Source organism: Myxocyprinus asiaticus, chromosome 30 (assembly GCF_019703515.2).
Source record: "Myxocyprinus asiaticus isolate MX2 ecotype Aquarium Trade chromosome 30, UBuf_Myxa_2, whole genome shotgun sequence".
In the NCBI taxonomy this organism is placed as follows: Eukaryota; Metazoa; Chordata; class Actinopteri; order Cypriniformes; family Catostomidae; genus Myxocyprinus; species Myxocyprinus asiaticus.
This window is the reverse complement of record NC_059373.1, coordinates 22199279-22317178: the sequence shown is the minus strand read 5'-3', so window position 1 is coordinate 22317178 and position 117900 is coordinate 22199279. Positions and strand designations below refer to the sequence as shown.

Below are 117900 nucleotides of genomic sequence, written 5' to 3'. Positions count from 1 at the left end.
GACTATGAATCAGAATCAAAACAAACGAGCACAGAAAAGAGAAAAGCGTCATTTGATGGCGATTACACACCTGATAATATTAGTGTAAGTGTACAGAACTGCTTATAACATAACACACTCACTGTGATGTTGTCAACGCTTTATATACCGTCGCCTTTACTAAGACCTGAATCAATGCATTACATACATGAATTAATGTTAAGTTAAAAGCTTTAATTTACCTTGGAGGAAATGTAGATGTCCTTGCTGATGTTATACATGTTCATTTGGGAATGAGGAATAGTTAATCCATAGCATGCTCTTCCTCTCAATATTTCTTTAAAGTTTTTTTTTTTTTTTTTTTTTAAGAAAGAAAAAACACTGTGTGTGTATACTTTCTATGTACCTCGTGTCAGTATCACAAGTGACCCAGTAACAAAATTTTTACATTTTGTGCATCATTTCTGTAAAATTCTGTTACATGCATTACTCCCATAGACTCTCGTTGGAAAAAAGCAAACGCTTGTCAGAGAAATGGCGCGCAGCAACAGATGCTACAATAGTTGAAACGCTTTTAAGGCAGGATTTAGCAAAGGCTTTCCTGCCCATGTAAATAACTGAAGAAAATGGTAGTATTGCTGATTGACAAGAAGGACACAACAATAACAGCTGAAGATATAAAGCTAAATTTACTCATGTTTGTCACTTTTTTTTAGATGATTTTAACTTGTCCAGTGTAGCCTACAAACTTCCATAATGACAGATATTTCAGAAATAGCATGGGGATGAATTCTCATCACAATGGATACATTCTCACCTATTTTCAGTAAGACAAGCAATCTTGTTTCGACCTCCAAATTCAAACCTTTGCTGTCTGTATTTGCAGTAATTTATAAAGTGTTAATTAAAAGCTGAAGGGTGTATTTTTTTTCCTTCATGTAAAATAAGTAATCTGTAGATTGATTTCCCCAAAAAGTGTAAACATTGTAGTCCTATAAAAACATTGCTCTGTTTGTTTGAGCATCCTGACCAGTCCAGCCAGGTAACATTGGCTCAACCAGTAAAGTAAGTTTGGGGCGGGACTACCTTTATGTCTTACCAATGGAAGACAAGATGAGTGTTTGGGAAACCTGTTTGAAAACAATCATTATTTTTCCAGTTCTGTTAGAAATTACACACCTCACATGTAACTGGAGCATTTTACTCTTGGTTTAACCACACTAAGCATTTCATGACTGTTTGGTCGTCTTTGTGCAAATACAAAACTGTCACTATGGTTACAAATTGAAGAAACATATAAAAGGTTGATATAGGTCATATTGGGATTGACAGGAATGTAGGAGAACAAGATCATACAATTCTGCTTTCAAAGTTTTATTGCATTTAGGTTTCTTCAAAAAAGGATTTGCACACAAATTACTTGCTGACACAAACATCGCTATGATGAGATGCATGATGGGAGGGATTTTTAAAAGCTTGGGATAAATAAAAGGCTGAAAAGCCAATATGAAATTCATTCAAATGTTCACCTTTGAAAACTGCATAATTTGAGAATTTGAATTCTCACTGCTCTCAGAAAAACTAAACTTATAAGCTCTGACAAAGTTATCCTCCTAATATGGATGCAGACTCTTTCTCTCTACCTTTACACACACGTACACACATTGATTTTCTGAAATATCTAAACAGAGACATACCATCAACTTTTTACATAAAGCTAATTGTAATATCCTACCTACTCCTTACAATATGTTGTATTTTTGAAACAATAGTAAACTAACATGAACTATTACTGAACAATACTTTTTCAGCTCATAGTAATCTTGGTTAATGTTAATTTCAACATATACTAATACATTTTTTTTAAATAAAAGTTGCGTATGTTAACATTTGTTAATGCATTATTAACCAGCTTGAACCAACAGTGAAAAACTGTAGGCTATCTTTAAATATTAACACTAACCAAGATTAATAAATGCTGTAAAAATATATTGTTCATTGTTAGTTCTTGACACCTTATACAATTACTAATTTTAACAAATAGAACCTTATTGTAAAGTGTTACAAAAACATTATTGGCTTTATGTCATTTTCCAATTGAGAATGTCCACAAAGGGAAGTTTTGTCAGATTAAGCTAACTTCTGAGGACCATGTTGTTTCCAAAGTATAGAAAAGGAAACCCATATGTTATACATACTATGGACTGATTTGTCCCCAAACTATAGCTAAGTATAGCTAATACACACACAGAGCAGGTATAGGAGTGACAAAGAGATGATAAAGCATCGGACTGCCTACCGCAGCAGAGTACTGAATTACTGAGAAACAGTGAACAGCTTTCTGGTGGTTTGCATTTAGCTTTAGAGAAGATGAAAACTGAATGATGAAGGATGGGGAACTGATGTTTTTCAAGATGACTAGCAAAGCTTACTTAAGATTAGAGCATTCTAAAAGCACATGATGGTTCACTGGCAAGTGGTACAGCATATCAGAGAAGTAAATTCAAGTTTAAGAGCCCAGCATGTTGGATGAGATGTCATCACAGAGCTCACAGAGAGATAGCCTAGGTGTCACTAACAAACTTATACAAATACAAACTTACAAACTTATACAAGTTTGCTTTCCAACCCAAAACTGCATACAAAACATCCATTTGTTTAAAGCTTATAAAATTTCACAATATTCCAAAATATCTGAGACAAAGTGACAATAACAAGGGCTGCCATGCTGATGTCAAATTTATAAAAAGTACAAAAAGCCATTACATATAAATATGTACAACACAAGCCCTCAGGGAAGTTAATTTTAATAATTAACATAATTAATCACAGGAACCATATCTATGCCTAATGATAACCTCAAAATTATTATTTCAGTCTTCAACAAACTGTGGAAGGACATTTTTATTGGCAAAAAATATTTATGCCACACTGTATATGCCAAAACAGAAATTTAGCAGCTGCCAAAAATATTCTTAAAGGAATATTCCAGTTTAAATACAAGTTAAGCTCTTTCATCTGTGGCATTCTGTTGATAACCACAGAAAATAATTTCAACCCACCTTTTGACCTTACGTACCTTAGTTTGTAAAAACAAACAAACAATATAGACGTGCACACAGAAATGCACATACAATGGAAGTCTATGGGACAAGCATTAGGGCTGGGAATCGACTCCCTTTCAGGGAAACCAGTTGATATTTTTGGACTGTGTTTATTTCCTCAACCACTGAACTACTACACATTTCAGAAGCCTAACAGCACTAAATCAATTTACAAAAGAATTATAAAATAACTGCATCTTAACAATCATCAACCTGACTCTGAGTCTTTTGTAGTCCGTCAGCATCTGTAAATCCACTCTGTTTTTTCATCTGTATGAAGCAATCACACAGTTCAACATATCTGCTTTCCAGACCTGTATTGTTTGCTGGTATTTTACTTTGGATTAAAATCAAATAACATGCCAAATTTGTGACAGTAAATTAGCATACGATAACAAACGACTTCCCCGATGTTACAACAAAACAAGTCTGCAACAAGGAGATGGCAGAGTTGAGTTAGCTTCCTAGTTCACATCAACAAATCGGTATGTTTAAGTTTAAATGATCAATGTGCTGCACTTATAAAAGCGACAATGTAATGCTTCTCTACTTGTTCTAGACATTTTAGTGCTTTAAAACCTTTTGCACATATATATATTTTTATGTAGCCTACATTTTACACAATTTTTATTTAAAATTATTTTATGAAATCAAATTCAAAAACAATAATTTTAAGTACACGTTATAAAATCTATATTTTTTTTTAAATTGTATGAAATAAACCAGTACAACAACCTGGATTTTTAAATAAAACTGAAGTGTATGGTTTGGACATTTTATTCAGAGTACAAAAGGTAGTGGACGGTTCTCGTGAGTGGTAACAGACAATTCCAATGTAGGTTAAATGGTGCTTTTAAGATTATTTGTGGTAGTTCTTTGGAACACATGTGCATCTACTCAAACTTCCCTCAAATGTATCTCATGGGACTGATCACGCTTTGGTATGTGCATATAGGCCCTGATTTAATTTTAGAATGGACCTATTAATAGTAAATGTAATTCATGCAGTTATAAATAGTGCAAAGAATGCTTAGTAGTGAGCTGTTTATTATGAGATTTAACTTTACTTCCTGTTATTTTCGGAATCAAAAAAATTAGTCTGGAATGGACTCTTGGAATCGATGCAGGAATAGAGTCGAGTTCCACATTTCTGGAATCAAACAGCCCTAGTAAGCATGCAGCAGCTGCCCCTTAGACTTCCATTGTAAGTGCATGTGTCAACAGTTTTTTGTTTATTTTCAGCATGCCACAGAAGCTGTTGATAGGACTTAAAGGGATAATTCACCCAAAAATGAAAATGTCAACACGAAATAAACAGAAATGTTTGGCAGAATGTTAGACTCAGTCACCATTCACTTTCACTGTATGGCGAAAAAAAAAAAAAAAAAAAAAAGGTGCAATGAAAGTGAATGGTGACATAGTTTAACATTCTGCCAAACATTTCTTTTTGTGTTCCAAGCGATAAAAAAAAGGCATACATGTCTGGAACAACATGAGGGTGAGTAAACGATTAAATACATTTCATTTTTGAATAAACTATCTGTTTAACTTGTATTTAATTCACAAAATTAATTTAATAGAATACAAAGAGCATTGATGTGAGGTGTCAAAGGCAACTAACGGATATCTTTAGTGGGGCCTGTAGGCTTATTGAAATGCTGAAATCTGATTCCTAAATAAATCTTGTCACCAATACAAATCATTTAAGCTAATATACACAATTGTTCAGGGACGTCATGTATGTAAAGTTAAGAGTATCTTGTGAATCTAGGAGTCTTCCATTTGCTATAATAAATCATATTCAAAAACATTTATGATGCAAGTGTGGCATTTTGGGATAAGGTTGAAGGTTCAATGCACTGGGTTTTGCATTTTGCACCGGTTGTAGTGGTAGTAGAGAATGCACTGCCATTCTGCATTGGTTCAAAAGCAAACAACAGCTTATAAATGTCCACTTTGGTGATGAATCAGTGAGTGGCCTGGCATCAGTGGCTTGCTCATTGTGAAATAAATGCACACTAATCCTTTGGTTCTCCATGGTTCTTCTCTGAAGCCTTAGTAGGTACAGGTAAGTCATTGAGAGAATGCCAATCATTGGGTATCATCCTCCATCTTTTACCTCTCTTAGACCCTCTCACATGCTCTTCTAGTACATGGGACCTATGGGAGGGGGACCTTTGGGGTTGTACTCCACAGGCATCCTCATACAGTCTGACGGGTGACAACGGCCATCCTTGCCCTTCTGTCCAGGGGTCCCTGGAGGTCCAGAAACCCCGGGGATGCCCTGCTGACCAGAAGGACCGGGTGGTCCCATCTTACCGTAACCAGGAGGACCAGGCACACCTGAGTGAAAAGACAGAATAGAAGAAAAGAAAGGAACTAACAATGTGTCAAAGCAGAATAAACATGGAAAAGACATTAGACAAACATGAAATGCATCAAAATTGTTTTTACTTTTGTAAAGCACATTCTTGGCCTTATTGTGAATGATTAATCCGTGCATGTTATTCCAAAGAAAAAGTATTTTTAAAACGACGTTTTGGGAGTAGATCACCCACAAATTTTCATTATTTAATCACCCTCATATTATTCCAAACCAGTATGCTGTCCCCCCCCCCATGGAACACACAGACATTTTTTACTCATTGCTGTTTTCCAATACCACGACCAAAAGTCCAAAATTTAAGTCATTTTTCACTGATAGTCTACACCTCTGAAGATAATTAGAGAATTACAACTTAAATATGGGTCTTTTCCTCACACAAATCTATTGTACGGCTTCTGAGAACTTGGAATTGAAGTCATATTTACTACTTTTAAGGTGCTTTTATTGTGTTTTTTTTTTTTTTTTTTTTTTCATTTTAGAGCTTGACAGAACCTGGTAAATAAGAACTGTTATTGTTTGGAAAAATTGTCCTTTTGTGTTCCGCAGAAAAAAACAAAACAAAAAAAACATGGCATACACGCATACATTATTTAAGATAACTTAAAGTCAGACCTGGAGCACCTGGAGGACCACTGTCTCCCATCTCTCCTACACCTTTATCTCCTTTCTCTCCCTTTACACCAGGGGCACCTGAGGACAAACACAAATAAGAGCATCCATTTGGAAGACTGAGCACATGACACATAGATCTGTTGCAGGAAACATTAGCACAATTTTCTCTTACCAGGTGGGCCCATGGGCCCCTGCCTTCCCTCACGGCCAATCTGCCCAGGACTGCCTGGAATCCCTGGGGGCCCTGGGATTCCAGGACTTCCATCTTTCCCTGGGGGTCCCGGTCGACCAGGGGATGCGACCATCTCAACTGGCATCTGCATTCGTGACATGTAGTAGCCCATGCGCTCTGCGGGAACAAGTTAACTATAGCCTTTAAAATCTTTAAAAACAAAATATATGCCGTAAAATAGTTCGTAATTGCAAATAATGTATGTTCATTGAATTATTAGGTCGTATTTGTAAAAATGTTGTATGTGTTGATATTAGTTAACTACATTAGTTAACATGTACTAACAATGAGCAATACTTTTACAGCACTTATTAATCTTGGTTAGTGTTACTTTAAACATTTTTTTTCCTATTAAAAGTTGTTTATGCTAAGCAAGGGATAATGTATCGTAAAATGTGTTTATGTTATTCTCACCATCAAAGATCTTTATGACTTGCTGTCTGATGAAGGACCTTAAATCATCATAGTTCACAACAGCCTGGAAACAAACAAAAAAATAGAAACAGTTTGAAGTAAAAATAATGATGCAAACTATACTGCCAAACTGCATACATTATAAGGACTCTCATCTTATTAGTCAAACCACAAGCAATCACTCATTGTTTCTCAAATCTAGATAGAGTAGACACTATTCTGTATGATAATGCATTATTAAGTCGCTATTAATAAGCTCTTTCAGCTACAATGTATGGCTGTTTATCATCATTGTAAAAGCCTCACATCATTTCCTGGGATTCCTGGTGATCCAGGGACCCCAGCTGGTCCAGGTGAACCTGGGCTTCCCCTCTCGCCACGTGGTCCTGCTGGTCCTATGATCCCTTCTGGTCCTTTAGAGCCAAACCCAAAGCCTCCTCCTGGTGGGCCAGGACGTCCTCGTTCTCCTGGGGGTCCCCTCTGGCCTGCTGTACCTGCCTCACCCTGGACAAGAGCAAAGGCATAGCTGTGATTTACCATGCAGGTCACTGTACTACAATAACCACAGGCTACTCAGTGGTCCCAGTTATGGCGCTATATAAAAGTCCTAATATATAAACTTCTGCTCAGTACTATACAATCCACAAACTGAAAATTTTAAGGTCCATCCCATATAGTTTTATGATAAGGGTGGCAAGCAGGAAAACACAATAATTTTATATGGCTTGCATTCAGTTGTCCCTTCCTATTTTGACAATGTCACTTACTGGTAGTACATTTTGCTCACCATTTTCCCCCCAAATGAGCTATTGATAAATCAATGGACGCAAAACAAAACTATTAGTGACAGTTCATTGTATTGTTGTGTACTGTATCTTCGTATAAATCATTCAGCCGACAAAACATTGAAAATACCTCTTTGCAAAAAATTCCCAGCAGATAAAAAACTTTGGAAAACCTGAGTTGTGAGAATTAGAAGTAACCTATGGTATTAAGAGAGTACAACCTATTGAATGGACTGTTTGTCTATTCCTCACAGGCTAATTTTCAAATTAAATATGAAGTCCACCCTGAATAAGATTTAAACTTCCTATGTATTTGAATAAGTCTATAAACCTATGTGTACTGCATAACATTTTACCTTCACTTGCACAAATTCAATGGAGAAATGCAATTCTACTGTATTATGGGTGGGAGGGGGGTTCATAAAAAAAAAAAAAAAAAAAAAAAAAAATTGTCCAGGGTCTTGTGCATTTAAGTGATGGTCCTGTGTGTACATTTAGTAATCTATCTAAAGCAAGTCACCACAGTGTTAACACATTAAAGGGCCTCTACTAATGGTTCGAAAGAAAAGCACTGCTCTCATCTCAGTCACATCTAAACTTATAATCCTGACTATGCTGTCCTGTCAGAGTGAGCGATAAAGCCTCTCTCTATGACTTTATTACTGAGCATAATGTTGTCACTTTGTAATCTGAGAGGGATGTTCAGACAGGCTACAGTGGCAGATGAGGGGGAAAAAATAGAGAGAGGGTAAACTGAGGTTAGATATCACGCTGTTATGATTACAGATGGAGCCAGCTGACAACTTAACTTAACATACTGTATGTTAATGCCAACATTAACAGGGGAAGTGTTATCTTATATCAGAATAAGACGTATCGAATGTAGAAAGATGACAGCGTTCAATGGAGCGAAGATATTTTAACAGAGATGTGAAAACTGCATCTTACCTTCTGTCCCTGTGGACCAGGTTCTCCTGGCAGGCCTGCGGCTCCCTGAGGTTACAGATAATTAGAGGAGTAAAACTGGGACAAATATAACTGAGTTTTGTGGTAATAATCATTGGCAGTGTTTAAATGCACAAGAATATTCATATATTAATCAAAATTTGATATTTTCTTTCTAATAAGAATGAATCATGTAAACACATTAACCCAACTGAAATAACCTGACTAAGTCACAATTCTGGTTTCTAGAAATATGAATAAGATAGCTTGCATATATCTGCATTAATACAAATTCTGTGAGACTGTTTGGCACTGTTTACATGCAGAGGGATAGTCCCATGTCAATAAGAATTTGGTCATATTTCAAATAGGAACGAATCATGTAAACACGTGAACCAGACTGAAATAACCTAATTAAGTCCCAATTCTAGTTTTAAGAATCTAAATAAGACAGCTGGCATACTGTACAATATATCTGCATTAATAGGGATTCTGTGAGACTGTTTGACAGTGTTTACATTCACATGAATATTCCTATATTAATCAGAATTTGGACATATTCTGAATAGGAATGAATCAATAAACATATTGTGACGAGGAGGAGGGCGTGGCCGGGCCGTGATGGAGCATGGCCGGTGCTGAATCAGCTGATCAGCGGGAAAGCGAGATAAGGGGCAGCCGGAGACGCCGGTTCGAGAGAGAGAGAGACGCACGTGGTCCAGCCACGCCCTCCTCCTTGTCACACATATGAACCTGACTGAAATAAACTGATTAGGTCACAATGATGGTTTTAGTAATCTGAATAAGATAATTAGCATATGTCTGCATTAATAGGAATTCTGTTAGGCAGTTTGACAGTGTTTACATGCACAATAATATTTCTATGTTAATCAGAATTTGGTCATATTCGAAATAGGAATAAATACGAATGAATCATGTTAACAAATTAACTAGATTGAAATAACCATATTAAGTCACAATTCTGGTTTCAAGAATTTGAATAAGATAGCTGGCATATATCTGCATTAATTGAAATTCTGTGCCATGTTAACAATTTGTTTGGAATATCAGGAATATCTATAACAGATTATTTATTTAAATCTATAAAATTTTAAATAAAAATTATTACTGGGTACTCTGAGGCTGGGTGCTACAAGTCGTGGCGAGAAGCTCAGCGATAGAAAAAAGCATTAATCAACATACAGATAACTGAAAACTTCGTAATAGTCTCATGGCCTACATTTTGCTTTTAATATGCTTTTGTGTGCTATTTTTAAGGACATTATGAGAATTTACAAGTTTATAAAATGACTGCACAGAATTATTTAAAATACATAACAACTAAATAGTAGTATTTAAATAGTATTTCCAAAGACAATAATGGTAAAAGAATTTGTATGTCTTTTATTCAGAATTCATTTATTCAGAATATGCTGATTACCATGTATACATGAATATCCCAAGTGTGAAGCACTTTTTTTCTTTTTTTTTTTTTTTGGAATGAAGGCTTAAACAGAATATGACAATTAATGGTAGAAACTGCATGTAAATGTGGTCATTGTGTTTGCAAATCATCGCTGTCTGATGAAAAACACGTATCTCCACTTTTGGCAATTTTCACTTTTTACCATAGACGGAATGCGTCAAATGACCTCTTCGAAATGACCAATGAATCGAAAATGCATTGAAAATTACCAATGAAAAGATGTTTAATCAGCTGTTTAACAAGTATCTCCATTGGCCTTGAGAAGTGTCCATCGAAACAGCATATGTATGTTTTGAAGAGTGTCAACTAATTTACCTCTGAATTAATTTACCGGCTGAAGTGTAGTGAAGAGATTACCAACATAACGCTGGCTCTGTGAGTTTCCCTCACAACCAAAGCCATTCATGCATGCACAGTGTCAGGTGTCTTTAAAAAGTAGACTATACCAGCCATATTCGGTTGCCAGATTTCCATCTTCTTGAAACTGCGAGTGAAAGCTAATTCTGACTAATTTATGTGTTGGATCCGGAAAATGCGTCTCGAAACCGAACAGTCCACTCAACAGCTGGACTAGAAAACCTAGTCATAAAACTGATTTCGATATAAAATAGTACGTGGAAGCTCAGATTATATCCACAAATAAATTCTCTTGCAATCGATAACCTACCAACTGAGTTCTGGGAACACGAATAGTTAGACTCGAGTCTGCAACTGAACATGCACCATTGGAACCCATGACAAGAAAACCGTGTATGTACACATTTGCTAAAACAAAATCCATGTATCCAATTAATATATCAAAGTTCACTAACAGATTTGTAATGATAGAATTCTATTTATGGTGTTAAAGGTGACTAATTATGGTATTTTCGATTCATTTTCTAAGACTGTTTATGAGAAAAAGAGATTTTCCATGCTCTTGAAAAACACATTTTTTGGAGATACGTGCCTTTTATCAGACAGCAACGACATGTTATGTTGTATGCTGTACATAGTGTTTGCTGACACAAACATTGACAAGTACTATAGGACATTTATCTAGCCATTTTTTTAAAAGGTAAACTTTAAAAAAAAAAGGTATTTATTTACCAAATTTTGTATACTTGTTTTTACTTGTGTATTTCATGTTTTTTGTGATTTATGCTGTCATTCTGGCCAGGTCTCTCTCGTATGAGATTTGTAATCTTAAGAGACTAACCTAGTAAAATAAAGGTATACATAAAAAAATCGAGCCAAAGTAGATACTTACATCTTTACCTGCTGCTCCATCACTTCCTGGTTCACCCTAAAAGAAAGTATGAGGATATAAAAACAAGGATGAAACAAAACATTAATTAGAAGCTTTAAAAGCAGCAGTTATATGGCCAACATTATAGTAAATTATGTATATGTGAGTAAAGCTAAGTTTAGGCGAATGATGAATTCTGATATTGCAGGTACTGACCATCAGTCCTGGATAACCAGGAAGTCCTGGGGGGCCGGGTAATCCAGCCTGTCCTCTCTCTCCTTCTTCCCCCTTTTCTCCATTAATGCCCTGTAAATGAGCAAGGGGGCAGAGTAAGGTATTTAACAACAAACCATTTAAGACACAATTTCCACAATACCTGTTATGGAAGACAATTTTACTCACCACTCCAGATGGCCCAACTGGTCCCGCTGGCCCTGGAGGACCTGAAGCACCCTATAAATTTGCAGTTGCATACATTAAGCAATCATATTCATTTCCAATTGATTTTATCAAAAAATTCAAACAAAAATATATCCCGAACCGTATAAACTAAAAAAGTGAGGATTAAAAATAATATTCTTCCATACTTACCATATGCCCTGGTGCTCCAGGTGGTCCTTGTGGCCCAGGAGGGCCAGGATCACCCTGAAATAAAGTAAAATATTTACTTATTCAGACACTAAAGCTCGAAGAATAATCTTTGCAAGCACGTGATTGCAAACGCTATGAGCTACACAAACTCGATTTCGGACGTAATTTCTCTTCGCAATGAGTCAGGACACAATTCATAGCACAACACACGTACACATTGTATTCTCAGTTTTGTAACAAGGCTGCTTTAGCATGAATTAGTGTAAACTATCTTTAAATCTTTAAGTTCAGCCATTGAACTTCATGTGGCACAAGCTGATAGGTTTTTTGTACTTATCTGTTAGCCAATTGGCTCGCTCACATGTGACAGTTTAAGCCAGTCGGCTCGAATGGTGTAAGCTGGTCTTTGACATGTTATCGGGTAGCCAGTTAACTTACTTCTCTCTCTTTGTCTAACATTGAAATTACTCAGATTTGCAGATAAGCTTCACTGCAGCATGCTGCGAGAATTATTTCTCTGAAACCCACCTCCATCTCAGCACCAGCAGTCTAGATCTGCTACATGGGGATTGTTTGTAATGTCTATTTATGCAGCAGGATGTCATACATGCTTGATACAGCATGTCTTGTGTTTTGTCTAATTGTGCAGCTGCATGTCCACATGCTTAACTCAGTATGTCGGTATATTTCAAGCACTAGCAAGTCTCCGTACTTGCTCTGCAGCAGCAGCGTAGCAGATCTAGTCTGCCAAGATCAATATCCTATCAATATGTTATACCCACATGCTAAATCTTTGAGTTGTCATGACTGAACTACAAACAAGGTGGAGCAATTTTAAGTTTTTGAAGAGAATCTTGCTCAGCAAGTTAAATTTTATAATTAAGCACTCGTTTCTACAATACGACTGAATCACTGCTGTGCCTATATTCAGATATTCCATACTAAAGCACTCTTTCTCGTGTGACTTTTGCGTGTTATTGTGCATTTGCACCTGTGCTTGCTTACTTGTGTAACTTTTTGTATAAGGGTGTAGAAACTTGTGTTCAGTCAATTCTTTCATCATCTGAATTCTATAGAGCAATTGTGGTGAAATCTAAAAACATCTTACCTCTAGACCAGGCCTTCCTGTTGCTCCAGCAGGTCCCTGAGGTCCTCTGTCTCCCTAAACAAAACAAAGAGGAGGACAATGATGTGATACAAAATTAGAGACAATGAAGGAAACATAATTATATAGAATAATATAGAATAACATTATTATACTGTATAATATAAAGAAAATTAAAGCTGGTGTGTAATGTCAGCACCACTAGGGGCACAAACTGCAAAAATAACAATGGTTTCCAATAAGCCTTCGCAAACACTTCTCCCATCTTCCATTATTCATTAAAAAAAAAATACTCCCGCCCCAAACTCATGCATTGGTTGAGCCAGAAGTTGACATATCTGGCCACTCAAGTAAACAAAAACATTTGGAAAGTGCCACAGAGCCAGTGTTTACAGTTATTGAAGAAATCAACCTACATATAGCTTTATTATAGTTGTCTCTGCTGAGTATTCTACCATAGAAAAAATTACACATATAACTTTTACAGACAGGATCAGCAGAGATTTTATATTCATTTATGCACTACACTTTTCAAAATAAAAATAATGACCGAGACATGAAACACAATGAATTAGTGCTTCGAACCTTCATTCCTGGGAGACCTGTGTGTCCTTTGATGCCCTTGAAACCCTGAAATGAGAAACAGACTTAAGCTTCTTCCAATCAGAGAAAAGTCAAATTTGAAACACGTTGAGATCCTCTTTTGAGATGCCTAATTAAAGTTTTCTTTGTTCTTTGTTCCAGTCTGTGGTCCAACTGTTGATTTTTTTTTCTTTCACGTGTCACTGAAAAAAAAACCACTGATAAAAACTGCAAAGAGCTTGAAAAGTGCAAATAAGGCAATAAAATATGGGACAGTTAATACCGGTATTCCCCTGAGTCCTGCTGGGCCAGCTGGTCCTGGCTCACCCTGTATTTATGTGAGAGAAATGGAGAGAGACAAAGACAGATGTGAAGAGATTTCCTATGCTAACTTCAGTTAATACAATATATATCATGAACATACAATTTTAAATAATCTATTACAGCATCTATTAAACTTAAATACATTTAAGATTACGATATTTAGTTCATATTAGTTTATAATTTATTATCTAATGTTAACCAAATATATATGCAGTACACTGTATATACTGCATATATATATACATACATTCATTTCAGTAACAATGTAGAAATTAACCAAGATTATCAAATATTAATAGTAATGTTGTTAATGTATAAAACCTTATTGTGTTAACAAAATACTTCTATAACGTAGGACAATAATACAATTATTAATCAGGAACAGAAGTTAAATATGTACAGCTAGTCTATATGTTTTCCATTTAAATAAAAATAAAACAACATTTTCTGACCCGTAAACCTGGTTTTCCATCCTTTCCATTATGTCCCTCCATTCCAGGTGGTCCCTACATAAAGAAGTTTAAATACTTTGCAAAAACTTCCATATTTAGGTGTGCAATTATCCATTAGAAACACAGTGTACTGAACATCTGCTTCAATAAATGTCTATCCAGAGCATTCTGACTGATACTCACAGGCATGCCTGGGGCCCCAGGTGATCCTGGGGAACCTGAAGGTCCCTGTGGGCCCTGAACTCCAACAGTACCCTAAGGGGGTAGACAAAGTAAGAGCGAGTGCTTGATACAAAAGCATCCACATTCCACATGTAAAGCCATTTTATGTCCAAGATGCTGTATGTCAGCTGTATAAGAGATCATGCAAATTAATGTAAAAGAGAGGCAAATGTCACCTATGTGGTATAATTTCATTTATCACTTCATGTTCAGACATTATGAGTACTGTCACTTGCCTTCTCTGCCTGTGGCCCTGGAGGGCCTGGGGGACCTGATTTTCCTGGGAAACCTGGAGGGCCCTAAAGACAGGATGGCAATAGAAAGAGATCTAGTTTGTTTCAGTAACTAACAATCAGTAGGTTAGTGTAGTTCCAGTAGCGCTAGCAAAACCAAGGCCATGGGTTTGATTCCCAAGGAACACACATACTAATATCATATAATACTTTACACTGTGCACTTTAAGTTGCTTTAGATCTGCTAAATGCATAAACATCCACCAATGCATAATTGCATCAAAAATGCACTAGATTCATACAGATGAAGGTTATCTCAAACTTAAATGGTCCCTTGATGACCAAACTCTTACCGGTTGTCCTGGGAATCCTTGGGATCCTTGGAAACCCTGCATACAAACAATGTGACAACTGTTACTATGTGTATTGTGTTTTGTAGCAACAGCAACAAAGTTAAGATGATCCACCAGGGAGTTTTTTTGAGTGGATACACAAAGTTATAAATATTTATTTTCCAGGATACACAGGTTTTATATATGCATTTTTCAGACCGTAGGCTTATAAATTAGAAAAAGCATGCAGAACAACTTGCTCTTCATATTGTTCTGTCAAAGAATAAGGAATCATGAGAATGTGATATCAAGAGATATGACGGATAAAGAGTCATTTTAAAGAAAACTGCTTTGTTAGGCAATTTAATCAAAACATGCTTTCATACCTGATCTCCCTTTGGTCCCACGGGTCCCGCTGTTCCTGATTCCCCTTTAGGACCCTGCCAGTCAAACAAATATATGTTATTTAATATCACAAATTGTCACAGCTTTGAGAACAATATTGCACTTTGTGAGAAAGACAAGAAGAGGAATGAAAAAAAATAAAATTCATCAGTGTTCTCCTAACAGTTTTTTTTTAGGTTGAATTTACAAGATGTTTCAAGCTGGTTTGTTTGATCCCACAGTTATTACTTACAAAGAGAGCACAAAAGGGAATCTAGCTTCTAATATATATATACTGTGCACTGTTATCATCCACCCAAGATAGACATCCAAGATAGAAGCAGTTGTCTTGGAACAGCCAAGGATAAAGATGCCAAAACAAAAGAACTGCAGTGCTGTTGTAAAACTTTAGGCAAGAGTCGATATATGTGAAACAGAAATAATAGCTGCATTAAAACAGAATGTTTACTCACTGCTGGGCCGACTGGTCCTTGATAACCTGGAGATCCTGGTGGGCCCTATGTTAAATCAAAACAGTAAAAAGTTTTAGGGTGTTTTAAGAGTTCCTGTGTGAATGTACATAAATGCAGCATTACATCCGTTGTTCAGAGAAGAACTTCTTACAGTTTCTCCTTTCTGCCCCGCACTGCCTGGACTGCCACGCTCTCCTTTTAGTCCCTAAAAACAGAGCAAAGATTTTTAACCCACCAATCAATTTGCAGTAATATCACTCATTACAGCAACAGTAAAGGGCCGTTCACAAATTAAGCGATTTGAAGTGACTCATTTATTTCCAGTCATTCAAGAGTTGGCGATTTCCTGCAACCTCAGGCGATGCAACAAAGTTGTGCAGAGTTAAACCTTTTATGTATATGACCCAACCACCACTGGGAATGCAGACAGTGATCTGCCACCTTATACAGTTGGATACTGCGACCAACAGGACTCAATGACCACTAGATTAACGCTTTGTGTGAACACCCCTAAATAAATAAAGACATCTGCACTATGTGGACATTTGGGTAAAAGAAGACCTGGATGCCACTTACAGGGAGTCCAGGTGGTCCCATTGTTCCCGGATAGCCAGGGTTTCCAGGTGGACCCTTGATAAAGCAGAATTTTAGGAGAAAATAATGTATTTATTTTAGAAAAAATAAAAGCAACTCTATAAAATAGCAAACTAAATAAATATTATATACAGAACAGTTGATCCATGATAAGTACAGATTTTCTGGTGTCTATTCTTGAGTTACTCATGCAAGACAAAGGTTGACTCACCTGTTCACCTTTCTGTCCTGTAAGCCCATCTGTTCCTCTCTGACCTTGCTGACCCTTTGGTTAAAAAAAGTAATGAGTTCACACCGAACGGGTTTACGTCCATCTATGCTGTTTATCTATATAAACATGCACTGGATGGATGTCTTTGACCATAGCAGAGCGTCTTGCAGGTCTTTCAACATTGCATGCAGGTGTGCAGAGTTTTTAGACGCTGTGTCAAGTTAAAAAAAAACCTGCATTACAGTCTATTCATTGCGCTGCGTCTATTTGTTTTATTTTTTTTTGTGCAAGAAATCAAGAACACATTTGGTCTGAATGGCCCCTTAGAGAGGCCTCAAAAAGGCAAAGCAACAAAATAATGTACATGAATATTTTATGAGCATACATCATATGACAAAGTAACACGACACTACAATTTAAGTTAATTCAAAGTATTTCTAGCAAGTCAGTCCAGTGTCGGCCATCTTTGGAATGCTCTTGGAGACTATTTCCAGTCATGCCAGTGCAGCTCCTATCTACTTGAATGGGGGAACACTGAAATCTCAAAAATTGTTGGTCAAGATTACGATCAAAGAACAAATTTCAAATCATTAATAAATTTGGATAATATTGGAATAATTATTTGTGCTTCTTTACCTCATATTACGCTAAAACACAATTTTCCCATCTTGTACAGCTAATGCGCATGCACGTTAGCGAGTTGATTGACAGGCGATGTCTGTATCTAAATGGTGATTGGCACTTTTTCCTGTAAGGTGGGATTTCCTATCTACATCCATTGACCTTTGGGCGCTTGAGCTTTTTTGTTGGACGTTCCAATTTCTCCCATTCATTTAAACAGAAGTGGCCAATCTCTGCTTAATAGTCTCTGTTTATATCCAATTTTACAACTTCATTGCCATGATGAAGTAACATCATATACTCTGTTATCCCAGTAATTTAGTAGTACGTTTAACAGAAGAATTAACGTAAGTGCATTTATAAAATGATAAGCTTCACTTTTATACCTTTAAACACACCAAACATTGGCCCCATTCCCTTCCACTTAAACCTGATTTTTATCACAGATTTTTTCTTTTTTTATCTTTAGAAATGGAGGGATGAGTCAAATTGTGTTTTGTGGTATTTAACATTATGCCACAAATGCTGTCGATTGAGTTTATCTTGTATTGAACCTAGAATATTTCTTATATATATTTTTAGAACACTTCCTCTGTTCACTGCCATGCAGTTCAGATCATATTTCTGTGAGCTTAATAGTAATATATAACAGTTTTAACACCTGCCACCAGCTTGGCATTTACTTCCTAAGTGAGGGTTGAAAGTAAGGGGAATTAATTAATGATTCCTCCTTTCTGTCATCTGTATTCCACAAAAACAGACAAATGATACAGGGTTATTGTCTTTATTGTTTTTATCTTTATTGTCAGGGGAAATATCAAGCCTATTAGCTATTGGATGCATTATGAAAAAGGCGTGGACCTGAGCTGAATCTCAGATTTGACAATCTATCAGTGAATGCCCACCTGCATAGATATATCACTTTGTGTTATGTATGTAACATTATCCCTTACATAAATTATATTGAAGTAGTGAGTTGCGTGTAGCAGGTCTGAAAGCGTACTATACGCCCTGTTGATTTAAGACGAGCCATTTTCAAGTCTAGAAGGTGGATTTGACTTATTGCTTTAAATACTAATCAAGAAAGATAGTGGCAAAATTGGTTGCCTCTTCGAAATGTCTTTGTTGTTGTCTTAAAGTTTGCTGACTGAACAGTCTCTTCAGCAGTTGAGTTATATATCATCTATTCGCAGATCAATACCACTTCAAATTTCAATTTAGAAAATATTAGACTACTGTTAAACCTTATTTTCTGTGCTAAAAAAAAAAAAAAGAGGGACTGGAAAAAAATCAACACTGCTGATTTTGTTGTTTCAGAGAAGTCAATTGAAGCAAATTAAAAAGAGTCAGATCAAGCTCACTAAGCATAAAGCTGGACCACATTCAAATAAAATCCATTCTGGCTCAATTAATCAGTGAGCTAAAATCTCTGCTAAAACATGCTATTCTAGCTGGTGGAAAATAACATGTCAGCACAACATACACAATAGTCTCCTATGGAGAGGTAAGCACAATAACAGTATAGTTTTATTTCTCTGAAATTGCAATTGTTACAAAGCATGAGAGAAACAAGCAAGATGGGGCGAGGTCCTGGGGTAATTAAACATTGCTTTCTATGTCTTTTTGTATGAGGTGAGATTGGGATGCCAAAATTGTTTTATCATTGTTTGAGTGCATGAATAAAACCAACAAAATGTTTGATTTGATTGATTATGGATAGAATGGTGTAGTTATCACTTAACTAATATCTGATTACTCTTTTGCATCTCACACCCCTCTTCTCACTATTCTTCAATGCTTTGCTTGAAAAGAGAGCTTGTGCAATTTTTATCTTTAAAATAAATGTAACTTGGTTTGATATTTTTGATATGCATTTTTAAATGTGGCTTAGTCATTCAAATATGTTTAGGGACTGCTGTACTCTATGCATTATGGCGTTCAAACTTTTATGTAACACTTTCTATGAAGCATACATTTAAAATGCATTATAAGGGGTGTTTTTATCACATTATAATGAATGCATAATGCCTTATAATAAACCTTATAATATGTTGTATTGCCTCATAAATAATTGTATCAACAGTTATAATATGATATAATACCTATTTGTGGTTAGAACTTTTAAGATTACAATGCTTTATAACACATAATGCAACCTGTATTTCTAATGCATTATATGGGTATTCTTAACACATTATAATGTACGTATAATGCCTTATAATAAACATTCTTGTGACTTTGTATATTCTCAGAACACAAATGAGTGAAAATCCTTAATTTACAGTGACAGTGCCTAGTGTTTAGTAGAGCTGTTACTTTGTTCATTTTTGAGTGTTTTCTCTGATTCCAGTGTTCATTTTAATGTAAGCAAGTTTAAGCTGATAACTCTTTTACATCTGAAATAATGTTATGTGGTTTTGTTAATTTGATTAAATATTATATTTTCTATGTATTACAATACAAATCTTCAAAGCAAATGTATCTTATAACTACTTCATAATATCTTAAGGCTGTTTAAAAGAAGACCTACTGAAGCTTGCATTACTTTATTTAAAGCAGACAAATACAACTTATTAATGATTATGACCACATTATAAAGCCTTTTGGATGTTTACAAGAATACATTGCATTTGTCATTTGACTTAAAGCGGTAAAAGACCACTTATAAGTTGAAGAAAGATATTGTGCAAGTTTTGATCTTAAATAAACAATGTCAAAATATGAAACTTATAATACATTATAACTATGAGACCTAAAATACATTATAACTTAAAACAAATGTGGATAAAATGTGGTGTTTATCGTGTGTTATAATGCAGTATACTCTTAAAAGTTATAACCACAAATAGGTAAGTATCATATCATATTATGACAATTATTTATGAGACAATACAACATACAAGGTTTATTATAAAGCATTATGCATACATTATAATGCGTTAATAACACCCCTTATAATGCATTATAAATACAGGTTTCATAGAAAGTGTTACCCCTATAAATCTGATGGAGGAGACTAACATGCAACTGCAACTGCAACTGCAACTGTTGATAATGTTGTTTTCAAAACCACTTTTTCATATTTTTTGGTGTAAAACCATCCAAATGTATCAGATATTTAACCTGGTTTTTATCATATAATAAATAGGTAACTGTGGTACCTATGGTATCCAGGACTTGTTTCACCCCATGCTAAACCACTTCTGTATGTATGATGCATTTACAACCGCATCGGTATGGGTGAGTTGGTGTGTTTTGACTTACAGGCAGTCCAGAGGGTCCTTGAGGGCCAGGCAAACCAATATTGCCCTGTGGAAGACAGGCAATAAGAGAGGAACACTTTGAAACATTCCCTTTTAATTAAGAAAAGGAACAAAAATAAGCTGAAACTAAACAAATTAAAGTAACGCAGCTCTGTAAAGAAATAAAGTGTATAGTAAGAACCTGCCTCAGTTGGCACATAAAGTCTTAACTCTCATTTCCCCAAAATTAGGTTTGGCATGGCAGGGACTCTGGAAGGATTTCTTTAGTACTGAATCACACCTGTTGGGGGCTCTCAAACCCTACCGCAAAAAGTATTAGGGTGCTTTTTACTTCTTAGTTTTTCCTAATTGAAAACACTAAACCTAAAACAAAACATCACGCAAACAAACATTGTACACTTGTGGGACTAAATGCTAATAACTAAATCAAGTCAGGCAGAACAATCCACCATATTTTACATTTCTAAAACAGGGGCTCGGCATTGGTTTATGTCTATATGATGTGGACTGAACTTTGAAAGCCATTTGAGGGCACTCTTAGACTCAGTTTCTAAGAAGAGAGGGTAACAAAAGGGAATCTGGCCAGACACTGCCTCTTAGGAAGAAATCTGGGGCATAAATTGGAAAGTACAAACTTACCGGGTTTCCTTGAAGTCCAAAAGGTCCTCGCTCACCCCTAGGACCCTACAATGAATGCAGCCACTATTTTATAAAGGTTTTTACTGTTTTCTAATGTATATTTAATTGATTGGCTGATTTATATTTTTGTATAAATTTGGGTCAATTTGGATAGATTGAAATGATCTCTCTCACTGGCTCTCCTTTGGCCCCTGGGGTCCCTGGGATACCCGGCATCCCTGGAGAACCGACGCACTGACCACTGTTACCAGTCTAAAAAGATTGAACAGACATGAGGTGCTACAATAAAGAAATGCACAACAAAGGGAGACAAAAATCTGATCATTAGGGCTGACTGTCAGATACACTGAAGAATCATATTTTTTGCTGCCGTTCTGAACAAAGCTGTACATTTGAAGATAGGGTCCGTTTTGTATTGTGAACACATCAATCGATCCATATACTTACAGGTCCACTTGGTGTTTGCTCTCTCTGCAGCTGCTCTAGACACTGTGAAAGTGACCACAGAGATACACATTTACAATCTGTGTGCATTCTAACAGCACTGTATGTTTTGGAATGTGCAAAACTATTGACTACAGTGCACTGTAGCATTTTCAATAGCATTCAGTATGAAAAAGAAAGCACAAAACAACTGTGAACAAGACATCATCCATCGTTCATCCCTCTCACCCGCTCGCATCCTTCTAAGGGGACAACACCAGGCTTGCCCTGATCTCCCTTCTCACCCTTAGCACCAACCATGCCGGGCACACCTGGTAGGCCCTTGGAGCATTCTCTACACCCCTCCTACAGTGAAGCATACACATATCATAAACACACGTGTACACACACTGCAAGGAGCACGCTAACTAGATGAACATTTCCTGAAGCAAATACAAGTGCTTGAAAGGCAGCAAAAGAATAGCGTTAAAGCTAAGGTAAATTTAGGTTTCAGGTATTGATTCTGCATAAAGTTAAATGTGACATCAGAGCTACTTTGCAGTTGTCATGACTCTTAGCATGTATTTGCTTCACATAAGAATCAACGCATATAAATGGGCTATATAAATGGCGACTATAAATGGCTAAATACAGTAATCGATAACAATGCAGTCTGCAAACATTAAGATGACGTCATTGTTGGTTACATTTTGAATACTGAACATTTTATCACTGTAAGTCAATAGGTGATCTTCAATCTTAACGTTTTTTAAAACCAAAAGTAGCACACCTAAGGTGAAAATTAAGCTGAAGTTTAATACGTAGGGTTAGTGGTTTAGAAATGTCCCTAACTGGAATGTTTGAGGAATATCAATACAGTGCTGCCTTGCAAGAACTATAATGAAAAAAACAAACAAAAAAACAAAAACGCAGCACCTTCATACAAATACAGACTATAATTAAAAGCATAAATTACTTCAGCATTGAGAGTAATGAGGTACAGACAGACTGAGGACAACACAAATTCAAACACACCCCATGAAACATAAACACACTGTTAACACAGTGCTTTCAAAGATAGTATGAGAGAGCAGGAATTAAGAAGGAATGAATGCAGAAAGTTTTAAAACCAGATTAGCAAACGTAATCTTGGATTGCAAAATAGATGATTTTTGTATCGGTGCTTGCTTCAAACTTCTACCCTTAGGAAAATTAACTATGGTTTTACTACACTAAACATAGTTATGTGTAGTAACACCATAGAATAAAAAAAAAAATAAAATAAAATAAAAAATTGTACTTGTAATAATTAATTTAACTGTTCTTTTAATTAACAGTGAAATGGGTAACACTTTATACTTACTCTAATAAAATAAACTAATACATACTTTATCTTATACACTCCCTGGTCAAAAAAAAAAAAAAAAAAAAAAAGAAAGGAAGGAAGAAAAAAAAGTTGCTGTTTGGATTAAAAAAAGAAGATACTTAAGAGCCTATGATTGTATCATTATTTCAGTGATTAATGTTTCAGCTGGCAACAAATCTTTTAACCCTAACTGATGCAGTGTGTAGCTTCTCATTTCTTAAACAACCATAGACATATCCCGTGGTTGTGGAATTTTGTTTTACTGTTTTTCAGAAGGGGCAAATTATTGGCCTGCATCAAGCAAAGAAAACAACTAAGGAGATTGCTGAAATCATTGGAAATGGGTTACGAGTTGTCCAACGAATTATTAAAACCTGGAATGATAGTGGTGATCCGTCAGCTTCGCGGAAGAAATGTGGTCGGAAAAAAATCTTAAATGTTTGTAATCGGAGATCACTAAAACACTTGAAGTCACATTGTAAAAAAATCTACAGTAGAACTCACGGTTATGTTTAATAGTGAAAGTAAGAGCATTTACACATGCACAATGCGACAAAATCTAACAGGATTGGGACAAAACAGCTGTGTGGCCACAAGAAAGCCACTTGTTAGTGAGGCTAATCGTAAAAAAATGACTTCAATTTGCTAGGGAGCATAAAGATTGGACTGTGGAGCGATTTAAAAAGGTCATGTGGTCCTATGAGTCCAGCTTTACCCAATTCCAAAGCGATGGGCACGTCAGGGTAAGAAGAGAAGTGCATGAAGTGATGCACCCATCATGTATAGTACCCACTGTGCAAGCCTCTGGCAGTGTTATGATCTGGGGTTGCTTCAGTTGGTCAGGTCTAGGCACAGCAACGTTATGTGGCAATAAAATGAAGTCAGCTGACTACCTGAATGTACTGAATGATCAGATTATCCCATCAATGGATTTTTTCTTCCCTGACAGCACGGGCATATTCCAGGATGACAATGCCAAGATTCATCGGGCTCAAATTGTGAAAGAGTGGTTCAGGGAGCATGAGGAATCATTTTCACACATGAATTGGCCACCACAGAGTCCTGACCTTCACCCCATTGATAGTCTTTGCAATGTGCTGGAGAAGACTTTACGGAGTGGTTCTACTCTCCCGTCATCAATACAAGATCTCGGCCAAAAATGAATGCAACTTTGGATAGAAATAAATGTTGTAACATTGCATAAGGTTGTTGAAACAATGCCATGACGAATGTGTGCCATAATCAAAGCTAAAGGCGGTCCAACAAAATGTTAGAGTATGCAACTTTTTTTGGGCCAGGCAGTGAACATAATAAATTGTTACGCATTGTATAGGTAATGACTAATGTAGTAATGTTCATGTTAAAACATTATCTTATATTACGATATACAGTACATAAGAATGAATGATTAGACTATTTGTTTGTTTTATTTGTGTACAATTTGTTTTTGTTTTTTTACATATGATACATATGATACAATTAGTCATTTGTCATCTGCGAAGAAGAGCATAAAAAAACTAGCATGGGTACAGTGACACTCAGTATTTTCCCAAAGTTTAATAACATAAGTTTTTATTTAAATTAATTAATATTTTCACTTTTATCACAGAAGGAAATATACAGCACAAATGATGGTGACTCCAGCACTGCTGGCACATCAGCATTTCATTGTAGATGCTAGATATGTCCCGCCCCTTATTGAAATGGAACATATGATTGGTTAGAAAATACCCAGTCACATCTAAAATGAACGTTCTGATTGGTACACAGCTGAGTCAGACTCTATCTGCCCGTGCCTTCAGTTGAGTTTAGCGATCCCACTTGCCACTGCTCTGTGCGCGTTTAGAGAAAATCTGTGTACTTTTATTAAAATAAATAAATAATAACAGTTCACTCAAAGGTGCTGCGGCATCACCTCAGTATAATTAAAGGTTATGGGTCAAAATCCTTCTCGCTGTGCTGGCGGCCATACGTATCATCACTCATTTTAGGGGGGCATACGCAAAATTCATAGAAAGATAGGTGGCATATGGCGTATGCATGCATATCTCCTATACTACACTACTAGGTAAAATGATCCTTTATAGACTAATTGACTTTGCTTTAAGTCTATACCATGGTTAATTTGTAGTTTGTGAACCATGGTATCAAAAAATATGCTTTTAAAACCATAGTTTCCACCAAAACTATGGTTAGTGCAGTCACGGTTACAACAGTTTTATTATAATAAAACCATGGTTAATTTGTGAGATTTTCCACGAAAGAGCATTTTATCTGAAAGCGTGAAATTCTATTTTAAGCATCTTATTTGTGTACAAACATCTGATAAACCTCTAAAAAAAAAAAAAAAAAGAAAAAAAAAAGATTCACACATTCTAATTCATAAACATTATAGATGTATTGCACATGATCCAATGCTTTAACAAGTTTCCATGTGAAAACAAACACACTGCATGGATGTATTGGTGATGTACATTCACTGTGCTGGTAGGCAGCTTATAAAATAAATAAATAAATAAATAAAACCCTAAGGAGACTTGCAGTTATTCATGCCAGGAAATAAACTGTAATGTGTGCATGTCTTTACACAGACAATGCAACTATTTACAGGTAGTTGCGCATGCATACTAATGATATAGACAGACGGAAAACATCCGCCAGTTCATAAGTGTTAGACTGAAGGTTAGATTAGTTTCCTTACCTTGCCAGAGGAGGATTCATCCTGAGGCAGAGCAACAATAGGCTGTGGGATGGAGGAGACGAATACATGAGTCAGACATGGTGACTGTGTCAAAAAGCCATTTCATATCACATCAACTGCATAAATAATTATAATAAGAAGTTAAGAAGAGAGTGGCTATAGTAGCTTAAGACCAAGACAAAACAGTACACTTGAAGTTCTTTTTCAAAGCATTGCTCTGAAATCTACAATGAAGACATAGAACTAATTTATGTTCTCATTATAGCATAAACAAGAAAAAAAAAAAAAAAAAAAAAACATATTTAACTATTTTCCATGAAATTATTCCCAGAATCGTATACTCTGAAAACAAATGAACATGATAAATTATTTATTACATATTACACTACATGTTCACACTACATTATCATGCTGCCATTTATTACATTGCCATTTCAGAACAGTTTTCTGACTTATTGCATTTATAAATATGTAAATGAAAATACAATAATTAGTTATAGTTCATATTTTACGGTAGTTTGTCGTTTACAGTTTGGATAAGATATTGCTTTCGCAACCCCAGTTTGAAAAGCAAACATTTCAGAGCACAAAAGACTTTCAGAAGGACAAAAACACATCGGTCCACTAGAATTTCCAGTGGCTCCACATTCCAATGTGCAATACCCACAACGCACCTCAAATTGATAAGGAATCCTATACACGTGGAGCATGTAATCAACCCCCAGAGTAATTTGAGACACTGAGAAATTCAACTCAGATTCCACTTCAGCTCAATATATTATGTGCACTTGGCCGACATTGCCCTTTTTTGTTTGGCATAGAGGACTGAAATATTTTGCTTACTAGAGTTGAATCTGAGAGCTTGGCAGAGGATGAGAGTTGTCCTCAGATGCTCTTACAGGGGGTAGGAGCATTCAGTGGGCAGATATTGATGTACTTCATGTACATCATCTCCTGCCATCGTGAAGTGGTTCGTTGTGGGACCTCTCGTGTGATGAGAAATACACTCCACCTTATGCCATCCACGGAATGTATTGTTCCAAGTTACTGTAATTACTGATTTAATCCAAATAACTGCAATTACTTGTTTAATTTGTAAACAGGGTTTCATGGTTTCCTTTGCTTCCGAATAAGTCTTCAGTTAAGCAGTTTTACTTTTACAAAGAACCATCTTAGCTTTTAATGGTATTCAATACCATATTTAATATTTTAATTAACTATTTAGTATATGGCTCTAAGATATTAATTTGGATAATACAGTAAAAGAATAGTTCACCCAAACATATAAATTCTGACATAATTTACAGGAACTTACCCTCATGTTGTTCCAAACCCATGTAAAGTTTTTCTTCTGTGGATCACAAAGAAATTTAGAAGAGTGCCCTAGTCACTTTTTTCCATGCAATTACGATGAATGGGGATCTTTCAAGCTTCAAAAAAAGAGAGCAAAACACTATAAAAGTATCATAAAAGTGGTCCATATAACTCACACTCTATATTCCAAGCTTTCTAAAGCTATATAATAGCTCTGAGTGAGGAACAAACTTAAATTTATGTTGTTATTCACTGAAAATCTTGTCACCTGCACTAGATTTCCTTAATACATTTATAAGAGTTCATGAGAGTAGCAGAAATGTCCAATTTGTAAATGAAAAATTCATACTGACTTACTGACTGAATGATCCAGATTCAGCAGTTCTCGATTAAAGAGCTCTTTGGAGGAGAAGATTATAGGTATAGAAATATAGGAATTATAGATATAGGAATATAGCATACCACATTTATGATAATTTAATGGTGCCTTTTTTGTCCTTTTTGAAGTTTAAAGCTCCAGTCCCCATTCATTGCAATTACATGGAAAAGAGTGATCAGTACATTCTTCAAAAAGTCATCAGCAGTTGGAACAGTCAGTAAATGATGACAGAAATGTCATTTTTGGGTGTACTATCCCTTAACTAAACTAGCTTTGGGATTAGCTCGATCTGTTGGTAGAAGGTCGGCAAACGAAGAGTTAAATGAATAACACGATTCAGACGCAGATTATCTGATTATGCTCTGGAAGAACTTGGTGGTCGGAGTCTGTTGATGGAGGTGGAGCAGTGCTGGGACTAAAGTCCAGCCAAATTTCCACTGCAGGCTTCAAGGCCTGAGCTCTGACTCCAGGAAAATATGTGTGCAGAGAGGCAGGGCCATTAATGCCAAAATCCCGCTCTCAACTAAAGATCTAATGGCTCTTTCTGTACCGCACATCACTCACAATAATGGCTGCCCTAACTGTAACTCAACACAATGGCAGTGTTTACCATTACACAAAGCCTCAGAGACTGAGAGTTAACATTGAAAGGGTAATGGGACCGTCGACACCCATAAAGGACGCACTGCAACAGAAGCAACTCAAAATGTGCTAAGTTAAGATGCTTACAAATGCTTACTGGTTCCTGTTTTATATAAAAATAAAAATAAAAATAAAAATCTGATGATTCATTGCTATTGTCATTGTTAATCAGCTCTGTGTCTCTGCACAGTTAATTTCCTCAACTGGATTCAGAAAATTTGATCGCTCCCCTTCAATTACAGATGTTGACCAATCAGACTCCTTGCTCTGTGTTTAGATAATAAAGCTACTGAATGCCACTATAGCTCCTCCTGATGTCTGGTTACTCACTGCTTGGCCGGGTGGACCCGGTTTCCCTGCTAGGCCATCGATGCCAGGGATACCCTGTAAGAAGGAACTGAGGTTGAATTGGTTTAGCTTGTGGCCACATTCTGGACACCTTCTTCTCCAGTGGGGCAGAGGGGAAGTAGCCAAAGCCCTGGACCCTCTCCTGGTTTGTGTTCCAGCTCGGAGTAGACATTTACATTTTGCTTGCCTTTCTCTGTCTAGTTTTAAATTTCAGTTGTTCTGAGGCTTGGGAAATCAACACAATACCAGGTTAAAGACCACACAGTGCTCACGGTGAGATCTTTCAGAAGAATTTGAGTTTGTTAAAACGAGAGCACATTATAGTAATGATACTGACATTTATTTTAGGTATCGGACGTATTTAACTTTCACAATTTGATTGTCCAGCTGGGCAAATACTTAAAACATAACTGATGAATAATTATGAATATGACCTCACAGTGAGCTCGGCATGGTTTTTAAATAGAAAAAAAGCAGCATGATTCCCAACCACTAATTTAATTAAGGTATTACATTTACATTACATTTTATTAATATTTTGCACAACATTTTAGCTATACATTAAGGCTTTAGATTTAAGTCTATATTTACTTTAAATTACGTTTTAAAAGCACAGGCATTTAAAAAGCACATCCCACTGCACTAACCAAAATTCCCAGAAGCCCCCTTTACAGTGTTAGTGCAAATTTAACAGTGCAGTTTTTAACATAACGGCCATTTACGAATTACATTACAGTGCATATTTAACATGCTGTGAATTATGACAACATCATTACATTTAACGTGACATTACATTTATTTTACATTTAATTATTGGCAATTTTATCTATTTAGAATTATTTGCTACATTAAAATGTGTTTTTATTTAACTACTTTATAAACAGAGGATTTTACAGAAAATGTAACATTATTGGTGCATTTAAATAAGCTTTGGCTAAAGCCCTTAGTAACCCATGCAGGCCTGCCCAAATGCAGAAGCCCCAGAAAAAGAGGGGGACAGAAGTGGAACAGACAAATAGAGCGGAGAGTTCACCCTGATGCCAATGCATGGCATGTGAGTGTTTGTTTCATACCTGTGGTCCTGGTATTCCAATGAAGCCCTGGGGCCCAGGAGGACCTGGAGGGCCTGGTGGTCCAGGAGGCCCCTGAGACACATTTAACACATTGGAATGAGCAAAAGTAAGTAGTAGGAATGATTAAAAAGTCAGGATCATTATTATTATTATTTGTTAAGACTAAATCAATTAGCTGTTTTACAGTGTTATAGCATGGAGTTTACAGTATGCAAAGATGCAAACAAAGGAGGCAGCAGATATTTGTTCTCCCGTACATGTCCACTGGTGCGGAGCTGAGCAGGTCTTTTCAATTCATTCTATATGCATGCTGACAATGTACTGTTGTCTCATGAGAACTCATAATAATTCTGACGAATTCATAATTAAAAGATATTGTACGACTTGGCGCATAGAAAAAGGTATGATTTTTAAAACAACCAATCAGCAAACAGAATTTCAAATTAATATAGAGTATTAAAAGCATCAACATTCAGCTAGCCTCCGATCCAACACTTCTGTAAACAAATTTGCTCACTCAATGCATATTTATTTAGGCTATGCAATACAAATGACTGATGTATGTCAGTGTGTTATACACTTCCCACTGTCTCATTTGAAACACCTACTTTGTGGTACACAAAATTTTTTTTTTTCCCCTATTAAAATCATGGTTAGGTTTTGGTAATAGGTTACATTTTATGGCAAGGTTTAGGTTTGTGTTTGGGGTTAAACTTAGGATAAAATCATAACAACATCATTTGTTGGTTTCTTTATTTTTCTCTATGGGAGTAAAAGTCTTTTGTGTAAGACAGCTTGTACAATTTTGCCATCTTGCACTATTACTACGACTTGTAATGAGACCGGTTTGGAGCTGAGCAAAAGGTTCACATGGGCGTCTTTGCAATTGCCAGCGCTAAAAAGCAAGTGGTGAGAGCATCAAAAAGTTACAAAAATTCTCAACTTTATGCAAATGAGAGGAGAGAAATGCCAGACAGCAGCCGATCACTGTGTGATGTAGGCAAGCCAAGATTGTGATGTCTGTTATCAGCATTTCATAATCTATTGAAGATAACGATTCTGTTGGAATCAGTGATTAAATGTTTTTACGTTGATTTCCATTGGTTAAGCTGTGGCTGTGTTAGCAAAAGTGTATTATATAATGGATAGTACCAACTTTACATTCCGATTAAACAAGGCAAATTCTAAATTGGTGTAAACAGATTTTCTTCTGCACCAGAGGACACATAATTCCCTCTAACTACATGATAAGTCAGAAAAAGTGAGAAAGAATGAGTATCAGGGACAGACAGAGAGTGAAAGAGAAAGTCACACCTGAGGACCAGGCTGCCACCTGTTCTCACCACCTGGGACACCCTGCAGGGTAAGAGCAATCAAATAAAGCACTACAAATGACATCAGGTCTACAGAGAACAACATCAAATGTATTCAAGTCAAGTCAGTGCATTAAAAGGGATAGTTTCACCCAGTAATGAAAATTCCATGATCATTTACTCTCATGTTGCTCTAAACCCAGATGGCTACAGGAGATGTTATGCAGAATGACATCTTTGGTTACCATTCACTTCATTTGTATGGAGAAAAGATTAAATGAAAGTGAATCATGACTAAGAATAACTCACTGCCTAACATCTCCTTTTTATGTGATATGGAATAAAGAAAGTCATATGCTTTTAGAACAACATGAAGGTGAGTAAATAATGACAGATTGTTTTTTTTTTTTTGTTTGTTTGTTTTTTTTTTTTTTGTGAACTATCCCTTTAAAGGACATACAGTATGTATTAGCCTTCATTCTTCAAGTGAGCATGTGTGAGAGTGTATCAATTTTCTCCTGATTAAAACCAATGGAATAAAGCATTAGCTCACAGGCCCACCAGTTCCCGGGAATGTATGATGCAGACAGTTGCACTCTCCTGGTTCACCCTATGACATAAGAAAACAAAAACAAAAAAACACTTTGGTCACAGTGATAGTTCTGAATGGTGATATGCTATGAAGTCACGATGTTCAGAGTGGCTGCTAGTGTGTTGCAATGTAACTGCTAAGGTGTTCTGCGTGGTGGTTGGGGCATTGCTAGATGGCTGCTAAGGTGTTATGGGTGGTTACTAGGTGTACTAAAGCGGAGCTACAATCACATTATCTAGGTCTGTTTCGTTTCAGTCGGACTGTCTGATTTTGTCTGATTTTTTCCCCCTTAAAAACAGCACAATTAGAAGTATGATTCATTTCTATAGCACAAATGGTGTGGGATTACATACTAAAATGTTATACTTAGGTTTAGGTGTTTGCTCGAATCGTTAAACCTAAGAATGAACAATAGCAAGCACCACTAATTACATTCCCAACATGCAAATCACCAGTAATAGTAGCATATGCCACAACATAACATGACACAAGAATTACAAAAGGCTCTGCTGCAAAATTCCACCCTGGCACTCAACTGGAATGTCAGAGCACTTCATCACTCTTAGGAGGAATATGCATCATTTGATATCAGCGGCTACTTTCCTCTGTGTTTAGACAAATTAGTCTGGGAGACAACAGAGGACTTTTAAGGATGAAGCATTTCCAGGGCTCTGCTTTCGAGCTCTCGCTTTCTCATCTCCCACATGCTCATTTTCTTTCTCCTTGATGGCAGATTACAGATGACAGCTGTTATATTCACCAATTAATAGCTCTGTTTCAGCTCGAGGGCATTTTTTAACTTTTTTTAGCATTGTCAAACTTTTCTGTCAGACTTCCTACACCTCTGTTTGTGTCTCCAGGGTGGACACATCACTGTCCAAACAGCTGGTCCCTCTAAACACTGCTCCTTCGATCCTTCATTCCCTCCAAACACACACAGTACACAAGACACTTGAGCTCTGTTCCAAAACACATTGAGCTGCCTCAGCATGCAGCATTTTAAGGCATCATAGATGAGCTAATGCAAAGATGTAGGCAACTTAACTATCCTTCCTCCTGAGAAATACTAAGGAAGCATTACATATGTCCTTTGTGGAGAAGGCAAAACATTGTGATGAGCTCAGTGAAAAAATAAATCCAAGACAGCAGATGAAGTGAGAGAAATGTAGATAATAAACAGGGTTTAAATTGAGATTATCGTGGTGGCAGAACCCTAAGAGTGGGTGGGTGTGGGGGGTGGGGGGGTAATGGCCAGAGTATACTTCATTTTTCTGTGTTTCGGATCGAATCGTGCCCGGCCAACCGAATTGCTTTTCAAAGTATACTTTCCTGACCGCGAGCGAATATGAAAGTGTTTGACGCATGACAACTACGACTGCTTTGTGATACTGTTTTAAAATAGTCAATGGCCATCGCATGCACCATCGATGCAAACAGACATCTGTATGTTGAAAAAATCTGGCCCATGCGTGATCAGGCTGCTTGGACTGTGCTGATGTTGCGTCACGCATACTGTGCATGGAGCGATCAGCAACGTGGACAACCGAAGTATACTTTGGCTTTCAGGTGTTACACATTTGTTCCCACTGGTTGAACTGCTTGTAGCAGACAGCGGAGTGAGATGGAGTGGGTTTGCACTTTAAACAGAGCCACTCAAGGCGAATATAGCAATGCGACACAGACAGGATTGTTTTTTTTTGTTTGTTTTTTTGTGCAATCGGAGGTGACGGAACGCCCACTCTTAGGGTTCTGCCACATGGGATCCTTCATATGCCATTGCCTGAATCTTGGATTTAGGATAGACCTCACCGAAATTACCAGCCGGTTGAATGTAGTCCATCATTAGACCAATCACCTTGGTCTAATGATGGACTACACTCTTGAAATGGAATACATAGACTATCAATATATTGCCAACAAAAGCCTTCATCAGCCAACTAACAAAGGACAATGCATCTATATGAACTTCTGCAGTTAATCCAGGATGAACTTCAAAGACATTAGTCATTAATCTTACAGTTCTTAAAACATTTTTTTTTTTAAACGCTGACCCTTAACACTTACTTAGTTTAATAATTTTAAACCTTGACTTGCACTGCACATAAATAAGTAATATTGGCATTATATTCTTGCTGTTAGCCAGAGGGGAACTGGCCCCCACAGTGAGCCCAAGTTTATTTTTCCTTTATTTCTCCATATCATACAGTGTTCCTTGCCACAGTCACCTTCAGCTTGCTCACTGGGTTTCTAAATACTATTATTATTTATTTACTTATTTTTATACACACTTCATAATCATATTTAATCAAACTACACAATGATGACTCTAAGACAATATAGATATTACGGTTTCATTTTTTGTTAATGCATGATTTTCTGTAAAGCTGCTTTGAAACGATGTGTGTTGTGAAAGGCACTATACAAATAAAGATGACTTGACTTGACTTGTTCTGAGCCAATTTAACCCCTGATTATAAATATACTATAAATTCTGTAAAACTGAACACTATCAATAAAAACAATTTAATCTAATTAAAACATTTTTTTATTTCATATTAATACTAATTAACTTAATATTTTTGCTGTTTATTATTTCATAGGGCTGCTTGCACTTACATATTGTTATTGTTATTACTACAGTATACTATTACTATACTATTACTATTACTATAGTAATTAATAATAGTAACATGTAAAATGTGTAACAATGGCACTATAATATAGAGTGTTACCACAAATTACTATTGTATAGTATATTAGTGTGTGCTATGTATTTTTGTGATTGATAGGACATCACACGGATTGCAGAAAGGTACCCCAACTTTGTAACGTAGCAGTGTCGATCTCAATTGCAATCAATTGTAAGTCGAGTCTCCTACATAAGGCTGTATTTGTGAGTTACTGCCTATGTAGAGTGTCACTGATGATGTTCCATGAAAATTAGGAAACTGCTACAAGGGACGTTCAGAATGAATGCCTTCTTGTGTAAAAAAGCTAGATGCGGCAAAACAAATGGAAAAGCATGCATACATTTCTTGATACACATTCTTTAAAATGCATCGTCTTAAAGCGTGTGAGACACTGAAAGAACATTGAGATGTAGCGTAACAGTCAAAGACGTCCATTTAACACATTTTTTTACATAGAAAAACAAATAAAAACAGCACAGACTGATACAAAAATTAATTCATGTTAACGGACCCTTAGAGGCAGCTTGGATACATTTTGGAAGAGATACATATTCTCACTGTTTTGAAAGACTTTCAAATTCTCTCCCCAGCTCACTGATCCAGACACTTACCTTGTCACCTTTAGGCCCAGTGGCTCCCTGAAAGACAGGAGAAACACACACACACACACAGAGGGCTTGGTTAGACAGTGTTATTGTGTATTTCTCTTCAGGGCCTTTGAGATGAGTGTGGATCAGGGAGAAGCAGTGACAGGTGATGTAATGAAAGCAGGCAATGTGTTGCTGTTAGGGATCCAAACACAGTCAGAGATGACCTGAGTCTGTCTCTGGATTCCCTCCTCAAGCTCTCTGTGACAAAGCGCCAGGTAACTAACATCTGATGCAACGAGAACAGATGACGCTGCCTTTGCTTTTTTAATGAGACAAGCTGTGGCAAGACACAAACTCTTGCTGCCTTTGTCTTAGCAGTTGACAGAAGTTCATTTGATGCCATCTCTGGATTCCAGAGAAATTTATTTAAAGGGGTCATATCATACAGTGTTTTGTCATTTAATAATTGTGCCTGAGGTCCACTTATAACATGTCAAAATTTAGTTTATCATGACCATTTTCCACTTTCTCCCTTCCAATAAAACTGTGCATAAAAAAAGCCTCCTTCAGATGTGAAATTAACAACACTGGTGCTCTCTCTCACCAGAAATGCAGGTTTGCAGTTGTGTCAAATATAGTTTTTAACTGTCCCATCCAAAAATAAAGGCACCGTTGCAAAGCCTGCATTACAATATGTCAGATTCATAAAACAATAAGTGCTGAATCAGACTGAAATGATCAAGGATCTTGTTAAAAAAATAAACTCCAGCCACTTGTTTCTAACATGAGATGCTTTAGAACGATATACAGAGCAGCAGCTGGTACCCACAGCCAAGAATAGCCCAAGTTTTGACAGAGTTTGTCATATTGTTTTATGTTATAGTTAGTTCTTCTAATGATGCAAAATAAAAGGATCATGCTGTCTCCTTATTAGCTCACTGTGACTGGGCCGGCCAAGTTTCTGAACAACAAAAGTGTCATCAGCATGTACATGAGGGCGGTCAAATGATAATGTTTCGAGAACCTTTTTGGAGTGGCAAGGAACTTTTGATTTCTGAAAGTATGATCTCAGAAGATAAAGGGTAACTTGATTCCTTATGATTTAACAACATATGGCTGCTAAAAGTTGTAAATCACAGAGTGTGTCAATGGCAAGAAAATTTGGGATTAGGGAATACGGTGAAGGAGGAAAGGTTGCTGAGAAAAAAATGGTGATAGAAGGACAGATGCAAAAGATGTTTACTTACAGGGGTTCCATCCAGCCCTGGGGTTCCAGACGTCCCTTTGTTACCATCTCTACCCTGATACACCAAGCATACAGACACACAAATAATAGTAATATTCCATGTGTAATATCAAGAATAGGTAATCAAAACCTTTCCGCCCACACGTGTTCTTACCGGAGGTCCAATTGCTCCCATTCCCATTGGCCCCTGAGGCCCTGGTGGTCCCCTGTCTCCCTTTAGTCCCTGTCGATGGAAAGCAATATATTAAGTCAGAAACAGTGAAGGTCTCTTTTGGCCTGAAAAGCACTTTGCCATTGTGGCAGTGACCTACCCTCTGTCCCACTGGTCCCACTGGCCCTGCAGGTCCTTGTTGTCCTTCAGGACCCTGTAGGACACACGTCCTCTACATTTGTTAAAAGTACTTATAGAATGCAAGCAGGCACTGAGTGGAAATGATGAAAAGGTGACCAAGAAGGTTTTGGACAAACCATTTGTTCACTCAAAATATGGGAATGTAAATACTGTATATGACAATGTAAAACATGAATTAATAAGCCTGTTTTTTATTTATTGTAGCATTTATTATTATAGTTTTTTAATTTATTTATTTTGTGTTAGTATATATTTATTACTGTGACTGGATGAATCAGATCGCTTTTGGAGAAATTCTTCCTGATAACACAAAAAGGTCCCAAACATTTCCCCCCACATTTCAACATAACTAAAGAAAGAATCCTTCTTTATGAAATGAAAAAAAAAAAAAAAAAAAAAAGAAGAAGAAGAAGAATATTTGTACACTTACAGCAGCTCCAGGAAAACCTCTAGGCCCCTGCTCACCCTGGGAGAGAACATCAAAAAATTGCAGTTGACTAGTGCATTAAAATAAATATATAAATATCGTGGAGGCATGTACACTTATCTAAAAACAGTTTGATGTCAATGGAATCACTGAGAATGAATCTCAAAATAGGTTAAGCTAATGTAATTTTTATTTTTTATTTATTTTTTTACTGATTACAGTGACTGTTTATATACCTGTGGGCCTTGAAGACCAATTCCTGCAGGTCCAGCATCACCCTAACACAAACATAGTAAAAAGCCTTATGTTATAATTAATCACAACTCACAGTCACTCTTCTAATTCTAGCACACAATTGCATTTTCTGTGCACATCAGCCAGGGCTGCTTTTCACACAAGCACCCAAGCTTAAGTTGATCGTAGAGATCATTGGTGCCAATGGTTTCTACGATCTACTTAGCTTACGACGTTTTGGGAAACACAGCCTAGGCTTTACCTGGCTGCCTTTGAGCCCTGGAGGCCCCTGGACACCAGGTGGGCCTGGTTTACCCTATAGAATGGAAATAAAACAGAATGAGTTCAGATTCAGCATGATATTTGGTGACAGGTATTGTGTTTTAGCATCAAACATAAACTCTGCCTTGCTGAGTCAAGTCCAAATAATTAAAATATTGCTGTATATTAAATCCAAATTTATAATTAATTTTACACTGCTGTCTTGCTTTTACTTGTTTGACAAGTGGGGCAATGTTAATGCATAGCAGCACAGTAGAGTTTAAGAATTTTGAAAAAAGAAAAAGATTAATACTTTAGGGTAAAGGATTTAGAACAAACTATCTCTTTCCCAAAGTATGCACAATTATAATTGCCTTAGCCGGAGGCTTGCCATAGAATTCACTACTAATTTAGAAAGTACGCACCTTTACAGCAAAAACAAAAACTCTTACCCGTTCCCCTTCTCTGCCCTCCCCTGGCAAACCTGGCTCTCCTCTCTCTCCCTTGAGTCCTGGTAAGCCAACTACATTGCCGTTTCCTTCAGGGAGTGATGGACAGCTGTCACACGCATCTCCCTGGCGACAAAGACACACACGCACACATTCAATAAGAGAGGGGAAAAAGCAGGGTAGCAGAAATCCAGTTCATACAGATGGTCAAGACTAGAAAGCTCTGATCTGGGAAGATATATTTGCCAATGCTTACAATACCTTTTTCTAAAGATGCAATCAATTATATCAACATGAAGAATTCATATTTTAATATGCTGAGAAGGAGAGTAATTTACTACAGTGTAACTGATCTTGGCAGTATGTATGTTCTCTAATGGTTTTGCTTCACGATCCAGATTTTACACTGGGCATCAAGTGGTGACAAAACAAATAACAAAAATTTTTAATTTTACAAAAATATATCAAAAATTGGAATCCATTTATATAACCATGAACTTTATAGGCCAAACAATATGCAACATTATTGATATGACATAGGTTGAATAGGACAATTGAAAATTGTATAAATGCATAAACAACAGCATTAGTGTGATTTACCAGCAATCAACATGTGTAACAAGCACTTGGTAAAATATTGTATTATTATTAGCCATTTTAAAAAGTGACAGATTAAAATGTTTTTAAAATAGTGAAGCTTTTGATTGAATGTGTGGCCTTTCGTCACCAACAAAAAGGTAAAAAATATGTGCTTTATCCTCCATTTTAAAAGCTAAGCCTATTCATTTTGCAATCCTAACTACCATATGATTATATAGTTAGTTACATTGTATTATACAGAGTGTCTATTTGCACCCTGGTGTAAATAGCATCTGCCACACAGTGCAGCTATTTGCACCCCAGTAGTCTGGTGGAACCACAGAAATATACGACAAACTAGACAGCAGATGTTGCTGCATTGGCGTGGGGTGTTGTCCTAGCGACCGCGGTTCAAGTCCACCTTTTGTCCCACTCTTTTTCCCATCCGATTTACTCTTAATATTTCCTTTAAAACTACTTAAAATAATAGATAACAGTGAATATAAATGTTGATTTCATCACAGTGATTTGGTCACGGTGAATGTCGAGGAGTGCAGAGAACATCACACTAGTTCCCTCCCACGGCTCGGCATCACTTGTGTGTTGATTGCATCATTGTATTACTAATATTGTAGTAAATTGTATTATTGTAAATAAATGATTTTTGGCAGATATCATAGTTTTTACCCTTAAATGCATGGTAATTTTCCCAAACACTCTTACATATTCGGGTCTTTAGAGACCTGGTACGTATATCTATCAAAACTGGATGTCCAAAATGCCCAGATAGTGTAACATTTTAAAAATAATTTTAAGACAATTAGAAAACAATAAAATAAAATATATTTGGATATATTTTTATGTTTTATTTTTCGTCACTTAAAGAGATACTGCAACAAATCAGGACAAATCAAGAACAGTATTAATTATTTTCACACTGAAATTTCATGAGATGCAACTGGCTGTCAAACACATATTGAGCTACACATAACACATAATCAACACATGTGTAATCTATGTTTAATTTATGTATAGTTTATGTGTATCTTATGTGTATTTTTACAGGCACTTGTTAAGACTAAATAGATGCACAACATTATTTCAGTAGTACACTCAAATGACATCATATCATGCTGTACTTGCATATTAGTGTACAGTAAATACATGTTGTAGTTTACTTCAATGTTGTTTCTTCGTCAAATAGTAATGTCAAATGTAAATCACTGAAACAACAGCGCCACCTTGAGTAAGAAATTGCATGCATATTATGTTTTTTTTTTTTTTTTTTTTTTTTTTTGTATTTTTTGTGTTACGCTATTTATAAGAGATAGACTGAGGAATACTAAAGAGGTGTGGGCACAACTCTCAAATAGATGAGTTACGGGAGTGGAATGAGGCCCGAGATATGCGTTTAAGGGTTAATACAATTAACCATGTTGTTAGTACAGTAATATGGTGGTAATATAGTATCCATGGTTAATTCTGTTGTTACTGTAAATTTATAAAAAATACCATGGTGAAACTGGTTACTGCAGTAAAACCAAGGTAAGTTTAGGGTTAGGTTTAGGGGTAGGTGTCAAAGTAGTGTGTCTGTGGGACTCTAAATAAACACAATAAACACAGTGCAGTGATGCCCATACTGTATGTTAGTATTTAATATGGGTGCAAATAGTATTTGACACTATTTGCACCAGGGTTCAGTTATTATCTACCATTATTTGCACCAGGGTTGGGGTGAAAATAATATCTGTCACTATTTGTACTGGGGTGTAAATAGCATATACCATTATTTGCATCAGAGTGCGAATAGCATCTGCCTTTTTTTTTTTCTGTTGTCCGTGGCCCTTTCAGAACAGACCTGTGACCCTTTTTTGGTTGTGACCCACCAGTCGAGAACCACTGCCACATCAAACACTGACCTTTTCTCCTTTTAGTCCATCAAGGCCATTTCTTCCTGGTTCACCCTGAAGTCCTGGGGCTCCAGGTGTCCCAGCAACACCTGAGTCACCCTGTAGACCCTGATCACCCTGATATTGACATAAAAATATATTCTGGATGTCTAGAAAATCACCCATACTGTGTGGCTCCTACTTTTTGCATAACTTGAATAATAATAAGAGTAAAATAATAATAATAATAATAATAATAATAATAATAATAATAATAAATAAATAAATAAATTACTTTCTGTCCTTTAAACCCCTGAAGTCCTGGTGGCCCCTGTAGATACAACGACATTGAAAGCAAGGTCAGTGAGTTTTGGGCTCATCAATTTCAAAACTGCACAGGTACACTGAGATCAAGCAGCAACATACCATCATCAAGAACATCCCCCTATATAGAGTAAGTATAAGAGAGTCAGACTTACCTGCTTGCCCTCAACGACTCCTCCTGGTGGCCCTGGTGGTCCTGGTGGGCCAGGTTCCCCTGCAACCTTTATTGTAGATGGGCCTCCTCCCACCTCAGAGAGATTGGTTTGGCACACACCACATGACTCTCCCTGAGATACAGAGCATTTCCCATGTAAACACACCCATGCACCGTTAACAAATAAGAGATTCATAGTTTTACAACCACAGAAAAATGTTCACTCACCTTTTCACCTTTTGGACCAGATGACCCAATACCGGGTTGTCCAGGATCACCCTGTATGAATGTAATAATAATATATAATTATTACATATAAATATGCAGTTCTATATATCCAACATGTCCCTTCAGTTAGATAATGGTAAATGCTCTGGCTGACCTGTACAGGGTTCCCTCACTTCTTGACCAATACATTCCCTGAATTTTTCATGAACATTCCAATCGTTTATAATAACTGATAAAGGATTTTTTTTCTCTCCCAGTATATAGAGATTGCAAAGGCTGATTTCCATTTTTATGTCAGATAACAATCTTTTGAATTAATATGATTTTAATTATTATAATTATTATTGTAAAAATGAAAGATGGGTCTCAAGGGACAGACTGATGCAATCATGCAGGTTTGCAAGTTTTACTACATAAGCACTAACAAAGGAACAATATCTAGTCAATAGAAAGTAGAGCAGAGTAAAACTACAAAATGTAAGGACATTATGAAAAATGTCATGACTTTGAAAACATTTTTCATTTCAATAACTTACCCAGGCCTGCAAACCCCTATTTTTTAATTTTCTGATACTTTCTGGATTTCTATGACCATGGAAACTGTCTCTGTAAATGTGCTTTGTCCCCTAATGTCATGTCTATCCAAACAAGGAATAGAATTATGCGGGCTAACTTATGCAGTGCACAACAATATGCGCAGGCAAAAAAAAAAAAAAAAACTTTTAGTTAAGCTTAATCACCATAGCTCCTTTCTGTCCATCCTTTCCACTTTGCCCTCTTGGACCTGGTTTGCCCTAAAAAAACATTACCATGATCATATTAATCATATTAGTCAGTGAAAAACCACAGATTCAAGCAGAGGGATGAATTATTAGTGTAGAACAAAAAATAAATAATGGTAACTCACAGTTTTTCCCTCAGGTCCTCTGCTGCCAGCATTACCCTATAACCAAAAGAACGTCAAAAGTGTGAGACAGGCTGATAGACAGATGGATGCACAATTAGAACTATTGTCGGCACCTAATTGTATCCTTTACTAATTTACTTAAAAAAATGTAAGCAGAACATTTCACACATCCTCTTATACTGTAAGAATTGTTTAGTAAATTTTACTTAGAGGATAAATACGCTACAAACTCTGTCTTATTTTTTTCCAGAGCTGTATATATATAGCTCTGGAAAAAAAATAAAATAAATAAGACACCACTGCAAAATTATCAGTTTCTCTGGATTTACTATTTATAGGTATGTGTTTGAGTAAAATGAACATTTTTGTTTTTTTTCTATAAAGTACTGACAACATTTCTCCCAAATAAAAATATTGTCATTTAGAGCATTTATTTGTAGAAAATGACATCTGGTTAAAAAAAAAAAAAAAGAAAGAAAAAAAAGATGCAGTGTTTTCAGACCTCGAATAATGCAAAGAAAACAAGTTCATATTCATTTTTAACAACACAATACTAACGTTTTAACTTAGGAAGAGTTCAGAAATCAATATTTGGTGGAATAACCCTTATTTTCAATCACAGCTTTCATATGTCTAGGCATGTTCTCTACCAGTCTTTCATATTGCTGTTGGGTGACTTTATGCCACTCCTGGTGCAAAACTTCAAGCAGCTTGGCTTTGTTTGATGGCTTGTGGCCATCCATCTTCCTCTTGATCACATTCCAAAGATTTCCAATGGGGTTCAGGTCTGGAGATTGGGCTGGCCATGACAGGGTCTTGATCCGGTGGTTCTCCATCCACACCTTGACTGACCTGGCTGTGTGGCATGGAGCATTGTCCTGCTGGAAAAACCAATCCTCAGAGTTGGGGAACATTGTCAGAGCAGAAAGAAGCAGGTTTTCTTCCAGGATAACCTTGTACGTGGCTTGATTCATGCGTCCTTCACAAAGACGAATATGTCAGATCCCAGCCTTGCTGAAGCACACCCAGATCATCACTGATCCTCCACCTGGTCATCTAATGGTTAGATGGAGACCTGGAGAGGCCTTCAAGCCACAGTGTCTCACACTCACTGTGAAATTTGGTGGAGGATCGGTGATGATCTGGGGGTCATGTCCAGCCCAATGGCCAGCCCATGGCCAGCCCCTCCAGACCTGAACCCCATTGAAAATCTCTGGAATGTGATCAAGAGGAAGATGAATGGCCACAAGCCATCAAACAAAGCAGAGCTGCTTGAATGTTTGCAGCAAGAGTGGCATAAAATCACCCAACAGCAATGTGAAAGACTGGTAGAGAGCATGCCAAGATGCATGAAAGCTGTGAATGAAAATCAGGGTTATTCCACCAAATATTGATTTCTGAACTCTTACTAAGTTAAAACGTTAGTATTGTGTTGTTTAAAAATGAATATGAACTTGTTTTCTTTGCTTTATTCGAGGTCTGAAAACACTGCATCTTTTTTTTTTTTTTACCTGTTATCATTTTCTGCAAATAAATACTCTACATGACAATATTTTTATTTGGAATTTGGGAGAAATGTTGTCAGTACTTTATAGAATAAAACAAAAATGTTCATTTTACTCAAACACATACCTATACATTTTGAAGTGGTCTCTTAATTTTTTCCAGAGCTGTATATATATATATATATATTTACATACAGTGGGGATTACATACAGTGGGATTTAAGCAGTGACCAAAAATGTTAAGTAAGCCTTACATAATATTTTAGATTTTTCAAAGTAGCCATTGTTTGCCTAAATACAGTTCTGCACACCCTGGGCATTCTCTTAACCAACTTCACAAGGTAGCAAATTGGGATGCTTTTTAAAAAGTATTGAAGGTGTTCCCATGTAAGCTGGACACTTGTTGGCTGCTTTTCCTTTATTCTCCGGCCAAACTCATTCATTTAATCTTCATGCACAATTCATATTTGTTTTTAAAACTAATTTCAAGTATTTAGACATATGCTTTTAGATCAAAATGTCTTTAACATCATGAAAAACATACATTCAAGTGTGTCCAAAGTTTTGACAGGTACTGTATTAATTGTATTTATCTATCATCGTCAAGCATGAAGTCACTGAAATGGTAGAAATATCAGACCAAATATACAGTAAATCCTTCAGAATCAGACGGTTTCTAGAGTGCTCTGCTTAGTTTACCTTTTCCCCTTTCAATCCAGCAAGGCCACTTTGACCGGGCTCTCCCTGTATATGTGAGCAAGAATATTAGGTAAAAAAACAACAACAAAAAAAATGGAGAGAGAAAAGGAGAAACAGAGGAAGCGGAGAAAGATCAGCGCATATTCCCTTGTTTATCAAACATAAAATGAAAGCTAGCCTTGGCTGATTAATTCCCCAATCTGTCGTTACATTAATTTTTTAAAGCATTTGTGCCTGAGGCTTATTTTTGAGCCAAACGTGTGGAGTTACACAGATCAGGGCTGTCTGAGATTATGCACTAGCCAATATATGCATCCCTGCAAACTCATGCGTAAACACAGATATGGATATCAAACACTTTTGTGTTTGCATTGTGATTTATTACAGTGCAGGGAATGACTAGGAGGAAGTAGGAGGAAGTGATGTGGAAGTTTTTTTTAGTCATTAATGAGCTTTCAAGTTCCAACTCTAACACATTCACCTGCTCTCCTTTCTGTCCAACGCCTGTATCTCCCTTCTCTCCCTTCTTAGCCTGATTCAGAAGACCTGCAGGAAGATCTCCAATGACAGGGCAGCCTGTACAGGGTTCACCCTAAAAAACAAAGAAACATAGATGGCAAAACTTTGACTTTGTTCAGAGAGGATTTTGTGGTGTATCAGTATTATTGTTATTATTTTACAGTCTTAGCAGCAAAAAAACAAAATGAAATCCAATATTTTTAAACCCGATTAAAATCTAAGATTTCTTTAAATGCATCTCTTTCTAAAGTGGTTTCTATCGTCATTTGGGTCACAACGTGTATGTTGAAATGAGATGAGGGTAAGTAAATTATATATGCTATATACACATATATATATATATATAGAATCTTTAGGTCAACTAGCCCTTTAAGTAACAATCCCAAGTACTTTGTTACCAATGGAGAGATGTATCATGTCCCTCCCTAAAACCTGCCAAAATACAGACTCACCTTTTCCCCTTTGGTCCCGTTCGCTCCTGGCTCCCCCTGTGAAAGAATCACATCACGACGTGTGAGAGACAGATTGTAAAAAATGGCACACTTCAGCACACTGAATTTGAAAAGCGGGCAGGAATTTAGTCTGGAATACATACTGCAATGAGCTGTCATTGTCACAATACACAATATCTGATTTTGTAGAAATGCTCTCCAACTGGAAGCAGCTGATGACATAAACTTAAAGGCCTATTTGTTTGTCTAAGTGTGTGTGGTCATGTTGTGTACTTTGGATTGCACTGGTAAAATATTTCCCAGATTCAGAATATAAATAGTCCAGGGTCAAATAAGTCATTTAATAGTCATTTGTCAGTGCATCTCTTTCAGTACAAAACAAGGTAACCACTGTCCATGAAAATAACTTGCATTTCGTTACATTTTGCTTTTTTGTTTTGTATTAAATGGTTCAAATTGATTTTGCTTGATTTGATTTTTATTTTTTTTTAATAAAATATTAACATACTTTGAAAACTCAAATCTCCATCCCCAGTCCAAAAATAAAAATAATGCATATAGTACATGTACATGTACAATACAATACAAGTATTTTTCCAATTAATTTATTTTACAGGGATTTCATAAAATCCTTCATAAAAGAGTTCTAAACCGACCAGCTCTGAGGTGAATCACAACATTACAAACCTTGCAAAAGAGTATTTGAAAATTGTACAAAAAGACAAAGGTACAAGACTGCAGAGGTGGGTAGAAACACGCTACACTTAGTCTGTTACATTTACCTGAGTAACTTTTTGGAAAAATTTACTTTTATGAGTATGATTTATGGTGGGTACTTTTAACACTTAAGAAAATTTCTGAATTGTTTTTTTTTTTTACTCTTACTTCATTACAGTGGGTAGCGTTCCTGTCATTTCATTACTGATTTTAATTTAATAAGTGTTAATAAATGCGTCATTTATTGAGATTTTTGAACGGGACTCTTACAACAGCAGCACTTCACAGCTGCACGCTGTCACTCGAGTCGCATTCAACACTACAGCAGAAAGCGCACAAAACAAACATTTCTTCACTCTATACAGTGCCTTCGTTTTACACCAAGACAACGATATATTTCAAGATTAAAACTGCAGCTCCAACTTAAGAAAACACGTTGAGGTATGTTTTAGAGATTGTGATAATGTGGGCTTGTCTGTGTCATGGTGAAACTCATTCATTTTCAGCGTGAATCTGTAACTATGGGCTCTTATGACCTCAGTTTCTAAGTTTGCATTTTTATATCAGCACTGCAACATACAGTATCAGTGCCTACTGTATAAATCCTTGTATACATCTGCGATTGTGTGCATTTCTGCAAGTGCAAGGTTGGCGCATGCACAGCGTTTGACAGATGCGGGCGGCTTTGTCTTATGGACAACACGCTTCAAAACACAGAGATAAGGTGCAATTTACCCTTAGTGTACAGAACTAATTATCTAAATTCTTTCAACACTGACAATGATGAACCATCACTGAACTAAACTCACACAGGACGTAAAAAGCTGTCAAATAATGACAGAAGACATGAATAAAACATGATCTTTCTTCGGTGTATAATTAAACATATATTATTTGGGACTGTGAGACACTGTTCATGTTTTTCACCATAATAATTACTAGAAAAAGATTTCCAAACTTCTCTTCCAATTGACAGATTCGTCCGAATCTGAGAAGCATCCTTAAAGTGATAGTTCAGCCTTTAATTAATATTATATCATAATTTCCCTGCCCTCATGTTCTTCCAACCCCATGAAACTTTTTGTGGATCCCAAACAATGTTAGATAGAATGTTAGAGACTGACAGTCTCTGTCACCATTCCTTTTCAAAATATGGAGTGGGAAAAAAACATGCAGTGAAAGTAAATGATGATTAAGGTTAGCATTCTGTCTAACATCTCCGTATAGGAATAATATTTCCAAAATTGAAAATTCTCACATCATTTACTCATCCTCATGCCATCCCAGATGTGTTTTTACTTCTTCTGCTGAGCACAAAGATTTTTTGAAGACTATCTCAGCTCTGTTAGTTTATACTAGAATGTAAGTGAATGGGTACCAAAATTTTGAAGCTCAGAAAGCACATAAAGGAAGCATTAAAGGAATTCAAATGACACTGTCTTCAGAAGGGATATGATAAGTGTGGGTGAGAAACAGATCAATATTTAAATCCTTTTTTACTAATAAATCTCCACTTTCACATTCTTCTTGAGTTTTTGGTGATTCAGTTCTTTGTGCATATTGCCACCTACTGGTCAAGCAGGATAATTAATAGTAAAAAAATGACTTTATATATTATAAAGTTTATCTGTTTCTCACCCACACCTATCATATTGCTTCTGAAAATCACTGGAGTCATATGAATTACTTTTATGCTGCCACTATGTGCTTTTTGAGCTTCAAAGTTCTGGTCACCATTCACTTGCATTGTATGGACCAACAAAGCTGAGATATTCTTCTAAAAAATCTTCATTTGTGTTCTGCAAAAGAAAGAAAGTCATACACATCTGAGATAGCATGAGGGTTAGAAAATTAGAGCCTTTAAATTTTTTGGTGAACTATCCCTTTAATTTGATGCATGGAAGAAATAAGTCATATGGGTTTGGAACAACATGGTGGTGAATGATGACAATTTCCATTATTAACAATAACATTACAAGTATTATTATTATTATTAATTATTCTTTAATGCATGTTAAATGTGTATCATGTACTGGAATATAGGAGAGTAAACATCCATTATGTAGTAATGTAATAAAAGTAACTAGTTACTCACTACTTGAGTATTCTTTTTATTGGATACTTTCTTACTCTTACTCGAGTAATTATTATTATTATTTATTTTATTTAAAAAAAAAAAATTTTCTCCCCTTTTTCTCTCCAATTTGGAATGCCCAATTCCCAATGCACTCTAAGTCCTCGTGGTGGCGTAGTGACTTGCCTCAATCCGGGTGGCAGAGGACGAATCTCAGTTGCCTCCGTGTCTGAGACTGTCAATCCACGCATCTTATCACATGGCTTGTTGAGCGTGTTACTGCAGAGACATGTGTGTGGAGGCTTCATGCTATTCTCCACGGCATCCATGCACAACTCACCATGCGCCCCACCGAGAGTGAACCACATTATAGTGACCACGAGGAGGTTACCCCATGTGACTCTACCCTCCCTAGCAACCAGGCCAATTTGGTTGCTTAGGAGACCTGGCTGGAGTCACTCAGCATGCCCTGGATTTGAACTCGGGACTCCATGGGTGGTAGTCAGCGTCAATACTCGCTGAGCTACCCAGGCCCCCACTTGAGTAATTTTTAACATTATTACTTTTACTTCTACTTGATTCATTTTTTTTTTTTTTTTTGTAATTATACTTTTACTTGAGTAAAGTTTTTGGCTACTCTACCCACCTCTGCAAGACTGTGTACTGTGTACAGCAATGCCATGAATTCCATGACAATTCCATGGCATAATCGATAAAAAAACATGGAAAAATATTTATTTAAAGTTACTGATTACAAGTATGGAATCAATATATTTTAAGTTTATTGCAAAATATTCAAATACATACAAATACTGTATATAAGTAATTTTTGAGAGTTTAAGGAGCAGGGTTGCCAGGTCTCTGTGACAAAACCAGCCCAATAGCCAATCAAAACTAGCCCCATAACCTCTAAAACTAGCCCAAAAACTAGCCCAATATCAAAACTCAATATATGCCACTCCCAAACCTTATACACATTTTTTTATTTTTAAAGTCCCTATTGTCAACTTTGCAATTTCCCTTAATTTGTAGGCATAGTAGTGAGCACAAATGCAAAGCATCATAAGAATTCCAGAAGTAAACACCAATTTGAGACCATTTTTATAAATAATAAATAGCTAATAAACTGTACTGCACTTTTCAAAGCAATGGACTCTGAGGTCATCAGTTGAAAATGCTTCTGTAGATGTCATATGATTTCAACTGGATATACTGCATTTCATATGAATATTGAATTCAAACATTTAATTCAAATATTCATAATACTAGAGATGCACAGATAGCCTTTTTAAGAGAATGAGTATGAAAAACGATAATTTCTTTTTTTATACATAGCATATTTAATATTTCCAATAACTTCACTGTTAATAACATAAAACACAGGACACTTTTCATCACCAAGCATCATAACATCAAAATCGTTTTTTTAATAAATGTAATTTTTTGGGATAATGATAATGACGATAATGAAACCTTATACATACTTAGTTTATTAAACACAGTATACTATAACTATAATAGTCATTTTTATGTAAAACAAAGAGCTTTTGTTAATTTCACTGCCCTTGGGTTATTCACATTTTCTCTTTATTGTGTCCATTCAGTGTCAGGTTGTTGGGTGTGATGTTACAGTATTCAGATAATCAGATACTGATCATTCATTCGCTTGATTAAAATGATCACACTCTTTTCATTTGGTTGGCAAACATGTGCATGCAGAGTGAAAAACAGCAATCAAAAAACATGGGCAAAATCAGAGACAATAAGCGCACTCTCCAATGTCCTCGCTCTTGTAACGTTGTGATGTCCGTTGCTGTGAATCGTTTTGAAACATCAGAATGAATCAACCATTTTTGAATGATCCGCAAACTGCCCAGCGCTACTCACAAGAGAGGAAAGTGCACTCGAGAGAGTCTGTGTCTGCATGCGCTCTGTACAGTATGTGCTCTATTAGCGAGCACAATAGCAACTCTACACAGTTCGAGGCCTTTGCACGTTGCATGATTTTAGAGAATTAACAATTACACGAGCCAGTGCAAAGCCAGAGCCCTCATTTAAATGCGTCATTGTCAAACCTTCAACCCGTAGAACAAAAAGTCGTCCCGCGGAAACAGTTTAAAAGTAGCCCAATTCCGTGGGAAAAACACTTGAAAAACACTTGACAACCCTGGTAAGGAGACTTGACTTGATTGCATCACCACGGTGCATCATAGAAGTGGGTGGTTGCTGAGGAGCTTTTGGCCACGATTGTCTAATTGGTGGATTTTTCCCCCTTCATGATCATGGTTTGTGGAAATTCCACTATTAAGCATTATTTTTAACAAATTATGTTGAAATAATGCTGATTGATGGCTTCAACAGAAGCATACACCATCGACTGTCTGTCTTTAAAGGTTTATCACTAAAAATTAATTTGTCTATGAAAAAAATGAATGATTTTTACTTCCAGAACCGACTGCTGCAGTCTATATGACTTGGATCCTTTCTTCACTGTAAGTCTATGGGATTTATTTTATTTATTTATTTATTTATTTTTTTCATCCACCCCAGGGAAATTTTACAAGTCTGATTGCTTCAAAAAGTAACAGCGCAAATCTCCAAGCCGCATGATTTTATATATTATGTATGTATGTATGAGTTTTGCACAAACGTTTAATACTTATGGTTGAGGCTTTGAGGGTGAAAGGTTTGTTCCTGACACAATCCCAACACCAATAATAGTAATGCTTGCCTTAGCAAGCACCACCAATTACCTGTATGATATACTCACTCTAATCATCCATATGTGTTATACCGTTATATTGGATCCTAAACAATACAACGTAATTATCATCAGTAACACAAACCTTTTCTCCTGCTTTGCCATCTAGTCCTGGAGGACCCTATGAAAGGAGAAGCAGATAAATATATCACTATCAGTCTCTCTAATCATAACACTAAGGTCATCCTAACTTAGCGCAACTGCCCCACTGCAGATGTCCTACATTTTCACCCTGTCACTTCACTTCATTCTATATGCTCTCCCTCTTTGTCCTATCACTAGGTATGAGGAATAGATTGTGATGGTATTGGAAATCTTTACAGAGAAAGGCGAACAAGTGCTTTATTGTGCACCGCATATAATCATTTATGTCAGAATTTATCCATCTAACTCTGAAGAAAAGAGAAGAGAACTTTTAATGGGCTAAAAAGATAGAAAAGCCTTTAGTTTAAAAGTGAAATGGAATCTGACCCTGCTAACAGAGGAAAATGGTCTAAACTTTGAGAGAAAAAATCTGTCTGGATTTCATGGATGATGGAAGAGTGTTATGGTCCCTGAAGCTATAAAGACGCATGATAGAATATCTGTTCTCTATAAGAGTGTAGTAGAATAGGGACAGCATTACTCATTCAATACAACAATAGCTATGTAAAAAGAGCTTGCTGATTGTTAGCTTATTTTATAGAGCAAATATAAATATGGCAGACCCACTGAGGTGAATAGCATCATCAGTGGGTTTGTTTTCCAATGATAACGCGTCTACCATGCAGCAGAAAACACTCAAATAAAATTTGGGTATTATGTGTTAAAAGTAGTTCCACAATGCTACAGTCTTGAAAACTGTCTTCAAACATTTATTCCACACATTTTTTTTGGGGGGGGGGGGTTAGGGGGGCGTAGTTCAAGCTGTACCAGAGTTGGTTTCAACATAACCTCACCGGTGGACCATGTTCTCCTATGCCTGGGGCCCCTGGTTCTCCTTTTGGCCCCTGCTTGCCCTCAAGGGCCACAGTGTTGCCTGTAGAGTCTAAAGAAACCACTGGACATGGTTCACATGATTCTCCCTGACCAAAGAAAGACATTAATCATTCAAATAAAGCATCTAATGCACACTCAGGCAGCAATTTACAGTTCATACCACTTTCAGTGAATTTTGAGTAGATTCAAAACATTCACTTTAGACTTCAGGAGAGACAATTTTTCTGTAGTACATGAAATTCACATTGCATCAGCTTTAGTTTACCTTCTCGCCTTTTGGGCCCCAAGTTCCTCTCGGACCCTGTCAGTGAAAACAAAACACGTTATTGGGTACGCATGAAGATTACCACTGCAAAAGCTTATTGAGTTGTAAATGCAAATTATGTGTTGATAGCTGCATTGGTAATAAAACTAATTATGGTGCTGATAATAGCAAGCACATTTAGTTTCTTACAGTGATAGAATAATAAAGATGGTGATATTTAAATCAGGATAATCAGGTTCTTTGTTCTTAATTTAGCACACTACTGTCACAGATCCACCTGACCTTCCTGCCACAAACACTCAACCTTCCCGCTCCCCTGAATACTGATCACCCGCATCTGTCTCCAATCACCGTGTCAATCAGCTCCTCTATATAACACTCCACTCTCCCTTCAGTCTTTGTCTGGTATCATAGCAGTATACAGACTCACTTACCTTCTACTTACCTGACTCTTCAGACGCCATTCCAGCGTGCTCCCTCAGCGATTCCTCTCCAGTGCTATTCCGAAATTTGTTCCAAGTCTCCTCTTCTGCGTCTCCTTCCATTGGTGTTTTCCTCCAACCCAAGTAATACTTCTACCTGCAAATACAATAACCTCCATCAAGTACTGTTGTCTGTTCCTGAACCAATCTGCTCATTCACCACTCACCTGCCATTTGCTGTCTGTGTTGGTGTTTGTTCAAATAAATACCTGCTTTTGGGTTCACCACCATCTTCAAGTTTGGGTTACTGTAACAGGATACCAGACCAACAAGAATCATGAACCCAGCAGGTCCGGATCCCATCCAGGAGCTGGTTGACACACTCTGTCGAGCACTAACCACCTCATCTAACCCCACTGCCCCGCCGATCTCGAACAACACTTCCGCAATTTCTTCACCGGTCAATTCTGCCAGTCCCTTGGTCAATCCAGCACCATACTCCGGATCAGCGGAGAACTGCGGCGGCTTTTTACTTTTGTTTGCTCGCCCTAGAGATGCAGCCGCATCTATTCCCCACAGAGTGGTCTAAGGTGGCGTATATCATCAACTTGCTCTCTGAACGAGCACTGCAGTGGGCCCAACCATGTTGGGAGCAAAACAGCCCCGTTACTCAAACTTTTGAAAGCTTCACTCGACACTTCAGAGAGGTTTTTGGACACCCTGCGGGTGATACTTCTGCTGGTGAACAACTCTATAATCTTCATCAAGGTAAAGTCTCCGTCCAAGATTACACTCTCAAATTCCGCACCCTAGCAGCCTCCAGTGGATGGAATGAGACTGCTCTATTCACCACTTACCGTCAGGGGCTCGACCCAATGTTGCGGCTGCATCTCTCTTCATTTGATGACACCATGGGTCTCGAACGCTTCATCCAACTTTCCATCCGAGTCGCCAACCGAATGAAGCCCTGCCTCAATGAAGTGTCCTCCTTGCAGTCTTCGCCTGTTCCTGCATGATCACCCTCAATCCAATTTTCAGAACCAGGCGGGGAGCCTATGCAGATGGATGCTTCCTGACCCAGCGGTTGTGCCTGTACTGTGGTGGTAAGGGACACGTCATCTCGGCTTGTCCCATTCATCCTCCGCACCCACTGGTGAGTCATGTTACTTACTCTAAAGTTTGTTCCTCTCCCTTGTCTACCAGTGTGATGCTTACTGCTCCCAACTTTTCCCTTACAGTACTCGCACTCCTCGACTCTGGGTCAGCTGGCAACTTCATCTCAGATGCGCTCTGTCACCAACTCCAGCTCCATCCGCGGCCATGTCAGCTGAACCTAAAAATCCACTCCATTATTGGCAAACCCATCGGCAGAGGTGTGATTCGTCATTGTGTGGGTCCCGTGACGCTCCAAGTCGGGTGCCTGCACCATGAAACAATCACCCTCCTGGTTTTGGAGAACTCCACCGCTGACATCGTTTTGGGACACCCATGGCTCGAACTGCATTCCCCCATCATTTCCTTTTCTTCTGGCAACATCTTGAAGTGGGGCTCCCAATGCTTTATTACCTGTTCCCCAATCTTCCCATTCCAAGGCCCTTGACTATCGCCAAAGGAATCTTCTCCTCTCTGTCTCAACTCCACCTCCATCGAGAGTCCTATCCACTCCACCTCTGTGGAAATCCCATCTTGTTACTCCCACTTCCAGGATGTCTTCTGCCAACTCCGTGCCTCACAACTTCCTCCTCACTGACCTTGGGACTGTACGATTGATAGACCTTCTCCCCATTGAGCCAGTGCCCCGTGGCAAAATATATCCTCTCTCCATCCCTGAACAGAAGGCCATGGAGGAGTACATCGAGGAGGCTCTCAACCAAGGCTACATCTGGCCTTCCACATCCCCTGCTGCTTTGAGCTTTTTCTTCGTGGAGAAGAAGGATGGAGGTCTCCAGCCCTGTAATGATTACTGCTCCCTCAACAAGGTAACGGTAAAGATCTGATATCCACTTCCCCTCATGCCGGCTGCCTTGGAACTGTTGAGACCAAGCTGGACCTGCGCAGCACGTATAACCTCATTTGAATCCGGAGGGGAGATTAATGGAAGACCACCTTTGTAACTCCAACCGGCCACTACGAGTACCGGGTGATGCCGTATGGCCTGTTCAAGGCCCCCTCCATGTTCCAGTGCTTCATGAATGAGGTGTTTCGTGAGTACCTCCATCAATTTGTCCTCGTTTACATCTATGACATTCTGGTGTACTCCTGGAACAAGACCGACCATTGTCAACACATCGCGCTAGTGTTGGAAAAGCTGAGGGAATACCATCTGTACCTCAAGGCTAAGAAATGTTTCTTTCATCAGTCATCCCTCCAGTTCCTAGGTTACAACATCAGCCCTGAGGGTATCCAGATGGACGAGGGGAAGGTAGAGGCTGTGGATCCTGGTCCACTCCTACTACCATCAAGGAACACCAACGCTTCTTGTGTTTCGCCAACTTCTATCGTCGCTTTATCAGGAATTACAGCTCCCTCACAGCCCTTAACATCTCTTCTCCTATCCAAGCCTAAATCTCTGACCTGGAATTCCGAGGCTTCCTACACCTTTCAACATCTGAAGGAGGCCTGCTCCACGTCTCATCCACCCCGATCCTAGTAAGCCTTTTGTGGTTGAAGTAGATGCCTCCAATAACGGAGTAGGAGCCGTGCTTTCTCAGCAGCATGGGAAACGATCTAAGCTCCATCCATGTGCCTTCTCTCGAAAACTCTCAAAATTATGACATCGGAAACCGGGAGCTCTTGGCTGTAAAGTTGGCCCTGGAAGAGTTGCGGCATTGGCTAGAGGGGGCCCAACACCCCTTCCAGATACTAACAGACCACAAGAGCCTCGAGTACCTTCAGCAGGCTCGTCATCTAAATCCTCGCCAAGCACGTTGGGCCCTCTTCTTTACACGCTTCAGTTCCACCATCTCCTATCGTCTGGGGAACAAGAACATCAAGGTGAATGCCCTTTCCCGACCTTACACTCCAGAGGAAAGCCCTGAGAAGTTGGACAATATCTTTCCTCCTCACATAATTGTAAGCCCTATCCAATGGTCCCTGGAGGATAGAATCTCTGATGCCGCCACCACCACTGAACCTGCTCCGCTGGGCTGTCCCGCCAAAAGAACCTTTGTACCATCCTCTCAACATTTAGCACTCATTGACTCCGTCCACTCCTCCTTGGGCACTGGCCACCCTGGGACCAATAGGACCCTCTCGCTTATCCAGGACCGGTTCTGGTGGCCGCGCATGGACAAAGATGTCAGAAGGTTCATCCAGGGATGCCCAGAATGTGCCATGTCCCGAACTCCTCGACATCTACCAACTGGCAATCTCCTTCTGTTAGCCATACCACGCCAACCCTGGTCACACCTTGGGGTCGACTTTATCACGGACCTGCCATCCTCTGAGGGATTCACCTGTGTTTTGGTGGTCATTGACCACTTCTCCAAAGCCTGCATGTTGATACCCCTCAAGGGTCTTCCCACTGCCCTTGAAACCACTGAAGCCCTCTTCAACCATGTGTTCTGAAACTATGGGATTCCCGCAGATATCATCTCAGACAGAGGTCCCCAGTTTATTTCCAGAGTCTGGAGAGCTTTCTTTTCCATCACGGGAGTAACCATCAGCCTCTCTTCCGGGTATCATCCTCAGAGCAACGAGCAGACTGAGAGGAAAATTCAGGAGATCAGCCGTTTCCTTCAAACCTTCTGTCATCGCCACCAGAACTGTTGGAGTCATTTTCTGTCCTGGGCAGAGTACGCACAGAATTCCTTACGTCAACCCTCCACCAACTTAACACCCGGCTACCAACCTCCTCTTTTTCCCTGGTCCAGAGAGCCATCTGATGTCCCATTGGTCAACCATTGGTTTAGAGAGAGCGAGAGGGTCTGGGACTTAGCCCACCTTCACCTGCAGAGGGCTGTGCGCCACCAGAAGATCCTTGCCGATGCCCGGAGATCGTCAACCCCCAGTTACCAACCCGGGCAGAAGGTTTGGCTCTTCACTAAGGACATCCGGCTGTGCCTACCATGCAAAATGCTAAGTCCTCATTACATTGGTCCCTTCACTATCACTAAACAAATTAATCCAGTCACCTACCAACTCCAACTTCCCCCCAAATACCGCATTCACCCAACTTTCCACGTCTCCCTCCTGAAACCTCACTATCCATCTCTCTCCTCACCCCTCAGAACCTGATCCAGCTGACGACCCCCCCCCCCCCCAGCCGCTAACGCAGTTCATGACATCCTGGACTCCCGACGCCGCAGGAGTCACCTCGAGTACCTTTTAGACTGGGAGGGCTATGGTACTGAAGAAAGATCATGGGTACACTGAGACGACATTCTGGACCCGACCCTACTCACTAACTTCCACGACACTCACCCAGACCGTCCAGCTCCTCGTGGACGGGGTCAAGCCATGGCGTCGGGAGGCTCGTCCCTCAGGAGCGGTCCGTGGGGGGGGGGGTGGTAATGTCACAGATCCACCTGACCTTCCCACCTCAAACACTCAAACTTCCCGCTCCCCCAAATACTGATCACCCGCACCTGTCTCCAATCACCGTGTCAATCAGCTCCTCTATATAACACTCCACTTTGTCTGGTATCATAGCAGTATACAGACTCACTTACCTTCTACTTACCTGACTCTTCAGACACCATTCAAGCATGCTCCCTCAACGATTCCGCTCCAGCGCTATTCCGAAATTTGTTCCAAGCCTCCTCTCCTGTGTCTCCTTCCCTTGGTGTTATAATCCAACCCAAGTAATACTTCTACCTCCAAATAAAATAACCTCCAAGTACTGTTGTCTGTTCCTGAACCAATCTGCTCATTCACCACTCACCTGCCATTTGCTGTCTGTGTTTGTGTTTGTTCAAATAAATACCTGCTTTTGGGTTCACCACCATCTTCGAGTCTGGGTTACTGTAACAACTACATCGTTTAAAATTGAAAATTTCCTATAGGTTAAATGAGGTAAGATGCACTTACAGGTTCTCCAGGACTTCCATCTTTACCAGGAATGCCAGAATCCCCCTATACATTGTGAGAAAGTGTTTTCTTAATGTCAAATTAAAATAAGTGTACAGTAATATCATGTTATCAGCATGTCCACTTAGTGTCAATCCCAGTCAATAATAACTAATGAAAACTGTAATAGTACACTTACTTTGTCCCCTTTTGATCCTGCAGGTCCACCAGGGGGCCCCTGTGAGATAAGAACACAAATGTTTTGGAGCTGGAGGTAAACAGAGACTACAAACTCATTTAATTCAGAATGGAATTCAAGCGTGCTGTATACTTTCTACTATTTTTATTTTTTTATTTTTTTTTTTAAGTATGTATAACAGAGTATATTATGCAACAGTAAAAGTTTTAAACAGTATTATGTTTTATTATGTCACTACGTTGTTGCCACATGACATCATCACATTGCATGTCCTGTTATCATCTCAGTATAGTTATTTTGCATTTTTAATTCTATTTTTTAATTATTAAAAGAGTAGAATTATGCTAACTCTTTTATATTGTTTATATTACATTATATTATATTAATTGCATCTGGTTCATTTGTCACACTGGAAATGGAAGATCAAGTTGAGCATTTTTGGATTCAGTAGTGTGATCTTTTGCATTCTGCACATGTTGGCAAGTGTAGTATAAAAGTAATATGGAAAGTATATATAATGCATACTACTGAAATAGTTGTAACTTCTAACATCTAAAGAAATAGTAGAGAGAGTAGTATGCTCTTCTAAACATACTGTAACTCTTAATCTAAATTAAATTTGATGAAATTTTGTGATGAAATTTAAATGTGTAAATCTTGTTATTCCAGAATTTGTCTCTGCAGATGTAGTTCTCTTATCCTTTAAAGTAGTTATTTTGGTGTATGTGATGAGGAGGAGGGTGGGGCCGGGCCGTGACTGCGCACGCCCGGCCCCCAATCGGACTAATCAGCCTAGGAGAGGGATAAAGAAGAGCCAGGTGTGGCAGTTAGGGGGAGAGAGAGAGCCACATGCAGCTGCCATGTGTGTGTTTATGTTTGTCTTTTTGTTTAAGTTTTCATTAAATATTACTTTGATGGTTCGTCCAGTTCCCGCGTCCTCCTTGCCAGTCCTTTAACTGTTACAGCGTAATTTAACACACTTTTGGGAGGTCGATTCGATTTCCTATCAAATAACCTCAAGAATGGTACACTGGGGGCCTGGGTAGCTCAGCAAGTAAAGATGCTGACTACCACACCTGGAATCAAAAGTTCAAGTCCAGGGCATGCTGAGTGACTCAAGTCAGGCTTCCAAAGCAACCAATTGGCCCGGTTGCTAGGGTAGGTAGAGTCACGTTGGGTTAACCTCCTCGCGGTCACTATAATGTGGCTCTCGCTCTCGATGGGGCGCGTGGTGAGTTGTGCGTGGATGCCGCTGAGAATAGCGTGAGCCTCCACACGAGCTATGTCTCTGCGGTAACGCACTCAACAAGCCACATGATAAGATGCGTGGATTGACAGTCTCAGACGCGGAGGCAACTGAGATTCGTCCTCCGCCACCCGGATTGAGGCAAGTCACTACGCCACCACAAGGACTTAGAGCGCATTGGGAATTGGGCATTCAACCCCCCCCCCAAAAAAAGAATGGTGCACTGAAGAATACATAAAATTTTAAGACCGCAAAAAGGTTTTAAAACTTCAATATAAAACCTTAAATTATCTGGAAATACTGTAAACATGTAAGCTCAAAGTTTAAATGACGAATAATAAGTTCCTACTGGTGGTCCTGGTTTGCCAACTCCTGGTAGTCCAGGAATCCCTGGGCGGCCCGGTTCCCCTGCAAGCCCCTCTGGACCAACTGCACCAGGAACACCCTGTCAAAACAACAGCACTGAGAGACATCCACTATACATAACAAACAAGATAATAACATCACAACCAGGGACTAAAAACGGTTCAAGGAATGAAAACCGAAAACAAACCAAATTTTAGCAGAACGTAACCGAAAACAGGAACATAGTCATTTTCAACTGTTCCGCAAGGAAAACGTTATTTTTAAATGTTGGTAACCAGTTATAACAGTTTTTTTCTTTTTTTCTTTCCGATAATTTTTCATTAAACTAAAGACTAAAGGGTTTATCACAGTACATTTTTGAAATTACACCACTTCATGTTGCCTGAAAACGGTGAAACATGTCCTTTGATCCTGAAGGAAACTGCTGCATCACACATTTCAGCTGCCCATTGTGGATGTCGCATTCTCTGAATGAAGACCTTTTTAACAACTATGTATAAATACTGCATATACATGCACAGCTAATCCAGATAAAAAGAAAACATTATAAAAGGTAAAAAGTAGATTTCTCAGTTGTTTCTAAGTCTTCACTGAATTATTGTTAGATATGATGCATTAATGCAGATTTGATGCTGTCAGGTTTTGACTGAGAAGCAGGTCTGTCATTAAAATTATATTTAACTGTTAATTAACTGTATGCTGTTATGATTTCTATGATGACAAATCCGCACATAGGATTTTTTTTTGTTTTTTTTGCTCATTTTCACTTATTTTGGTGAGGCAGGTGGCTTAATTTGGGCTTGTTTTTCCAGACCAGTTTGCTTGTTTCTCTTGCAAGATCTGGCAACACTGCAATTGTTATTTTACCCACCCCTTAGTGCAGAGTACTGTCATATTAAAAATAATGTTTTTAACCATTCTTTTATTTTGTTATAAAATATATAACCAGTTACATTTGGAAAGGAGGCTGGAGAACTTATGAACTGGAACGAAAAAACACAGTTTATGCACAGAACGAACCGAAATGAAAATCATTTTGTTTTTAGTCCCTGATCACAGCACAACTAGAATTAGAGGAAGTGTTCACCAAAAAAAAATGAAAATTCTGTCGTCATTTACTCACCCTCAAGATTGTTAACATTAGTCACCATTCACTTTCATTGTATGAAAAAAAAAAAAAAAAGATACAATAAGGCATACATGTTTGGAACAACATGAGGGTGAGTAACTGATGAAAGAACTATCTTCCAGAAAACACAAAACCCAAATGCAACAGGAGAGAGGAACAGTTAGCTTTACCTTTTGCCCTTTAGGGCCCACCACACAAATAGGATTAGCTCGACCCTGTAATAGCCAAAACCAATAAATAATAATTAGCTTGAGTTCATTCAAAGGCTGGCATTAGCAGTATGACACTTTATAAAACAAACTTGCATTAAAAATGAAACTAGTTAGTTCACCAATGACTTGTGGCTCAGAAAGATAAACAGCTTAAAAGCAAATTCCATGTATGCATTTGCGAGTTCTACCATATTCACCACCCCTTTAGCATGGTTTGTATACCGAATAGAAAAGATTAAGCTTAATGTTATCCAACTAACCATTTAAAAGAATCAATGAGGCTGCATTGATTTGTGGGTCTTTGTTGGCTTACGTAATCTATGTAGCATTAAGAAGACTTAACACCCAAAGAGATATCTAATGAGAAGAAACAGCAGCAGTGAGTATATGGGTAAGAGTCTAATGCAAAATGCTCTTTAATGCCTTTTGCAGGCAAAGCACTGAGTATATATGAAGCCCCTTTAAACAATCGGACAGCTAAAAAATGTTTTTATGAATACACTCCTGCAGTGAAACACTAAGATATATCAACATGTATTTGAAGACTGAGAGAGACTCAGGAGGGGACCTGGGGGCAATTGCATAAACAATGTAAATGAGGTAGGGCATTAATATGGACATGTAGGCCTTTCACTTCAAATGCTTCTCACTTACATCTTTGCCCGGACTTCCAGCCACACCTGGGGCTCCGACCTCCCCTTTCTGCCCTTTGTCTCCCTAAATATGTGTAGTGAGAGAGAAAGTGACAGACAGACAGAAATAGACACACAGAGAGAGAGAGTGAGAGGAGAGAGAGAGAGAGAGAGAGAGAGAGAGAGAGAGAGAGATGCTGCAAGCTCTAACACACTCATATTGTGTACAGGGTGTGTCTCAATCAGCTTCAGTAGTCCTCGCACTGGCCAGAGAGTCACATCCAGGGCTGTCCCTCTGTCACAATAGTTGTAGTGCACTGAAACTTTTGCCTACTTAAAATTCCCAGAATGCAGAATAAAAACCAGAGAGCATCACCTGCTCACTATATTCACTATACCGGAAATGGCGCTTGTTTTTCAAGTCATCAAAGGATGAGCACAAGAGGAAAGCATGAACGCAAGAAAATCTATTCATAGAGAAAATTAGCATATTACGCAGAGTATACAGATTGCATACTACAGAGATAGAATAGCAGTATGCTATTCTGAACATAGCCAAGGGTTTATGTTCTATGCCCTTTTTATGTTTATTTGTTCATTTATGTATGTTCTGACATTGTATTGATTTATTTTTATGCCTTAATGCCATTATGCATGTAGATTATCTGTTTTGCCAAATAAAAAATGCAAGACAAGTGCATATTTCAAGATATAATTTTTAAAAGCTACAACGAAGATGCATGATGCCGTGTTGTACAGCGAAGTTATTAATAAATACCAGCTATGTTTTAATGAACAATCTCGTAATTGTGTCCAGTGTTGGGTAATTTATGCAAAAGTAATCCACTACAAATGACTAATTACTTCTCTCAAATTGTAATTAAATTACTTTACTGATTATCTCTTTGGCTTTCCTTTCAAGTTACTTTTTTTAAAAATCCTTCTCACAAAATAAGGTCTATAATGTCATACACTCAGCACCACACATTCCTCCCTTCCAATGACTTAATTGGCAAATGCCCTTCAGATTGTCACAGAAAAGCAAACAGACGTACATATGAACATAATTCCCATATTATATTAGAAATACTTGTAACTCAGTAATGTACTTAAAAGTAATTATCATAATTGAAAGTTAGAAACAGTAATCTGATAACAAGGATTTAAAATGTAATGTATTACACTACATTCTTACTTTAAAATAATTGGATTAAAGTAACTCATTACTTTGTAATAGGATAACATCCACCACTGACAATGTTGCAGGTATTGCAGAGTCATTAGTGTCCCAATTTTTAGTAGATCAAGAGTTTTGCTTATGCCCGAATTTAAGTTCCAAAAAAATACTGATTCATCACAAAGTGAACTAGAGTGAGCAATAAGACATGGCTACCCAAATGCTGCTACCTTCCTTTACCTTCACACCTATAGCTTCACCCCAATTGGCAGGTAGACCCTAAAACATGAGAAACAGTAGAAACAGTATCAAGATATCCCCTCTACTTCAGTGAAGCCTTTTGAGCAAAAATGTAATTGCTTAACTCTCTCTAAGACAAGGATAGCACACACACTTACCGACTCTCCCTTCTCTCCTTTCTCTCCCTTAGCGCCTTCTGAGCACTGAAACATACAGATACAGCATGTCACCCAAGTGTCTAATTCACAAATGCAGAGCACAGATCATTTCCTTATTTCAAATGGGACACTTCATTCACTAATGACCAATCAATTGCAAGCAGTGTCAGAAAGGTCATTTCCCAGGCAATGACCGAATAGACTCACTCGTCCAGGAACTCCAGCAGCAGTGCAGTCCAAACCCTGCAAGATCAAAAACATCAAACTACAAAAAATTTCTATTTTAACATAAACATAAAAATGGATATTATCACAACCATGAACCATGATTTACTATTTGCTTGCCATTGCATATGGTATTAGGGGGAGGGGCATTCTCATTCTTGAAAGTATTTGATTGGACAAAAATATATGATGAGTAATCAAGATTTTTGGTCTATTTTCCCAGAAGAGGAAAAACTGTCAATTTAAAATGAGTTTTTCTGCTAAAGTTTAATTTTGTTAACTTTTAGGAGTACACTAGCATAGATGGCTTCAAAGCTAACAACCACAAAACTCAAATTTTGATTTCATGGGCTCTTTAAGGAAGCTTTTGTACAGTAGACTACGCACAAATAAATCAACACCCCAAACATTACTGTATGTTAAACAACACAGGTGTAATGCTTTTAAATGCCATGTGTCAGCATGCATCCTAAAAACCTCCTAATATTGTCTATGCAGAATCATTTTTTTATGTTATTAATACATTAAGAGAGGATGCCAGTAATAATGAAAATTGTCAGTATTCGGCCAAGCTGGGTCACTGGCACAGAAGCTAGTTCCTAATGAGGCATTTATATAATATGCCAAAATAAAGAGTGCTGCAGTCATTTATTCCCAGCATGTTTGGACAGAGAGTTGGAAGTGCTATTGGATTTTGCACACAAACAATCACATACCAATGCTTGTACTGTATGTCTGTGTATGTGGCACAATATGGTTCAATATTTAAATACTTTTGTCATACCCGGTCTCCTTTCTCTCCTTTGATGCCTTGTTGACCTGTGTAACCCTCCTGAATAACCTGCAATACAATCAACAATTCACTATAAATACGTTACATAATACTTTATTAACTCAAAAGCACAAAATTCAGTGTGCTTACTCAGCCTTAAATTCCAGAAGCAGTTTATACATGCAAAACTGGAATAGAGCATGTGACAAGTTAAAGGGATAGTTCACCCAAAAAATTTCATTTCTGCAATCATGTTGTTCAAAACATGCAGGACTGTCTTTCTTCCATGGAACACAAAAGGATGTTAGCCAGAATGTTTAGGACTAATATTCTCAGTCTCCATTCACTTTCATTGGATGTAAAAAAACAACAACAACAACAAAAAAAAAACAGCGTCAACAAAATTATTAAAAAAATTATCCTCTTGTGTTCCACGGAATAAATATGGGTGAGTAAAAGACAATTGACCTTTAATTTTTGTGTGAACTATCCCTTTAACCAATATGGCATGGTCTAAGCACAGATCAATCCTTAACATTGTGCAAAAAAATATGTGGCATTGCGCAAAACAAACTCTGCATGTGTGAATATGTGCCAAATCTGGGCATTTTCTCATAAGCATAACGCATTAAAAGCTATATAGTGCATTGGTAGCTGCTTCTCACTGACCAGCTTGTGTTCTTCAGACTCTTCAAAAGCAGCAGAAATTCTTGCCAACTTTTAAACATTAATTCTTAAAGTGTCATGACTTGTTGACAAGAGTTGTGATAAATGTTCTCTTTCCAAGGGTGAGATAACACTGCACACAGCACTCATGCACACTCTCGCATGCAAATCCTTCTGCCTACCTACAGTACACAGCCATTATACATGCTGCATATAGCATACTGAATGTGTATACCCACACTCTGTTCCTCACTGATCAACACACAGCCTGCACACTGGGAAAAAGAGAGGTTTTTCAGTCACGTTCCTATCTGTGAGACCTTTTTCTAAGGTGTTCATTCGATTTTGCGTGCATTTTTATCCTGCATTGCGAATCTACTCCTACTATGTTGGATAAAGATTAAAATAGACCAGCTTTTGACTTTGATGTTGTTGCAATTTTGGCCTGTGGGTGGCAGTGCAATACAACATTAATTGACAGCTCTAGGATGTGAGTGGCGCGTGCACGAGGACTACGACTGGGTGTCATTTCAGCCCGCTGCCTTTCTCTCATGAGAGACAAAGATCAATAGGAACAGGAGAATCCTCACGGCAACATTCACTAACACCAGCTGCACAACTACAAGGGAGGGGGAGGGTATATGCAAAGTAAAATAACTTATAAATAGCTGTTAGTTTTTAGTGGAAGAGTGCAATTAAAATAACCCCGTTGTGTCACTAAGTTCTGCTCAGCCAACATGCCATTAACTTCACTGATGTGGTGAGGTAAGATAGAGGGAGAGGAAAGGGCCTTTTCCCGTGCTGTTTGGAGTCTCAGAAAACAGATGGCTGACACTCTGGGCTGGTTAATTCTTTCCAGAGGTGTTCACACACAGAGGCAGGCAACAAAAAGAAAATCAACTCTTTATGATAATTTCAGTCGACTCTGTTCATATAAGTGAATGGATTGTATGTTCTACTACTAACGGTTCAGTGCATCTGTATGCCTGACCAAATTGTGCCCTTACACAATCATAACTTTGGATGATTAACAAATGTGAGATTTTTTTTTATTTTTATAATGTTATTATTTCTTGTCATTTACTTATGATGCAGTGCCTCAAAATACCACAAAAAGAATCAGAATTAAAATTTTGGAATTTTACTAAAACATTTAGGGATTAAAAATATGGTGAAATGCTTGCCAAGCATGGCTAAGTCGGAAAGATATCTGAAATAGCAGTTGTTAACATAGTTATAACCATAGCAATAATTTGGCATCTTGTGCCTGTAAACAAGAAATGTGGCTGCCAGTTTAATGAATTTTGGTGTTAGAAATTTTTGACAAAAGAAATTTTAGAGACCAGACACATTAAATACTTTTTCTGAGTGAACGGTCGAGCACACCATCGTTCAAAGTACAGTATACTCTTATGACTATGAGCTTATATGACATGTTCAACAACCACTTTGTGATACTCTTTTAGCACAGTCAACAGCAAGTGCATTCGCCGACGATGCGCAAAGATGTGGAATTGTACTCACGTCTATAAAAACAAGAGCTGTCCGAATATACATACTTCCTTAATATATAGTAAGCAAAGAACAGTACACCAATGAAGTAGGGTGTCCAAACCCTCAGTATTCATAAAAGAGTAGGTGAGAAATACCCAGATGTTCTAATACATGCGGAGAGATTCTGAAGTGTGCATTCACTGGACACTATACTTTCCCATATTGCCACAGGAGCTGAGTAGACATCACATTCAAAACACTGAATTTGGGGGGAAAATAAACGCAGAACTGGGAGTCGGTAAAGCACTGTAAGTGCTTTTTATACCAAGAATGTTGTTCCTTGTGGTTGAATGGTGGTTTCATGGTTTTAACAAACCAGAGATTATTTTCACATTTGTTGTTACTATGTCATATTGTCACAGGTTGAGCAGAGAATCAGAGGCAGGACTCAAACGCAGAGTAAAAACAAAAAGGATTTATTAATACAAAAATAAACAAAGGCAAAACAAAAACTAACCCGAAGGGGAAAAAACAGGTACTGGGTGGTAATGACAAAAATGGGCTGGACTGGATAACGGGGCAAAACACAGGAACTGGGAAGAACACAACATCGACATGGACACCACACAAGACGAACTGGCACTGAACAGCACACACAAGGAGACTATAATAGGGAAGGAAATCAAGCAGGTTAACAAGCAGGGCAGGTGAGATAAATGAACTAATAATGGGCAAGCAAGGAGGTGGGGTATGATGCAAGACTGAGAGACACACAGCAATACAGAAACAAAACAAAGCCATGTGCTCTCACAAAACACAAACACCCAAATGGCATGAGTGCACATCGGCAAGACAATGAGGCAATATACACTCATGCCAACCAACAGACAAGATGAGAGAATGTGTAGCAATGGCAAACAAAGCAATGCCATGCATTCCCACACTAGACAGAGACTGAGTGTACATCACGAGGCAAATGCCACGCAATGCACGCAACATGGTGATAAAACGAGACAGGGAACCTGTGCGAGAGTCCGGCCAAACACAAACCTGACACCTCAGACTGAAGTGACCGAACCTCAGCACAACGTGAAGACAGCTCGTGACCGAGGCATGCAGCACAATGTGAGCACATTGTAAGAGACAGACATAAATGATTGATATGAGTGCATGCCGCCAAGATGATATAAGCGCAGTGCATTCACGCCAATAACAGACAGAACATGGAGCATGAGTGTCTCAATCTAGACACAGACTGAAACCAAAACAGACAGGGAAGTCAGGATCCAGACACCATGCTCCGGACATGAAACAAGACTGACTGAAAAGCGCACAGCAGGGAAACCACAACTGAAGCCGTGCGCTCACAAAAACAGAAGACAGAACACAAGACAGACACAGAACAATAATGTCATGTTCCTGCCACAAAAAAAACCCAGACTGACAGAGTGACAGGGCCTTAACATTACCCCTCAAAGGGACGCCTCCTGGTGTCCCAAAAAGGGGAACATCCAACAATAGACATGACAAACAGAAACAGGAACTAACACAGAACAGAAAACACAACAGAAAGGAAGAGAGGGAAACCAAGGAGGGAGTTTAAGGAAAGGGGCAGGGTGCAGCAGCCTGGGAGAAGGCCTCAAGGCAGAGGTGGGATCCAGTGGCCTGGGAGGAGGTTTATGGAGGGAATAAAGGAGGAGAGGAGGGTAGCAAGGACTGGCAGGGCAGCAGACTGGGTGGCGGCTGATGGACAGAGGTCAGAGTGGGTGGCAGTCACTGGACAGGGGTCAGAGGACTGGGCGACGGCTGCTGGACAGGGGTCAGGAGGGAAGGGAGTTGTAGGTGTGGGCTCCGGCAGTGCTGTGACTGCTGGGATGGGGTCTAACTGAGCGGCAGTGCCTGTGGAATGGCCTCCTTGGCCATGAGCGCTGACAGGGAAGGGGGAACGGCTTCCATGGTCATGGACACTGACAGCGGCAAGTGAACGGCCTCCGTGGCCGTGGACGCTGGCAGCAGCAAGGGAACAGCATCCATGGCCATGGACACTGGCAGCGGCAGGAGAATGGCCTCCTTGGCTGTGGGCACTGACAGCGACTGAGGAGTAGGTATCCTTCTCCTCCTCCTCCTCTTCCGGGCGGTGAGAAGCACTGCTGCGGTAACAGCCACCCCCTCCTGGCGGTCAGCTGCGGGTTCCTACGCCTCCTGGCGGTCAGCTGCGGGCTCCTCCATCTCCTGGCAGTCAGCTGTGGGCTCCTCCGTCTGTTGGCGGTCAGCAGTGGGCTCCTCCGCCTCCTGGCAGTCAGCTGTGAGCTTCCTCCTCCTACGGCGATGTGAAGCCCGAGACATGCCCGGGGGAACAGGGCATGGGCTGAGAGGGGTTGATGGATCTGGTGTTCCATCTCTGCATCATGATCTCCACCTCAACACGATGGCAGACCTGGTCCACCAGATCCAAAAAGGGCCAAAACAAAATCTCACCCAGCTCCTTGACACTGTGTGGTTTGTCCAGACCCAAAAGAAAAAAATGTTTGAGACAGGTCTCATTATAGCACCACCTGTGGGGTTCCCGGACCAGCTCCTCAGCATTAATGCCAAAGCCGCGTCCATCTTGGGAAATCCTACCCAAGGTGGTACCATGAGAGACCTGCTCCTTCTGGCCGGGAGCTGGGTGGAGAAAAATGCCCATTAGCTTATTTTAAACACCTTTCTCTCTGGACCATAATGTAATGGTTAATCCTAGACTGGATGGAATTCTTTACCTGAATTTCTCGGGAGTGTATTTGGTTGGAGAATGTGGTTGTAACTCATGTAAATAACCAAACTCTGTGGGGGAAATTCACTATTGAACTATGCCCTGTAAAAGCACTGGTTATTTGCATGCACTGTCTGCGCTGGTTTAGCACCGGATTCACTAAAGGAATTCAGATCAGGGAACATTTGTGAACACACCCAGAAAATCAATGCTTAATGGAATTTGCTCTTGCAATCCCTGATTTGGGATGTGGAGGATAAAGGAGACTGCCACGATCTGGCTCACTCTGCCGGGACTGTACAGCATTACTCCACTACTGTGATCCAGACACCTGAATCATCTCTGCAACATTCTGAAATGGAACCCCCCCATTACATTCTCCCTTCCCTCTCCAGCCACAAGGAGGCCCCCTATACCTGTCTAATTTAGCTGTCTTACTCGCAGCTTTTAGCATATTAAAAACTAAAAAACAAACTTGCTTTGTGGGGCCCCCTGGTGGCTGGGCCCTGATTACAATGAAATATTGAAAATGAAACATTGCATTTCGTTTGAAAGCTGGCAATATGATTTTTATTTATTTTTTCCTGGAATGAGCAATAAGCAAATTACTTTTGAATGGCTTCAGAGGGGACAGATGACAAACTGACTGCAATTTTGTTTGAAAAACATGGATGGGATTCTCATATAGTACGAGATTATCAAGTCCCTCCAGATCCAGGTAGTATAAAAACACACAAAGTACTTTGCAATCAGTAGTCAATTATCTCATGTGTTTGTAAGGGTCGGTGTCAATGTTCTTCCCATTGCAACTCAGCATGCAGCAATTTAAGTACCAATTAAACTGAATTTCTTTAGATATTGGATGGAACCTGCAGGGTCTTTGCTTCTTTATTTAGGTTTGGAGCTTCATAATTGTGCCTGTCTATTGCCGCTCATGACAAATAGAAACAACACATTTTTCTGTTGGCCTAACTTAAACAACTTACTTTTTCTGCCAGATCCTTTGATCCAAAGATTGCCTGTACAATATTAAAAACAAATAAATGTACAAAAAAAGGTCAGATTTATTAAAACAGATAGAAACCCCATGCATTGACAGTTCTCTTAAATATACATGCTTGCCTATGATCACCAACTAGGTAAACAAGTTTCATTTACTTTGAGCATCTTTTCAAGGAATAGTTCATCCAAAAATTTCAGTCTGTTTCTCAAAGCCATCATATGGCTTCTGAAGAATATAAATATAATGCATGAGTTGTTACCACTTTTATGGTGGCATTTTTGAAGCTTGCTTGAGCTTTGAACTCAATCTCTCATTCCTCATTCTTATCTGGGCTGATATTGAAACATTCAAGTGTTTGCTTTATATAGATATACAGTACAACATATAAATGTTACTGTGAGTTTCATCAGCATGATCAACTGTAAATATAAGACTCTTTTCCATAACAAGAACAAGGGGGGAGTGGCAGGAGAAAGGGGGAGGGGGTAGTGCAGTGTGAAGAGACATGGTTTGAAAGAGAATATCAGGGACAGACAGAAAAACAAAAGATGTGTTCGAGAAGCAGATGTGAAAGCAAATTCTTGAGTCATGTCCAAGCATGGAGAGCAAACACAGCGTAGAAAAGTCTGCTCAAACTGAATAGGTATGAAAATGGATATGCATAAAAGTGTATGCCAGTGCTCAGTACCTCATCTCCAGTCATACCCTGGGATCCAGTTTAGAAATTACAGCGAGCACATGCATGCACAAACACTAAAACCACAGTTTCACAGAGAACATGAAATGGACATGTTTTCCATACAGCTTTAGACCTGCAAGGGATGGAAGAGAATTGTGATGACCTGTTCCAAAAACCCCATTGGAATGTGCGCATAAATAATGTAGGAAGCTTTGTGTAGCTGCGCCGTGCAGCTCTCAGCTCATGAATTTTACCCTGCCGGTGAGCTTGAGAGAAAAAGAATGTAATGACAGAAGAATGCTGTGCTTTTATGGGACTTTAATGCAGGGTGGATCATGGACCTGTGTGGGAGGAAGGGGTTAATGCAGAATAGGATAATTCTATCAGCCTCCAACGCAGCCTGGAACTCATTACAGTCTGTCGTTAAAACACATATTGCTATGCTACAAAAAAGTAACCTGGGTCAGGGGAAATCATGGGAGAATGTCTGACTTTTTTGCCTGTCTGCGCATGTACAGTGCTCCTCTGACAGATAATTTGAATGTCTGTGCTTGTGAATTTGCAGAAGAACTTGAGCTCACAGCGGCGTACTGTCTGGATAAGATTTTGTATTAGAGTCTCCAAATGAACACAAACATGCATACAAATACGCTACCCTACAGTGTGGAAAAGCACGGCGGTTTCTTGAAACCTCCTGAGACCCCTGCATGACTGCTGTGTGCATTTTCCATTTCCCTTTTTGATTTGAAACTAGTAGCACCTAATAATCAAGCAAAAAAAAAAAAAAAAAAAAAAAAAAAAAGAGCTATAGTTTTACTAATTTTTTCATAAAATAGTTTATTATGTGTCCAGAAGTGTTAGTTATTTATGTTTTTAGACTTCATAGACTTTATGGCTGATTTCTATAAAGAGGAATAAATAAATCTGATTAAAAGTAATTCCAGCATCATCAAATCACTGCCAACCATGTTAAAATAAAATTTTGCTGAATCTATGAACTGATTATCATTGTCCCATGCCTGCCAAACATGTTGAGTGGTCCAAACATCATCTTCAGCATTAAATGTCTCGGTAACGTGAAACATAACGCTGGTTCCCTGAGTGGGAACGAGACTGTGTAATTGCATTGGGAAATGCCCTGAGTGTCACATGGTCTGAAGCCCTTGTACAATCACTCCAATTTTTGGGCTGGTGGCACTTAAGCGATGCCCCCAGGGAGCTACGTCATGGGCTCCATAAAAGCGCTCACTTTGGCGCCATCCAGTCAGATTTTCAGCATGAAGCCACGAGCCTATGCAGCTGCTAGAGAGTATGGCCAGCTTACGCAGCATCTCGTTCCCACTCAAGGAACCAGAGTTACATTTCAAGTAACCGAGACGTTCCCTTTTGTAGGAATTTGAGCTGCATAATCACATTGGGAACGATATACATTCACGGCATGCGAACAGTAGCTGCCAACTGTCTATGCTCATGTGGCAAGCATATAGCAGTGCACACGCAAGCTAAAGCGTCTCAATAAAACAGAGAAAGTTATGAGTTTACTCCTGTTCCAACACAGAAAACCTGGGAAGCAGGAGTCAAACACCCATCCAGATTATAAAATCTTACAAATGTATGCAGAGAGGACCACCTTGCCGCCTTACAAATGTCCTCCAAGGATGCACCTCTAGCCAAAGCCCATAAGGATGTTATGCTCCTCGTAGAAAGGGCTCAAATACCCGAAGGTGAAGGTAAACTGTGCGCTTCGTAAGCACTTGAAATTGCATCAGTAAGCCAATAAAACAGCCTTTGCTTGGACAACGAAACACCCCTGTTGCGTCCACCAAAGCACACAAACAACTGTTCTGATTTACGCCACTGACTAGTACCGGCAACATAAACTCGCAGCGCCCAAACTGGGCAAAGCATATGCAATATTTCATGCTCCTCCAACTCAAATGGGGGAGGATAGAAAGCCTGAAAATGAATAGTCTGTGAGCGAAATGATTTAGAATAGACCTTGGGCAAATAGCCCAAATGAGGTTATTAAAACCAGTCTTAAACACCCTGGCGCAAAATCCATGCATAAGGGATTAACCGACAGGGCATGCAAATCACCAACCCTTTTAAACGATGCCAGTGCTACTAGCAGGGCTGTTTTGAATGTCAGAAGCTTATAGCAACTGTTGTCAAGAGCACCTAAAAACGCCTTTAAAACAACAGATAAATACCATAAGGGAACACGGGGAGGATGAAAATGTCTAAGTCTGCGTACCCCGTGCATAAAACGAGAGACAAGAGAATGTCTACCGACAGAGACTATACTGGGGAGTATAGTTTTTTTTTACTCAAGATGGCGGCGAGTATTGCTGCTGCGTTGCGATCTCTGACACAACACTGCAGTTTTTTATTTGTTTTGTTTACAATTCTTATGTTTTTTGTCTTGGATGTTGTGTGCCTTATTGTCTACAACAGACAAACACTTTTGGACATTGGTTCTGCAACTGCACACCGTAAACTGGACTTCAAGTTCCTCAGTGCCGACCCTCTGTTTACAAACACGGCAGCGGAGCCCTTTGTCTGGGCAGCCCGGCTGCGGAAACGCAAAAGGAAAAGGGGAAGGAGAGCTGGCGTTCTCATCAGAGTAAAACATCGTGCAAATCGACCCCCGCTACCCAGTATTCTACTGGCAAATGTTCAGTCTCTGGACAACAAACTCTGCAAGCTGAGAGCGTGGATCTCTTTCCAACGAGAGATGAGGGACTGCTGCAGTTCGGGGTTCTCCGTGCACTGAGCGGATAGAGCGAAAGACCTCTCAGGTAAAAGCAGAGGAGGTGGTGTATGTTTTATGATCAACAAATCCTGGTGTGATCAGAGGAATGTACATTCTATCAGTATTTCTGCTCTTCTGATCTGGAATTTCTCATGCTTCTTTGTCGACCATTCTGGCTACCGAGGGAATTCACAGCATTACTGCTGTATACATCCCTCCACAAGCCGACACAGACCGGGCACTCAAGGAACTGTATGGGAGTATAAGTGAACAGGAAACCGCGTACCCTGAGGCCACATTCATTGTGACCGGGGACTTTAACAAAGCCATTTTTAAATCAATCGCACCAAAATACCACCAACACATCAGTTTCAACACACGAGGGGACTGGGTTTTGGACCATTGCTACTTTCCCTTCCAGGATGGCTACAAATACCTCCCCCACCCACCATTGGGCAAATCGGACCACTCTTCCATTCTGCTTCTGCCCGCTTACAGGAAGAAACTGAAACAGGAAGCACCCACCCTCAGAACGATCCAGTGCTGGTCGGCCCAATCAGATTCTATGCTACAAGACTGTTTTGATCACGCGGACTGGGAGATGTTCCGGTCCGCCTCTGATGACTGATAGCGTAACGTGTTTCATCAGAAAGTGCATAGAGGATGTTGTACCGATCAAAACAATACGGATCTACCCCTACCAGAAGCTATGGATAAATAGCGATGTTTGCGCGGCACTTCATGCATGGACCTCCGCTTTTAATTCCGGGAATGCGGAGGAGAATAAACAAGCCCGTTATGCACTCCGCAAAACTATCAGAGCAGCCAAACGCCAGTACAGGGATAAGATTGAAGGACAGTTTAACACCACCAACTCTAGAAGCATGTGGCAGGGAATTAATATCATCACTGACTTCAAAGGGAATAAAAACTCTGCAGTGAACACCGCTGCCTCTCTCCTGGATGAGTAATTTTTATGCTCGTTTCGAGGGAAATAACACCGCCCTTGCGGAGAGAGCTCTCGCGGCCAAAGCTACAGAGGTTAGTTCACTCTCTGTCTCTGTAGCGGTTGTAACCCGATCCTTACGATGGGTGAAAATCCGTAAAGCCATGGGTCCAGACGGCATTCCGGGCCGCGTCAACCTTTCCCTCTCCTTGTCTGTGGTCCCCACATGCTTTAAAACGTCCATCATTGTGCCTGTACCAAAGCAATCCAATATCACTTGCTTAAATGACAGGTGTCCTGTTGCTCTGACCCCCATCATCAGCAAATGCTTTGAGAGACTAATCAGAGATGACATCTGCTCTGTGCTGCCTCCCTCACTGGACCCATTGCAGTTTGCTTACCGCAACAACCACTCCTCTGATGATGCCATTGCATCTACACTACACACTGCTCTCTCTCACCTGGAAAAAAGGAACACTTATGTGAGAATGCTGTTTGTAGACTACAGCTCAGCATTCAACACCATAGTGCCCTCCAAGCTTGATGTGAAACTCCAGGCTCTGGGCTTAATCAGCTCGCTATGCAGCTGGATCCTGGACTTCCTGTCAAGCAGATGCCAGGTGGTTAGAATGGGCAGCAACATCTCCTCATCACTGACCCTCAACAATGGAGCCCCACAGGGCTGTGTTCTCAGCCCACTCCTGTATTCCCTGTACACACATGACTGTGTGGCAACACACAGCTCCAATGCCATCATTAAGTTTGTTGATGATACGACGGTGGTAGGTCTGATCACTGACAATGATGAAACAGCCTACAGAGAGGAGGTGCACACTCTGACATGCTGGTGTCAGGAGCACAACCTCTCCCTCAGCGTCAGTAAGACAAAGGAGCTTGTGGTGGACTTCAGGAGAAAAGACAGAGAACACAGCCCCATCACCATCAATGGAACACCAGTGGAGAGAGTCAGCAGCTTCAAGTTCCTCAGTGTCCACATCACTGAGGAACTCAAATGGTCCATCCACACTGAGGCCGTTGTGAAGAAGGCTCACCAGCGCCTCTTCTTCCTGAGATAGCTGAGGAAGTTTGGAATGAACCGCCACATCCTCACACGGTTCTACACCAGCACTGTAGAGAGCATCCTGACTGGCTTCATCACTGCCTGGTACGGCAATAGCACTGCTCACAACCGCAAAGCCCTGCAAAGTGTGGTGCGAACTGCCAGACACATCATCGGAGGTGAGCTTCCCTCCCTCCAGGACATATATACCAGGCAGTGTGTGAAAAAAAAGATCGGAGGATCATCAGAGACTCAAGCCATCCCAGCCCTGGGCTGCTCTCACTGCTACTATCAGGCAGGTGGTGTCGCAGCATCAGGACCCGCACCAGCTGACTCCATGACAGCTTCTTCCCCCAAGCAATCAGACTTTTGAACTCTTGATCTCTCACGATCAATATACATCAGCACTGCACTTTATTAATCTTATTATCTCACACTGGACTGTCATAAATTATATTCTCTCTTAATAACACACTGGCAACTGACTATCAAATGACAGCCTGAATGTCAATACAGTACAATAAAAACTACTGTATATTTTATATTCACTTTATATACTATTTTTATTGTATGTGTATTCTATATTATGTGTATGTGTATTCTATATTGTGTGTATTGTATACTGTACATTATATATTATTATTGTGTTGTGTAATTACATGTATATTAGATATGTAAATTGTGATGTGTAAATCTGATGTCCATTGTAAATTGGTGTATGTCTCATCACTGTCATGACTGCTATGTTGCTCGGAACTGCACCCAAGACTTTCACCAACTATTGCACTTGTGTATATGGTTGTGTGACAATGAAAAGTGATTTGATATACTGATAAGTGCATGCTCAACATAGACTTTAAGTTTGAAGGGGCAACCCCGGCCCCAAATTGCTCTTGCAAAAAAATCCAGCGCTGTACAGAAAGGGCAGTGAACTGGATTTTCACCTCGCGCTGTACACCAAGAAGCAAAAATACGCCACTTGAAAATATAAAGCTTCCTAATTGATGGAGCTCTAGCATTCAGAATGGTATCAACCACAGTGAGGGATAACCCATTATTCAAAACAGCGACTCGTTGTGGGGCCATACCCATAACTCCCACAAGTCTGGGAGTTATGCTTATAATTAGACAATATGTCTGTTCTGACTGGAATCCCCAGAGGCATTTCCTCCAGGAGAGAGACCAGAGTCGAAAACCATACTTGAGATGGCCAAAACGGCACCACTAACAAAAGCCAAACCCGATCCTCTCGAACTCCCTGCAGAACTGTGTGCAGCAGACTGAATGGTGGGTATGCTGATAGGGCGAGAGGGAAAACCAGAGGAGACAGTGTGACGTCTCGCACGAAGTGAACAGGTCCACTTCCACTCTGCAGAACCTTCTCCAGATTTGTTCCATAATATGAGGATGTAATGTCCACTCTCCGGGCATCAAGCCCTGTCTGGACAGGAGATCCACTCCCAAATTCAACTGGCCCGGGACATGCACGGCTCGTAGAGACAGCACATTGTCCCAAGCCCATAGAGGAATGTGACGTGCCAGTCTCAGCATGGCATGAGAATGCACTCCTCCCTGGCAATTTATGTAGGACACCACCGTCCTGTTTTATGACTGGATGAGTACATGGTTGCCCTGAATCTCCAGGAGGAAAATCTTTAACGGCAGCAGCACTGTGAACATCTCCAGACAGTTTATGTGCCAATATTGCCGCTGGCCTGTCCAAACCCCGTAGGCTGAACGACCCTTGTTTACAGTGCTCCAATCTGTGGAGGAAGCATCTGTCATTATAAATTTGTGGCGACACACCTGTCCTAACGGAACACCCGACATCAAAAGGTGGGTCCATTTCCATGGCACCCATGCATCACTTTGAAGAGACGGAATGCATGCGTCAGTGGTTGAAGTCCCTTTGTGGAGTTCATTCAGCACTGAAAAGGTCTCGCATGAAACATGCCTGGGGGAATGAAAGTGGAAGCTGTGATCATGAGCCCCAAAAGCCTGTGAAATGTTCTCGCAGGGAGAACACGTCCCACTCTGAACATCGCTAGACACTGGCGAAATGACAGAACGCAAACTGGAGACAGATGCGCCTGCATCACTCATGAATCCAGCTCTACCCCTTGAAACAGAATTTCTCTGTTTCAACACTCTTGTCTAGGTTACACACAGCCCTAGATCAAATGGCTGGGAATGACATTTCGATGTTGGGCAGCCAAAGAATCAGAGTGGGCAAACACCAACCATTCATCGAGATAATTCAAAACACGGATGCCTCGAAGCCTCAAGGGCTCCAAAGCTGCACCCATGCATTGTGTCAAGTGCGTGGTGCCAGGGCAAGTCCGAATGGAAGGAAGCAAAATTGATACACTTGCCCCGGAAGCACCTGTGCTTTGGCGCAATCTGAATACAGAACAATAAATGTCTTTCAAATCTATTGTCACAAACCAGTCCCCCGGCTGCACTTGTGACATTATTTGTCTCTGCGTCAGCATTCTGAATTGGCATTTTATTAGAGTGAAATTCAAACATCTCAAAATCTAGAATGGGATGCAAGCAGATCTTTTTTTTTAAGGACCAGAAAATAATAGATGTAAAAGCCACATTCTCTCTGAGAAGGGGGAATCTCCTCTATTGCCTCTTTTCCTAAGAGAGAAAAACACCGGTGGAACCCGCCTGAATTGAATTACATAACCATGCTTTATCGTTCGAAGTAACCTATTCTAAATGCTGTACAGCTGCTGCCAAGCCAACAGCCGGGCAGACAGAGGGATTAATGCATGGCTCTTCCCTGCAGTGTGACCTGCAACCATTAGATGGCGTGCTTGGATTACTTTTGCCGACTGCCCCAGAAACAGAGGCACAGCGGAGGGAAGCCTTTGCTCCTCCAATACTGTGGCTGGTTGAAGGGAATTTGATAATGTTTTTACCTTTATTGTATTTAGGCATAAATGATGACTGCCTTGAATGTATCTACAGCAGGGATGCTGACAGAATAAACCTTTTCCCTGGTATTTGAACGGGGAAACGTGTATGAACATTGGGGGGAATGTTTATTTCAGAAAACTGGTTTTCTGAACAACAGCCCCGGCATTCTTTATGGGGGACAACATGTGGTGCTTATGTTCACTGTATGTTTTATGTACACTTGTGCTCGAAACATCGAATTCTGTTATGCATGTCTCAAAACCCTTGGTCATGAAGACAGAGCCTGAATTTGATCAGGCAGTTATAAAAAGCAGTCATTCTGAATATATTTACAGAAGAGGATGCCAGATAAACCATCTTCCCTAGCATAGAATGGGGAAGAATGTGTGAACATGCAGGGGAATTGAAAGAAAGCAGGCTCGCCACAATGGTCCCAGCATTCTTATGGGGGGACAACTTGTGGCGCTTATGTTCACTGTGTGTTTTGTGTACACTTGTGCTTGAAACGTAGAATTCTGTTATGCATGTCTTGAGACCCTTGGTCATGGAGACAGAGGCTGAATTCGGGAAGTGTTTGTCTTTTAAAAATTTTTGCTCCCCAGCAAGCTGTGGGGGAGAACCGGGCCATATTCTGGTTGTTGGATGTCCGAGGCTCGTACAACAGCGAACCCATCCTGATACTGACCGAAGGGCAAACAGGAGAGAAATGGATACATTTATACGGTCCAATTTAATTCACCGAATAGGGGCTCATCCTTCTTTACACAGTAAGCCCTTCAGACTTGTGTTTTTTATCATACATTGAGTTATATTATGCATGCCCCGAGACCCTTGGTCATGAAGGCAGAGGCAAAACTCAAGCTGACAATATTGAATGCTTGTTCACTAGCGTAAATTACGGGGGAGACTGAGCTGAATTAGCGTGAAACACCCTCACAAACAAAAGTATTGCGTTGATCAACTCATTCACCAGTGCAAGCCACAGGGGAAAAACATGAGGGAAATTCCAAACAGAACAGATATTAGCTCAAAGTATTCCGTAACGCAATGCGCTTGGTTGGACTGCAAAACCATCATGTGTATATCCAACAGCTGACTGAAAAAAACAATGTCCACGCTGCCACTGAAAAATCGAGCAGAGACAGCAGTACGCCCCCGTGGTTCACCAAAAAACGAGTTAAAATACCTTGCATTTCCTGATAGCATCCCGAAAGAATAATGGCACAGACGAAGTGCTTGCGCGTTGGTTTGCCATCACTCCATTGGGGAATATTCTCTTATTCCAGCCCCCTCATTCTGCGGCCAGGCACATCAGTCCATGCATGATCCCCTCCACCACAAGCGATATTCATGTGCATTCTCCCGTGCGACACAGAAAAAAACAAACAAAATGCGATTACGCAGATCAAGTTCCTACGAAAGGGAACTGAACTTTTGACCAGATGTTAAGTGAATACACTAGGCTGCATAGGAAAGCTATAGGATGCTCCCTTGCTTCCTAATTAGTGAATGACTTAACCTCCAGTGTGCTGTCTGTCTTCACTGGTCTCAGAACAGTTTGAAATGCACCTTATTTTTATCCTAACTCCATATACATCCTCTGAAAGCAATATTTTCCAGCTTTTGGATACGTCCATTGATTCTCAATATGATAATGCACAGTGAATATAGGATTTTTATGGAAAATTAGTCGTACTGTGTTAAACAGCGATAGCGATAAAACGATGCAATTTTTAAAATGGCATATCGGATGAAACTAAAGACTCTACTCTTTTTTGACTCTTTGTGAAATCTTTGTGAGATTTTAATGTGAAAACATAAGCTGTTTTTTATTTTATTTTTTTACCAGATTGTTGCAGTTTTTTGTCACATGACTCTAAAGTTTAACCCTTTAATGACAGCCCTGAAAACTGTAAACACTGTGGCACTATCATTTTGCTTGAGCATCCCGAACAGCCTGGCATGGCAACATTAACTCATCCAGTGATGCAAGTTTGGAGCAGAATTATCCTGTAACGCAGACTCTGGAGAACAGAGGTTAAGATCCATATGTGGTTTAATAGTAAATGTGCAACTCATAAACAGACAGGCAGGTAAATCACCAGTAAAGGAACAGCATAGGCAGATGAGAGATGTAGTAATAAACAGGCAATGATCAGGGCAGGCAGCAAACAATCACAGTAAGAGTCCAGGTAAACAATGGGTAAACAAGGCAGACAGCAGAGTATCAAATGGTGGGTAACAGGCAGAAGTCGAACACAGGCAGTATAAACAGTGGTAAACACTCAGAAATGTTAGCAGGAGCAAAACAAGACTTTGCAATGACTATTGTTAGAACAGCGCATAAATAGTCCATTAAATAGAGAACAGGTGTAAATGAAATCAGTCCAGGTAGGCAGGCTGGGAAGCGTAGTTCGAGATGCCCTCAGAACTCGGGCGGGGAACCTCTGGTGGTGAGTAGGAGGAGTCCTTCAGTGTGTGACATATCCAAAGTAATAATAATAATTTACAAATAAATAAAAAGAAAACTTGGAAAATATTAATGCACCACAGTACTACTCCTTTGGTCCTGCCTTTACACAATTGTACAGCTTCTTTGTATACTGCAATACTATAAAAATGCCTTTGTTACGTTAATCAGAATTATCATTGAAAACAATGGAAGTAGTAAAAGTAAAATGTCCGGACGTGCTACAGAAATGAGAATTAGGGAGTAAAATGTGCTCAAATGTCCTGAAAATAATGTCACAAGCAAAAGAATCTAAATGGTCCTTCATGGCTTAATTTTCTTTATGCAAAATATAAATTCATATGGTGTATATACGTACCTATTTGAAAAGAGTAATTATTTTTGCAGTTCCATTTGGAAAAAACTTCACCTTTAACAGCAAATATACTGAATAGACATACATCATGAAATTAAAGCTAATTGCAATTTCATCTGCAATCAAATGAAGCTATGCAAATTCAGAAAATTGTTGAATTTGGTTGGCTTGGTCAACCATACATTTTTCAGTACTGCTGACATTTTAACATAGGATGAAATCACCAAAGAAGTGTCATGAAAGCACACAAAGTGATACATCTTATGTGTACCAGTGGAGTTCATTCCTCTGCCGGTATGGCAGCAGAGATTAAGAAAGCATTTACACCACAAAAAAACTTTGAAACCATATACCAGTATAGAATTTCCACCTCGGAGCTCCTACTGTTCTTCTGACTCAAAGTCATTAATGCGTGAGTTTTTGTACTGTATGACGGGAAGTCAAACAGCTTTGTACACAAAGTGATGGGGAAGAGTTTATTTGTGGGAGTTTAATAATTGCTACATAGTGGTGTACATGTTGATAAAACAATAGATATACTGTTCAAAATTAAGACAAAAAGCATTTAGACACTCTCTAGTGATCAAACTTGTTGGAACTTGTCCTAGTTATTGTGGGGGTGCATTTCCCAAAAGCATAGTTAGCCAATTATGGTTGCAAGTTCCATCGTTACCAACACAGTTCAACGATTTGGTGTTTCCCAAAACCATAGTTCCAACGAACATTCACAAACAGCATCACAAAGTTGTGTGATTGGAACTACAGCTCTTTACCTGTCGTTAGAAGCATTCTTTTTAGTTTGCTGTGTGAACATCATTTGACATTGCTGAGGCTTCGGTATCTTTCATTCCATTTATATAATTTATTCTGTCAAGACTTAGACCACGTTTACATGCATTTAAGAAAATGATTTATTTCTGGGTTTTACAGAAAGCAACATTCTGAAACATCACGTAAATGTGAGTTTAAGGGATTAAAGAGAAAGCGCTTTATCACACATTGTTTCTGTCAGAGAACTCAGCTTTTATGTGTTTATGTTAACGCATAAATAGTGTTAATATGTTTTTGAAGAGTGCGCATGTGCATATGTGCTCAAGCACACCAGGGGAACACGAAAGTCTTATGTAAAGGGAAACCCCACTATTGCAGCACAATGCATCTGTCACATTACAAAGTGCATGCCACTTTTTTGTCTTCAGCAGCTTTCTCGCATTAAACAGATTTCTGGTGTGTAAATTAGTTATTATAATTTAATATTTACGGAAGTTATTACTCCACCCCCTTACGTCATTAACGACAGTAAAACCAACGTGCTTCGAATGATGGATTGCGACAAAGTTACTACAGTTTCAGGAAACAGTCATGACTATCTAATTAATTTCTTCAACAGATTACGCAGTGAGTTACACTACCGGTCAAAAGTTTTGAAACACTTACTCATTCTTTTTGATAATTCTTTTCACATTTTAGAATAATAGTAAAGTCATCAAAACTATGGAATAACATAAATGGAACTATGGGAATTATGTTGTGACTAAACAAAATCCAAAATAAATCAAAACTGTGTTATATTTTAGCATCTTCAAAGTAATCACCCTTTGCCTAGAATTTGCAGACATGTACTCTTGACATTTTCTCAACCAACTTCTTGAGGTATCACCCTGGGATGCTTTTTAAACAGTATTGAAGGAGTTCCCATCTATGTTGGGCACTTATTGGCTACTTTTCTTTATTATTTGGTCCAAGCCATCAATTTCAAAAACTGTTTTTTTTTATTTTTATTATTTTTTATTACATTTTAGTTTTATAATGAAATAAATTAAATATGGTAGCACAAGTATATTTTTGTCTACAAAACTAATTTCAAACGTTTAAGCATACGCCTTCAGATCAAAAGATTTTTAAGATCATGAGAAACATTTCAGTCAAGTGTTTCAAAACTTTTGACCGGTAGTGTATGTCACTGTACGGAAAAGGCACCCCTGAATGACACCTGTGGTTATTCTGTTAGGGCACCTGTCTGAACTTGAGGGGAACTTCATACATCCACTAAAAATTTCCTTCACACCAGTTGGTTAAAAGTAACTGCAAACATGGCTCAGAAAAGTGAAATGTGTTCTTGGAAATGGTCAGGCGTTGTTGATTTCCTGATGCCACTTTGTGTTTGATATTTTGTTATCTAATGAAATGAAATTCAGACTTTTTAAGTATGACTTAAATGTCCAATTACATTTTGGAGCCACTATACTGTATGACAATGTGAGTGTGAATAAGCTGGTTTGAGTGTGTTTGGCTTGAGCAAGCAGCTCTTTGGTTTCTATTATACTGCATGTGTGAGCCAACTGTATGTAAAGAGTGTAACAATATACGTGGCAAGTGGAGAGATATGTGACCAGTTGGAGACCAGCTGAAGACTCTGTGCAATCTTTTCACCAGCACAGCTTTTTATTAGCCCCACTAATGTTAATGACTCATTGCTGCTACAAAAAAACAACATCACAACTGCTCTTTTCCACAGATAGAAATTCCGATTCAGAACCAGCCATTTCCCCCAAAGCCTCATGTTTGCCATTGTCCATTGTCAGGTATTGTGTTTATGTAATGTTGTTTTGTAGTCAAGTCAAGTCAAGGTTTTGTTTCACATTTGGATTTACGGTTGTTGGATTTCACTTATGTAAATAAACTGCACCTGGGTTCTAACTTCATCATCGTCTTCGTCAGTCTGTCTTTGCCAGCAAAGTTACAGTAAGATACTCAATTTAAACTATGTAACCACAAGCAGAACTGTTTTGAATATTTTGCTTTTTACTGAGTTACAATATGTCTGTGAAGTAATCAATGCTTATTACTTTTGAACAGACTTTTCACCATGTTTTCTGTGTTTTAAGTACAAGGCTATGCGAAACAAGTTTCTAGCGGTATAAGGATAATTAGATGACAACACAATTTTAAATATTGGATGAACTATCCCTTTAAGGAAAGGGCACATGTTGGAGTTATTAACACAATGAAGATGAAGGCCAACAATTCAGTGTGCATTCAAATTGAACAAGATAAATAAATAAATAAATAAATGAGAGAAAGTAAAGGAACAAATATGCACAGACAAGAACAAGAAGAACAAGTATGAAAAATAAAAGAGCAACAGAGTATGTCTGACTTCAACTCAACTAAATGCTACCGTCCACTGGGCATCGTTCTTAAGAATTTACGTTTATTTCTAGTTTCTGCAGAGTAGCACATCCAGCTGCTTGCTAGCAGACTGATTAATGGCAGCTAACAGTGTCAGTGTCAGCCTATATCAAATCTTCATCTCAACTCTTCATATATTTATGGGCTGAAATGCTGTAGGGATGCATCATTCAAATGTTCTAACAGGTGAAAAGGACTAAAAGACTAAAAGGTTTTTCACTGGGTTCTGCACATTAGTATATCATTAGTGTAGCTCGCCCTAAAGGACCTGATTAATCTATTTTAGGAAGTTCACCTTTAGAAGTATCTCACTACATGTAGACAATGGGTTTTAATAAGCATGCACAGAGGATGTGTTCTTTCTTTCAGTCTTCACTATTCTTTTAAAATTGTTGGTCAATGCAAACATTCTTTAAATTAACTGAATCTTGCCATTACATTGTGTGTTGGTGATTTTTCAGCATCTCGCGTCATGAGCATTTTTTATGTCAAACACATCTCCAGTCCAGGCCTCACACAGTATTATTTATTTATTTATTTATTTTTTATTTTCTCCCCTTTTCTCACCAACCCAATTCCCAATGCGTGCTAAGTCCTCGTGGTGCCGTAGTGACTCAATCCGGGTGGCGGAGGACTAATTTTAGTTGCCTCCGCATCTGACACCATCAATCCGCTCATCTTGTCATGTGGTTTGTTGAGCGTGTTTCCGCGGAGACCTAGCGTGTGTAAAGGCTTCACACCATTCTCCGCGGCATCCATGCACAACTCGCCACATGCCCCACTGAGAGCGAGAACCACATTATAGCGACCACAATGAGGTTAACCCAACATGACTCTACCCACCCTAGCAACCGGGCCAATCGGTTGCTTAGGAAGCCTGACTGGAGTCACTCAGCACGCCCTGGATTCGAACTTGCAACTCCAGGTGTGGTAGTCAGTGTCTTTACTTGCTGAGCTACCCCTTTTATTAAAACTGTTTAATATACTGTATTAACAGTATTAATAAATGCAAGAATAACACACTTCACCTTTGACTCCTATGACATAAAAATCTTAAAAAGATCTCTGGATGCTTTTGAATGCATCCTCTCTGTAAGGCAAAGCTTATTAGCTTCCACTAAGAGGAAGTTGGACTTCAAAACATGTGTCTTCCAAGGCCTTGTCAAAACCATCTCAAGAACAAAAGCTCAAGCTCAGTTACTTTCAACCGCCTAATTAATGTAAGATGCATTCATAAGAGGCCCTTTCACACCTTCATTGGCTCATATTAAGGTGCAGTAACAAGAGCTGTTGTGATTTTCCACACTGTTGTCTGTAACTTTCAATTCTGAAATTTCTACCACCTGTCATTGTTAAAATAGGATTAACTTTGATCACAAGTAAGAAAACTCCTAATACACAAAGCAGTTTTAAAGGAATGTTTCACAAAAAAAAAAAAAAAAAAGAGCAAAAATGAGATTTCAGAGCTACAGAGGAAGGTATTTTTGTGAAAAATGACAAAACACACAGTTTTCATATGATTTCAGAAGACTTTGAATATAGTGCTTAAATCACAGACTTCATTTATTATGCTTTTACATCCATTTTGGAGCTTGACATTTCCTCATCATTGTACACTTTTATTTGTATGGAAGAGAGTAGCATGAACTTCAGAATTTCATAGTCATACTTTTTTTTAAGAGTGACATAAGGGTTTCTAAATGACCGGATTTTCTTGGGTAAACTATTCCTTTAAAATAACAAAAAATAAATACAATAAAAAATAACGTTTACCTGAGCAAAGGGATTGGGCACAAACTCAACCTGGTTCTCTGCAGCTCGCCGACTCTTCGGGGTATCTGATGGACACTTCAGAAGAATGAAAATCACAGGTCACACAGAGATCTGACATAATAAAGTCAAAACACTCCCCATGTGAGGAGGCACGCCAACAGTTCACTTTCGTCTGTCATAAAAACCATACTTCTTGGTTTCGATACATACTTTAAACATATGTGACCTTGCAACTGTATGTTTCCTAACATAAGACATCTGCCCCCCATCTCAGAGATGAAATCTCTTTCTCCTCTTCTTTTAAGCAGCCGAAATTGCGAGCATGCATTCAGAGGAAACGGTTGCCCTTGTTTCCATTTTAAACACTGCTGGTGGATGGCCTTGAGCATTCGCCCCCAAAACACAGCACACAAAGAAGATTTGTTGTCTTTTAACATATGCATACAACAAAAACGTCCCATTTTTAGTTACATAGAATTAATGTTGTTTCTATCTTTCCTTATAAATCAGCACACAATATGTAAAGGGAATAATCATTTACTGAAAGATGAAAAATTCCATCTGGCATGCAACTAATGTCTAATAGTTATTGGCGATATCAGACATCCAAAAAAATCCTCATATCCAAAAATACATCAAATTTGAAATGTCAGCACAGAGTTAGCTGTACCTATTCCTTTGTCAAATAAGTTTTACAGGTGACATTCCCCGATCTCTGCTTTCTTTACTATTCTAGTCTGTGGGAGTTTGGAAGCTTTTCATATAGGCTGAAGTTATCTGTGTGATGCATTCCTGTGAGTCTTTTCGATTCAGCAAATCTTGCCAAAGCTCTGATCAATTCAGAGAAAAGAAGCACACCAAATTCCAAATCCTCAAATAAAGCTGCACTCCTACATTGATGACTCAAGCACAGTTCCTGCACCACAGTTCTCCCGATGGAAGCTGAGCTGCTGCTGGAGCTTCAACCATCAAGTACAACTTTAACAATAATCTTATGACAGACAGAATGCATCCATTCCCTCAACAAAACATGAGATTTAGCTTTGTGGTGAAAATTTATACATGTGCTACCATTTTCCAATCTTTGAATCCAATCTCACAAATGCTTTCATACCCTTTTTTTTTTCTTCTTACGCTAATATTAGACTGTGGTAGATTCAGTCAATTAGGCAACATCTATATAACAGATTTTTACAGATTACAGATTTTTACATTTTACAGATTAGTTACTTTCATGGTACCATACTTTGTGTTTGTTTTAGGGCGGATGATTTAAAGTGTTAATTCAGTGCGATTAATTATATACAGTATGTAAAAAATAAAGTGTAAAAAATATAGCACAATAATCATCTCCCCAGACTGCATGGAATATTCCTACAATCTGAGAACCAACTGTTTTCAGCAGGGGTAATTAAAGGAAACTCCAGCTCTATAGACAATGTGTAGCTGTCCGACCAGCCCTTATAATTAACTATCTTGGAAAGATTGACAAATTTAATTGCAAAATGGATTGCTGTGGACTTTAGGCCTATGGCAGGCTTATGTTCAATAATGTAGATATATACAACATATTGCTTTCTAAAGCCACTATTTTGTATTGTCTTATCAGTGCTTTATTGGTCTGCCACGATAATGCATTGCTTTTAATTACATGAACTAGTACTTTTTAAATACATAATATATTTATAATTATTTTAATCAAACTATTTATAACTATTTAATCATTATAAATAGAATTTTTGTTATTTGATGGGCTTTCTCAGCAATTACTTAAATATGTGATTAATTCAATTAATTAATCTGCAATTAATTATTGGTAATTATTGGATTACAATTTTGAAAATTGATTTTTTAATTGTAACTTCTTTTGCTTTATTTGTATTTTTTTTTTTTTTTTTTTTTTTAAATAATTATTTCACTTAGTAAATGTTCATTGTTTTGAGGATGTTTAGATATTTGTACTGGAAAACAAGACAAACATACAAGACAATTCTTTTTTTTTTTTTTTTTTTTTTTTTTTTTTTTGCAGCTCAAGTGTTAATTTGGAGAACTGCTGTATCCTTCATACTGCAAAATGAAAACATAGAAATGAGTGACAGACCAATATATTAGCCAGGTCAATTAGTTTACCATTGTGCCAACTGTGCCTACATGGTTGATTACCAGAAGTGGTTGGTAACCCCCTTGTGGCAATTACAATACTGCCTTAACTAAAAAAACCTTTTTCCCCCTTTTTTTTTTTTTGTTTTTTTTGTGTGTGTGTGTGTGTGTGTGTGTGAATTCTGAGTAAATATTGTCCAAAATAAATGCTAGTTTAATTTTGTGTACATTTCATTTGCTATCATTAAATGCTATTTTGGTTAATACTGCAATTATATAGAAAAACTGCCATAGAAAAACCTGTATTGGGTTTACCATTACCATTAATATAACCAAGAGCATTTTCTGGTATTTTGATGGTCAGGACTTTCTTACCCGAGCTCCAGGTATCTCACAGCAGGCCTCCTGGATGGCCAGAGAAGGGTCACAATACACCATCACCTGCTGCACATCAATCTGATGAAAGAGGAGGGGGAAAAATTATTACACAGAGAAAAGAATGCAATCTATGTACATTCAGATTTGACAGAGTATTATACCATGTTTACACTGGGCACAATGGCTTAAGGCTGTCTACGCTGGACACATCGAAGTTAACATTAAAAAATGACGTGCAGCTAACACCAATCAGGTGTGAGCTCAAGGCTTGACTTGAGTAACGGCTAAATTGGAGAAAACGTATGCAGTTTTATTTTCAATTAACAACTGTGTATACATATGATTAGAAACAAATTACTATTTACATTAGTAGACCAGACAGCAGAAACATCACAAGCTGGATTTGAAGTAACAGTCAGAAGTTATTTAAATATATAACAAATAAAATTCAAGACAAAATAAATTCAGACATTTGATATTTGGTAAGTAAATTGTTTTATTTTAGATGGACAAGATAATAAAGTAGCTGGTGTAGCTCTACAGTGCATCAGAAATAGACCAAGATATCTGTCTCTTTGAAGGGCATGGATGCTTCCAATGAAGACAGCATTACTGATTATAATGGGAGCGATTTGCTTTTGATGCAACACTCTGCTTGAATACTGAGTGTTAAACAATACAATCAAAATGAGTGAATGGAGAGCTATAACTGAGACAAAAGATATGTAAGAGGATCCTAGAAAGATTAAAAGAGCAAATAAGCTTTCTAAATGCTGGACCCACTCTGCTTTACATAAGGCCACTTAAAATTATCACTTCACTAAGTGGCTGGATTAAGAATGTAATTAAATCGTAATGGATTAAGCTCTTTTTGCTGGTATGGGTTGTTCTTTTCATCTTCTCTGATATAAGTGAGCTCAGAAACGTTAGCCCTAAAGAGCCACCCATAGTCTTCTTGTCTCTCATGTATCCACAGATATGCCCCTGCCACACACATTTGCACACTTCCTCTGCAGACAGAATGCCTAAATCAAAACCTGCGGGGAGCCGGCTTCCGAATACTCTATTGTAGTGTTCAGTTATCAAAGGAGTTGGAAGCTTCTGCAGTCATTCTTCTAACTGACATCATCATGCTCCAACCTTTGTCTTTTGTAATACAGATCACAATACTGCAGGTGAACAGGCCCTCACCTCGACAGGGTCAGCATCAGTTGCTCTCATACCCAACAGTGTGTCTCCACTGCTGGGCAGCTGGCCACGGAGCTCCAGGGGCTTGGTTTCAATGGAGCTGCAGTCCACGTGCAGGGAGGCAGCATCTCTCTGCAGACTCAAAGCCACCTTGTGCCAGCGCATGTCCATCAGAGAATCAACACCATCACCTTCAAACACGCACCCCACCATGGACCCTTCAGGGTCAGCCGCTCTTGCCCGGAGAGCCAGGTTGCCATCTGGCCCATTCCAATCCAGTGAGAACTAAAGGAGAGAGATAGGTAAGTACAGAGAGAGTTGACAGTTATGTATTAAATATCACTACAAGAAGTACTTAAGGGAAAATTGTGTTTTTTATCTACTAAATACCTTCATCTAGTGAGTGCAATAACAGATTTTTGCAATTGTATTTCCATTCTCAACCAATCTCAGACCTCAACCGATCTTTAGCTTTAGGGCTGGCTATGTTCAGAATGGAACATTAGCATACTGCTTATGGCATACTGTGCAGTGTATACTGTATTCTGCATGCTATTAAAAAAATAGTGTGCAACAATTAATATTTACTGTAGTATGCAACATTCCTATTACATTACCTTACTCCTTAGAATATTTAATTCAGCAAATGGCTTCGGTTATCATTTTGGTAATAAATGTGCATATTTTGCATTTTTATATAAACTGGGGTAAAATTAAGGATTTTGATTTAGCACATTAATTCAGTACAATTCAGTTACACTGTATATAAGCACCAACTTCATGTTTTTGTGAGTCGCAGTCAGCGCAACTCCAGCAGTACAGACAACGCAGAGCTGTACAGGCAACAAACTGACTGCTGTTCAAAGACAGCTGGATGAACACAACAGAATGGAGGGATTTTAAGGGGTGTTTACATTTCAAACCACATTCAACTTGACACAGCATCCTAAAAACACACCGGTTTGGTGAGAGATGCTGGAAACAAGTGGCACGCAATAAAACCACAGTAATATGCTCCAAAACCCTGGTTGTATGGTATGTCTTGATGGGACAGTCCTAGTAAAAACATCTTTATCAAACTTTTGTCAAAACAATTTATTTCTCACACTGGAATTAGAAGGTCAGGTTGAGGACATTGTATTTTTGGATGCAGTATTCCATTCAGCATACTTGTAAATGTAGTAGGTCAATTGAGTAACCTATGCATGCAGAAAATTTGTGCACAGCATAGTGTAAATTAAAAACAGTAAAAGTGATACGGTAGTACGCCATTCCGAGCATACCCAGTAGATGTCTATTGTTTTTTTACATTACATAAGGAAATACACAATACCTCTAGTTTTGGATGCTTGTAAAATATTTGGACAAAAAAAAAAAAAAAAAATGCAAGAGCTCTCTCATATGCACTACATATAAGTCATAAATGCAAGTTCATATATAATATAAGCAGTGTCTGAAGCAAAAAAGAGCTATTTAGACTTGAGGGGAAAGTGGGCGCACCTGAGGATAACCATGCTCATCTGATATCTGGAAAAGGTAAATGTTATCATTCAAACTTTTCTTCTTCAACAGCAGGGTAAAGACCAGGGTGAACTCCTCTGGCAGTCCGTGAGGAAACACTTGACTGAAGAGACAAATGTGTTAGACTGCAGTGCACATACAAACCAATAAACATAAAAATACACATACACTGGTAGGTTGTAAGAGTACAGCATCAGTCTGTGAACGGTATCAGCAATGAGAGTATCTCTGTATTAATGGTGCTGTGGATATAGACAGAGGGATAACCCTTGACACTAATTTTGAAAAGAAATGCTGCAAAGCCAACCTCATCTTCATTCTCTACTTCTATCTCTCGCTAGATAAACAGTTTGCCGGCCTCTTGGTGGGTCAAGGGCAGACAAACTCCAGGAATTTGTTTACGAATCCCAAATCTACACACACACACACACACACACACACACACACACACACACACACACACACACACACACACACACACACACACACACACACACAAACAAACTTGTTTTTATATCATTGTGGGGACTCTCCATAGACTTCCATGCATTTTATGGATTTTATACAGATCTAATGATAATTTCTATCCCCTAACCCTAAACCTAACCCTCACAGAAACCTTTTTGCATTTTTACATATTTTTTTTTTTTTTTAAAAACACATCGTTTAGTATGTTTAATAAGCAATTTCCCTCGTGGGGAACACTGGCTGGGCCCAACAAGGTAGGTGATCTCAGGTTTTACTATCCTTGTGGGGACATTTGTTCCCCACAATGTAGTATAAACATGCACACACACACACACACACACACACACACACACACATGTTGGTGCAGCCATCATTATGAGGACTCACCATAGACATAATGATTTTTATACTGTACGAACGATAGATTCTATCCCCTAACCCTAACCCTACTCCTAAACCTAACCCTCACAAAAACTTTCTGCATTTTTACATTTTCAATAAAGCGATTTGAATTATGGGGACACTAGAAATGTCCTCATAAACCACATTTATAGCATAATACCCTTGTAATTACCAGTTTGTAACCTAAAAAAAAGTCCTCATAAACCACTTAAACCTGCCCACGCATAGACAGAGGACTAGATTTCATTCACGTACAAGTCATAAAATGACAGGGACCTGATTATATACGCATACATGGCATGCACAACAAGTAGGTAGTGTATTTGTCTCTGAAACAGGGTGAGAGTGATTTATAACAGAGTCAATGATTTCAAGGTAGTAACAGTGAAGCTGCCCTCCACATGGAAAAATACACGAAAGAAAAACTAAGCACCGGAGAATGAGAAAGAGAGTGTTTGTACAGGATGAAACTTGTATGACAGGGTGAGGTACACAGCTCTTACACAAATTTCTTGTTGATACAAAAAAAAAAAAAAAAAAAAAAAAGGCACTAAGAGATTCATCATAAATCAAATATGAATCAATTTTAATAATATTTTGCCTGTTTTGTGAGTCCCATAGAGCAGGTCTAAACAGTGGCCTCAAAATGTATGAATGTCTTAGCATTATTTTACAAAATATCAAACCAGTTGGCATTTATTTTAAAGAAAGCACTCATTACAACATTACACAAAAATAAATGTGTTTGACTTAAATGACAAAACAATAGGTATAGTGAATATTATATAGATATAGTATGTGACATGGCAATAATGATATAGTAAAAAAATAAATAAATAATAACTTTATAGTTGTCAAACATCATGTTACATATCCACATTTAAAGCAATAAACTTCACCTGAACTACTCCACCTGTGGGGGAACTGACCTCTCACATTAACCCTAAAATGACCCTGACACCAGTTCCCTTAAAATCTGCAGGGGCAGGGGTCAGAAGTGTGTAATACTGTAAGTTTATGCTTAAAATGTAAAAGTCCCAGGATACATACTGTAAATAGTCATATGTGGTACCATTTTAACTTAATATATATATATATATATATATATATATATATATATATATATATATATATATATATATATATATATATTTGTTTGCAGATACCACTTGCCCAAAGTATACTTCAGTCATGCGTGAAGTATATATGCCTGCCCAAACTCCCAACTGGGCCCCTGAACAATTATGGGCCCTAATGGGCCCCCCTCAGTCAGACTGACCCGAATTTGTTGCGGGCAATGCGCACCGGACGTCGTAGCACTATCAAGGGAGTTGATCTGTCTCTCTTGGGACCCCCTCAGTAGCTGGTCCCCTGAAAGCTGTCTCCTTTTTCTCACCCTTATGGGCAAATAGGGCTGTGCTTAAGTGGTTAAAAGTAATAGAAATAATGGCCAAAAAGGTGTTAATTCCGAGGAATGGTCTAGCACCATTTGTTTGCAGATACCACTTGCCCAAAGTATACTTCAGTCATGTGTGAAGTATACTATGGGCTTTAAGTAGCTATGCCCCCCAAACTCCCAACTGGGCCCCTGAAAATTAATGGGCCCTAATGGGCCCCCTTCAGTCAGACTGACCCGACTTTGTTGCAGGCAATGCACACCGGACGTCATAGCATTATCAAGGGAGTTGATCTATCTCTCTTGGGACCCCCTCAGTAGCTGGTCCCCTGAAAGCTGTCCCCATTTTCTCACCCTTATGGGCGGGCCTGCTCACAGCAGTCATAGTGTGCATGCTGTGCATGTGTACGCAGTCATTTGAATTATACTTTGAAAGGCTAGCGTTCGACTGTATGCAGACACTAAGCATTTGCGTCAAAACCGAAATACACTTTGATCTTAATTGTCCACAGTGTTTAAATACTTTTTTGGGGCCACCGTATCCACCTTATTTTTTAGTGAATTAGAGTGCTGCCATTATCAACCATGAATATGCACCACTTCCGGTATAATCCACTTACAGCTATTTTAGCTATACAAAAATACTACATTATTGATTACAGGCTGACAATAAATGTCAACATCTTATTATCATTAATTACGATTTTCATAAACACATTGGTTTTGACCGCATATAGTTTTACCGTATATCGCATTTTTGCCATCATTTCAACACACACTGTTGAACAGGCAGAATGAATGAAATCAGGCGCTGAAAGGACAGTCCTCCGCACCGTCTGACATGCCTCCACAAACTTTACACAACCAGCAGAGAGGAGAAAGCTGCCGGGGAAATGCTGCTTCAACTTTCTTTGCACCAAAACTGCATCTTGTTTCATCTTAATAATAAATAATAAATGAATAATAAATTACTCTATGTTCTTATCAGAGAGCATTCTCTCTCGGACACACAGATCTCATTCAGCATGGCTTATGAAACATCGCCTTTGGAAATAAATAAATAAAAGCATCATTGGAGGTTATACAGGTACATATAAATGGAGGTTTACATGGAGGCATGAAAGACTGCATTGTCACAATCTCGGTAAAGAAAGAAGCAGATTTTATTGCCATCTCTTCAATACAACAACACAGCAACAAGTGAGAGATTTACTTACTCTTTTACTATAAATGCTGACGTTAGAAATTATCAGACATTGCCACTTTATTCTGCTGTTTATCCTGTGGTTGTGTGATAGTTTATAAGCCCAGATCACTAACTCTGGTATTATTATCCTTTTATTATTTACACTGCAGTCAATGCCAGCAGAACTTACACACATTCGCCGGAAATGCAGCCGCTGCTTACTTCCGCGTTGCAAACTAAGTTGGATATCCCAAGACACTTTGCCTCTGAATACAACATCTGGGACACAAATACAAAGATCCAAGTAAACAAACCCAAACAAACTCCCCCCACCTCTCTCTCCCTCTTACAGGTGAACCGGTATACAAGATAAATGAGAGCAAGAGGTAGACAGTTCTATTACAGACCAAGTCTAAGCTAAGAGAATGACTACCACAGAGGTGGCCACACAATTTAGAGACCATCTGCTGCTATCAAACATCAGACCCAAGCTGACAAGACTTTACATGAAACTTTCTCAAAGAGAGAGAGAGTGGAGAAGAGCATTTATGCATGGAGAATCCAGGCCTTTTTTTTTCCCTCAGCGGTTTGCTGTTCATGCCAAATGAATTATGAGTGCAGGCTCTGGCTCTCTCTCTCTCTCTCTCTCTCTCTCTCTCTCTCTCTCTCTCTCTCTCTCTCTGAGACAAGATTTAGAGTGGGAGAAAGTGATCAGGTTTCAAATCGTGAAAGCACCTGGGGCTCTGGAAAAGCCATTCTTACAGAGAACTCCCTCATGATGGGGGATTTGGGTATGTCTGTGTGTATGTGTATTTTTGCCTCTCCTTTCAAGGTTTCAGAAGGTTAAACTGTAAAACTTTCAGCAACAAAAAAGATTGCCATTAAAACTTTTGAGCTATTTGAGCTATAAATAAATAGAAAAAAGTTTTAGATGTGATAATCTGTTACTAATATGATATATATGATGTAGAAAATTCTAATGCTCAAATGCTGAATTCTGTTGTGTCTCCTTTAACTATTGACTCTATCTTTTCTAAAATGCTTTAGGGTGAAGACAGCGTGAGACAATGGGGCAATTATTGACAAAGTACGCATTTAGAGCTACAATATGTATGTGGATACTAACATTGCTCTTTCAATTTGGTCTTGTAAGAATGTTCATATTGAAACCTATGACTTTTGGTTACATACTATGGTATTTTGGCAAATCTGAGCACAGTTTGTGACATTGTTGGGATCTCAACTGAAACTCTGCATGAAACTCATTTGAGATAACAAATCTCATTTGAGATTTGTATTAAGAACTATAATCCACATTTTTTATTTCAGGGGTGTTTTTGTCACTTTTGGTGTCATTTTTGCCCCGAGCCCCGCCTGATTTCTAACCTTGCTCTTAAGTAATTTTAGTAAAAACATCTGAAACAAAATTGATGTTTAAATTAATCATATGTGAGAACCAAAAGAGCAAACTCAGAGCAATAACAATTTTCCTCTAAGTAGTGAACTGAAGATAATTGGAACAACAAACACCTGGATTTGAAACCCTTATCTTATTATTTCTAGCAATGTATCACCAGCACAATTTCCTGCTAAAACCAAGAAATTGTGCTTCATCAGATCTTCATGTTTATTTGCATCCCTTCTTAAGAGAAAAGCCATCATCTCACAAAAATTGATAAACAGCAGCTCAGACACTATTAGAGACAAACAGATCTTATGTCTAAATACCTAAAGGACACTGATTTTCTTTACGAGAATTCATGTGACATGATATATATGATGCAGTCTGAGGACAGTGCAACTACTAAAACGATGTGACAGGGTTATAAAGACCTGCAGAAGAGCAAGAGCTACTGTATATATCTGGCCTATTTGGCGGACACCGGAGCTCTCATTTCTGTTAAGTCTACATGAGAAAATGACATCAGGAAATTCTGATGCAGAACCCAAACTGTAGTAGTATTTAAAACTTTCCAATGAGACTTTCTAATCCTAACATACCAAAGGCAAAACAACCATTAGCTTGTCATTTTTTTTTTTCACGGCTCTGTAAAAGTATGGTCATTAAATGAATTGTTACTGTGGTTTGAGGTCTCACCAAAAGCACTTAAAGTTATTGTTTATAAAAAAGTTAACAGCATTTCAGTGTAAAAGCAGAAAGCAGCCAGTAATCTCCTGAAATGTTTATTTGCAGTGAGATGGACATAAGCAAAAATTCAAAATATTTCTGGTGGCATTATTCTGGTTCTTTCAGGGTGTTAGAGTAAAGGTTCAACCAAATAACACTTAACAGACAGGAATTCAAGGCTTGTACTGAATTGCAAGAATACTTTGGTAGCTCTGTAATGATGCAATACGTTTTATTGCTAATTATAAACAGGTTGAATAGACTTTGATTTAGAAAAAAAAATAGAATGTAGCTATTATTATTATTATTATAATTATTATTATTATTATTTAAAGTTCTAAGGATAAATCAGAAAATGAATAAAAATGTGCCCAAGTGCTATACAGTATACGGTATTATAAAAAAAAGATAATAACATTCTTAAAGGTGTTTTTTATTAAATTCGAAAATATAAGAGTAGAAGAATTGTATTCTTAAGAATGTTTAGTGAATCCAGCCACAGCGGCATAATTTTAGCATACATTTGGTTTGACTTGGTCTAAATTTCAATTTTATTGTTGGTGCAAATTTATTTTTGAATTATGATTTCTGCGTGAAAGCATTCACACACAGGTTACTCACAAAAACCATCTGATGTATAAGAAAAAATAGATACCCAAATACAAAGGAGGGAAGATAAATCATTTTACTTTGTAGGTTGGATGAGTTGGACTTTCCCAAGGCGGAAGATGACAGGGCCTCTTGGGTTTCGGATCTTCTTGACCTCGCTGTTCTTCATCAGGGAGAAACGGCGCACAAGATTGAAACCTGCGAATCGGCCGATCAATCCATTTACTACCCCACAGGCTAATAAATCAGTAGTCTGCTAGCTGACAAGACCTATGCAATGTATCAACTCTACTGTGGCACCTTCAGTTCACATAAAGCTAAGAGAGGGACCTTAATACTGTATCTATATCTTTCTGCTTATGACTGCTTTATGGGCAGCTGGGGTTTTATTAAGTGTATTAAAATGCTTAAATGACTGCAGATGGCACTGGATTTAGATAATTATGTAAAGTGGACTACTGTTTGGCACATCAATACATAGATCTAAAGATATATGATTTTTTTATTTCTTAAAACAGGAGTAGCTTTCCTTTTCCCTTTGTTTTTTTTTTTTTTGTTTTTTTTTTGTTTTTTTGTTTTTTGGGTGTGTGTGCTGTATATACTGTACAGACTAAGAATGGTTCGTCATCTATGCATACATATCATCAACATTTAAAGGAACAGCTTACCCAAAAATTGAGGTATTCTGTAATCATCTAGTCTCCCTCTTGTTGTTTGGACCCCAAATAATTTTTGAGGCCAGATTTTCAGTGAATAATGACCTAAATTTGGGTCTGTTCCTCACACAAAGCTATCATATGGGTTTAGAAGACTTGAAATATAGCATACGAGACTACAATACTCGTGTCATTTTTGGAGCTTGACAGCCACCATTTACCATCCAATATTGTTGTATGGAAAATAGCAGCCTGGACATTCTGCTAAATGCTTCCTTGCTTTCCAAATAATAATAATAATAGTAATAATAATAATAATAATAATAATAATAATAATAATAATAGTAATAATAATAATAATAATAATAATAATAATAATAATGTTTAATCAATATGAAGGTAAGTACATTTTTTTTACACAATTTGTATTTATGAATGGACCTTTAATGGAGTGTTTAAAGCTGGAAGCCCATTAATTAGCAGCTATCTCTACCTGTGATGTTGAGTCTTGCAGTCTGAGGAAACTTCCAGTCTTCTACCTGGATGGATGGGCATCTGACACCTGCAGAAACAAAACCAGTCAAGTCAGTCAAGCCTTGCCACCTTAGAAGTTTTTTGCATAAAACAATTTGTATAGCTGAGTCTTGTTAAAACTTGGTCCTGAGCATGAGGTGAACGCATTGAGGTGATCAAATATCATCTAAGACAGACAGGCACCATATCAGATAGCTAAAAATAACATGTTCTTGTTTCTGAAAATCATTCTCAAATAATCCCACACTTCGTGGAGACAAGGACACTGACAGCTGGACTTACTGATGGACGACACATGATGGAAAGGCCTAAACCAGCCAAAGAATATCCCATGACATTGGCATTGTGAAATTATTCATTGGTTTGTACATTTAGCACTGTGTGTCTTTTAATTTCAGCATGAGCAACAAACAGTTGCTTTGCCAATTTATAATTTTGGGCTCTATTTCCTTGATTGTGCTATAAAATTTTCGTGAGAGCGCTAATTCAAAATGTCACAAATTTCAGTAGATCAATATGATTGATACTACTACTACTACTACTACTATACTACTACTGCTAATAATAATAATAATAATAATTGTATTTTGTACAATGCCTTTCCAAAGCTCAAGGACACTGTACAGAAATTAACATTAAACAAAGAAATATATAACAAATATACATTACAAAACAATAAAAAAAATAAAAATAATAATAAAAAAAAAAAAAAAAAAACATGAGAAAGAAGCATATTTCAAGCAGGTGAGACACAGGTGAGCAGGACAAGAGACAATAGACCCAGAGAGACTGATAAAGAACGTAAAACACATATATCGCGGTCCAGAGCACCGCAGGCGACAATATAGTCACAGAGTGGGGGATGCCTTAAATATAGCCCATTTACACTACCAAATTCTTATGATTGGGCAGTCTTCATTTATATTGACAGGAAATGGAATATATAATAGGACCTAGACAGTGCAATTACCAGAGAAGAACCTCAGATTTACATTGCACTTGACCCAGCCCATTAGCACTTTGTGCACGTGATTCCGCCAATACACATGCACCTACAATTAGCACATGCTTGCACAAAAATATCAAAACTTCATGGCAATGCCCACTGACTTTGCCTATTTGACGTCTCGCTGCCTGCGCTTTAGGCATAGTGCTCTTAAAATAGGGCACATAATCACCTAAAGACAGGTGAACACTGACCAATTTTATCAGTACTTTACATTTGTTGCTAGTCAGATTGTACAGGCTTTGCTTAAAATCAAGGCAGACGTACGAAAACAACAGTCATTTATCTCAGACTGTATGAATATACAGTACATCTTAGTATTTTGGTCATGAATGACATCGTTGAGTAGGCAATGACATTCTGACATTTTATTGACACACAAAATTGAATAGGTGCACAAACCTAAGCAAGATCTTGTGATAATGTTGGCAATGTTTACCTTGGAAAATAAAAAAAGAATGTTGCGTCCAAGTTATTAATGTATGCGAAAGATCTGAATATCGCAAAAACATTTTGTGAATAAAGCAGCCTTTCCATCCCATGTGTTCAAGACAACAAAATCATCACTTTTGGGGAAATTAGCACACAATACAAATGAAAATGGAAGCCACTGTGATCTTTTATTAAATATAAAAAATTACTTGTGGTTTAGAGCGTGCAGACAAAATGCACTCACAAACCTCATGTTTGCAAGCATTTTGGGAGTGAAAGTGTGTCATGCAGTTCTGAGAGGTAATTGAAGGCAATCATCTTGAAGACAGGCTTTGTGTTCAGCAATTCAGTATAACTAGAGCAAAATTTCAGATACTACGCAATAAAACTGATGATATTCTCTGAGCCAAATACGGATTCACATGGCTTATCGAGGCAGTCGCATTACTTTTTTCTGTTGTGCATCTGTATTGTTATATAAATTCTATAGGAATATACTCAGTGAATGTGTTTCTATTGAAGTTTATGTGCATGTGTCTCAAGCTAGCATATATGTTTTTATGTGCATTTTGGAGATTTTGATTTTGGTGCTTCCATCCAGCATTTTTTTATGCAATATCCCAAAAATTCACATAAAAATATGTAAATGGAAACCCAGTAATCGTGTGAAATAGGGAGTTTGTGGACTGCTCATTCTTCAGAGCGAACTCTATGTAATTTGAATAATATGATCATAACGTTAAGTGACTGGCGACACTGGAGTACAGTCACACTGCATGAATGCCACCCAAAAGTTTCTGACACTGTCAGAAGTTTGTTGGAGGCTAAGATTCATTGCAAAGGTAATAAATAGGCCACCGGTAAGCTTGTCACACTATGCAATCAGAGACTGACAACTTTGCTCTACAAGGAGAGAAATCTGTTAAGGTTTCCGGATTTTGCCAGACAGCAAAGCTATACAATGTGCACTGGACTTAACTTCAGACATAGGATAAGGCACTGAAAATTACATTGCATTCTTCTGTGTGAAGCAGCATGTCAGAGCGTCTGAGACAAGAGTTTTTAATCATCACACTTTGATTGGTTCAAAGACACGTACATCAATCAACGTACATAAGCATGTTAGCGCAGTGCAGCGAAACTGTCACTTAGATGTTTCAGAGATCAGATGGGAATGAAAAACTTTAGCAATAACAGAGTAGCAGCTCCGAGCCGCCTCATTGAGGTGCTAGTGGTGAAGACAAGCAGGTGACGGGTATTCCAACTCATATTCATTCCCTGTCAAGTTGCAAAGGGCTCATTTTAACACCTGAATCTCTCTACTAGAGTTGGGGTACTCGAGTTCATACTCTGACTCAAGTCCGAGTCACAAGTCCAATTTTAATGGACTTGGACTTTTCACAGACTCGGATGCATTTTTACTCGAACTCAAGCCTTTGGGACTCTGGATTTTTTTCCGAGTCCAGCTGAAACCATGGCATTTGATTTGTGATGCAATTAACAAAATAAATAAATAAAAATAATGAAACAGAAATAAATGGACACACTGTCTGCATGCAGTTGCACCCCCTGATGTCATAGACGTACCAAGAGTTTGTTTCACCATGTTGAGCAAACACACGTGCAGAGTGGCACACTCAGTCAACCAATATGCTTGAATGTTACTACGGAGACTGCTGTATAACATCGATTACTGAGTTGGTTTGCATGACGAACACACAAAGACAGGTATGTAGCCAATGTACTAGAAACTACAAGGCAGTTTCACACGGCACGGGACCTGAAAACTGGTAAAATCTCATGCACCGTTTGTACAGCCAAGACGGTGCTCGCATCGCGGTTTAGTCGTGGTTAAGAACTTCATTAAGTCAAGTCACCCACATCATGTCTCTCACAGTTTACTAAAACAACATATAAAAATAAAAATTCAGACAAATATTATTAATATTGTATATTAAGTCTTTTTAGGCATAATGTATCCACACATGTAGGCATCTGTAGTCTCTTGTGGTCCACGCAGTGTTGTCAACTTAAACTGGTCCTTGATGAATTAGCGGTAACTTTTTAAATAGTCGGGAAATTTTTTTTTATTGCTAAAGCAGACTGCAACTGTGAAAAACAGATAAACAGCATCTATTTATTAATTTTCTATTTTAAAAGCATTGACGAGCTGCTTAAAATATGTTTTTTTTACAGTTTTTTCCACAATAAAATGCACAATGAAATATGAAGTTAGCAGTGAAAATTTTTGTTTATAATTTAATTATATATTGGGTGACCAGACGTCCTGATTTATTACACAGGACAGTCCCGGTTTTGGTAGGGTCACTGATTTTTTCTTCTTAAATTAAATCTCCACATTGTCCTTCTCGCTGTTGTCTCTGATATCATTTGCAGAGAAGAAAATCAATTTTGTTGCATCGCACATTGATTTGACGATACATACATTCTAGTCTTCAGCAAATCAGCTGAAATATATCTGGTTACCATGGCAATGATGTAATGCCCTTAGCACTCGCGCTCTATGTCGTCCTGTCAGTCGTGTAACATCTCAGCGAGTGCTAATTACTACTGTGTTGACTCACTATTTTCCCAAACCAGTTGGCAGATAGAGACAAAAAAGAAATCTCAGTATATATTATTGCTTAGATAGGGATAATTTTAGATAAAACTAAACTAAATTGAAAGGACAAATTGAAAATGAAGTAGAAATAAAAAACAAAATTCAAATTCAAAACAATAATAACTCTGGTTTTAATGACTAACGCATCTTTCACTTTCTTTATTCTATGTTTGAGTGGAGGGGAAAATTTGAATTCAGATTCATGAACAGATTAATTCAGACTCGACTCGGACTCGGCCTGTCATGGACTCGGTCTTGAGTCTGACTCGGCCCCTTTTGGAATCAGACTCGACTAGGACTCGATTGTTTAAAGACTCGGACTCAACTCGGACTCGACTAAGGTGGACTCAAACCCAACACTACTCTCTACAGCTAACTCAGCACCCACAGGTTTCAGTTTGCATTGTTCTCGAATTTTCACTTTTTGAAATCAGACTAAATCGCTTTTCTTCTCAGTTCTACATAGCACCCTGCTTTCACATGGCAAAAAAGTTGGGAATAAGATGCAGAGATGTCAGGGAGGAGATCGGAAAGCTGGAGGCGGCTCTCGCTCCTGAGGAATGATGGAAAGGAGGAGAAGATGTGTTTTTAAACGCATGGAGAACAGACACGTCATCAAGCGCTGCAGACAGACAGTTCTAACAGTTTGTAGTACAGTGAAGATGAATATCTTCGGGGTTTAGAGCAGTTTTATACATTCACATTCAGTATCCTCTTAATTTAAAGATATGTTGTTTCAGCAAGGGGAATACCAATCTGTAAAATTACATGCACTTTAAAAAAAAAAAAAAAAAATCAGTCAGACTAAAACAATAATTTGTCTTTTTTTTTAAATGTCATGTAAAACTTTAGTCTAACTGAAATTGTACCAGTCCGATTTTTGCAAAGTTGGACTAACAGACCTAGATAATGTGGTTGCAGCTTAGCTTTGTCCATATAACTTGTAACTTGGCAGATCAATGTTTATCTTGTGTAAATTATTCGGAGGATGCATTAACCTAAATAGTTCTACTATTTTACACATTTAAAAAACATTGACAGATGATTCCAAAGGATCTCTGTCATTTTTGAAAGATAAAATATGAAAAAAAAAATTATTAGCCATCTTTTCTGTAGCTATAACAGCATAAACGTACTGAATATAGCTGTGTTCAGATAGGCAGAAAAAAACTGATTTCTTATGGCGTATACAATTCAAATCCATTCCGTATTTTGTGGTCAACAAAAATAAATAAATAATATAAAAAAATAATAGTAAAAAACTCCACATGAAATCATCCATATCTGGTTTGAAATTGATGTTTTAGAATGAATCGAAAGATAACGTTTCAAATAGTTTTTTTTTTTTTTTTTTCGTCATTTGGGACGTGACATCAGAGACTATTAAGCCCAAGACAGAGCACTTGTATTAAAATCAGTAGGAGCAATTGGGAGACTCTGGATTCCCCTTTTTCACAGATTGTGATGACAGGTTTCTGTCATATTAAGCAGCGTAAATCTACCACACGTTTTTTCTTATTTGAATCTTTTTCTTATTTATTGTACATTTACTTTGTATTATATTACCCTGGAATTAGTAAAAAAAAAACAAAAAAAACAAGTTACTACAGATGTGGTGAGACAGTGACAGTATTTGCCATCTTCTCTCTTCTGACCGTTGTAATCCATTGCTCTCATTTTTTTTTTTTTTTTTTTTTTTTTTGAAAAGTTGTGGAAATGTAATAGTGGCACTTTTATTTTGATGTTGGAGCAAATGGGTAAACAAAAAATGTATTTACCATAGTCTCCCATTCACTCCCATTCACCGTTATCGAAGTTTACCCTGCAATCGTGTACTTCCGCATTCCAAAACCAGGAGGTGTGAAAAAGGTCCATATGGCACATGTAGAACAGGTAGTCATGCCTTACAAGAGAAAAAGAGCCAATCACATTTAAGATTCAGACATCGCCTGCCAGTCAACTCAAAGAATGCGCATGCTCAATAGCTGGACCAGCCTGAAAAATAGTGATGTTTTAGTGTGATCTGAGCTAATGAAACACAATTTATTATACCATTTTTGTCATATTTTACTGCTGATTAAAAGTATGTAATATTGTCCGGAGCTGTGTTTGAATAGACCGAATGTTACTCACTCTTTCCTCATGTAGCGAACCACAGTATGTAATATTAACTTCAGTATGTACACTGTTAAAAATTCCAACATGGTTGGACTGTTTCCTCCCCTCTCTGACAGCTACTCTCTGTTGTTAAATTTGAAAGTCTCTGACACATACATCATAAATACACCAATCGATGTAGACACACCAGATATTGACTACACTATCTGAACAAATGGATCAGATTTCATCACTTGCAAAATGTGGACAGTCAGTCTTAAAGATCAGATTTGAAAACCGAACCGGATAAGCAAAAGACTATAGAACACTTTTGAAGTCCTTCACCTTCCCAAAAACAAATATGATGTTTTAATGGTTTTTAGTGTCAGTGTGCTAAAGGGAAAGAGCCATCACCTCACTTGGATACAGTCAAAATGTCTCCTCATTAACATTATCTTGAAAGCACATAAATGTGAAATATTGCTCAGTGTCTTTGCCTACCCTTGCTCTGAATCACTCTGTAAGCCTCTGCTCCATTTATCCCTGATTGCATATTGTTTATTATGTATTTTTGGGTCTTGGAATTGGCCTGGAGAAACTCATTATGGAGAAAGTCAATTGGGGCTTAACACAGTGGGGGGTGCGAATAGAAGTCTCACAGATCTGTAATCAGCCCAAGAAAACACAGGACCATGGTAATTGGAAGTGGTTTAAGATCTAGGAATAGGTTAGTTTGCTCACACAGTCATGACATCACTTCTGATCATCATTTTACATGGTTGCAATGATGAAAAGTTGAAAATACTTTTAATAGTAAAAAGCTCAATAAAGATGGAACAGATACTGGAATTTCAGAAGTATAAAAGAGCAAAAAGTCATACTTTCACTGTTACCTTTAATACAGACTACACTCTATTAGATTAAAAGTGTCAGACAAGGCTGGTTCTTTATCGACTATTCAGCAGGATGTCTGAAAAACATAGCCTTTAACATAGGTAGTTAATGAAATTTTCGATGCAATATGTTTGGCATAAGAACTAAATGTGTTTTATATAGTAACACTTTAGTACTGTAGCAGTATGGCTAATGCAATTATGTCAAATATGCATTATAGCACATTCACAAAAAAAAAAAAAAAAACAGCAGGTGTGGACATTCACTTCAGGATATTTCTCACTCATGCCCCTTAACCTCATAGAAACCCAGCATGAGAAGAACTTAACAAGTGAAAATGGAAAAGCAACACAGACGAGGTGTATAAGGTGGTGACTCATTGAGAGCAAGTCCTGACAAAGGTTACACTGAACTATATGAACAAGTGGAGCTCTTCTCTGCCCATTAGATCCAATACGAAGGTCTAAAACATATAAACAAACATTCTAATCTCCTCAACAATATCAGACTAACAAGAATGTTGTTGTACTAAATATCAGTAGGTAATCAGAGCCATATGATATTCAGTACAACAGCATGATTGTAATGTTGCTTACAGTATATAGCCTACAACAGAACTATAAACAAGAAATTAACTATCAATAAGAAATTAACTATTTCTACCTATTAGAAACACACATCGCCTGTCAAACAACTCGAGAACGAGCATGTACATTAGCTATACAAGCTGGGAAAATTAATTTTTTAGCACAATATCAGGTAAAGAAAAACGATTTACGATTCCAGTATTGTCAAATTTTATTGCTGATCTGAAATACGTTATTTGATTGTAATATTGGCCAACCGTTTTTTTCGGCCTTTCCCCATTCAAGTAGATTGGAGGCTCAGAAATGTCAAATCTCCTATTAGGTTCTGCACTGTCATGACTGGAAATAGCCTCCTGAGAGTGTTCCAAAGATGGCTGACAGTGGACTGACTTGCTAGAAAGACGTTGGTGTCTAATTCAACGACTCAGTCTCGAGAAATTCTTATAAAACATCGAAATCAGATTACAGTTACATTTTATAAAAATTGGAATTACTGTCAGGATAACAATTTTTAATTTGACAATTTTTTTATTTTTATTTTCCTGACATAAAGTGATACAGGCAGCTGTTTATTTAGAGTGAGAGATGATTTAGATGCACATTGTCTTCGAGTTCTGTCTCATGGCTCACTTGAGTCAGGAGCGCCTCTTACTTTCGCATGCACAAATAACACCTGTCACTTTGTTATGGAGGCAAATAGCTGCTTCATCGCAATGGCCACGGAAGAACATGCATTATTTTCTTGGAAATTTCGACATCATTCGCTCTTTAAAAGATAAAAGCGAAACAACATTTAAGTTCAGTGGAATTTATGCCTTCCAGCTGTGAAGATGCTCTCATTATCCAAGGACCTGAGAATTTGAAGGTAATAAGAGCCACACAGAAATCACATTAGCTAGGTTAGCTAAAATGAGTTAATATTAAATGTGTTAAAATGAGTTAGCCTTAGTGCTCAAAAAAATCTGTGCAGGGGCGGGTTTACGATTTCTGAGGCCCAAAGCAGCCGACCAAACCGGGGCCCCATTTCGAAAATTTTTGCTTAAAGAATTACATAAAATTTATTTTAAATCATAATTTTAAATTCATCCTATCAACCACTGTAATCACAGCCACACCTGAGTCTGCTCCATGCCATGTCACGCCTTGGCCTTCTCCATGCCATGTCACAGCCACGTCTGAGTCTGCTCCATGCCATGTCACACCTCAGCCTGCTCCATGCCATGTCACAGCAATGCCTCAACCTGCTCCATGCCATGTCACAGCAACTCCTCAGCCTGCTCCATGCCATGTCACAGCAACACCTGAGCCTGTCACAATAACGCCTCCATCTGCTTCATGCCATGTTACAGCGAACCTCAGTCTGCTCCATGCCATGTCACAGCCAAGCTTCAGTCTGCTCCATGCCATGTCTCAGCCAAGCCCCAGACTGCTCCATGCCATGTCACAAGCAAGCCTTTGCTCCACTGTCCTGGCCCGCCTCTGCTCCACGGTCCCGGCCGGCCTCTGCTCCATGGTCCTGGCCCGCCTCTGCTCCATGGTCCAGGCCCGCCTCTGCTCCACGGTCCAGACGTGCCTCTGCGCCACGGTCCAGCACTCACGCCTGCCAAGACCAACGATTCAGCATCCACGCCTACCATGGCCAAGTCAGGATCCTGCAGTACCATGTTACCATGTCATGCCATGTAACCACGTCAAGTCGCCATGGTCCCCCCCCCCCCCCAGCTCCCTCTTGAACTCTGTGTTTTTTGTTTTGGGGTATGTCATGGTTTTATGTGTTTTGTTCTTGTTTTCATGTCTTTTATTTTAAAGTTTAGTTCCTGTTCCTGTTCAGGTCATGTGGTTTCATGTCATGTGATTTCCTGTTTCCACATGTGTTCCTGGTCATGTGATATCATGTTCCCCTCCATGTTCATGTGTCTTGTTTTCATTGGTTCATTGTCTTGTTATCTCATAATCAGTTCTAGTTTGTCATTGTTTTTAGTTTATTAGTCTTGTTATCTTGTTTATAGTTCTGTATGTTTATTGGTTGTCTTGTTACCCTTGTCCATGTATTTATACCCTCATGTTTGCCATTGTTCAGTGTCAGGTATTGTTTGTGTAATGTTGTGTTATTGTTTATGCACAAGTTCATAGTCTAGACATGTTAAGTCAAGTCAAGTTCATGTTTATGTTTTGTTCAAGTCAAGTTTAGTCAAGTTCATGTTTTTGTTTTTGTTCACGTTTGGAGTTATGGTTTTTTGGATATCACGTTTGTAAATAAAACTGCACTTTGGTTCATCACACATCATCATCTTCATCGTCTTTGTCATTGCCAGCGACAGCATTACATTTGATTACTGAAGAGATTACTTTGCATTTTAATGTCATTTGTCTCATTTAATATTTAGTCCTTTCAGATGGAAAACATTCATACATTGTGGCGGGGTGAGCAAGAGACAGACACAGTGGGTGTGGCGTCAAGCCTCGGAGAGGCATTTATTGGAAATAATAATAAAAATAATAAGTTCATAAAAGGGGTAATAAAGTGTCCAAGGGGGAATAGTGTTCATAATAAAGGGGGAATCTGGCATCTTCGCGGTGAGACGGGGCTCCGTGAAGTGCAGGGTAGTGTCCATAGAATGGCCCAGGCATGAGCTGGGTCCGTTGGCCACTCACGCTCCCCTCCAGGGTCCACAGCACGAGGGGCGGCAGTGTCCTTGGCGGCCTGTCTTCCCAGGCCTGCGGCAGGTGTGGGGGGGGTTAGGCGGCCCGGCATCTAGCCCGTTGGCGGCGACGTGAGCTATTCATTAATGCATCTGCGGGTCCGAGGAACGGGTCCTGTAGCGCTTCCAACTCTGAACCCTCCCAGCTCTGGTCCTGGGCATGCGAGGATGCCAGTGTGTGCACACATGGCGATTTGAAGCCAGCTCCCCGAGAAGAGGTGCGCTCTGCGTTTTAAAGACTGCGGTAATGAAGCATTATTCACATCAGGTGCGCTTCATTCACCGCTGTCAGAATGAGGCTTATTAATTATGCACCTCTTCTCGCTCTCCTGCCCAACTCCCGTCATGAGCCTGGCTGAAGGGCAGCCCTAAGAGGCGGGGTGATGATGAAGAGCTGGAGGGGCGGATCAATCCGCCACAACATATAAATGACGTGATCCAAAGTGCATTTGAACAGCGGTGAAACATTTTCTTATGATGTGTTACATTCATACAAACAGAGTAAGTTTGAAGTAAGTTAGGAGCAGATGAAATAGAAATAAACCTTGTGTAAATTGTCAGCTTTACCCTAAGCTAAAATGCTATTTCTAGCCATTTTTCATGCTCATGTTTATTTTATCAAGAAAATTCACTTTTTTTCTAGTAAGACCTATAATTATAATTTTCTTTATTTAACACACATTATACATTTGCACATATACAGTGAAAATCTTCTTTTTCACATATCCCAGCTAAGATGGGGTCAGAGTGCAGGGTCAGCCATGATACAGCACCCCTGGAGCAGATAGGATAGGGTCAAGGGCCATGCTCAAGGGCCCAACAGTGGCATCTTGGTGGTACTGGGGCTTGAACCCCCGACCTTCTGATCAGTAACCCAGAGCCTTAACTGGTGAGCTACCACTGCCCAGCTCTTTGATATTAGTGCAAAAGTCATGTTCTTTTTATGATACATTTTCTTTTTCTGTAGCAGACAGAGATCTCACCTGATTTTTATACAAATTCTGAGTTGTTCTACATTAACAGCTAATTTTCTGTTTTCTCGGTAGGGTGCAGTATACATTTCTTTTCCTTAGATATAATAACAGCTACAACAGTACTCATAATATTACTCAAACATGTTCTCTTTGCATTCAAGGCATACTTTAAAGTTTTAGAGATCATATTGATTTGATATTGACTTTATTTACATATGTGCCCTTGTGGTAATCCAAAAGTAATGAAAAGTAAGACGATTACATTACTTTCTAATTTCTGCAATTGGATTACGTTACTGATTACATGTATTGTTAAGTAATCAGTAATCTGTAACAGATTACGCTAAAAAAGTAACCCTCCCAACCCTGTTCACAGTATATAGTACATGTTATAAAAAAGAGCCACAGTACCAAAAATGTATGCAGTACAATATCATCATTTTCAGCAAATGTAGGTAAATGAACCAGATGACAATGTGCTTAGCACAGTTTTAAACATACACAATTAAACAAACAGTATCTGAACTGCTAGGACTGGCCTATGACAAACTCATTTTTAGAGTTGGAAAGTAGGCAGGCCCTTACCTTGAGCTAATGCCAGTCGACCCCCATAACCCAACCAGATGGTCAGAAGAACCAGAGAGGAGCAGATGACCCTCATGACTCCCTCCTTCAGCTCCTAACCATGATAACAAAGAACAAGTGAACAGGTGAGGAAAAACTACTTAAGCATACCAAGACAAATGTAAATGTAAATAATCAGGTAATATTGTTATAAGCTCATGCTCAAGGGTGTGCTTTATTTTTCATGTTTAATACCATACGTCTGCAATAAAACAGCATAAGAATAATTACTGGAAAATGTAAGAAAGCATGTGGCAGCAGTCATAATCAATACAATAGTTAAAGGCCAGATTAATAATGGTGGCTATTAGGGTGGATGGGTGCATTTTAGAGAATAAATTTGGCTAATGATCCATAGAATTTCTAATAAAGCTTTATAACCCATGACGTTTGATGATTATAATTAGTGTCTATCTGTCTGCAATGTTATCTATGACTCTCACACACAGAAGTACACACTTCTAATGTAAATTTTGGTTCCTCACAATAACATAGGACAGAAACAAAACAACTATTTATTAAAATGTACAGTATGTTAAAAATACTCATGTCTTTATTTTAATTTCTCCTTGTCACAAATGGGATGCCCTGATATATGTATGGTCTGATTTTTAAAATAATTCAAATTCAGATTGCTTCGCTAATGAATCATTCAGACCACTTTATGTTCAGGTTAATAAATTATTTGTAAATAACTGATTCAAAAGATTAATTTGCTCAGAAATAAAACAACACTATGGGTTATGAGCAATATTTAAGAGCAAATATTTTAGAGCAGAGCGTAAGCAGAACAATTGATGCACTACTAAAATTTCCATGACTTTCCCAGGCCTGACAAACACAATTAAAAAATTCCCTAACTTCCTAAGTCAAATAGACTTACAAGGCAAGCGTATTTCTGATGTCAAGCGTCCACAGAATTAACACTAGCTCACTTCCCTGTTTACAGGAATGCTGCATGCTTAAAGAGACCCTCGCTCTTTCACCGGCATTCTCAACGTGAATCTGTCAGAGTGATGTATTAGTCAGATACCCTGAGGGGCAAGGTCTTCTCCTCTGCCTTTTATGGCTTTCTTGTAAATTTCAGCCCATCAGTGATGTTTGTGCACACCTAATCTACATCCTCCAACTGAGGTCACAGGACCTGTAGGAGCTTCAGCAGTTAAGACACTGAAAGTGAAGGTGTCAAACAAAATAACACTACCCCAGAGTGTGCACTATCACCTCCTCTGCTGAAGATGAGAATAGCTCTACAGGGTTCTCACACTGTTTAAACAAAGAATTTCCATGACATTTCCAGTTGTTTATAATCACAGGACGTTATAGAAATCGTTGAACAAGGATTTCTTGGGCAAATTTCCATTTGTATATCAGGTACTAATCTTTTGAATTACTAGATTCAAATTTGATTTTCAATACAAGAAGTCATATTGAGTGTATTTACATGCAACTTATTACAGTTTATTAAAAAAAAAAAAAAAAAAACGTAAGACACCCTGGGTTTAGATGAGATTCAAAATCATCGCTTTATACTTTGCTTTTGATGTCAACACACTTGTGCACTTGCACACATTAGATTAGGTGGTAAAAATACTGCAAATGCCTCGGCACACTCACAGAGAAATACTTCTTCGCTCAGAGCCAAAAACTATTTCGAAACAAATGAGCAACAGCATACTGTTTGAGAACATTCAGATACAGGCCACACTGCTGGGGAGGCGTTTAGAGATACATTTAAATATGAGGATGCTCAAGACTACATGTAAAACATCAATTAATATGACATTAAATGTGTTATCAATGACTCTGTGCTTCATTCATGAGTAGATTTTACACAGGATCAGTAATAGAAGCTGTTTTAACTACTCGATGATGATGTAAAATGATATGTATGCAGTAGATAATGTGTAATTTGTAATGTTTACATTCCTACACTGAGTATGCTTAATAAGCGACAATATGTAAGGTCATGTAAACTGCTTAAACATTTATTTATTTTTTTCCCGGGTTAAGGTCATTCCGGGGCCTGCGTTCTTAGTGACTGGTAATGTTTTGATGTGAAACACAGAGAATAAGAAAAGAAAATGATTTCAAATCTCATTTAGACACGTTTTTCCCGCGTTGTCAGATTTTTTGAATGAGATGATTTTTTGGTAGTTGTCAGCATATTGGTGTGCATGTAAACACACTCAGTTTATCCAATAAGCCATTTTGTGTGTGTTGCGAGCACTCACAAATAGTCATTTCTTGGCAATGAAAATCTTTAAAGTTGAGCAGAACTACACAAATTTATATTCACTTTAGAAATGCATTTTTTATATTTTCCATGACTTTTCCAGGCCTGGAAATTACTATTTAAATTACCTGATATTTCCAGATACAGTACGACCCCAGCTCTACTTTCTGAGCCAACGCCACCTTTCATTGGCTGTCCGCACATCTGATTGTATCATTCAGATTCTGTTATTTACTGCCTCACTTCTAACAGCAAATTCAACATTGTTCTTGTAAACAAGACAACATCCTTTTCAGGTGAGAGAAGAGGAGATAGCCCATTACCTGTATTCAAAGCCTTTGGGCAATTTCTCATTACCATTCGCTTCCATGCACAGAAAAATGAATTGAAATTAAAGCTTGTGCTTGTTTTGTTCACTTTCACTTTGTTTGCTGTGCAGAGAAAGAGTAAGCAGCTGGACCGCACAGATAAAGGAAAGAGTCTCTCTCATATTCTGCCTTGGCTCAATGCCCAGCAATCTGAAGAGAATGTCTACAGTCGAAATGACAAAAGCACTAGTTAGGCAATCAAGGATGTGGGTTACAAACACATCAAGGCCACAATTCATAGCATTACAATGAAAGATTGATAGTTACAAAACAATAATTCAGCACCATCTAAGAGAATGGCTAAAAGAAACAATGTGTATTTTAATAAACAAGCACTTTAATTAGCCATTGTTAAAGTGTTTACAGTTTGTTCTGCGGACTGCTGACAGGAAGGAGGTTGTCAAAAAGACGCACAGAGTGTTGTTTTCATGTCAGATCCTGGAAGCTCAGGGAGGGAAGGGGTGTTATGTTAAACTCTCTCTCTCTCTCTCTCTCTCTCTCTCTCTCTCTCTCTCTTTAGCACAGTGCAAACAAACAACAAATCCTATCACAGTATTTTCTACTCTTATTTTACACATTGTTTTTTGTGCTGGTAGCCAGGTTATAAACACAGCAAAGAATTACTATTCTGGGGATGAAACAAACAATTTTTTTTTTACAATTTCAGTGATGTGTAAGCCTAAAGATTAGATATCACATATTCAAATAGGCAGAGTTTGCATGCACCTGTAAAAAAAAAAGGGCAAATTGTGAATAAAGTTGACGAATAACTTTCAAAATAGTTTTTTTATCAACATCAAGATTTTAGGTTAAAACTTAAGTGAATGTATAAGGGAAAGTGTATTTTAGCTGCGTTGACTGGTAAACATCTCTTTTGTTTTGTTTTTTTTTTCACTTTTTTTTTTTTTTACAGTGGCTTCACTTTATTTTAAAAGGTCCTTCAATTATTAGGCCATAAAAGCTCTATGCATAATTAGCAAATGCAGTTTAAATTTTTTTTGATAGACTATAGCATGTCATGTTTATAAACTATCCATTTACAGAAATCTTCAGAAATGCATAATGATGCACATCATTGGGATGGAGTTGCAGAATCTCCTTGAAGAGGAGAAAAGAGAGAGCATTTGGTTACACAAACTAGAGAGACAGATCAAACAAGAATAGAGAGCAATCCACAGAGATTTATAATCAGGTCTGTGGCATTTGTAATCATGTCTGCGGCACTGTTTAACCTTCAATTACAGCTGTTTTGCAATCATTCTTCTCCAAAGGAGCATTTATCAGAATTTTTTTACTGCAGTGTCTTTGAGGCACATCTCTGCACTCAAGGCAGAGAGAAACTGGAACTGTTTTCATTTGAGTTTGGTTTATATAACTAAACCTAATTCTGGGGGAAAGGAATAGTCTGTGAGATATGTAGAAACCATCTCTTCATCTTTTTTTCTACCGCTGCATTAGTAGCAGGTGGTGGTTTCATTAGACAGAGCATAATTTGTATTTATTTTTTCCATTGCCTCTTTGACTCCCATGGGCTACTTAAAAAATTCCTGCATTTATATTAGGCAAAGAGTGTGCTGAAAACGGTCGAGAAAAAGATTATGAACTAACAAAGGTCTGCAGTGCATGCATCAAATTTAAACCACCTTGCAAGAAGGTTACATGCATGCATCTCGCTGTCCTTCAGACTACACTTTGAAAAGCTGCATCGAAACTGGCAACCAATATTTACAATGAATACATAAATAAAATAAAAATTATTAAAGAAAAGATGTGATTGCATTGCTGCACACTGCAGTTGCTGCCATAATACGTAGCCTCCTCCTAATACAGAAAGGAGTAGAGGGATATGGTGATATTCCAAACGTAACTGTGACATGATCTCCCTGGGCGCGTGCGAGGACAGACGTCTCTGAACTGAACGGTCTATGCGCACGCGCCACTGTACCACTGGAGGGCAACTATTTGGGCAACAAGTAATAAAGTTTTTTCCACAAACCATAGTGGGAAAAATTCGAAAGAGGGAAGTACTTGGATTACTTGCATGTGGGACCAGAGAGCATAGACCACTGTTCAAATAATTCTATTTATTCCAAGTAGACTAATTTGCGGTTATAAAAATAATTCCAGTGAATAAGTGCATCATTGTGTGCAAATGATTGATGAATAGCACATTCAAATAATTAAACAAAAGAAATCGGCTGCATTCTTACACACGTTATACTATAGAATAAGCAATTTTCCTCCTATTAAAACATTTAATGACAGTAGTAAAAGGTCATATGGAATCTGAATTCCCTATTTCAATAATTACTTTTAGCTCTAGACAGCTATTTCTCGGTTGTTGTTTTTTTCAGGGATGCATGCCGAGTTTTCCAGTGGGATAGATACATAAAAACACAAATTTACCTTCTGCAATCCTTAATCCAATAAACTATGGCAACATTAATCCACAGAAAAATGTTCTTGATGTTATCCAGTGTGCTGAAAGAACTTCCAAGAGTCCTCTCTTACGTGGATAAAGTTTTTGCCTCTGAGTTCTCCTTCTCTAACTCCTCTCTCCCCTCCCCTCACAGTTGTATTAATAAACTTTCCCCTCTCTGTTGTTCCTGGTTGGGAGAATCTCCAGGATAAGGAGTGATGACATCATCATTTGCTCCAGCTGCTTGTAGAAAACACTCCACAGGCTTTTTCTTTTCTCGCTGCTTACTACCACAAGTCCAGCTTTGTTTGATTCCTGATTTTTAACTGTGATTGCATGGTTATAGAACTTATCTGTGGTCATAATGGTAAGACTGTGTTGTGGGTAAGATGGGTCTTAAAACTCTGCAATGGATTTCTAGCAGCAAAACAATACAAATAGTAGCCTACAATATATTTATTGACATACTCCCAAGCAGGGGCGTAACTAGAGGGAGGGTAGAGTGGGCAGCCACTCTAGAGCCCGGGGTGAGAGGGGGCCTCAACGGTCAACCATAAGAAATCATAAAAACGACAGCAGCCCGAGAGGTGATGAAAAACGACCAAGGATCCCCAAGGAGGGGGCCAGACAGTTTCTTTGCACTGGGGCCTGCAAGATCCAAGTTAAGCCACTGCTCTCAAGGTTTTGATGGTAACCATAAACTGTCTGTTTTCAGTAATGTATTTTGTTCTGTGGGACTTTAATTGGAGGCAACATATGAATTGAATTATCATTTCCTGTATCTATAATTCTATTAAATAATAGAGCAGACAGAACTCTGCCATGGTGACAATAGTTTCCACCAAAAAATAAAAAAATAAAAAAAAATAAAACACTTTTCCCAAAAAGAATAGGAAAGATTAGTAGAATGGCAGTTAGCCGGAAAGAGCATATTATATATATTTTTTTTTTGTTTTGTTAACTATACGTTATGTATTGTTTACTGAATGCCTATTAAATAGGTATAAATAGGTATATTCGTCTTAAATCTGTTTGTCGCAATGCCACTAATAAAAGCAATAAAAGCTTAAGCTTAATTAACGGCACCATGTCCTCAAGCAGTTGCTTAATAATTAGCGATTTGCATTCAAACAAAAGGCAAAAGACGGTTTTTATTCAGAAACAACATGCCGACTTTCCATGTTATCATGTTGGTATGGCTTCTGAAGACTTCGAACATAGGACACAAATCATATGGAATACTTTTATGATAATTTAAGTCATTTTGGCCCTCATCCCCTTTCACTTTCATTATTTAGAAAACAGTGGCCATGATATTCTTAAAAATGTCTCCTTTTGTGTTCAAGAGAAGAAAATAATTCATACAAGTTTGGAAAAAAAGAAGGGTCAGTTAATGATGAAATAATTGTTATTTTATTGTTTCCTACTCCCTTAAACAAAACGACATAAGGTTTTGGAAAGATTCTAAGACTGTTTTAAGGAGATCTCTTATGAATTGCTTATCAATTTACAGTAGTAACAATAATTGTTGTGACTATGTTATTTTGGCAGTAACACTGGTAACCATAGTGAATTGAAAGGCCAACAAATAGCCAATAAATTCTTAGAAAGAGAAAAACAGAATGTAAATTATAGCAGAGCATCCACATGTGCAGAAAAGGCTGTTTTATGTAGAAACTGATATGAAATAAAGACAGCTGAAGATTAATCATGACTTGATAAAGTATGTTTATCTAATAAAATTCACTGAAGAAGTAAATCATGGTTTAACTTTAACCATTGAGCAGCTAAACTACTTTTGTCATTTCATCTGTATCCTAACAATAACTTTGTTCTCTCTGAGTTCATAGCTTCTTGAGAAACAGGATGTTAGTGGCTGCATGACTGCAGCAATGACAGGAACATCGGGAAAAAAAAGGCGTTTGACTCTCCTCATGTGACTAAAGCTCATGTAGTCCCATTAAGGTAAGCAGTCAGTGATACAAAGATCAGTATGTAACAGAGTAGTGGACTGCAGATTAATGTTATCTATTAAATAAAACTTAATAATGAATTACATTTAACAAATGAAACTGTATAAATGTCCTAAGCAACCAATTTCTTACATAGAGGGATTCATAGTCCACATTGAAAATCTGGGATTCAAAATCTAATTTAAATCTGGAAATGAACAAAGCATTAGTTTTAAAATAAAAATAAAAACAAACAAACTAATTTTAAGAGGTGAAATGAATATTATTTTTAAAATTCTGCATGATTTCTAGGTCACTAACCAAAAGAGTAAATTTGTCACATTAACCATGTTAATTCCTTTGTACAAAAGGTCAGATCGTGCCTCTGTTGACTCATACCAGATGTTCTTTGGAGTGTTCTCAAATTATATTGGGATAACATGTATCATCTCAAGAATTTTCAACCTCCGAGTAGCTTTGCTAGTTTCTTTTTTCTCTTATTATTCTGAGGTCTCTTTCCCCACACATAAAAGTAATTTAAACTCAAATCAATATGTAATGTTTATTATTCATTTATTTGGCAAGTAGTAGCTATGTACAAAATGTCTCAGTTACTGTCGTAACCTCCGTTCCCTGATGGAGGGAACGAGACATTGTGTCGATGTAGTGACACTAGGGGTCGCTCGAGAGCCCAAATCACCTCAGATCTTTGAGAAAAGGCCAATTTGCATGCCACTCCCCCGGAAATACGGGTGTAAAAGGGAGCTGAAATGCAGGATTCATTCTATTTTTGTGCTGAGGAGCCAACACACGGTCCCGGCCATTTCAGCGGCTAGTACATCGTTGTGGCAAGAGGGACACAACATCTTGTTCCCTCCATCAGGGAATGGAGGTTACGACAGTAACCGAGATGTTCCCCT

The 117900-nt window shown here is 38.4% G+C and overlaps 1 protein-coding gene across 4 annotated transcripts; it reads right to left on the bottom strand.

The window, feature by feature from the left end:
- Positions 1–1337: 1337 nt before the first annotated feature.
- Positions 1338–115163, bottom strand: col16a1 (collagen, type XVI, alpha 1). Of its 4 annotated transcripts, XM_051663565.1 has the most exons (71): positions 115016–115163; positions 109967–110060; positions 98026–98094; positions 96957–97074; positions 90667–90790; positions 89170–89451; positions 87976–88056; positions 85501–85575; positions 69332–69364; positions 64339–64374; positions 63446–63502; positions 62644–62679; positions 62437–62481; positions 62279–62317; positions 60884–60946; positions 60188–60232; positions 58872–58967; positions 57277–57315; positions 57099–57143; positions 51649–51684; positions 51344–51469; positions 50491–50526; positions 44854–44889; positions 44364–44474; positions 43883–43927; positions 41679–41714; positions 41512–41565; positions 40772–40822; positions 40545–40676; positions 40361–40396; positions 40096–40203; positions 37601–37723; positions 37150–37203; positions 36890–36931; positions 36657–36692; positions 36186–36239; positions 36029–36097; positions 35876–35929; positions 34650–34676; positions 31310–31366; positions 30758–30799; positions 29444–29515; positions 28353–28406; positions 25688–25729; positions 21870–21986; positions 21645–21686; positions 21372–21449; positions 21198–21242; positions 20560–20604; positions 16675–16728; positions 16446–16499; positions 16021–16074; positions 15870–15914; positions 15399–15452; positions 15034–15069; positions 14684–14746; positions 14409–14480; positions 14226–14279; positions 13733–13777; positions 13453–13497; positions 12871–12924; positions 11763–11816; positions 11574–11624; positions 11388–11477; positions 11193–11228; positions 8461–8505; positions 7034–7231; positions 6728–6791; positions 6254–6430; positions 6082–6159; positions 1338–5426 (listed from the first exon to the last, which is right to left on the bottom strand). In XM_051663565.1, exons 2-71 carry the CDS (start codon positions 110040–110042, stop codon positions 5230–5232), a joined length of 4839 nt encoding a protein of 1612 aa, XP_051519525.1. In that variant the 5' UTR covers positions 110043–110060; positions 115016–115163; the 3' UTR covers positions 1338–5229. The 4 variants fall into 4 exon arrangements, with proteins under 4 accessions (XP_051519525.1, XP_051519527.1, XP_051519526.1 ...); XM_051663567.1 differs by lacking the exon at positions 28353–28406; XM_051663566.1 differs by lacking the exon at positions 64339–64374.
- Between the last annotated feature and the right edge of the window lie 2737 nt (positions 115164–117900).

What these genes read in the sequence shown, in the direction of transcription:
- col16a1 (XM_051663565.1), bottom strand. Translation starts at nt 110,042, where the DNA reads ATGAGGGTCATCTGCTCCTCTCTGGTTCTTCTGACCATCTGGTTGGGT. An exon ending in CTGCTGGAGTTCCTGGACGA is followed by an intron (nt 62,482 to 62,643) that starts GTGAGTCTATTC and finishes TGTATGTTTCAG; the next exon opens with TGCTCAGAAGGCGCTAAGGG. An exon ending in TTGGAATACCAGGACCACAG is followed by an intron (nt 28,407 to 29,443) that starts GTATGAAACAAA and finishes TCCTTCTTACAG; the next exon opens with GGTATCCCTGGCATCGATGG.